Genomic DNA, 142551 nt, shown 5'->3' on the forward strand with positions numbered 1-142551 from the left:
GGGGGTAGTGGGAGTGTTGTACTATGGGGTAGTGGGTGTTTCGTACTAGGGGGTAGTGGGAGTGTTGTACTATGGGGTAGTGGGTGTTTCGTACTAGGGGGTAGTGGGAGTATTGTACTATGGGGTAATGGGAGTGTCGTACTTTGGGGTAGTGGGCGTGTCGTACTATGGGGTAGTGGGTGTGTCATACTATGGGGTAGTAGGCGTGTTGTACTAGGGGGTAGTGGGCGTGTCGTACTAGGGGGTAGTGGGCGTGTCATACTATGGGGTAGTAGGCGTGTTGTACTAGGGGGTAGTGGGCGTGTTGTACTATGGGGTAGTGGGCGTGTTGTACTAGGGGGTAGTGGGCGTGTTGTACTATGGGGTAGTGGGAGTGTTGTACTATGGGGTAGTGGGCGTGTCGTACTAGGGGGTAGTGGTTGTTTGGTACTATGGGGTAGTGGGCGTGTCGTACTAGGGGGTAGTGGGCGTGTCGTACTATGAAGTAGTGGGCGTGTCGTACTATGTGGTAGTGGGTGTGTCGTACTATGGGGTAGTGGGCGTATCGTACTAGGGCGTAGTAGGCGCGTTGTACTATGGGGTAGTGGGCGTGTTGTACTATGGGGTAGTGGGAGTGTCGTACTATGGGGTAGTGGGAGTGTTGTACTAGGGGGTAGTAGTTGTGTGGTACTATGGGGTAGTGGGCGTGTCGTACTAGGGGATAGTGGGAGTGTCGTACTATGGGGTAGTGGGCGTTTTGTACTATGGGGTAGTGGGCGTGTTGTACTAGGGGGTAGTGGGTGTGTTGTACTAGGGGATAGTGGGCGTGTCGTACTAGGGGGTAGTGGGCGTGTTGTACTATGGGGTAGTGGGCGTGTCATACTAGGGGGTAGTGGGCGTGTTGTACTAGGGGGTAGTGGGCGTGTTGTACTATGGGGTAGTAGGTGTGTTGTACTGTGGAGTAATGGGAGTGTCGTACTTTGGGGTAGTGGGCGTGTTGTACTATGGGGTAGCGGGCGTGTTGTACTAGGGTGTAGTGGGCATGTCGTACTATGGGGTAATGGGAGTGTCGTACTTTGGGGTAGTGGGCGTGTCGGACTAGGGGGTAGTGGGCGTGTTGTACTATGGGGTAGTGGGCGTGTTGTACTAGGGGGTAGTGGGCGTGTTGTACTAGGGGGTAGTAGGCGTGTTGTACTAGGGGGCAGTGGGCGTGTTGTACTATGGGGTAGCGGGCGTGTTGTACTAGGGTGTAGTGGGCGTGTCGTACTATGGGGTAATGGGAGTGTCGTACTTTGGGGTAGTGGGCGTGTCGTACTATGGGGTAGTGGGCGTATCGTACTATGGGGTAGTGGGCGTTTTGTACTATGGGGTAGTGGGCGTGTTGTACTAGGGGGTAGTGGGTGTGTTGTACTAGGGGATAGTGGAAGTGTCGTACTAGGGGGTAGTGGGCGTGTTGTACTATGGGGTAGTGGGCGTGTCGTACTAGGGGGTAGTGGGCGTGTTGTACTAGGGGGTAGTGGGCGTGTTATACTATGGGGTAGTAGGTGTGTTGTACTGTGGGGTAATGGGAGTGTCGTACTTTGGGGTAGCGGGCGTGTTGTACTAGGGTGTAGTGGGCGTGTCGTACTAGGGGGTAGTGGGCGTGTTATACTATGGGGTAGTAGGTGTGTTGTACTGTGGGGTAATGGGAGTGTCGTACTTTGGGGTAGTGGGCGTGTTGTACTATGGGGTAGCGGGCGTGTTGTACTAGGGTGTAGTGGGCGTGTCGTACTAGGGGATAGTGGAAGTGTCGTACTAGGGGGTAGTGGGCGTGTTGTACTAGGGGGTAGTGGGCGTGTTGTACTATGGGGTAGTGGGCGTGTCGTACTAGGGGGTAGTGGGCGTGTTGTACTAGGGGGTAGTGGGCGTGTTATACTATGGGGTAGTAGGTGTGTTGTACTGTGGGGTAATGGGAGTGTCGTACTTTGGGGTAGTGGGTGTGTTGTACTATGGGGTAGCGGGCGTGTTGTACTAGGGTGTAGTGGGCGTGTTGTACTAGGGGGTAGTGGGCGTGTTATACTATGGGGTAGTAGGTGTGTTGTACTGTGGGGTAATGGGAGTGTCGTACTTTGGGGTAGTGGGCGTGTTGTACTATGGGGTAGCGGGCGTGTTGTACTAGGGTGTAGTGGGCGTGTCGTACTAGGGGGTAATGGGAGTGTCGTACTTTGGGGTAGTGGGCGTGTCGGACTAGGGGGTAGTGGGCGTGTTGTACTAGGGGGTAGTGGGCGTGTTGTACTATGGGGTAGCGGGCGTGTTGTACTAGGGTGTAGTGGGCGTGTCGTACTATGGGGTAATGGGAGTGTCGTACTTTGGGGTAGTGGGCGTGTCGTACTATGGGGTAGTGGGTGTGTTGTACTATGGGGTAGTGGGAGTGTCGTACTAGGGGGTAGTGGGCGTGTCGTACTATGGGGTAGTGGGCGTGTTGTACTATGGGGTAGTGGGTGTGTTGTACTATGGGGTAGCGGGCGTGTTGTACTAGGGGGTAGTGGGCGTGTTGTACTAGGGGGTAGTGGGCGTGTTATACTATGGGGTAGTAGGTGTGTTGTACTGTGGGGTAATGGGAGTGTCGTACTTTGGGGTAGTGGGCGTGTTGTACTATGGGGTAGCGGGCGTGTTGTACTATAGGGTAGCGGGCGTGTTGTACTAGGGTGTAGTGGGCGTGTCGTACTATGGGGTAATGGGAGTGTCGTACTTTGGGGTAGTGGGCGTGTCGTACTATGGGGTAGTGGGTGTGTTGTACTATGGGGTAGTGGGAGTGTCGTACTAGGGGGTAGTGGGCGTGTCGTACTATGGGGTAGTGGGCGTGTTGTACTATGGGGTAGTGGGCGTGTTATACTATGGGGTAGTGGGTGTGTTGTACTATGGGGTAGTGGGAGTGTCGTACTATGGGGTAGTGGGCGTGTCGTACTATGGGGTAGTGGGCGTGTTGTACTATGGGGTAGTGGGCGTGTTGTACTAGGGGGCAGTGGGCGTGTTGTACTAGGGGGCAGTGGGCGTGTCGTACTATAAGGTAGTGGGCGTGTTCAGACTACTGGAGGAGACAAGAGGGAGGGGCACAGAAGGAACATCACAATGCTATGTTTATTGACCACACGAGTGTTTGGCATCTTTATTAGGGTGCAGCAGACGAGGACAATATCATTATATAGAAAACCAATGACACTATAGGGCGCAGTTCATACACTATATCAGATCATCTGTAGTCTCTCCAAGTGAAACAACCTTTAAAATCCTTATCCTGACAAGGTTCACTGTGCCTTTCCCCATGATAACACTTCCTGCTCTTACAACTTTTATCACAGGGCCAAGTGGACTTCTGAATGTTTGATGTGTGACCGACTAGCCTCTATGGAAACACTCAGCTCTAATGCTACATTGCCAGGAAGTATTGTCATGGGGAAATAAACACCTAATGGAATCGCAAATGCATCTCACAATGTCCACCAGTGATACAGGGAGAAGATCTTTACATTTTTCCTTGATCTGAAAACCCAACAAATTGATATATACATCTTATATGTAAATTAAAGAAGGAAGAAAATAGTCTCTCTGGGGCCACCTATAGGTAGCTAGTATGTAGGTCAATGTCCGACCCTTAAAAGAGGCCTTGAAACATGACTAGACCACATCAGACACCCATCCGTAGTCATGTTTCAATGCCCTTTTATAGTTGAATATTGACAATAGGTGGCTACCTATAGGTGGCGCTAGAGAGAGAGTTTTCTTCCTTCTGCAGGAGAGCTAATTTGCATACTTTTTCCCATAGAGCATCACTTCTCTCTCCTTAATGAGAACCAACACCCCCAGCTATAGACCTTCTAAAATTCTAAAAAATACATTAACTTTTTGGTGACGAACAAAAGGAAACCTGTACATAGAACAGGATATTATCAAAAATAGAAAGACTTATCCAACCAGAATCCCTGGAGAAGACAGACCAATGGCTCGGAGAAGTCGAGATTGTAAGGTTCTGGTTTACTGGTAAGAAAATGAAGGGTTAAACTTGACGGGCCGGGATCCAAAGAGGTCATTGTTTGTTGGGTTTTATAAGCATTGAGACCTTCTTCAAAGAGTAAGCTCCACCACGGAATTCAGCCCAGTAGACGCCATCTTGGTAGCGGCTTCGGTAATGACCACCACGGTACCACACCCCGTTCAGATTGGAATGGGCACACATATTATACCACCAACCACCTTTCTGGAAATGGGCACAGTTACCTTGAAGGAGATAAGTGAAAGCAGGAGTTAGAATTTACATACATGGACACATGGACCATGGTTGGTCAATGAGAGGTCTTCGTCCATTCATAAATTCATATATGGCTGGGTACTTTCATGCAGACCCTCTGTCTTCTTCTCGAACCATTTTTAGACATTCACCATGCATATTTGAGAAAAAAACCATGACTGCCATGTTCCTCACCCGCATAGGAGTCCCGATCTTTGTCCAAGGTGCTAAATTGTTTATCATTGTGCCAAGAGAGGGAGTCTCCAGCCGTACCACTGTACTGCCCTAGTCGTAACCGGTAGAAGTCGCTCTCTGGTTCCACTTTAAACTGGTCATACTCGGCACTGACTTGTCTGCCTTGCCAGTCGTCCATGAGGATAAGAAGTTTGTAGCTACCTTGTGTGGTCAACCAGTAGATGTTCTCCAGACCCAACCAATATTCGTTGTCAAAATTACCAAACCCATGCTGAGGTATTGAAGGGAATAAAAAAAAAATTAGGGTTAAAAAAGAAAAATGTGACTTCACGGAAATAAAAACAAGCAGTGGTATCACAACAATAAAAATTTTAGGCTATCAAGAATCAACGTAGACTACTTGTTTAGACTCTTTGAGACCAGATGTTACCATGTAGAGGTTCTCCTGAGGTTCTCTCTCAAGTGACATTGCTCTGGGTAATATACATTTAGGTACATCACGCTTTGTGGGACCATAGGTAAATGGGTTGTCCAAAGGAAACAACTTCTTCAAGTTTGGTTCCTTGACATGGTGCTACAGGAGAACATACTCCTGAATATAGATTCTTTGGCTACGTGAGGCTACAGACAGGAAAATGTTCCCCCAATTTGACCAACGTCAGGTATCGTACCTACATATACTAGAGGAAACACCTCTGTTCATATGAAATCCAGATGGAGTATACCCATTTCATATGGAAATGATCAACCAATACCTCTGTATACCTCTATCTGACATTGGAAGGCCCATATGGGCCTGTATACTTGTGTGGACACTCTGTCATGGCTTTGCACTATGCAGAGGACTTTAAAGAACTGTAGGTCTTGAAGAATGAAGTTGCTCTCACTTTATAGTTATGCCAAGTTTTAAAGAAGTTGGTTGATCCATCCTGTCTTCTTTGGATCACCGTCCACCCGCCTTCATTGTTCTCTTGGTCACACCAAGCCTGCATGATTTGGTTGCTGTTATGTGGTTTTAGAAGATAAATCCCACTAGACTTGTGACCTGCTAAAAAGGCTTCGTAGCAATCCGCCCATGGTCCTGTCCGAAAAGAAGACATCAAATTAATATTGAACCAGTGGGTTGGCCACCTTGACCAAAAATGATCCTCAAGTAAAACACTACAATTTGGCTATTTTTACATTATTATATTGTTTTCTTCTCACTGTCCATTCTATTTGATATGATCGTGAACATAACTGAGATACCTTGAGACTGGGAGGACTCGGTGTTGCTATCCGGGACTTTGGAGGTTGTCTTGGTTGCTTGTGTTGGGAGTATTTCCTTCCTGTCTGCTGTCACTTCTATCTGCTCCATGTGAGTGTCGCGATTTTGCTTCTTCTTCCCTTCTGAAGAGTTGCCGACAACCCCACTAGTTGGCTGTGAGTAAGATGGTGCCTGAAAAAAATAAGTCATCCGATCTTGAAAGAACATTTGTCCACCAAATGAGCAAAAGATCCATTGGTCTAGGACAAGGGTCCTCAAACTATGGCCTGTGGGCCACATGAGGCGCGCCTAGGACATTTTTCCAGCCCGCCAGCAGGGGCACACCTATAATGGAGCTCCTAGGGCTGTGATGGCCATCACCTGGATCGCTCACTAACGGGGAATCCGGTACAGGATTCTCCATTAGTGAGCAATCCTTTATTTCAGCTGTGTGTGCAAATGTGACCGCAGGATACACTAACTACACAATGTGACCTCTGCCTTGGCTCAGGCGTGATCACGTAAGTCATCAGCGCCTGCATTCTGAAGGAGGAGGACGCTCTTCATGGAACTTCGGGTAAGTATGATTGTGTGTGTATACTTTGTGTCTGTGGGGGGGGGGGGCTACTGTGGAGCATTTAATATTGTGTGTGGGAGTTACTGTGGAGCATTTAATATGGTGTGAGGAGGGGTCTACTGTGGAACATTTAATATTGTGTGGGGAGGAGGGCTACTGTGGAGCATTTAATACTGTGTGGGGAGGAGGGCTACTGTGGAGCATTTAATACTGTGTGGGGAGGGGGGCTACTGTAGAGCATTTAATACTGTGTGGGGAGGGGACTACTGTGGAACATATAATACTGTGGGGGTAGGGCTACTGTGGAACATTTAATACTGTGTAAGGAGGGGGGCTGTTGTGGAGCATTTAATACTGTGTGCGGAGGGGGCTGTTGTGGAGCATTTAATACTGTGTGGGGAGGGGGCTACTGTGGAGCATTTAATACAATGAGGAGAGGAATTTGTTCATAGTTTTTTTAAGCTATATTTTGGCTCTCCAGTGGTCTGAGGGACAGTGAACTGGCCCACTATTTGAAAAGCTTGAGGACCCCTGGTCTAGGATCTGAAATGCCAAGAGAATCCTACTACATTGAGGACCTTCAAATCTAGAGGCATAACTTGAAGCTCCTAGGCCTCAATGCAAAATCTGTAAGAGGGATCCCGAACTACCATGTATAATACTGGGGGCATAAAGTATCTTTGGGCACCCTCAGAAGGACCAAGATGTGGGTGTGACTACTACTTGTACACCATCTATAGCTATGCCCCTAAACTTACAATACTCAACATTTTGCTGCCATCTTTTTGATACCCAGCACACAAAGTAGAGGAGAGGGCTATGTTCTCGAAGGAAAATTCTCTGTACTACTGATTGCAAATGGGTGACTCTCATTCAAGTTCTGCTCGGGTACCATGAAGGAACAACTTATGAAGGCCACCTCCCTTACGCTAACGTTAAGAGTACGTTACCTGGTCAGCTTGACGTCTACCGAAGGTTTGTAGACATTGCTCTTCTAAACGTGCAATGATAAGACTCTGGTTGTTGATCAATGACGTTAGAAAGTTATACTTTTCCTGGAGATCTCGATACTTAGAAGCCAAGGTGAGGACTTCAGAGGTGGTATTGATTGCTTTATCTTCTCCCTGAAATACGTCTTTTGAGTCATTCCTTTTCTGAAGAACTTCGTGGAGGAACTGCACATGCAAGTGACTGAGACGGGATCCCATATTCCTGCTGTCTCTTCGGAGATGGTCCATCTCATTGGCTACCTCATGGTCCACATCTACCAGTCTTTTAATCTTCTCGATCTCGTGTTGTTGACGACTAAGTTCCTGTTTTAACTCTTCGACTTCACTTCTGTTGACTCCGAAAGCTTCGGGGAACTTAGCGGTGCTAACACAGACAGCTCCGGTGATTTTCTGATGTGGCACCACAAAGGTGTAGGTGCATTTACCTTGGCCTCCTCCATTATTCAGGTTAACATATTCGCTTGTTAGCTGTGGTTGGCAGAGGCTTGGCAGCAGTGTCATCCATATGACGGAGTAGAAGGCCATTGTAAGATGGTTGCAGGTCCAAACTTATATACAAGCCTCACAATATACGTCCTGGAATGAAAACCAAAATAATAGCAGTCATAATAATGTGACCATACCAGGTATCCGTAAAGAGTTACTCTTATATACTGAATTTTTAAAAACAAATTCCATGTCATTAGCTATTAAGAAAAAAATAAATAAATCCTGCAGTTCTGCCCCTGTCCACTAAGCCAAATAATGTACTACTACTTCCATTTTTCTACAGGAGATATCTTTGCAGCAGCCACCTCATTTACCGCACACTGATGATCACAGTTATCACGTACTGTATATGGAAGACACTAAGAATCCACCGATCACAATAGAGTATTTGTGGGGCATTATAAAGTGGGGGACCACTGGAGAAGAATTTGTGGATTGTGGGTGGGTGATGGTATAAGACAGCGATGGTGAACCTTTTAGAGACCGAATGCCCAAACTGCAACCCAAACCCCACTAATTTATCACAAAGTGCCAACACAGGAATTTAATGCGCGGATCCACAATTGCGGACATTTACGGACCTGCAAAACACAGTAATGTGAATGGGGCTTTATAGAGCTTTATGTTGCACTGTGACCCCCACACAGTACAATCAGCTCCACAGTGGCCTCCACATAGTACAATCAGCTCCACAGTGGCCTCCACATAGTACAATCTGCTCCACAGTGGTCCCCACACAGTATAATCTGCTGCACAGTGGCCTCCACCCAGTACAATCTGCTGCACAGTGGCCTCCACACAGTATTATCTGCTGCACAGTGGCCTCCACACAGTATAATCTACTGCACAGTGGCCTCCACACAGTATAATCTGCTGCACAGTGGCCCCCACACAGTACAATCTGCTGCACAGTGGCCTCCACACAGTATAATCTGCTGCACAGTGGCCTCCACACAGTATAATCTGCTGCACAGTGGCCTCCACACAGTATAATCTGCTGCACAGTGGCCTCCACACAGTATAATCTGCTGCACAGTGGCCTCCACACAGTACAATCTGCTGCACAGTGGTCCCCACACAGTACAATCTGCTGCACAGTGGCCTCCACCCAGTACAATCTGCTGCACAGTGGCCTCCACACAGTATTATCTGCTGCACAGTGGCCTCCACACAGTATAATCTGCTGCACAGTGGTCCCCACACAGTATAATCTGCTGCACAGTGGCCCCCACACAGTACAATCTGCTGCACAGTGGCCTCCACACAGTACAATCTGCTGCACAGTGGCCTCCACACAGTATAATCTGCTGCACAGTGGCCTCCACACAGTATAATCTGCTGCACAGTGGCCTCCACACAGTATAATCTGCTGCACAGTGGCCTCCACACAGTACAATCTGCTGCACAGTGGCCTCCACACAGTATAATCTGCTGCACAGTGGCCTCCACACAGTATAATCTGCTGCACAGTGGTCCCCACACAGTATAATCTGCTGCACTGTGGTCCCCACACAGTATAATCTGCTGCACAGTGGTCCCCACACAGTATAATCTGCTGCACAGTGGTCCCTACACAGTATAATCTGCTGCACAGTGGTCCCCACACAGTATAATCTGCTGCACAGTGGTCCCCACACAGTATAATCTGCTGCACAGTGGTCCCCACACAGTATAATCTGCTGCACAGTGGTCCCCACACAGTATAATCTGCTGCACAGTGGTCCCCACACAGTATAATCTGCTGCACAGTGGTCCCTACACAGTATAATCTGCTGCACAGTGGCCTCCACACAGTATAATCTGCTGCACAGTGGTCCCTACACAGTATAATCTGCTGCACAGTGGTCCCCACACAGTATAATCTGCTGCACAGTGGTCCTCACACAGTATAATCTGCTGCACAGTGGTCCCCACACAGTATAATCTGCTGCACAGTGGTCCCCACACAGTATAATCTGCTGCACAGTGGTCCCCACACAGTATAATCTGCTGCACAGTGGTCCCTACACAGTATAATCTGCTGCACAGTGGCCTCCACACAGTATAATCTGCTGCACAGTGGTCCCTACACAGTATAATCTGCTGCACAGTGGTCCCCACACAGTATAATCTGCTGCACAGTGGTCCCCACACAGTATAATCTGCTGCACAGTGGTCCCTACACAGTATAATCTGCTGCACAGTAGTTCCTACACAGTATAATCTGCTGCGCAGTGGTCCCCACACAGTATAATCTGCTGCACAGTGGCCTCCACACAGTATAATCTGCTGCACAGTGGCCTCCACACAGTACAATCTGCTGCACAGTGGCCTCCACACAGTATAATCTGCTGCACAGTGGCCTCCACACAGTATAATCTGCTGCACAGTGGTCCCCACACAGTATAATCTGCTGCACTGTGGTCCCCACACAGTATAATCTGCTGCACAGTGGTCCCTACACAGTATAATCTGCTGCACAGTGGTCCCTACACAGTATAATCTGCTGCACAGTGGTCCCCACACAGTATAATCTGCTGCACAGTGGTCCCCACACAGTATAATCTGCTGCACAGTGGTCCCCACACAGTATAATCTGCTGCACAGTGGTCCCTACACAGTATAATCTGCTGCACAGTGGCCTCCACACAGTATAATCTGCTGCACAGTGGTCCCTACACAGTATAATCTGCTGCACAGTTGTCCCCACACAGTATAATCTGCTGCACAGTGGTCCCCACACAGTATAATCTGCTGCACAGTGGTCCCTACACAGTATAATCTGCTGCACAGTGGCCTCCACACAGTATAATCTGCTGCACAGTGGTCCCCACACAGTATAATCTGCTGCACAGTGGTCCCTACACAGTATAATCTGTTCCACAGATGGGTGCCCAAAGAGAGGGTTCTGTGTGCCACCTCTGGCACCCGTGCCATAGGTTCGCCATCACGGATACAAGACAATGGCAAAACTGCACCGAAAGGTGTAGTTTTGATACATTTTTTGTGATTTTTCTCAAATTTTACAGGGGAAATAAATGTATTTAACACATTCCAACTGCGAATTCAAAAACGCTGCTAAAAAACCACATCAAATCTGCCATTTGTTTTTGGTCATCTGGTAAAAATGCCCGAAGTGAATTTTATTTTTCCAGGCATGCCACAAGTCTGAAAAAGTTTGGAAACTCGGCCTCATCCAATATCTGCGCAGCCCATTTCACGGATATTACATGCCGGAGAGCAGAGTTGCACAAACATGAGGCTGCCGAGCGCCTTGTACAGATGAGAGATGTAATATCCCATATAAATACAGTGACCGAGATAAACCCTTGTACACACACAGCTGCCGCTGACATCTCAAGGTGCACCCAATCAGGTCAATGATTCACTTCCCCCCTTACCCAAGGGACAAAGAGAAGAAAAAGGAAGTGAAAATATGAAAGAATTTTGCTGATGAACAGAAATCGAGCCAAAACCTCAAAGCTCAGGCCTTGGCAGATATGGCCTGTGGTTATTAATATTAGGTTGCCGTCGTAACTCAGCTTCAAGTCTGGCGAGATGTCTGCAGGAGTAACAGGACGCGCGGGTGTATGTGTGCCAGTGTGCGTGCCGGGGTGTTGGTGACTGGGGCCAGCATAGTGTCCGATTTGTAGGGTGAACCCTTTTTTGGAACCATGCTTCTATATGTTAGCTGTAGAATCGACCTACATTTTCCGAAAGTTCCCGAAACTTTTTGGCTTCATCACCCATGAGGCCCTACTATACTGTGGGGGTCTCCTCAGATCGTAGCGTATAATAAGGGGAGGTGAGTAAAAATAACAGACACTTCTATGCACCTTGCTTCACCTCCCCTGGGAATCTGCATCGTCTGTTGTGTTCATTCCGCTGAAGTTTGGCCTCTCCCTATTGGATTATTCCATCCAATATTTTACCCCCCGATCCCCACTCCTGTCGTGTCTAGCCTCCACTTCTGCCTCCGGGGTGCGGATGTTGAATAACATTGCAGCGCTCTCTAGTCTACTAGTGGCCAGAGTGAAAATTGCAGGATATAATAATTTTAAAATAAAGATAGTGACATAGAAATTAAAAAAAAAAAAAAAAAAAAAGCTATAAAAATTTGTGAAAGATTATAACCCCCGGGGGCTCCTGAAACTGAATACACCAGCTGTAGGGGGCGCTGAGGTTATAGCTGTACTAGGGTCTGCTAGGCAAACAACTGCCACCCCATGAGACCCCACTATTTCTATTATTACAGGGGGCTTATGGGCCTTCTATATGATCTATGAGGCCTGATAAAATATAACACAGAATTTAGATATGAATGAATAGCAATAATATAACCATGAAAAGCAAAAACTAGGAAATACAACTAAAATGTGTAGTATAAAAGGTTGTGTTTCCCCTTCACCTTCGGGGAAATACGAAGAAATCTGATGAAATACGAGGTGTTATATACAGTATACAGATTAAGAGGTATTATATACAGTATATAGATGGAGCCAAGACCCCCCGGATGTGGCCGGACTGTCTCCCTCCATCTTCCATCATCTGGACAAATCATTGTTTGACTTACATGTCCCGGAATAGATAACATTCATCACTCATCTCAACCTATCCTATGCGATACTGTATACTGAACTGGTGTATCTAAGCCTATCCTATGTGATACTGTATACTGAACTGGTGTATCTAAGTCTATCCTATGCGATACTGTATACTGAACTGGTGTATCTAAGCCTATCCTATGTCATACTGTCTACTGAACTGGTGTATCTAAGTCTATCCTATGTGATACTGTATACTGAATGGTGTATCTAAGCCTATCCTATGTCATACTGTCTACTGAACTGGTGTATCTAAGCCTATCCTATGTGATACTGTATACTGAGTGGTGTATCTAAGCCTATCCTATGCGATACTGTATACTGAATTGATGTATCTAAGTCTATCCTATGTGATACTGTCTACTGAACTGGTGTATCTAAGCCTATCCTATGTGATACTGTATACTGAGTGGTGTATCTAAGCCTATCCTATGCGATACTGTATACTGAACTGGTGTATCTAAGTCTATCCTATGTGATACTGTATGCTGAACTGGTGTATCTAAGCCTGTCCTATGTGATACTAAGGGCCCATTATCTGGTGCTGATTTTGATACAGACTCTGCCACAATGTTCCATCCTGTTTCTGCCTCCCATGGTTTTCAAAGGAAAAGAGATCGGAAAAAGAAGCGGATTTAACCGAGGATTCTAATTCATCCACTTGGTCCACGGCCCAAGACACCCTACTGATCACCCCCATACACCTTGGATGTCTGCCTCAAATACCTCATTTGCCACTACATGAATATAGCTTAATTTAGTCTATCTTGTGCAATACTGTGGACTGAACTGGTGCATCTAAGTTTATCTTTGTGTACTATACTGGTATATCTAAGTCTATGTGTACTGATCTGATGTATCTAAGCCTATCCTGTTTGGTACAATATATTGAACTGGTGTATCTAAATTAATCCTCCACATACTCCACAGTAACCCCACACAGTATAATATGCTCCACAGTAACCCCAAGTATAATGCTCCACAGTGGCCCTCCTCTCACAGTATAATGCTCCACAGTAACCCCACACAGTATAATATGCTCCACACGGTATAATATGCTCCACAGTAACCCCATACAGTATAATATGCTCCACAGTAACCTCACACAGTATAATATGCTCCACAGTGGCTCCACACGGTATAATATGCTCCACAGTAACCCCACACAGTATAATATGCTCCACAGTAACCCCAAGTATAATGCTCCACAGTGGCCCTCCTCTCACAGTATAATATGCTCCACAGTAACCCCATACAGTATAATATGCTCCCAGAGCCTTCAAGTATAATGCTCCACAGTGACTCTACACAGTATAATATTCTCCCCAGATCCTTCCACACAGTGTAATGAGCCACAGTTCCACACACAATGTAATATGCTCCCCAGAGTTCCCACACAGTATAACATGCTCCACAGAGCCTTGCCCAACAGTATAATGCCCCCCCAGTGGCCCACACAGGGTACTTCTTCTAGTGACTGGAAGCCTCAAGCATTAATATGCACATCAGTGTCAGTGAATACTAATGATACAGGCAGCGCTTCCTCTTTGTACCCAGGCCACACAGCACTACTCCCCCTATCATGTACAGTCGCTCACGACTACCGCCAGCACGTTCCCCTATAGATTATCAGCTCTCTCTGATCACCATACTTCGGCAGACATTTTCTTTGGCTACTTCCAGTCTTAATGAGTAGAAGTTCCTTGGATGAAGAATGACAGGAGGAAGATAAGGTGACGGGAGCCAGGCCTGAGAATCCAGGATACTGCCAGGAAGGTTTGGAGGAGGTCGCCCGTGTTTACATGACGGGGTTAAGAAACGCTGGGGTGCTATCTCCTCCTTAATGAGTGCAAATGGAGATCAAGAAGGAATAAACTTTCGTTCACCCTCAAGACATGAAATAAGATATTTTTAGAGTCGGGAAAAGGAGTGCTGAGATCCTCATACTAGTGGGTACAAGAGGGTGTCCATGCTCATTAAAGGGGATGTCCATGACTTAATAGACCCATAAATTATATAGAATAACAACTTTTTTTGTCTTTTTTTTTAATTAAAGCCTGGACGATCCCTTTAAATGGGCTTTCCGGGGCTGATGATTGATGACCTGACATTAGGATGATAAGTCATCAATGAAAGATCGACAAGGGTCCAAGCTGTTCATATGAGCACTAGCACAGCGCCGTACCTTGTATAGTGGCTGTGCTTGGTATTGCAGCTCACCATAACTCACTTGAATGGGACAGAAGTGCCATCAAGCTATGACCAATGAATGTGACATAGAGTGCTGCTGCCACTTTGGACAGCTGAATCACGGGGTGCCCGGGTGTCAGGCCCCGGCTGATCTTAAAGGATACTTTATCAATGAATAAGTCTCAGAAACCCCCTTTAATATACTGTGTACATAAAAGTATAAGTATAGTATAAGATAGAAGATAACATAGTATAAGAGTATAATATAGTATAAATAATAAGATTATATATGTAATAAACTGTAGAGAATAGAGTATAATCATAGAGTGTAGGTATATACAGTAGTGAATATAGTATACTATAATAGGTTATAGATTATATAATGCAGATCATAGTAAAATAATAGAGAATAAATTATATACGGTAGTGACTCTAGTATAATATAACATAGATAATATAGTGTAGATTATATACAGTAGAGACTAGTATAATATAACAGATAATATAGTGTAGATTATATACGGTAGTGACTCTAGTATAATATAACATAGATAATATAGTATAGATTATATACCGTAGTGACTCTAATATAATATAACATAGATAAAGTAGATGATATATTAATAGCCACAGCCTTCCCGTATATCATATCCTCAGGGCTACTGTTCGGTCTCGCTATAAGCCCCTGTCACTAGCCATAAAGCCTCTATACACATGCTAATAGTGTGTTGTAGAGTATACAGGTCCCTACACATATAGATATAGCCCTGGCTGTATCTGCTGCACTATTGAGCTGTCTTATATTTTCCGCCTGTACGGAGACTTGTATAACAGAAGATATTTTCAGCACAATGAGCCCATAGATGTGGAGCCAATAATAACAATGTCTCCTGGCAGGAGGACTGGCCATACAGAGGGTATAGGGGGCACTTACTGTTATCCGGTAGATGCTCAGCATGGACTGGGCTCGCTGTGTCCCGGCTCTGGCTCTTCCCTCTGTTTATGTAGGACTGCAGGATAAGGATAGGCAGCTCGGAGCCGGCCCTCCCCATGTGCTGGAATCTCAGCTCCTTCTGAGGGTCTGCAGCCGCTATAGGGGGTGCAGGGGTGGCCGTCACACCCGGGCCCCGCTGCCCATACACTGCAACATAACAAGGCACATGGCAGGTGAGGGGCCCTGTCACACAATGTGCATTGGGAAGCTATATAACCTGGTCCTATACATATTTCTATAATATATGACACATAATCTACAAAGTGGCCCTATAACATAAGGGTCCCATATCTACGGAGACAGGACGCGGTTAGTGGTGACAAGGTGCAACGGAAAGAAGGGCTAAAAATGGAATGTGGCCCCATCATCACACTGGGAACCTCTGCTGTGGCCCCATCATTATCCTGAATACCTCTGTTGTGGCCCCATCATCATACTGGGAACCTCCGCTGTGGCCCCATCATTATCCTGAATACCTCCGCTGTGGCCCCATCATTATTCCGGATACCTCCGCTGTGGCCCCATCATTATTCCGGATACCTCCGCTGTGGCCCCATCATTATTCCGGATACCTCCGCTGTGGCCCCATCATTATTCCGGATACCTCCGCTGTGGCCCCATCATTATCCCGGATACCTCCGCTGTGGCCCCATCATTATTCCGGATACCTCCGCTGTGGCCCCATCATTATCCCGGATACCTCCGCTGTGGCCCCATCATTATCCCGGATACCTCCGCTGTGGCCCCATCATTATCCCGGATACCTCCGCTGTGGCCCCATCATTATCCCGGATACCTCCGCTGTGGCCCCATCATTATCCCGGATACCTCCGCTGTGGCCCCATCATTATTCCGGATACCTCCGCTGTGGCCCCATCATTATCCCGGATACCTCCGCTGTGGCCCCATCATTATCCCGGATACCTCCGCTGTGGCCCCATCATTATCCCGGATACCTCCGCTGTGGCCCCATCATTATCCCGGATACCTCCGCTGTGGCCCCATCATTATCCCGGATACCTCCGCTGTGGCCCCATAATTATTCCGGATACCTCCGCTGTGGCCCCATCATTATCCCGGATACCTCCGCTGTGGCCCCATAATTATTCCGGATACCTCCGCTGTGGCCCCATCATCATCCCGGGTACCACTGCCATGGCCCCATTGTTATCGCCGGGTACCTCCGCTGGGTGCATTATCCCTGAATTACCTTCTGAATTAGGTTTGTGCTAGGATGTTAACAAAGGAGCCTGTCCACAGGATAATCTGTATCACACTAATGGCGGCACCTTGTAGGGCGGCGTTTTTTTCTTATTTGCACTGCAGCCCCATGTCCATGAATATCAGTGTTTTATTCTTTATTTTGTATTTCTTTATTAATGTTTTATTGTTATTTTAATTATATTATTACAATGTATTTATTCTATAATTTATGCAAATTAGCTGAAAAGAGCTATCGGGGCTTCACTCTCTGCTCTAGATAATTGTCCCCTATCTACAGATATAGTGTGAGGGCGGGTTTGAATGGGTTTGCAAAGTGTCCGCCCATGAGCATCCATGAGCACTTTATGGTCTCCGCGGCAAAACCGTTTTTTTTTTTTTTAACTGGACACAAAGTCGGATATGCAAGACTTTGTGTCCGGTTAAAAAAATCGGTTTCGCCGCGTAGACCACAAAACGCTCACGGGCTTCCGTCTCTTGTGACATCACTGTGTGTATTATCCCTGTACTGTGACATCACTGTGCGTATTATCTCTGTACTGTGACATCACTGTGTGTATTATCCCTGTACTGTGACATCACTGTGTATTATCCCTGTACTGTGACATCACAGTGTGTATTATCCCTGTACTGTGACATCACTGTGTGTATTATCCCTGTACTGTGACATCACTGTGTGTATTATCCCTGTACTGTGACATCACTGTGTGTATTATCCCTGTACTGTGACATCACTGTGTGTATTATCCCTGTACTGTGACATCACTGTGTGTATTATCCTGTACTGTGACATCACTGTGTGTATTATCTCTGTACTGTGACATCACTGTGTGTATTATCCTGTACTGTGACATCACTGTGTGTATTATCCCTGTACTGTGACATCACTGTGTGTATTATCCTGTACTGTGACATCACTGTGTGTATTATCCCTGTACTGTGACATCTATCTATCTATCTATCTATCTATCTATCTCCTATCTATCTATCTATCTATCTATCTATCTATCTATCTATCTATCTATCTATATAAGAAGTCTATATAGAGGATTATGCTCCTTTTGAAGACACATTTTAGTAAAAGTTGGGGAAATTTCCCGGTTCTTTTATTTGTTGCAAAAAAAAAAAAAAAATTAAATATCCTCGGGTTTCTTTTGCTCCACAGGAATTCGACATTTTCTTTCCAGAAATCTGAACTACCAGGGTTTGGCCGTACAATGGTGTGCGATGGGTAGGAGCCAAGCATTGCAACTAGCTGTATTTTTAGTAGAACTTTTTTTCTTGAATGTTCCTGTCCTTTCAGCAACAGGAGATTTCCATCAGTCCGCTGCCAAGGAGACATGTTCATGAATCAGACCAAGACGCCCTGCTCACTAGACTGTCTACTGGGCTACCTAGCCAGCTGCCTAGGGCCTCACACTTATAGGAGAACCTGAAAACAATAGCCCAGATTTGTTTGTCCCTATTTATTACCCGTCTGTTCCACCCTTGAAAATTATAACACTCGGGGATATTTATGAAAGGGACGTCCGCAAATTTCAGAAACCCTGGAGGAGGCCGGGGAAGGGAAAATAGCACACGCTGGTGCAAGTCCTCATCATATGTGACAACTGAGGCTAAGGAAAGGAGGATTATGTAGATAATCTGTTTTCCCATAGTCCAAATAGCAGCACAACGGATGGGGTATTCCTGCCCCTGCGTGCAATCAGGACAGATGGAACTTTTGCTCAATCAAAGAACCTCCCCTATAAGAGGTCACCAGACCTCCCCCTCCTCGTGTTAGTTATAAAGTAGAGATTTCCGAAACCCTTCAGAAAATTAACAAGCCAAACATACAGGGAGGGAGCCTTGTGCTGCTGTTTGGACTACATAATCCTCCATTCCCCATACGTCCAACACAGCAGCACAACAGATGGGGAGGTAGCAAGAAACCCCCCCTAGGGTGGGACTTCCTGACAAACTGATGTCAATACCGAGCGACCGAAGGCAGCCGCCTCCGTGCTAAAATCGTCCAACCTATCATGTCTCACAAAAGTTAAGTGAGAACTCCAGGTTGCTGCCGCACAAATCTGGTCCAGGGAGATGGAATATCTCTCCCCACATGTCGTGGCAACTGCACAAGTAGAATGTGCCCTTAAAACTCAGGCGGAAGTAGGCCCTGAGTACTGAATGCTTGAGAGATGGCCTCCTTGATCCATCTCGCCATTGTTGCCTTCAAGGCTCTACACCCCTTGTATTTTCCGAATAAACTTACCAGAAGGTTTTCCGGGTCGACGGGACTTTTGGAATAAATCCCGGGAGATATCTTAATTGTACCCTGTCTGGAAAGAATAGTAAATACGGCTCAGAGGCTGCTAAAGCCTGCAGTTCTCCAGTACGCTTAGCCGATGTGACGGCTAAGAGAAATTCTACTTTGCAGAAGAGGAACTTTAGTCCTACCTCTTGTAGTGGTTCAAAGGGGGGCCCACAGAGCCCCTGCAGTACCATAGCTAAATCCCATTGGGGGATTGGGACTTGGATGGTGGGTCGGAGCCACCAGCCCCTCTTAAGGATTGACTTATCAACGGATCTTGAGACAATCTTATCCCTAATATGGCTGAAAGGGCAGCTACATGCACTTTTAATGTTACCGGGGTGAGGCCTTTCTCCAGCCCGCTTTACAAAAACTCCAATACCGACTCAATAACTGGTATTGGACGTTGATTCTCCGTGCACCATTGCTGGTAAATTCTGACAATCCTCATGTAGCTTCTATTCATAGAATCTGCCCTTGAGCAGGCCAGTGTTGTCCGCATGGCCTGTGACAATCCCCCATGTCCGTATAGGGTGCGGTCAACCTCCAGGCTGTCAGGTTGAACCTCTTCAGGTCCTGGCATAGCCACTTGTTTTGGGTTACCAGGTTGTGAAGAAGTGGAAGCCTCCAGTAATTCCCTCGACCAGAACGGTACGATGACAATCACCCATACCTGGTCTTGTCTGATCTTGGCCAATTCCTTCGAAACCATGGGAAGTGGAGGGAAGATGTATGCCAGCCTGAACCTCCAAGGTATTGATAGGGCATCTACTGCCAAGGGGTTGTCCTCCTGGTAGAGGGAACAGAACCTCTCCACCTTGGTATTGTACTGGGTGGCCATCAGATCCACCTCGGGGAGACCCCACATCTGTGTCAACTGACGAAAGACCTCCTGGTTGAGGGACCACTCGCCCAACACTGCTTCTCCCCTGCTGAGCTGGTCTGCCAGCACGTTCAGATGTCCCCTTATGTGCACCGCACTGAGGTGGCTTAGATTTTCCTCCGCCCAGGAAAAAAAATCTGATCTGTTAGCTTGAGGAGGGAGGGGACCTCGTCCCTCCCTGCTTGTTCAGGTAGAGGACCACTGTGACGTTGTCCGTCCTGACTCTGACCACCTTGCCGCGTAGATCCTGGATGAAGTATAGCAGGATTCGATACACTGCGCATAACTCGCGCCAATTCGATGACTGAGCAGTCTCCAGTCAGCTCCATGTCCCTTGTGCCAGGGTCTCCCCCCGATGTGCTCCCCAGCCATGGAGGGAGGCATCCGTTGTCAACAGGGTCCAGTTGGGCTGGACCGTGGACATCCCGTCCTTCAATAGGGACCACCATTGCAGTGATCGACGGGTACTGATGGACAACTGGATAGGCTTCTTCAGCCCTGAGGGGCTGCGGCTCCAAACCTTGAGGATCTCGCTCTGTAGTGGTCGCATATGCCATAGTGCCCATGGAACTGCATCCACAGCTGCTGACATTAAACCTAGGACCTTCATTGCGGTTCTTACCCGAACCTCCCGCGTAACCGCCAGATGTTGCAACGCCCGACAAATCTTTTCTTTCCGACTGTGAGGAAGAGATCTCTCCATCCTCTGAGAGTCCACAATGAACCCAAGAACTGGATTCTGGTGGTGGGGACGACTGCTGATTTTTGACCATTGATCAGCCCGCCTAACTCTTCTAGGAAGGCAATAGTGATCCTTAGGTGGGCCGCGAGAACCTCTGTTGAGTGGGCCTTTAACAGCCAATCGTCTAGGTACGGTATGATGAATATACCTTGGAGCCGAAGAGCTGCAACGACCGGGGCCACGACCTTTGTAAAGGTGTGGGGGGCCGAGGATATTCCGAACGGAAGAGCTGTGAACTGCAGATGACACAGAGTACCGTTCAGCACAACCCCGATCCTCAAGAACCTTCTGTGTGGCAGAAATATCGGGACGTGTAAATATGCGTCCCTTAAATCTAGGGTGACAAACCTGTCTCCTTGGTGCAGAAAAGGTGTCACTGACCTGATAGTTTCCATCCGGAAACGGGTCTTGAGGACGTATTGGTTGAGAAATCTTAAATCGACCACCATTCTCCGAGTCCCGATGTTTTGGGTCCCAAAAATACTGGAGAGTATATTCCAGTCGATTGCTCTGCCAGGCACTGGCTCTAGAGCGCCTTTGTCCAGGTATCCCTGAACAGCGTTCTCCAGAAGGATCTGCTTTTGACCACATAAAACGCGGGTTTTCACAAATTTGTCGGGTGGGTGAGACGTGAGCTTTATTTTGTAGCCCGAATACATGAGCTGGAGGCCCCATGGGTCCTGAATGTGATGGCTCCATGCCGCCGAGAAGTGGGAAAGCCGACCTTCCACTGGTAAAAGCGGAGTGGATACAAGGGGAGGGGGTAGGGGGTAGTAGACGTCAGAAGGTAGTTTTCTCCTTCTCAGGCCCCAGGATGGTGCGTCAATTTATTCCTCCATAATGGTATCCAGCTCTTTCCCAAAGAGCCTGCCCGGCTCAAACGGAAGTGCGCACAAGTAGTATTTGGAAGTATTATCTGCCCTCCAGGGCTTCAGTCACAGGGGGCATCTTGCGGCCGTGGCTAATGCGATAGCCTTCGCCGCAATCTTCACTTGATATAAACCTGCTTCTGCCAAATAATCCACTGCTACGGAGGTGGAGGATAGGAACGCCAGAAGATCATCACAGGGAACGCCTGCATCGATATCTCTACGCAGAATAGATATATTACCTCGCAGGAACTGAACGACTTCTCCTGTTGAACTCCCACGGAGGCCTGCGCAGATGCCGCAGTATAAATTGGGCGCAGGGAACCCTCTGCGCGCCTGCATATCGCATCCTGGAGATTTGAGCCATCTTCTGATGGCCCTACCATGCGCCTCGATAATTTAGAGACGGCCATATCGACTCTTGGGGGAGGACCCCAATGATCAATTTTGTAGTCAAGCCGACACAGTTGGCGATAGTCAGGCAGCCCACAGGCAGATGGCACAGATGGCAGATCTAGCCTTCGGGTAGAGTACAAACAGTATAGAACTCTAGACCCGATGCACTCAACATAAAAGTCTGTTTCCCTACAGACAGCAACACGAAAAAAACTCCACTTTTTTTTTTTTTGTAAAAGGACTTGTTCACTCACAAAAGTAGTCTTGGTGCACCTTCAGCTTACCTCACCAGAGCTGTGGGAGTTGCTGGACAACTCACTGCCATCTCATAGGCTGCTGTTCACATTAGCTGCGCTTTAAGGCAGCGGGTGAAGCCCGGCCAGACAGGTGCGGTAAAGCCATAACAATCACACAGGCCATAGCAATAGACATGCACTGACTATGCACTAAGTATAAAGGGAGCAGAAGCTGACCCCCCAAATTCCATGCCTGACTGCAACCCCGACAGGCACATACTGGCCACAGCAATAGACATAAGTGCTCAGACTATGCACTAAGCATGAAGGAAAAGCTGGAAGCTCTCACAATTTCCATGCCTGTGACTGTAACACAGCCAGGCACCTACAGGCCACAGTAATAGACATAAGTGCTCACACTATGCACTAAGCATGGAGGGAAGCAAGGCTCCCAAAAAAATTTCCATGCCTGACTGTAACACAGGCCATTGCAATAGACATAACAGAGTGCCCATAGCAAAAAGTATCAGTGCTTTTAGTTTGCACTAAACACAGAGGAAAGCTGGAGAGGACTGAGCTTACCTTACTGGGCAGTGAATGAGCTGTAACACAGCTGAACCATCAGACACCATGCAGAGCAGGTAAGACAAAACCTAAATCTTTCTCTCAGGAGGAAAGAAAAGAGAAAGGGGTAGAAGAAGGGGTTAATAGACACCTCCTTCCAACCCCTACAGGAGGCCACAGGCCTCCTCACCACCTGTCCAGTCACACAGGACAGAAAAAAACACGAGGGGGGGAGGTGCTTGGGCCCTCTCATAGGGGAGGTTCTTTGATTGAGCAAAAGTTTCATCTGTCCTGATTGCACGCAGGGGCAGGAATACCCCATCTGTTGTGCTGCTGTGTTGGATGTATGGGGAAAGGAAGGTGACCTATGTAAGTGACAACACCAGCATGCCTCCTGGGACCGCTATTTCACATGCAGTGGAGACAGGTGAGTATCATTATTATTTTATTGTTTCTCCTTCCCCGGCCTCCACCAGGTTTTTCGAAATTCATAGACAACCCCTTTAAAGAGGACATTTCATGTACTCAGAGATGGGCAGTATTATGTACCACTGGAAAGCTGCCAAAACAAATGAGGTATGTGTTACTACTGCCCCCGAGCACTAGATGTTGCTGTTGTACAAGGTTCTTTGCTCCAAGATTCCACAGCCATGTGGCCACCATGTGTCAGGTCAGACTACGCAGATTTGTTTGTGACATTTTTACATAGCGGGAGATTATTACATGTTTGCCCAACTGTTCCAAATGATAAAACGCTATCCATGACCCTGTCCATCAACTAGAGAAAAATCTTAAAGTGACAGTAGCCTGGCTAGCTCAGTCGGTAGAGCATGAGACTCTTAATCTCAGGGTCGTGGGTTCGAGCCCCACGTTGGGCGACTTATCTTTTCTCATTTATTTAGACTTCAATATTCCAGGTTACAAACTCAAAATTTGCCTGAATTTTGCAAATGATGAAATTCCATCCATTACTTCGTTCTCTTCTTTGTCTGATAAGAAGTTCCTATAACAGGAATTAAAAATATTTTTCATACTCCACTTTGCCTTTTGTTGATATAGAGGCTTGTGCTCATTATTACTAGAATTCTGCAACAGATCAGCACAATGGGAAGTGGGGCTTATGAATGGTGAACTGGAAGTTATGAATTTTATATAAATTTTCTGATCTGTTAAAATTTAGGTAACGGCAGTGAAGTGAAATAATGATAAAATAAAGTAAATTCACCTTTCTTAGGCCCTCTCCTCCCAGTCCATGTTATCAGTCTTATCTCCTCACTATGCTCTGCTCAGTCGGCCTCAATGACACTGCGCTCTCCTGGTTCTCCTCTTATCTCTCAGACCGCACTTTCAGCGTATCATTTGCGGGCTCGGTTTCTTCCCCTCTTTCCCTTGCTGTTGGGGTTCCTCAGGGCTCGGTCCTCGGCCCCCTGCTCTTTTCTCTCTACACAGCCCCCATTGGACAAACCATCACCAGATTTGGCTTCCGGTACCATCTTTATGCTGATGACACCCAATTATACACATCTTCCCGTGACATCACCCCTGCACTCATACAGAACACCAGTGACTGTCTTTCTGCTGTCTCTAATATCATGTCCTCGCTCTATCTGAAACTAAATCTCTCTAAGACTGAACTACTACTGTCTCCACCATCTAATAGATCTGTCCCTGATATATCCATTGCAGTCTCAGGCCTTACTATAACTCCTAGGCAGCAGGCCCGCTGCCTCGGGGTCATATTTGATGCAGACCTTTCCTTCACCCCTCATATTGAATCACTCGCACGTTCATGTCACCTCCACCTAAAAAACATCTCCAGAATACGCCCTTTCCTTACCAGAGATACAATAAAGACACTTATTGTCTCTCTGATTCATTCTCGCCTTGACTACTGTAACTCCTTACTAATCGGTCTTCCCCTCACTAAACTCTCCCCTCTACAATCTATTCTGAATGCAGCGGCCAGGCTCGTCTATCAGGCTAGACGCTACAGCGATGCCTTCGGTCTGTGCCAGTCGCTACATTGGCTGCCTATTCATTATAGAATAAAATATAAAGTTATCCCCCTCCCCCACAAGGCTCTCCATAATGCCGCACCTCCCTACATTTCCTCCCTCGTCTCTGTCTACCGCCCAACCCGTGTTCTCCGCTCACTCAATGACCTAACATTTACATCCTCTATTATCAGAACCTCCCACGCTCGTATACAAGACTTCTCCCGAGCTGCACCACTTCTCTGGAATGCTCTACCCCGGACAATCAGATTAACTCCCAATTTCTACAGTTTCAAATGCAAACTAAAGACGCATCTTTTCAGACAAGCCTATCACAATTTCTAACGTAAACCCTTCCGTACTATAATTAGAATCCCTAATATTAACCTTCCTCTGTCCCCGCTCCCACATTTCCCCACATGATATGATGCCATCTCAGGATAACTTTATAGGTCCAAGCTCCATCCACATGTTAAAGGACACGACTGGTGATGGCTGTGTAATGACAGTAATCTCTAGTACAAAGTTGTCTGACCCCTGTATAAGCAATGACTGGTAACTACAGTGCCTACAAGTAGTATTCAACCCCCTGCAGATTTAGCAGGTTTGATAAGATGCAAATAAGTTAGAGCCTTCAAACTTCAAACAAGAGCAGGATTTATTAACAGATGCATAAATCTTACAAACTAAAAAGTTATGTTGCTCAGTTAAATTTTAATAAATTTTAAACATAAAAGTGTGGGTCAATTATTATTCAACCCCTAGGTTTAATATTTTGTGGAATAACCCTTGTTTGCAATTACAGCTAATAATCGTCTTTTATAAGACCTGATCAGGCCGCACAGGTCTCTGGAGTTATCTTGGCCCACTCCTCCATGCAGATCTTCTCCAAGTTATCTAGGTTCTTTGGGTGTCTCATGTGGACTTTAATCTTGAGCTCCTTCCACAAGTTTTCAATTGGGTTAAGGTCAGGAGACTGACTAGGCCACTGCAACACCTTGATTTTTTCCCTCTTGAACCAGGCCTTGGTTTTCTTGGCTGTGTGCTTTGGGTCGTTGTCTTGTTGGAAGATGAAATGACGACCCATCTTAAGATCCTTGATGGAGGAGTGGAGGTTCTTGGCCAAAATCTCCAGGTAGGCCGTGCTATCCATCTTCCCATGGATGCGGACCAGATGGCCAGGCCCCTTGGCTGAGAAGCAGCCCCACAGCATGATGCTGCCACCACCATGCTTGACTGTAGGGATGGTATTCTTGGGGTCATATGCAGTGCCATCCAGTCTCCAAACGTCACGTGTGTGGTTGGCACCAAAGATCTCGATCTTGGTCTCATCAGACCAGAGAACCTTGAACCAGTCTGTCTCAGAGTCCTCCAAGTGATCATGAGCAAACTGTAGACGAGCCTTGACATGACGCTTTGAAAGTAAAGGTACCTTACGGAGGCCATTGCGGTGGAGTACGTTACTTATGGTATTGACTGAAACCAATGTCCCCACTGCCATGACATCTTCCTGGAGCTCCTTCCTTGTTGTCCTTGGGTTAGCCTTGACTCTTCGGACAAGCCTTGCCTTGGCACGGGAGGAAACTTTCAAAGGCTGTCCAGGCCGTGGAAGGCTAACAGTAGTTCCATAAGCCTGCCACTTCCGGATGATGCTCCCAACAGTGGAGACAGGTAGGCCCAACTCCTTGGAAAGGGTTTTGCACCCCTTGCCAGCCTTGTGACCCTCCACGATCTTGTCTCTGATGGCCTTGGAATGCTCCTTTGTCTTTCCCATGTTGACCATGTATGAGTGCTGTTCACAAGTTTGGGGAGGGTCTTAAATAGTCAGAAAAGGCTGGAAAAAGAGATAATTAATCCAAACATGTGAAGCTCATTGTTCTTTGTGCCTGAACTACTTCTTAATACTTTAGGGGAACCAAACAGAATTCTGGTGGTTTGAGGGGTTGAATAATAAATGATTCTCTGAATAAACTTTTCACAATTTTAAAAAAAATTAAACAAAGAAATAACATTCTTTTATGCTGCAGTGCATTTCACACTTCCAGGCTGATCTACAGTCCAAATGTCACAATGCCAAGTTAATTCCGAATGTGTAAACCTGCTAAATCTGCAGGGGGTTGAATACTACTTATAGGCACTGTATGCTTTCTATATTATAGTTAGTTTAACCCTTCACTGATTTTTACAGGAGCCAAAGAAGCCCCATTAAAAATTAATGGCAGCCCGGCTAGCTCAGTCGGTAGAGCATGAGACTCTTAATCTCAGGGTCGTGGGTTCGAGCCCCACGTTGGGCGACTAAAGTTTTTTTGCCTTTATCAATCAATTTGATATAAAAGGAAACCGAAGATTTTTTTTCTTATATTTTTCATGCAGTGGTCACAACAAAGATACCATAAGCAAGGACAGGTAGGATTACTTCAAAAACTAATATACAATTCAATAGAATACTATTGCATTGTACAAGATACTGACTACTGACGTCTGCTGGCAGCATTAGGTATTGCTGGTATAGGTGATATGTTTTTTAGAATTTGCAAAACCAATAAAAATTAAATAGAGATGCCAAGACATATCAGCCATTGATTTATAGCAGGAATACCTGCAGAAACAATTCATCACACCCCCAATATACCAGATTGTACAGTACTTGGCTGAAGGCCACCTTAGTACATTATTATTTGATCCATAAGCACATTATTTTCAGAGGGGTCAGATTTTTTCCATGAAAAAGCCCATTTTCAAAAACAAAGCAGCTGCTCCAGTGGCGCAATCGGTTAGCGCGCGGTACTTATAAGACAGTAACTGGTGAGCAATGCCGAGGTTGTGAGTTCGAGCCTCACCTGGAGCACAAACCTTTTGGATGATATCAGAGGGTGCCCAAATCCTGTGTTCTCAGATATATAGATTTTTTACGTATTAATTGTTGGCAGAATTTCTAAATGCAATTTTTTTGGTCCCATGATCAGGTTAAAAATTTTTAGGTAAAAATTACTGTGATGAGGTTCATTGGCCCAAGTATTCATATACAAACCAGAGCACAGCCTATCCAAGGTTATACCTCCAAGAAATATAAACATGAACTGACAACTGGGTGTTACCAGTTGGAGGTGTGTCTGGGTACATTCTCACATAGTCCAATCGGCGTTGACATTGTTAGGGTGTGTCAAACACTGACCTCAGCAGGAGATCAATGCTGAAGTGAAACCTCTGTAGGCTGAGGCTCATCCTCAAACCGAAATGGGCACAATGGACAGGGGAGCCAATGACAGGTGAGAATACTTCATTTTATCCGTTTAACCAATTCACTACATTTTAATACATGGGAGGGCCAGGGCCGTTTTAACACATTGGTGGCCCCCTCCAAATACCCAACTTGCACAAATTATAATTCCCTGTTATTGGGCCTCCCTAGGGGTCCCGTAGAATAAAATTTTCCCATTTAGCTAGTCCCACTGTTTAATGTCCCCCTCCAGCTAGCCACACAGTTTAATTCATCTCCCATGACTGGTCCCACAGTTTAATATGCCCCTCCAAGTGCACCCACAGTATAATATCCCCCTCCAGCTATCCCCATAGTTTAATATCCCCATCCATCTGCCCTCACGGAATATTGTCCCCTTCATCTTCCTTGACAGCATGATGTCCCCCTCTAGCTGCCCCCCTGCAGTTACCCCCAGTTGAATGCTCCCTTGTGGTCTGGAGTCTTCATGCCTGCAGGTTCCAGGAAATAAAGGGGATGAATGGTGAAGCGGGGAGCAGATGGCTCCCTGTTTCATCATTGTATGCAACTCATCGGTGCCCTAAGGAAAGCCAAAAGCTGATGTTGGGACACACCGAAACAGTGGGACAGCATATGTAGGACTGTCCTGCTCTCTCAAGGGAACCCCTGCTACCATAGATCCTAGTGCATGTGTACCGTTGGCCCTATAATGGAAAGAGACAGAAAACCCCTGAAAGCCACAGTAGCCCGGCTAGCTCAGTCGGTAGAGCTTGAGACTCTTAATCTCAGGGTCGTGGGTTCGAGCCCCACATTGGGCGACTTACAATTTTTTGTCATTTGGTAGAAGTATTTGTAACACAAGCAGAGCTCATCCCAGATTACACCTACAAGAGATTTACATATGAATTGACAACTGGGCGTTACCAGTCGTGGGTGTGCCCTGGTACATTCTCACATAGTTCAATCTGCATTGACAGTGTTAGGTTGTGCAGGGACTACAGTAATGGTAACTCCCACGTGTCAATTTACTCATGAATATTCAGGTGGAAAAACAGAGGAACGGGACATATGAAAAGATGCTTCAGAATTGTTATTTCATGGGGAACACAAGTATTTATACAGAACAGACACGTCAGGAGAGGTGACAGGTCCCCTTTAAAAGAAAATCTACATAACATGGAAAACTGGAGTAGAGATACATTGTGGAAACAACTAAGTCATCCAGTCAGTCATCCATGTCTGTAGCAAGCATATGTTACCTACCCATTACTGCCCCCTTTCAGCTATGTTCACCGTTAGTAGCAAAAATTATTTCAGTCCGGGTGATGCCCGGCCCACGTTATAGATAAAACCTTCATGGTACAAGCGAGTGTCTAATCAGCATTCAGAAAATAATAAAAGGAACCGCGATGGGCCAAACCTCACCCCATTGGCACCACATAAGCCGACATTGCTCATTATTTCTAAACGGCCATAGACACAATGGATAATATTAAGCGCTCCTTAAGATGTAACTGATTGATGGGCACACAGTGGGACAGAACAGTTTTTGGAGAAAACCCAATTAACATGACAGTAGCCCGGCTAGCTCAGTCGGTAGAGCATGAGACTCTTAATCTCAGGGTCGTGGGTTCGAGCCCCACGTTGGGCGACTTACTTTTTTGTCACTTGGTACAATTTGCCCTTAGTGTCAATTCCATCCCTGAGCTTTGGTCCCTTTATCCAATGATAAATTCCTGGACATTTTGCATTGATTTATGATTTTATGGGTTTGTTAAATTTAAATCTTAAAATTTTACCTTGCATAAGCGGAAATTTTTTTTTGTCCATCCAAAAAAATAAAAACGGAAATTTTTAGTTTTGATTTTTTTTATTTTTAAGATGGATCTCTGTGTAAATGGATGGATATTAGTTTGCCCCATTTTTTGCATCTATTAAACAGATGAATGAAGTTTTAAAGGGGTTACTAGGGTAGAAATGTTTTTTTGCAGTGGATAGAATACAAGAAAGTGTGAGCTCCAGTGGCGCAATCGGTTAGCGCGCGGTACTTATATGACAGTAACTGGTGAGCAATGCCGAGGTTGTGAGTTCGAGCCTCACCTGGAGCACAGGTTTTTAGATGCTATAGATGTTATCGCTTTTGCAAAACCTTCGGGCTAAGGCCGCAAGTTGCGAAAATGCAGCATTTTTTTGTTACGGTATTTTGAGACAAAATCTGGGGTGGATTGAAAAGGAATGGGAAAAATATAAGATGCTCTTAGACGTTCCAATTTTTGTTACATCCAATCTTGACTTTGGCTAAAAAAGACAAAAAACAGCAGCAATGGCACCATTTATTATTCTGTACAATGTACTAGGAAGCTAGTAAAAAAAATCAGAATGGGGTGTTATTTTTTTTCTACGTTTTAACCTCATATATGATATATATAAATTTGTAGCGCTCCCCAGCTGCCATAGGAAAAAGACAACTCCTGCACGGTGCGATTGGGACTGACCCTAGAGAGTGTTTTGGTTTTTTTTAACCACTTCCGGACCACCCATAGAGTATATACGTCTGGGAAGTGGTTGCCTAGTTCTGACAGGACGTGCTGGTATGTCCTGTCAGAACACAGTAGCTGCACAGAGATTGTGCAGCTGCTGATACTGGGAGCCGGCTGTAACCTCCGCCGGAGCTCCCAGAGAGATGGCAGGGAAGGTTTATTCCCGTCGCTGATTTCTCAATCGCTGTGTACACAGCACTCAATGAGCGCTGTATACACAGCTATAGGTGCCACCATCATGCGGCCGCCCTCTGACCTGCCGGTCACATGATCCGCCGGGATCAGTGTCTTGCAAGAGCTGCTGGGTCCTACAGGACCTCAGATCAGCTCAGTAAGCTGTGTATACAGCGTGCAGGAGGCTGGATTCCTCCTGCAACTGAGGCTAAATGTACCAGCCCCAGTTATAGGAGTAATCAGCTTCTCCAACAAAGAAAAAAATGATCAGATGTCCCCAAAGGTCTCTTATCACCTTATAGGAACACCATCTGAAAAAAAATATATATATATATATATAAATTAATAAAAAAGTTTTTAATAAAATAAATAAAATAATTTAAAAAATAAGTAAAATAATACTCCAATAAAATGCCGTTATTAAAAGTTAGAGCCCCACCCCCGACAACACCATATAAAATAAAAATTACCATAATGGAGAGGAAAAACTATTTTCTAAAGTTTTTCAGTGACACTTTGTGTTATTAAATAAAAAAAAAAAAAAAGTGAAAACCAGACACAATTTCCTTCCTATTTTGTTTATATTTTCCCGGATATAAAAAAAAATTAAAACACATTCGAAAATAAAACCAACATAAAAATAAAGCCCTATGTGTCCCCGAAAAAAGACGCAGAAATTAGTTGAATGAGACGTATGAGAAAAATATTACAGCCCTTTAAACCGCACATACAAAATAAACCTAAAATGTGTCTGGTCCTGGACCACAAAATGGGCTGGTACTGAAGTGGTTAATAAACTTTTGGGAGCCACCATTAAGTACAGATGAGACCCAGTGGCTATGGTGGCTTCTCTGCTGCAGAAGACCGGGCAGCTTTAAAGACCCGGCATCTGCCATAATTGTAAGGCAGATATTAGGAAAGGGTTAAATGCACAGTAGCCCGGCTAGCTCAGTCGGTAGAGCATGAGACTCTTAATCTCAGGGTCGTGGGTTCGAGCCCCACGTTGGGCGACTTTTGATTTTTTTGTCATTTGGTAGAAGTATTTGTAACACAAGCAGAGCTCATCCCAGATTACACCTACAAGAGATTTACATATGAATTGACAACTGGGCGTTGCCAGTTGTGGGTGTGCCCTGGTACATTCTCACATAGTTCAATCTGCATTGACAGTGTTAGGTTGTGCAAGGACATCAGTAAAGGTAACTCCCACGTATCAATTTACTCTTGAATAGTCAGGTGGAAAAACAGAGGAACAGGATTGGGACATATGAAAAGATGCTTCAGAATTGTTATTTCATGGGGAACACAAGTATTTATACATAAGATAAGATAATCCTTTAATAGTCCCACAATGGGGAAATTTCAGTGATACAGTTACATAGATGGTACAGTAGTATATAATAAGAGAGAAACACATACAAGCTCATGGCAGATAGAGAAATCCTAGGAATCATAGCAACTAAAACGAAAGAAACACAGACACACGGCAGGATCATTTAGTTCTCTGTGCGGAGTGATTGGCCGTGGTTGGAGGACACAAGGAGGGGTCACAGCATGTAGATATAACAGGCAGAAATGTTTTTTTTGCAGAGGTGGGGGCATATGCAGCCATCACGATAACATGTGGTAGTTCTTTGGTAGGTGGTGAGATCTCCTGCTCACAGCTGATAGTTTGGTATCTTGTATCAGCACTATTGTCCATTAACCACACAAAAAAATGCCCCAAATGTCCTTCATCACAAGCCCTCCTCCACCTCCTCCTCTTCCTTTCTTCTTACCACTGTGTTCTACTGCCCAGAGAGGTCTGAAGCCATCCAGGTAGACAGGGTGCTGCTTCTTGCCAAGCTTCCTTAAACACATGGGGTAGGTGGGTGATGGTTCCCAGGTTGTAACAGAGTCCCACGTGTCCACAGTAATGGAAAGAAATACCAGTCAGCTGTAGCATCTTCACACATCAGCAATAGACACCAAAAATCATCTCCTTGAAAAGAAGAAGTCCACACTTTCATGTAGGTTTCTCCTCCATGCCGCATGCTGTCCTTAGCTCCTGGGGGGATGGTAACAGGCACATGTGCACACAGGTCTTGCGTCATTGTCCATGCTTTAACAATAGATACAAAAGGAACAAAATACTCCACAGGATCTTCCATTCGATTTATAGTTGCTAATTCATAGTGCTAGTTTGCTTAGTTACAGGATTCTTGAAGATACAGAGAAAAAGAGTGAGAAAGGAAAGATAAAGGTTGCTCCCAGCTTGGAGCTCTGTATCAGGCAGCCAGCCACTCAAGGGGGCGGCGCCTATGAGAGACATGTCAGGAGAGGTGACAGGTCCCCTTTAAAAGCAAATCTACATAACATGCAATATTGGAGTAGAGATACATTGTGGAGGCAAAGAAACAACTAAGTCACTCAGTCAGTCATACATTTCTGTAGCAAGCATATGTTACCTACCCATTACTGCCCCCTTCCAACTATGTTCAACGTTAGTAGCAAAAATTATTTCAGTCCGGGTGATGCCTGGCCTACGTTATAGATAAAACCGTCATGGTACAAGCGTGTGTCTAATCAGCATTCAGAAAATAATAAAAGGAACCGCGATGGGCCAAACCTCACCCCATTGGCACCACATAAGCCGACATTGCTCATTATTTCTAAACGGCCATAGACACAATGGATAATATTAAGCGCTCCTTAAGATGTAACTGATTGATGGGCACACAGTGGGACAGAAGAGTTTTTGGAGAAAACCCAATTATAGTGACAGTAGCCTGGCTAGCTCAGTCGGTAGAGCATGAGACTCTTAATCTCAGGGTCGTGGGTTCGAGCCCCACGTTGGGCGACTTACTTTTTGTCACTTGGTACAATTTGCCCCTAGTGCCAATTCCATCCCTGAGCTTTGGTCACTTTATCCAATGATAAATTCCTGCAAATTTTACATTGATTTAATGATCTTTTATGGGTTTGTCCGTTGCCCAGGAAGGAAGGATAGGCTACTCTAAATGTGGGTCACTAACCCCCAAATCACCACCGCAACCCTCAAAAGTTCATGCCGGCTCTGCTGTAGGAGCTGGCATTACGCCAGCCCAGATCTTTCCACGCACCCCCTATTGGTGCATGACAGGGTGTGGGCGGGCTGTGGAGCCATCGCTGCGGCACCATACGTTGCAAGGGAAATGTGGGCGGGGCGATTGACCGGGGAGACGGTAGTCAACATGGCAGCAGCACCATGTTCCGGCCACCGCTGCCATCCCAGGCCGCCTATACACTGCCGGCATGCCGGCTGGCTACACAGGACTGTTCATGCCGGCAGATGTTGCGGCCTAGACAGCATGCACAAGGTGAGTCCAGCGGGATGGGGGGTGGCTGGTGTCTGCAACGATCCCCATTAACACCAAAGGGCGCCTCAGTCACAGGTGACTGAGGCGCCATGATCTCCGCTGGCGCGTGAGCGCTGCGATGTTCCTTCTCTACTATGTTCCTTCTCCGCGCCAGCACCTGGACCAAGCTCCGGGGCCGGCGTCACATTGCTATGGCAGCCGGGAGCCTTGCGCAGGGTCCCTGGCCTGTCGGTCTTTTGCTCTTACTGCAGCCTGTGCTACGTAGCCTGCAATAGAAGCGCTGCTATTATGCAATACATAGCATAAAACCGGCACTTCTATTGCACTCTATGCTACGTAGCCTGCAATCGAAGCGCCGGTATTATGCAATGCATTACAATGCACTACCATTGCATTACTAATCACACACCCTGGGGTTTGACACCCCCAGAGTGCAATTAATGTAGAAACAAAACTTACAAAAAAAATGACCAAAAATAAAAATATCCAAAAAAACAAAAACACTTTCCCTAGAACACAGTAAAAACTTATTACATACTGTGAAACACATACATCTTGGGTAGGGACTGAGGGCGGCGCAGACGAAATCGCGGGTAATGCTAGTAATATATATAAATTTGTAGAGCTCCCAGCTGCCATAGGAACAAGACAACTCCAACACAGTGAGATTGGGACTGACCCTAGAGAGTTTGTTTTTTTTTTAACCACTTCCGGACTGCCCATAGACTATTTACATCCGGGAAGTGGTTGCCTTGTTCTGACAGGATGTGCTGGTACGTCCTGTCAGAACACAGCTATTGCGCGAGATCGTGCAGCTGCTGATACTGTGAGCCGGCTGTAACTTCAGCCGGAGCTCCAGAGAGAAGACACTGAAGATTTATTACCTCCCCTGCCTTCTCAATCACTGTGTATACTGCACTCAATGAGCGCTGTATACACGGCTATGGGCGCCGCCATCATGCGGCCGCCCTCTGACCCGGCGGTCATGTGATCCGCCGGGCTCAGTGTCTTGCAAGAGCTGCTGGGACCTATAGGACCTAGATCAGCTCTGTATACTGTGTATACAGCGTGCAGGAGGCTGTATTCCTCCTGCAACTGAGGCTAAATGTACCAGCCCCAGTTATAGGAGAAATCAGTCTCTCCAACAAAGAAAAAAGTGATCAGATGTCCCCAAAGGTCTCTCATGACTTTATAGAAACACCATCTGAAAAAAAAAATAAAAAAATAAAAAAAAAAAGTTTAAAAATAAATAAATAAAATAATTAAAAAAATAAGTAAAATAATACGCCAATAAAATGCCGTTATTAAAGGTTATAGCCCCACCCCTGACAACACCATATAAAATAAAAATTACCGTAACGGAGAGGAAAAACTATTTTCTAAAGTTTTTCAGTAGCACTTTGTGTTATTAAATAAAAAAAAAGAAGAAAAGTGAAAACCAGACACAATTTCCTTCCTACTTTGTTTATATTTTCCCAGATATAAAAAAAATTAAAACACATTCGAAAATAAAACCAACATAAAAATAAAGCCCTATGTGTCCCCGAAAAAAGACGCAGAAATTAGTTGAATGAGACGTATGAGGAAAACATTACAGCCCTCAAAACCGCACATACAAAATAAACCTAAAATGTGTCTGGTCCTGGACCACAAAATGGGCCGATACTGAAGTGGTTAATAAACTTTTGGCAGCTACCATTAAGTACAGATGAGACCCAGTGGCTATGGTGGCTTCTCTGCCGCAGAAGATCGGGCAGCTTTAAAGGGATTCTACCACTAAAACACTTTTTTTTCTAGTTACCACGTCGGAATAGCCTTTAGAAAGGCTATTCGTCCCTTACCTGTGGAAGTGCTCTCCGCCGCGCCGTTCGTTCAAAATACCGGTTTGTACCGGTATGCTATTGAGTTCTCTCGCAGCGATGGGGGCGTCCCCATCGCAGGAGCAGCGATGGGGGCGTCCCATTGCAGCTCGAAAACTCACCGCAGCGCCGCCTCTCTGGTCTTCGGTGTCCTCCCCTTGCTTCTTCAGCGTACTGTTGGACGCCTGCGCAGTACGCTCTGTTTGATGAAGATTGCCGAACGTACTGCGCATGCGCGAAATTGCGGTCCCAGCCATAGTGCGAGCACCGGACTTTCGCGCATGCGCAGTACGTTCGGCAATCTTCGCCGAACAGAGAGCATACTGCGCAGGCGTCCGACAGACGCTGAAGAGGCAAGGGGAGGACACCGAAGACCGGAGAGGCGGCGCTGCGGTGAGTTTTCGAGCTGCAATGGGGACGCCCCCATCGCTGCTCCTGCGATGGGGACGCCCCCATCGCTGCGAGAGAACTCATTAGCATACCGGTACAAACCGGTATTTTGAACGAACGGCGCGGCGGAGAGCACTTCCACAGGTAAGAGACAAATAGCCTTTTTAAAGGCTATTCCGACGTGGTAACTAGAAAAAAAAGTGTTTTAGTGGTAGAATCCCTTTAAAGACCCGGCATCTGCCATAGTTGTAAGGCAGATATTAGGAAAGGGTTAAATTCACAGTAGCCCGGCTAGCTCAGTCGGTAGAGCATGAGACTCTTAATCTCAGGGTCGTGGGTTCGAGCCCCACGTTGGGCGACTTCAATTTTTTTTGTCATTTGGTAGAAGTATTTGTAACACAAGCAGAGCTCATCCCAGATTACACCTACAAGAGATTTAAATATGAATTGACAACTGGGCGTTACCAGTTGTGGGTGTGCCCTGGTATATTCTCACATAGTTCAATCTGCATTGACAATATGTTCATCGTTAGTATCAAAATTATTTCAGTCCGGGTGATGTCTGGCCTATGTTCTAGATAAAACCGTCATGGTACAAGCGAGTGTCTAATCAGCATTCAGAAAATAATAAAAGGAACCGCGATGGGCCAAACCTCACCCCATTGTCAACACATGAGCCGACGTTGCTCATTATTTCTAAACGGCCATAGACAAAATGGTTAATATTAAGCGCTCCTTCTAGACTACAATTATGATTTCCAACCAATGGGGGGGGGGACGGACTTTCCTGCCAATTTTAGATTAATCTTTTTATATACAAAACCAGACAATGAAGATATCTGCCATGTTCTTACCAGTTTTACACCTTAAGGACACGTGCTTTCAAGGAATTTATTATAGGATATGGTGAGCAATATAACATTTCATGTATTACACAGAATTGGGCTGGGAAAAGGGACATTTTTTTTCTATAACCCAAATTTTTGCATTTGTAAAAACAAGAGGTTAAAAGAAAACATTTACCCCACAATTTGTTAAGTATTTTATCCTGTATTTAGATGTAACTAAGTTATGGGAACACAGTGGGACAGAACAGTTTTGGGAGGAAACCCAATTAAAGGTACAGTAGCCCGGCTAGCTCAGTCGGTAGAGCATGAGACTCTTAATCTCAGGGTCGTGGGTTCGAGCCCCACGTTGGGCGACTTGCTTTTTTTTTTTATCACTTGGTACAATTTGCCCTTAGTGTCGATTCCATCCCTGAGCTTTGGTCCCTTTATCCAATGATAAATTCCTGCACATTTTACATTGATTTATGATCTTTTATGGGTTTGTTAAATTTAAATCTTAAAATTTTAATTTGCACACACGTACATTTTTTTTTTGTCCATCCAAAAAAATAAAAACAGAAAATTTTGTTTTTGATTTTTTTTTTTTTTAAGATGGATCTCTGTGTAAATGGATGGATATTAGTTTGCCCCATTTTTGCATCTATTAAACACTTTCAATTTCACACTTTCAATGGGCGACTTTCAATTTTTTGTTATTTGGTAGAAGTATTGGTATACAAACACAAGCAGAGCTCATCCCAGATTACACCCACAAGAGATTTACATATGAATTGACAACTGGGCGTTGCCAGTTGTGGGTGTGCCCTGGTACATTCTCACATAGTTCAATCTGCATTGACAGTGTTAGGTTGTGCAAGGATAACAGTAAAGGTAACTCCCACGTGTCAATTTACTCATGAATATTCAGGTGGAAAAAGCAGGAACGGGACATATCAAAAGATACTTCAGAATTGTTATTTCATGGGGAATATGTTCACTGTTAGTATCAAAAAAAATTTCAGTCTGGGCGATGCCTGGCCTGCTTTATAGATAAAACCTTCATGGTACAAGCGTGTGTCTAATCAGCATTCAGAAAATAATACAAGGAACCGCGATGGGCCAAACCTCGCCCCATTGTCACCACATAAACCAACGTTGCTTAGAGAACTCTGCAGTGCTGCCTCCATCTTTCATCTACTGTGTAATCGGCCATTTTTCTTGTGGCCGTGGGCATGCGCAGTAGGCTCTGCCTGAGGCCTACAAGTTTCAAAGCCTACACCAGAAGAAGAAACAGGAAGCGGATATTCCTGAAGAAGATGGAGGCGGCACTGGAGAGTTCTCTGGCAGCATTGGGGACGCCCCTAGTGCTGTTTGAGCGCTGGGGCCCTCCCCCAGTGCTGCGAGAGAACTCATTTGCATACTGCCAAAAAATTGGTATTTCTACGGAACGGCGGCGCGGACAAGACCTCTAAGGGTAGGAGAAGAATAGCCTTTCTTAAGGCTATTCCGATGTGTTAGGGACAAAAATGTACTTCTGAATGATAGGATCCCTTTAAAGGGGCTCTATCAACAAAATCATGCTGCTAGAGCCCCACATATGCGTGCATAGCCTTTAAAAAGGCTATTTAGGCACTGTAAAAGTTAAATTAAACTACCCCCCCGTTTTAAAATAATAACTTAAAAAAGAAGAAGAAGAGGCGGGGAAGAAGAAGACGGCGCACCCTGAATGCCCGCCCAGGGTGCACGTTCCGTAAGTAGAGAAGATTCTTTTTTAAGTTATTATTTTAAAACGGGGGGGGGGGGGGGGGGGGGGTAGTTTAATTTAACTTTTACAGTGCCTGAATAGCCTTTTTAAAGGCTATGCACGCATATGTGGGGCTCTAGCAGCATGATTTTGCTGATAGAGCCCCTTTAAACATTTTTTCCTGACTACAGAAAGGTCCCATATGTAGATGTAAACTGATATAGGGGCTCATACTGGGACAGAATGGTTTTTGGAGAAAACTCACACAAGTGACAGTAGCCCGGCTAGCTCAGTCGGTAGAGCATGAGACTCTTAATCTCAGGGTCGTGGGTTCGAGCCCCACGTTGGGCGACTTAGTTTTTGTGTCACTTCCACCCCTAAGCATTGGTCACTTTACCCAGTGATAAATTTCTGGACATTTTGCATTGATTTTTGATCTTTCATGGTTTTTTAAAATTTTGATGCTTAAATCGGCACTTTTGCATAAACGTACTTTTTTTTTGTCCATCCAAATAAAATATAGAAACTGAAAATATTTTTTTAATTTTTTTTTTCTGTTTTAAAGATTGCTTGGCCCCATTTTTGCATCAGTTAAACCTATGAATTAAACTTTAAAGGGGTTACTAAGGGAGGAAAACTTTTTGCAGTAGAGAGTGAGCTCCAGTGGCGCAATCACACCCCCAATATACCAGATTGTACAGTACTTGGTTGAAGGCTACCGTAGTACATTATTAGTTGATCCATAAACACATTATTTTCAGAGGACTGGGGTCAGATTTTTCCATGAAAAAAGCCCATTTTCTTGAACAAAGCAGCTGCTCCAGTGGCGCAATCGGTTAGCGCGCGGTACTTATATGACAGTAACTGGTGAGCAATGCCGAGGTTGTGAGTTCGAGCCTCACCTGGAGCACAGATTTTTAGATACCCTATACATGTTATCTCGGACTAACAAAACCTTGGCTAAGGCTCCAAGTTGTGGAAACGCACCATTTTAAATTTTTACTAGTTGCGATTGAAAGTGGCCCTGGAGAGATTTATTTTTAATTAATTTTTTTTTTTTTTAATAATCTGTTAGGATCTCCCATTAAGTACAGATGAGACCCAGCGGCTCTAGTGGCTTCTCTGTTGCAGAGATGTTAGGAAAGAGTTAAATTCACAAAAGCCCGGCTAGCTCAGTCGGTAGAGCATGAGACTCTTAATCTCAGGGTCGTGGGTTCGAGCCCCACGTTGGGCGACTTTGCTTTTTTGGTATAACTATTGGTATACAAACAGGAGCACAGAACACCCAAGAAATGTAACAAAAATATGGAAAAAAGTTATTTAAAAAAAAAAGCCTTCGTGTTTTAGCAAATAATGATATTCCTCATAATACAAGAATTCTGTAGCATATTTGCACATGTGTGTCCTGGGGCATTCTCACGTAGTCCAATGTGTGTTAACAGTGTTAGGTTGTGCCGGGAGACACCCTACGACACACCTTTTAAAGGAGTTTTCAGACCCCCAGGTAAAAATTAGGGAAGGGCAGGAAATTAAGAGTAATAAAAAAATGTATATTCACCTGTCCTAGGTCGTCTGTTCCAGCACTCCACCATTGGCCCACATGTAGCTGTTGCAGTCAAACACTGACCTTAGTAGGAGGTCAGGTACATCCTCACTGCTGATGAAATGGAACCAATAAAGACCAAGGCTCATCATCACCAATGGACCACCCAAACCAAAGACGGGCACAACAAACAGTGGGGCCTATAAGAATGTTGTCTATTAGATTAACCCCTTCCCTGAATTTGATATTATTGGTTTGCCTGAAAACCCCTAAATGCCACAGTAGCCCGGCTAGCTCAGTCGGTAGAGCATGAGACTCTTAATCTCAGGGTCGTGGGTTCGAGCCCCACGTTGGGCGACTAAAGTTTTTGTTTTTATTTTAGCATAAGAATTTATAAAAATACTTATACAAAAATAAGCAGAGCCCATTTGAAAAATATATAGGGAAAAAAAAAAAAAAAAAAAATTTAAAAGCCTTGGTTTTAGTAAATGATAACCATTCCCTAGCATCTTTGCATTCGACGGTCCATAGCATCACCTTCACTGGCTTGCAATGATTTTTATGGGTTTGAGTTTTAAAAGATCAACTGGTCGACAACTTCTTAATATATTTTGAATAAATCAATAGTAAAGAAAGTAAATCTAAGAGACTTTAAGGCTAAGGCCCCATGGGACGTAATCACAACAATACAGCGCTGTGGAAAGAACCGTGGCGTGAACACATTGCGGTTCTTTCTGCAGTGCTTTTAAGAGAAGGTTCACAGAGTTTTCCTCTGCGGACTTTCTCTTAACATTATATCTACAGGAAAGACACCGGTGTTTCCATAGATATAATTGACATGCTGTGATTTGCAAAGCCACAAAGGCTTTGCAAATCGCAGCGTGTCCGCACTGCGTTTTTTTTTCTGCAAAGTGGGCATGGGATTCTCATGAATCCCATCCCCTTTGCTGGCATTGTAAAACGCCGCGATTTTTCCCACAGCGTCTCCGCTGCAGGCAAATCGCGGCGTTTACGTCCCACGGGGCCCCGGTCTAAAGGTTTATGTGAGAAGGAAACACGTTCTCCAGTCTGTACACAAGAGGATCAGCTTACTAACAGGTACCAGAGGACAAGACGTCTTCTATCTCAACCTGTACTGCTGACGCTCTGACTGTTGTCACATGACTGATCACCATTTTACTTCAAGTACATCCCCTTTAATATATTACTCTATATTATTATTTTAAAAAATTGCTTCTTTCTTCTAGCTCTTTTTCTCCCCTCCCTGCTAAACTAATATTTACTCTAAAATCTTAAAATGCTTTAAAGTTGTATCCAGGATCATATGGAAAAGTATAGCTTAAGCTACATTATGAACCTCTCACAAGTTCAGTACGAAACACACTATAAATTGGCTTAATACATAGTGTAGAATACTGTCAGGGCTCCTAGGAACCTATCTATAAAACATAGTGTAGAACACTGTCAGGGCTCCTAGAAACCTATCTATAAAACATAGTGTAGAATACTGTCAGTGCTCCTAGGAACCTATCTATAAAACATAGTGTAGAATACTGTCAGGACTCCTAGGAGCCTATCTATAAAATATAGTGTAGAATACTGTCAGTGCTCCTAGGAACCTATCTATAAAACATAGTGTAGAATACTGTCAGGGCTCCTAGGAACCTATCTATAAAACATAGTGTAGAACACTGTCAGGGCTCCTAGAAACCTATCTATAAAACATAGTGTAGAATACTGTCAGTGCTCCTAGGAACCTATCTATAAAACATAGTGTAGAATACTGTCAGGACTCCTAGGAACCTATCTATAAAATATAGTGTAGAATACTGTCAGTGCTCCTAGGAACCTATCTATAAAACATAGTGTAGAATACTGTCAGGACTCCTAGGAACCTATCTATAAAATATAGTGTATAGAACACTGTCAGGACTCCTAGGAACCTATCTATAAAACATAGTGTATAGAACACTGTGAGGGCTCCTAGGAACCTATCTATAAAACATAGTGTAGAATACTGTCAGGGCTCCTAGGAACCTATCTATAAAACATAGTGTAGAATGCGGTCAGGGCTCCTAGGAACCTATCTATAAAACATAGTGTAGAATGCGGTCAGGGCTCCTAGGAACCTATCTATAAAACATAGTGTAGAACACTGTCAGGACTCCTAGGAACCTATCTATAATACATAGTGTAGAATACTATTAGGAACTTATGTATGAAACAGTGTAGAAGACCATGTATCAGTTTTACTTGTCCTTGGAAAGGTGTAGGAGTAAGCAGATTCTGAGTGAGAGAGGAGAGACACAGGCATAGACAGAGGCTTCTAGAGACAACAAAGAAGTTTTTCATCTCATCCCAAGTGCTTTACTTCCATCAGTACTTTTTATATACACTGAACGGGCCACTTTATTATTAGAGATACCCGACATACTGCCACTTCCCTAAATAGATACGTGACTCAGTAGTTCATACATTGCTACCCTTTAAGAAACGCTCCAAGTGAAATGGTGTACAGAAAATCTGGGAGAAGCCCTGTAACTCCAAACCTGTGCCTTTAGTCCATGCACTAGGCCTACCACAAGGAATCAGCGCCGTAATACTCCAGAATCTGGTGCAAAAAGAGTATGCCCTGTAGTAATTTTTTTAAAAAAATGGTTTAATCCAAAGATCCTCTGTGCAGTATATTGGATAGGTATCCGCAATAATCTGTATTTTCACAGTTCCCGATGGCAACTGGTTATTATTGGGCAGATTTAAAGCATACTTACACTCTGCATAGATGAGTAGGGCAGTATATAGTACATGAGGTGTAACCCCATTCCTAAACGTAGAGTCTGCTCCGGGACATTCTCTTACTCAGCAAGATAATGGGGAACATACACTGAAAGACCACTTTACCCATCTAGTACCACACTAGGCCCCTTTTGGTCTTTAGAACCACAACAATCCTAGGGTCGTGACCTGTAGTTCAGATATAGTTTGCTGGTCGAGCATGCTCAGTTCAAGCACCAAGTGTTAGAAAGGAAAAGCAAAAGAGGATGGGAGAGTCTGTACCCAGGAATTAATATGGGAGCACAATATGAAATGCACAAAAGTGCGGAGCCAAAGGACTATAAAGGGACGAGGACAGCCTGGGACAAATGCCCACAATCCACATGGGCTGCAGCGGAAATCTGGCCATCTTGCTGTGCCATGAAGGAGCACACAGGGTGCAACAGGGTAGCAAAAAGGGCAAAAGGGTGTAATATTGACCTTGTTCTTTTACTCTGAGTAAGGAACCTGCAGTTTTTCTTTCCAAGCTTGTCTGAATGCCGGGATACCCCTTTAAGACTATACTCAGATGGCAGGTGCACATCTTCTATTCACACACGCAGTTTTGGAGCTTTTCGGTTTCGTCGCTTTATAAAATAATAGCAGGATGTGAAAGACTATGTATAAAAAAAAACAACCCAAAAAACACACCTATAAAAGTGATCCTGGCAATTTGAGCATCCACATTGGCACGCTTATCCCTTTAACGGGATATACTGACTGCACAGTACTGAACTTAACAGTGGAACGTGGAGTGACGGATCCAGCAGAGACGCTATAAAATTCATCAATGCGGTTTATTTAACAAATCGTTTGCGCTTTCCAAAAGCGAATTCCAGTAGAAAAAAAAAAAAAGGATCAGTTTGTCATGTCCCGAGCATGTGGCGACGTCTTCAAGTGTTGGGGTTTTCTTCATCAAGTCACAGAATGCAGTTTCCGGAATGCCTCTGGACGAGGGGGCCGAACGTGCCTTAGGAAATGGACGCTGACCTAGAGATGGAGTCGTGTGGCGGGCAGTGGGTAAGTCTTTGCTGTCCCAGCTCATGAAGGCACTTTGAGTTTACAGCTCCCCAGGAAGTACTGGAGGATTCGGTCCACCACCAAGGCCAAGCAGAAATCCAACAACAGGACTTTGGCAATAACTAACTTGAACTGCAAGAAATTAAAAGTGATATCAGATTCTGGCAAGGTGAAGAGACATGGCCGCGCGCCTGCGACCAGGAGGTTCCGATACAATGACGGCAGGCAGGGACCCTAAAGATTGTCAGGAATTGACACAAACCACACTGGGAAATTGTAAAACTTCATTATACAACAAGCAAGCTTCATATGCCCAAACATTAACCCCTCAACAACTGCCAGGATGCCTACAGAGTCTGTTAAAGGGGCTATTCCAGGAGAAATTAAAACGGGACGGCCAGAGGAGGGGTAAAATAAAAAAATTTTTTAAAAAAATTATATTTGACTCTCCCCCAGTTCCCTCCGGTCCACAGATTGACCCAACATGTGACTGCTGAGGACAAGGATTAGCTGCAGAGCCCTTCTTGTTCCAAGAGTCTGTGAGTCCCCCCCCCCCATTCAGTTTTTGATTGATCCCATAAAACCCGCTTAAGGCTGAGGCCCCACGTTGCCTAAAAGCTGCAGTTTGGCGACACAGCTCTTTTTGTTGCTGCGGCCCTTTACATGGGGTATTAGCCTAAAAGGTGTTCTCCAGGGAACCTTTGAATAGAGACTTCCTCCAAGGATTTTAGGTATTGATCCCAGGGGTAATTGGCTGGTTCCAAACTCAAGTCCTGTGATCAGAATCAGCGCCCAGTCTCCTGTTCGCTTCACCTCCTCACCAGTTTTCACAGGTTGTTTCCTGTATTATGGGGGATGGCAGACTATAGTAAAGACAGTGGCCATAGCATAGATAAGGCCTCATTCAGATCTGCGTTGGACTACCAAACGAATTTGCAAGCGCTGTGCAATAAAAGCACACAGATCCCCATAGACTATAATGGGGTCCGTGTGCTTGCCGCCAGATCTCTGCACAGAGCATGCGGACAAGAAAGTGGTTCACAATCTACTTTCCTCCCTGCATGACTCATGTGGAGATCTGGCAGTAAGCACACAGACCCCATTATAGTCTATGGGGATCTGTGTGCTTTCACCGCACAGCGCTTGCAAATCCCCATGCACACTCCCCAAATGGATTACCAAAAGCAGATGTGAAACAAGGGTAACTAGTGGTGAAAACAAGACATGAGGGAGGAGGCAGAACGATCAGTGGACTGGTTCAGATCACATGACCCCTTGTCAGAACCACTAGGTTCGATACATAAAAGCCCACCCGGAAGTAGTTACTCAAAGGCTTCCTAGAGATATCCTTTAAAGGGGCTCTATCATTAGCAAAAGTCATTTTTAACTAACATACTTGCATAGCCTTTAGCTATTCCACACCTACCTTTTGTATGTAAATTGCCTCAGTAGATTTTGAATAAGTCTGTTTTTATTCATATGCTAAAGTACACTGAAAGTCTCTTGGTGCACTGTCTTCTGTATATACAGCACAGTCTGCTGCTGATGCCGACTCCTCCTCCCTGCTCTCACACACAGTACACAATGGAGAGCTGTCTGACAACTAATTAGCATATGAATAAAAACGGACTTATTCAAAATCTACTGAGGCAATCTACATACAAAAGGTAGGTGTGGAATAGCCTTTCTGAAGGCTATGCAAGGATGTGCTTAGTTAAAAATGACTTTTCCCAATCATAGAGCCCCTTTAAGGAGCCTTATTCCACAGCGTGGTTTTTGTGGCAATGTGAGACACGGCTGCGCTCCCATGCTGCTCTGAAAGGAGTGCTCAGCTGTCTAGGCTCCTCCGCTCACATTTGGGATCTGCAAAATTTCGTTTAACCCTTTGACTCCTGCAGTCAAGATTTCCCAGGGGCAGAATTGCAGACTTGAAGCAATAAGTGTAAAAATGATAAATTAAACGTATTATTGCTCCGAATATACACAACATGTCATGTTACGTTGAGGTTACCTCCACTGGGATGTCCACAAGCCCAAACTGGTCATTAAACTCCGGAGAAGTACCGGAGAGGAGGCCGACGATCGCCATACCGGACAGCACAATACTCCACAGCAGCGGCTTGTTTTCTCTTAGGCTTTCCATGAAGGGGTGACCCTAAAAAGCAGCAATGACAATAGGATTACTCAGTGATTCTTGTATGCAGATCGTAGCGATTGCCGGCCTGGGTATTGCTACCTAATACACTGAGTGCACTAAATCTCATATCTATAGCGAGCGAGGGAAACAAAGTATCCACTGCTTGTTAATTAAACTGGCTGTGGCTTCTAGCTACTTCCTGTAGATGGCAGTATTTCTTCTAAAAATTGCTCTCCACTAGGGGGCAGCAGAAACTCCAGACACTGTCAAGAACAATGAAAGCAGACGGATATACACACTCACCGGCCACTTTATTAGGTACACCATGCTAGTAACGGGTTGGACCCCCTTTTGCCTTCAGAACTGCCTCAATTCTTCGTGGCATAGATTCAACAAGGTGCTGGAAGCATTCCTCAGAGATTTTGGTCCATATTGACATGATGGCATCACACAGTTGCCGCAGATTTGTCGGCTGCACATCCATGATGCGAATCTCCCGTTCCACCACATCCCAAAGATGCTCCTCTATTGGATTGAGATCTGGTGACTGTGGAGGCCATTGGAGTACAGTGAACTCATTGTCATGTTCAAGAAACCAGTCTGAGATGATTCCAGCTTTATGACATGGCATTGCATTATCCTGCTGAAAGTAGCCATCAGATGTTGGGTACATTGTGGTCATAAAGGGATGGACATGGTCAGCAACAATACTCAGGTAGGCTTTGGCGTTGCAACGATGCTCAATTGGTACCAAGGGGCCCAAAGAGTGCCAAGAAAATATTCCCCACACCATGACACCACCACCACCAGCCTGAACCGTTGATACAAGGCAGGATGGATCCATGCTTTCATGTTGTTGACGCCAAATTCTGACCCTACCATCCGAATGTCGCAGCAGAAATCGAGACTCATCAGACCAGGCAACGTTTTTCCAATCTTCAATTGTCCAATTTCGATGAGCTTGTGCAAATTGTAGCCTCAGTTTCCTGTTCTTAGTTGAAAGGAGTGGCACCCGGTGTGGTCTTCTGCTGCTGTAGCCCATCTGCCTCAAAGTTCGACGTACTGTGCGTTCAGAGATGCTCTTCTGGCTACCTTGGTTGTAACGGGTGGCTATTTGAGTCACTGTTGCCTTTCTATCAGCTCGAACCAGTCTGGCCATTCTCCTCTGACCTCTGGCATCAACAACGCATTTCCGCCCACAGAACTGCCGCTCACTGGATGTTTTTTCTTTTTCGGACCATTCTCTGTAAACCCTAGAGATGGTTGTGCGTGAAAATCCCAGTAGATCAGCAGTTTCTGAAATACTCAGACCAGCCCTTCTGGCACCAACAACCATGCCACGTTCAAAGGCACTCAAATCACCTTTCTTCCCCATACTGATGCTCGGTTTGAACTGCAGGAGATTGTCTTGACCATGTCTACATGCCTAAATGCACTGAGTTGCCGCCATGTGATTGGCTGATTAGAAATTAAGTGTTAACGAGCAGTTGGACAGGTGTACCTAATAAAATGGCCGGTGAGTGTACACCTTAGCAAACAGGGTAAAGTCATGTGATTATATCAAGACATCATATAGAGATCAAAGAATTAGGAAAAACTGTTTTTGTATTTTATTCTATAAAAACAGCACTGCGCCATGCTCATCCTTTTGGTTGTGCCAAAAGCTGCAGCTCAGCTCCAATTCACTTAAAGAGGAGATGTTACCAAGCTAAAACCCCAATGATATCCATCATCTGATCGGCGGTGTCACCCTGAGCATTTTGGTGTTTGGGTTATCCAAATCTGTTCAGCTATTCCATAGATATAAGCCCCTTAAACTGTTGATGCAGATTAGTGTATACTAGCCAAATGGGTGGTAACACTAAGACACTGCGCCCCCCAGTGTTAATGCCAATTGGCTTTTAGACCCTAATCTGCATCAACGCTAAAAGGGCTTATATCTGTGGAATGGCTGAACGGATTTGGATCAACATGCTCAGGGTGACCAAGCTGGACAAGACCGCTTTAAATTGCAATACTAGACACGTGTGGTAGGCAAGGCTACCAAGTAGCAGGTTAATATTGGCAGTCTGATTTTGCTGGTAATCTCACAATTTTACCCACTAAACCGCATGGCCACCAATAATTCCGTTAATGTAGGTGAAACAGCAAACACATGAAGTACATGACAAGTTATGTGACACCCGTACCGAATGCACGTAGGTATGTGGGAATGTACACTCAGTATACCCAAAAATCACATACCTTATAGTTAATAGCAAACGTGGCCATCTGCATCGCCATGGACATTATGTACACCGTGCTGTTCACCAGGCTGGGCTCAAACTCCTTATACAGATCTACAAACTCTTCCTTCCTGGGGGAGAGACATGACACAGTCAGGTTAGAAAATCATGGCTGCTTTTTTTCTATTCTGACACCTGTTGGATTCGGCAGTGAGAAGACTTGAGTGTGTGTCCACAAACACTTATAAGATGGACGTGCACATTGCTATACACTCCGAACACTAGGTGGCGCCACACTATATGAGTAAACGTAACAATTCTTCAATCATTCGTTTTGCATTGTCAATGCCAAACATTGTTAAAGGGGTTTTTGGGGACTTCGAAATTGATGATCTACCACCTTGAAGATTTGTGGGGGGTTTAACATCCAGGTTCCCTTTAGATTAGCTGAAATGTGCCACCTCCGCTTTACAGGCCATGTGATGTTACATTTGGTGGTCACATGGTCCAAACACAGTTCAGCCCCATGCAAGTGAATGAGCTGAGCTGTGACACCAAACACACTATTAAACAGATCTATGGCTGATCGGCTGGGGGCTCGGGTGTCTTAAAGAAAAGGTCATCAATTATGTAGCTTTAAATTTTTCATGAGCCGTACACTATAGCGAGAATACCCCTTTAAAAGGGCGTCGTCCTGGATTTGAGGTCTGCAGATTACCTGGGTTCGGTTCTTTCCAGCGCCCCTTGGTATAGATATATAAGGCTGCCGAAATGCACAAGGAACTGCAGAAGCACGGTGAGGATGGTGTACAGGTTGAAGATATTGGGCAAAGGGCGCTCCCTGGAGAGGTATTTCAGAGGCTGAAATAGGGAGGTAAAGAGTTAAACTCAAAAAACCGGATCACCGTCAGGTCATGTCTCTAACACAGGAAACGTACCTTGGAGCGGGAGATGAAGAGGAAGCAGCCGGCCAGGAGAAGCCCTTGTAAGGTAGCCTGGAAGTCGCTGAACTTTACCCCCTCCAGATACAAGACGCTCTGCCCGTAGGCCAGGATGAGAGCGTTCAGCGCCAAGATCTTAAACATCTGCAGCGTGGTGACCAGAGTACAGCGGCCCTGCTTGATAACATGGCAGACTGGAGGAAAGAAGACACAGCACACATCAGCCATATCACACTGACCATATAGTCCCATTCACTTCTATGTAATGGCTCTAGCAGTCACATGATGTACGCCAGGGGACGGTGGTGGTCAGTGAACCAATGTGGTCCACGCTGTAATACCCAACCACGCCGCTGAATGCAAATACTGGGGGTAGAGAAAACTAACTTTTTTTGGGCAATGAACTGTGACTACTAGAGATGAGCGAGTACTGTTGGGATCAGCCGATCTGAACAGCACGCTCGCATAGAAATGAATGGACGTAGCCGGCACGCGGGGGGGTTAAAGCGGCCGGCCACCATCAAAGTGGAAGTACCAGGTGCATCCATTCATTTCTATGGAGCGTGCTGTTCGGATCGGCTGATCCCAACAGTACTCGCTCATCTCTAGTGACTACCAGACACATCTGCCCGATGGCCAGGGCTGTCACTTGTCTCGTCACTCCTCTATTCCCATTTACAGATATGGTAGATTGTTAGGATATTTGGTCACTACCCCAGCAAGAAGCCTGATAAGTATATAGTGTATACACTCACTGCACTGTATGGACGACAGCTTCGAGGTGAATGGGGCAGCAATACTGGCATCTCCCAGCTTCACCACTTGCACCTGATCCTCCTCCAACTCCTTCAGGACCTGGCTGATCCTCTCCTGGAAAATGAGCAGAGCACAAACCGCAATGTGACAAAGTGGCTCCAACAAAATGGAGGTCCCAGCGTGGACCATACTACACAGGGTTGCCCCCGCTCCCGTCACTGAGCTCACCCTCTGTTGGGCATGCTGCTCCTCTCGCTGAGACATGATCCGGTTCTTGGCTGCCCTCGAGGTGGGCTTTATAGAGTTGCTTGAGAATGTAGGTCCGGAAGGTCTGCCGTCTGTCACAGCTTCCCGTGGCTTCCTCTTCTTCTCGGGCAGGCGTTCAGGAGCATTGGCGAGAAGCGCTACCCCTAAGAAGAGTCAGATAACAAGTTTTAAGACTGAAGAGATCTAAAACCTACAGATCTTACATTGCGGGCTGTGCCAACACAGCCATAAGACGTCTATTATATGGATGGTATCATAGTCCCAAATCCCATCAGGACCACGTGTCTTATGACCATGTGTCCCTATGACAATGTGAACTTGTATCCATATGGGATTTGCAGATGTAATATTGTCCCTATAATATGGATGTATTACGCTGTGTGACTCCAGCCTTAGACACAAGGACTGCACCCAATGCAGAGTCATTGCTAGATCCTCTTGGAGACATGGCCTGGTATAGAATGACTATTCGGTAACCCGTGGCTCTCTTGCTGTTGCAGTACTACAACTCCCAGCATATCTGGCTATTTGGTAGACTTGAAGTGACTGAAATCTTGTTCTCAATTCACATTGGGATACAATTTCTCCAGTGATGCCATTCTTACGCTATCGGTGCCCTTTACTTACCCACATTGGCATGCTTTAAGGCACCCACGTCATTGGTCCCATCTCCGCACATCAATGTGATGTAGCCCAGCTCTTTCAGACTCGTAATCACAAATTCCTGTTATAACAGAGGTCACATGGTCACTATAGGATAGAGTAGGTGGATGCTCATAGACATGTGGTGTATCCATTCCTGATTATTGGGGGGGGGGGGGGGGGTCTGATCTTACACTCCAAAATATAAAGAACAAAGATCCATAAAGCAAGAACATCCCTTTAAAAGGGATCAGGCACTGAACAGTCCTCCTCAATGGGGTTTGTTAGACGTTGTATATTGATGATTTTTCCATTGGACTGGTCATCAGTAGAGATGAGCGAGTACTGTTCGGATCAGCCGATAGAAATGAATGGACGTAGCCGGCACGCGGGGGGTTAAGCGGCCGGCCGGCGTCAAAGCGGAAGTACCAGGTGCATCCATTCATTTCTATGGAGCGTGCTGTTCGGATCGGCTGATCCAAACAGTACTCGCTCATCTCTAGTCATCAGTATTTTATCAGTGGGGGTCAGATACCTCCTGCTTTACAGACCAGTGACGTCACGTTGGACTGTCAAGAGGGCGGTTTGTAGCTCAGTCCCATAAAGTAAATGAGGCTGAGCTGCAACAAAAAGCGCTGCCCATACATAATGTCCATTGACGTGCTTGGTAGTCAGTGAAGAGGTTGCAGTACTCCCCCCAAACAGCAGGGGTTCAATACCCCAGGACCCTTGCTGATCTTCACCCGATATCCCATTCTAAGGATAGGTCATCGATTATTAAGCTTGGAGATCCCCTTTAACATGACGAAAAAATACACCAAAACAAAAAACACCACACTCACACTGGGTTCACACATTATATACACAACTTGTTTCCTACCTTTTGTTTGGGGGACACTCGTGCGAACACCTGAGTGTGTGGGATGAGAGCTGATAAGAGGTCCGGCCTGGTGGCCTGCAGGTAGGACAGCCCCTCCCCCGTCAGGCATAGGTAGTACTTGTCAGTGAAGGCTCGCACAGAGTCAGGGAACGCGGACAAGGATACTGTGCCGTCAATGGACTGCCACATCCAGCTGGCACCTGAGAAAGGGAAGCAAGACATTTAGGAAAATTACCTATGTTGTTAGAACTACATTGAATGGTCCTGCAATTATCACTGCTGCCAGTAGGAGGCGCTTGTGAGAAATCACGCATAGTGATATTATGTATCTACTAGGTCTAGGTCTCCTTAAGGATACAATACATGCTCTGCTGAGAGTGTTGGGGGTGAGGAGGAATATGCAAATCTTGAAAGCCAGGCATTGATCTATAGGGGTCTGCATTCCAAAAGGTGGCGCTAGAGGGCATTTTCCCCATCAAGGAAAACTTATGTGCATATTCCTTCTCCAGATTGTCCACTAGGCAGCCCACATATTTCCTGAAAACTCCATAGTTTCTATTCATTTCAATCAGATCAGAAAGACGACATTCTCATAGCGCCCCCATACACTCCACATACTAATGGAAATAGTCACTGACTTTTAGCATCGTTTGGAGGTTGTAGTATCAACGTGTCCTCCTTCACAATAAAGCTGAGCTCCTGTGCCACATGACAGGCGGTGAGAGGGTTGTCTCCAGTTATCATCACAACCTGCAATACAGAGAAGAGTCCGATGTTCAGGCACATTCACACTGCATTTTCAGTTGCCCATTGACTCCTGTGTTATAGGAACAGGCAGACAGACACCGTAAATTATATGTCTAATGCTTTAAAGGGATCCTATCATTAATATTGCATTTTTTCTGCCTAACACGTAGAAATAGCCTTAAGAAAGGCTCCTACCTTTAGATGTCTTCTCCGCACCGCTGTTCGGTAGAAATCCAGGTTTTCTTCAGTATACAAATAAGTTCTCCCGCAGCACTGGAGGCGGTCCTAAGCGCTCAAATAGCACTGGGGGCGTCCCCAATGCTGCGCGAGAACTCTCCAGCACCACCTCCATCTTCATCTGGAACGGCCTCTCTTCGCGTCTTCTTCCAGAGCTGGGTTCAAACTTCTAGGCCTCGGGCAAAGTCGACTGCGCATGCCTGCTGGCCACAACAAAATGGACGCTTACACGCTTCTTCCCAGCACTGGAAGAAAATGTGAAGCGAGGCCGTTCCAGACGAAGATGGAGGCGGCGCTGGAGAGTTCTCTCACAGCATTGGGGACGCCCCCAGTGCTGCGAGAGAACTCATTTGCATATAGATGAAAAATCGGGATTTCCACCGAACGGCGGCGCGGAGAAGAAATCTAAAGGTAGGAGACGAACAGCCCTTCTTAAAGCTATTCCAACATGTTATCGAGAAAAAATACTATTTTAATGATAGAATCCCTTTAATGCTTATAGTCGCCACTAGGAATATCGGTAAAAATCGCGCCCCCTCTAACCCTCCCACTTACATTGTGCGACGCATTCTGAATTTCTTTGATGACGGCTTTGGAGTCAGCTTTTAGGGGGCAGGATACCACAATGAAGCCTGCGAACCTCAGGTCACACTCCAGGGTCTCCCTCTTGATTTCGCGGATCTAGAAGTAGTGATGGATAAAGCAGTATTCAGACAGTGACAGACCCAGAAGACATTACAACCGCTTTGGCTTCTCCCTGGCTTGGCTCAGCTTCATTCACAGATCTCTCCTTGTAGTCTGGTCAGTGAAGCTAAAATTGGCTGGGGAAAAGAACAATTTCGGGGTTTGCTAAAGAGAGAGGACATGCTGGAGCCAGAACTGGATGGCAGACTACAGGTTATAGGGTGTGGGGGCGCCACTGAACAGACACGGAATTAATGTCCACATGTGGATTGTCACATGTTACCTGCTGATGGCTGAGGTGTCCAAGTTCTTTGTACCCCAGGGCAAGGACCCGAGCCCCTTCTCTGGAGATTTCTGTGTGCACTTGGTTATAATACTCTGGACAATGCGAGAACTGAAAGACACGTAAAAGAGTTGGATGTACAAGTCAGACAAGGACAAGCTTAAAGTTACAGAGATGGATCGTTTATAGGTCATGTGCAAAAATGAGGCAAAATAAAGCTACCCCCACCCCCTGTATGTGCCCAGCATGTGTGACAGAACATCCCCTCCATACACTGGCAGCGGACTACATAGTCCAAAGTAAGGGTGCATTCACACTACGTTTACGGCAGCTTATTCTGAACGTAAAACACGTTCAGAATCAGCGGCGTATAAAGCAGCTCCATTCATCTCTATGGGAGCCGGCATACGAGCGCTCCCCATAGAAATGAATGGGCTGCTTCTTTCACTCCGAGCAGTCCCATTGAAGTGAATGGGAAGTGCCGGCGTGTACGACTCGGCATGAGCAGAGCTTACCGTACGCGCCGGCACTTCCCATTCACTTCAATGGGACTGCTCGGAGTGAAAGAAGCAGCCCATTCATTTCTATGGGGAGCGCTCGTATGCCGGCTCCCATAGAAATGAATGGAGCTGCTTTATACGCCGCTTATTCTGAACGTGTTTTACGTTCAGAATAGGCTTCAGGAAACGTAGTGTGAATGCACCCTAAGGCTGAGCATGTATATATGGTCTGTAACACTCTGCACATCTGAAATGGGTGACCAGGTCTCCTTAAAGGGGATGAGCCACTATACTGCGGATTAAGGAGAAGTGTTACATTATTCATGGTCTGATTGCTGGGACCCTCTTTCCAGAAAGGGGATATAAATTTAACTCTTTGAATGAAAGGCCTGTGCACTTCTGGTCCCGGGAGCCCCATAGAAGAGACTGGAGCGACAGTCCCAGGAGTCAGACCTGCAGCGATCACACACCTATCTTCTGTCCACAGGAAAGGGAATGTGTCCATAATGGGACAACCCCTTTAAAAGAGACAAAGTACCCCTCCCAAACCATGTTGATGGCCTCTCACCTGGACAAATGGTTTTGCAGTGAAGAGGGGTAACGAACCCCAAAACATCAGTCACCACATAGGTCTCCCTTCCTTTTGGAGAATTCCTGGTTTGGCTATAAACACAGGACATGTCTCCAGAATTCTTGAGAAGCCTCCATGTATAGGGGGCTACCTCCCAAAAAGTTCCATGGGAAACTCCTCCTGCCTTGGCAGAAAGACCAGCAGTGGTCAGGAGTGGAGGAGGATAGGAGAGACCTTCCCAGAGATTCATGGGGGCCCTAACTGATGGACCCCACCAATCTCTAGAATAGTTGCAGTCTCTTCAGATACTTCCCACCTACATGACTGCACTCACCATCTTGTGGAGAGTCTCCGGAGCCCCTTTAACCGTGGCCACACAACACAGATCAGTGGAGCCGGGCCGCTCGTACGAGGCCAGGACTGACATCCGCTTGAGGGCGCTGGCAAAATGGAACCGCTGGTGGATTTTCAGGCCCTGGGTTTTAATGCCTCGAGGGAATACTTTCTCATCTGAAGGAAGTCATTCAGGTTAGACATGTACAATGCAAATATTTCTTAAAGGGATTGTACAGGATTAGAAAAGCATGGCTGCTTTCTTCCAGATACAGCGCCACCCCTATTCATTGGTCGTGTCTGGTATTACATCTCAGATACATTGTGCTGCAGTACCACACACAACCTGTAAACAATGGTGGCACTGTTATTAAAATAAAAAAAAAAAAAAGCAGCCATGTTTCTCTAGTCCTGTACAACCCCCTTTAACATCAGTGACATAAAGGACACTTACCTTTAGTGAGGGCCCAGTCCACAGCAGTGAGCATGGCTTTCTCTAGTGGATCTCCCACCAATGTGCCGTCATCCAGCTGCACTAGAGAGTGACACGTGGCCACTACTCGGTGAGTATCAATGGGGATATCAGATATAGGAGTGATATCCTTCCCATCTCTACAAAGAGAGGACAGAAACCTCCATGAATATCCTCATAGCCCAGGACCACTAAGTATGGCAATAGTAACACCGAGCTGACTATTTAGTCATACATTTCCAGGAAGAACAATAGAGTAGCAATGCAGAAACCTCTTTTGGCACCACACATAGGCAATGAGGTCTCTTTTTAATACCCTGTTTAGTTTCACTGACCCCAATGGGAACTTACTTGAGCCCGGCCACACCCCGCACAACAAGACTGTCGCTGGTTAACGTCCCAGTCTTGTCAAAGCAGCAGATCTCCACCTTGCCAGCGAAGGGGATACGGAAGGGCTCGGTACAGTACACGTCTGAAAGGACAAGCGGTCACGTCAATGAATGGGGCCATTGTATGTGACTATTAAGACGGTGCCCCCCCCCCCCCCGTGCCATGTACTCACAGAGTTTGGCCAGAGCGATCAGCGAGGTGTTCACTGCCAGGGAGAGCTCTATAGGAAGCTCTGGAGGTACGACTGAGGTCAGGATAAGCGTGCACTCCAAAAACAACTTGTAGCGATTCCTACTGGGATCTTTAGTACCTGAAGACGGAAAAACCACCACAGAGGTCAATGCAAAACTTCAGAATAAATGATTACAATTACTCCTTATATTTTAAAGCCATAGTAACATCTCTCAGACTCCACCCAAAACTGGTCTCTAATTTGAGCCCGAATAAGGTAAACCCTTAGCCCCTGAAAAATCCCTTTAAAAGGTCTGTCTTTAGAAAAAAAGACTTGATTTCTTCCAAAACAGCTCCCCTGCTGTCCACAGGTGGTGTCTGGTATTGCAGCCAAGCGCCATCCACAATTGTAGACTTAAATTTACACATTTATAACCTCGCATCATGCAGTAAAGACTTCTGGGAAGTTGGCATGTTGTTCAGAGTGCTTGCTATAGAGGGCAGCATAACAGAGGCACTGTCTCCCTGTTTACATCTTGGGAGACAGATTTGCATATTCGTCCCATGTTCCCTTGCAGTGGAGCAACTATGGCTGTATAAGTCTCCACACACCTGAGAAGGTGGTCTCTCCCTAAGGATAGACGTTATCCCCATAATCACATTTAAAGGGTCATTTATATAGCTTTACAGGGGTTATGCCACTGGGCTTAAAAGGGAGGTCCTTATCAGAGAGCCGAGACCACCGTATTGCTAAAAAGAGTGGGGTAGAAGTTCTCAGTTGAGCGTCTCTCTACAGAGAAGTGAGATCAGATGAAGATGGATTCATAGACTTCTGTAAGCCGCTAAAACAGAAACCCCTCTGTCCGAGGGCAGCTGAAGGGACGTCTGACACTCCATTTCAGAGCTCACTTATCCTGGGGGGCTCCGGTGTCTCCCAGTGGGTCCAGTCGCGCTGTCTCAGTGTCTTCTTCCCACGGACATCCTCGCTGTCTGTGGCCATTGAGGCCAAATTCTGGCTTAAGGAAAGGGACAGTGGATGTCACAGTGCGGCAGGGACACCAGAGCAGCTGGACCGGACTGTGCTGGGAGACATCAGACCGCCAGGGACCGTGCGAGTAGGTTTTTAGTTATATAATATATGTATTTATTTAAATAATAATAATAATATTTATATAATATTAATAAAATAGGCAGCTCTTGGCACGCACTGGGTTAATCTTTTATAGTTCACACAGTTTTCTATATTATATGAAACTATCTGTAAAAAAAAAATATATATATATATATATATATATATATATATATATATATATATTTTATTAGTATTTTTATTATTTGATTTTATTATTATCTTTATTTATTAATTATTATTATTATTATTATTAGGCAGCAAGAAGCTGAATCCATTCTCAGTTTGCGCTTGCTGTTGTATTACAGACTTGCTAGTTCAGCTACGTAACATGCCGGCGCCCATACTTGAAATGTTTTCTAAGGAAAACTGAGGTCAGCACAAAAAGCTGGACACTGGGAGGCGGGGGAGGGGTAGAGAGGAAAAACAAGAAAAACAGGATTAGCAGCCTGCAATAAAGCTCATCAGAGTGAATAAGAGGTGGCCAGATAAAAGGGGGGAAAAAGGATATATTTGTCTAACACATTGTATCTCTACATATAATAAGAAAAAGTCCATTGAAAAAAATAAATTCAAAAATATTCGCATAACTATACTGAGCAAAAACAAGTCGCCCAACGTGGGGCTCGAACCCACGACCCTGAGATTAAGAGTCTCATGCTCTACCGACTGAGCTAGCCGGGCTGCTGAAGCCAGAGCCCACAATTGCCCTATACCAAATAACCCCTACTCAAATAAACACGTGAAGGGAATGTTTTTTTGCACGTCTGGGTTCGGTCACCTTCTATCCAGACGTAAGAGGCAGCAGCAATGGCAAACACCAAGAGGAAGAGGATGAAGATGAAGGTCTCCAGATTGTTGGCGGTGACGCGTTTCACTCCGAACAGGATAGTGCGGAGGAGTTTGCCCTGTGAAGGAATAGTAAACTGCATGGTTAGAAGTGGCGTCATGGACATCGATCCTGAGGAGGGGGGGGATTTAGCAGACCAAACCCCCTGATGGAAGGAGATGCCGCTCCATACTCAGTCACTTAAAGGGATTTTCTCGTGAATACTCATACGAGATTTAGAGACAATTAAAAGAAACTTTTTAACAAATATAAATAATTAAAAATATTCAGTTTTAAAGCTTTCCCCCAACCACCTTAGTGGTGACAGCCGTTGTATTGATCGGCTGCCAATGGATACGACCATGAATGCAAGGACTTTAATCTAAATATGGTTATATGAATACCCCTTTAAATGGGAGCTGTACTTCGGCCATCTCCAGTGTCCCCATTGAAGTGACTAGGAGCAGGGGCATCTCCATCTACCAGGGATTTGGCCACTTATCTCTTTGCATTCATACTGGGGGTAAAACATCCCTTTAAGACTTCCTCATCTGTGTTCCAAAAATTGAACATGCCTTGAACAATTGAGGTCTGTCTATTTTTGGCCAGTGCCAGATTATCAGGATTATCAGGCCACTAGATGGCGGATTATTGAGGATTTTACTTTAGTCGGGGAGAGATCAGAACAACCCACCTGTGACGTATTGAATCCCGTCCTGAGGACATACGCCACGCATCCATTGTCCAGGGCTGAGGACACAAAGTACAAAAGTGAGCAACATCATACATACATTATATTTTTTTTGATCCTACTTTGTGTACATGATTACGGTGTCGGCCATCTTGACTGAACCTTCGCAGCAATTTAGTGGTATACTTTACAGCAGTCGCATGGCCATAGGCAGAAATAGACTGGAGACAACTCATGGAGGTCTATGAGTTTTGTAGACATGCTCTGTGGGGGACGTGTGATATTAATGTACGGTAAGTAGTTGTAATGATGGGTCAGTAGTGTTATCTATAGAAGTGTTATCTTCTATTGTAATACTGTACGTGATGTAAACAAAGTGACAGCTTTCCTGAGACTGGTGCTCTATAGACTTCTATGGGGCCATCAGAGTGTGCAGTCCCACGGCAGTGAATGGAGCGCCAGTCTAGAAAATGCACTCATTCACACTGAGGACGCAGGGAGGGCTTTTAGTCCATGGTGGTCTGACTGTACTCCACTATTGCACAGGCGACGTCAAGAAGAGAAGGTGCCAGCCGCCCAGAACAAGTGACTTAGGCGGGAAATTAGATTAGAAAGATCAATTACCGTATATACTCGAGTATAAGCCGACCTGAATATAAGCCGAGGCCCCTAATTTTACCACAAAAACTGGGAAAACTTATTGACTCGAGTATAAGCCGAGGGGGGGAAATGCAGCACCTACTGGAAAATTTCAAAAATTGCCATGGTCGGAGTTTTTGGGTGCAGTAGGTGCTGGGGAAGGGGAGGGGGTGTTTTGGTTGTCTGTCTGCCCCTTCCCTGAGCTTGAGGACTGGGTTTTTCCCCCCCACTTGGAATTCAGCCTGGCTGAATATAGGGTATTTGCAGTGCTCCTATTAACCCCTTCCTGACGGAACAGGAGCACTGCAGATCCCCTATATTCAGTAGACCGGGGACTGTCAGACACAGGGATACCTAATGTGTGTGTGTCACAGTCATCTTCTACTTTTGTATGTATTCTAGGGAAAGGAGGGATTTACAACTTTTATTTTAGTTTTTTTAAACTTTTTTTTGCACTATTTTATGGGAGATTCTATTCTATACATTACTATTGTGGCTGGTCATAAACCCCAACCCGCCCCCCTTAAAAAAAAAAAAATTTATATATATATATATATATATATATATATATATATATATATATATATATATATTTTTTTTTTGGCTGACTCGAGTATAAGCCGAGGGGGGGCTTTTTCAGCACAAAAGCTGTGCTGAAAAATTCGGCTTATACTCGAGTATATACGGACAACCTCTTTAATGCTAACTTCCTTTGGCGTTAAAGGGGTTGTTAAAATAAGCCTATCAGGTCCTGCTCTAGGAATCCCTGTTCGGTACATTGACCTAATGCCTTCCAGGATGGGAGCAGCTATTACCTAGGAGATCCCTGCTCTGGCTCATAATGGAACATATACATGGGGGATATCCGCATGAAAACATTCCCTGAATGCCAACATAGCTGTAAGTGTAGGGGTTAATATATCATGCTCTGCGGTTTACACATCGACCCCCAGTTCCTGCAAAGTCTCAGGAAGGTGTATGTGAGGATCAGACGCACTGAGAATAGTCCTCTCTATGACGGCTTCTCAGACGCTCTGCCCGATCACTAAGTAAGGCGAGCTGGATCTGTGCTCCTCAGCTCAGCGGAGGGTGTAGTATATAGACCTGGGCGTGTATACATCCCCAGCTCACTTTCTTGTAGGAATCCGGTACTCACGCTTGAGACCACTGGTCGCCTTTTGCGGAGGGGTGTGTTGGACAACCTTCGTGCCCCCAAATATGACGTGTAATCTGGAGTCAGCATTCACATCGAGAATATGTTTTGGGTCCAAATCTTCTATAGGCTCCTGCAAGAAAAACACAGCGCTATATTCTCTCTATGCAACACAAACACTTAGAGGTCTACTGTTGTCTTCTGTGAAGATCTTAACAATCCTATTCAGCTGTAACTTATAGAAATATCTGCTTGCAGGAAAGCTGGGTGACAATTCGGCAGCTCTCTCAGTGAGGTAGTCCATCCACAGCCTACAGGGGGAGCTCCAGGCACCTTATTATTATTTATACTAAAAGCAGCGGCCATTTATACAGTTATGGAGTCCGACCCCACTGAAGATAGTCATGGCGTTCTTACAAAAGTTTCAATGGCTTGAATGAAACGAGGGTATGCTTTCTGTCCTGAAATGGCGCCACTCTTGTTCAGGTCTGGTATTGCACGTCACACTATTAGCAATACATGTCTACTATTGCTCGTGTCTAGTATTACACGAGGCCTCCTCTTCGCTCAATGGCAAACCCCAATGGCAGACTTATCCCTGCTGAGACACCCGTATCCAACAGCTGCTCCTCTGTCTGTCCACTAGAGGGTGGCGTGATAATGAACCCAACCCACCTTCATCTGAGGCACGGACTCCCCGGTCAGCATCGCTTCGTCCACAATACATCGCCCACGCAGGAGCAGCACGTCGCAAGGAACCAAGTTCTCACTGGCCGATCTACCTGGAGCCAGAGAAGAACAAGGCTGTCTATGGAGAGTGACATAAACGTCTACCAGCAGCCACCACCGATGCACCATGGGGGCGGTCAGGCTATGGCAACCAATAAACGTAGGTGTCAACCTTACCTATGGACACAATGTCTCCCGATATGATCTCATCGCTGGAGATCGGCCTCCACTTGCGATTTCTGTAGACCTTAGAAAGAGCAGATGCGTTTGTTGAAAGTAAGCCCTATATGTATAACCTCATAGTTATGGCAGATGATGAGGGGGTGTAGGGGTGTAGAGGTGTAGGGACACACCCCGCCCCATCTGGTATAGGGTCACCGTGCGGAGGCCCTCTGCTCACCTGAATCATGTAAGGCTTGTTCCCCATCTTCCTGATCTCCGACAGGTTCCTCATCTGTTGCTGGACCAGCGAGGCCTCGAACGCCACCAACATGAAGAGGGTGAAGACGCTGTAATACCAGTACTCATCCAGACACCACAGCCCCACACAGAACACCTGCCGAAAGAAGAAGAAGAGTCACAAACCCCACCGTATCTGAGGTATCAGTCCTATAGGTGTCCAGAGACTCCCAACCAACACTGATGGCAGTAAGTAAACCTATACGCTCGGCCAAGCCGAATGCATGTTAGTGGTAGGGGGGAGGGGCGGTCTGCAGACCCCGACCTTATGCTTAAAGCCTAATCCAAAAATATATTAATGATCATAGCTGCAACAAGACCTGCGGAGAATCCACACAGCACGAGGATATGTCCATTATTGCCACTCATTACTGCATAGTCTTATTTATAGCCTGCTGTTTAGTGTACACAGCTCCTATGCAGGCCTATGTATCTCCACAGTTACAGACTACAAATAAACCCGGTGTAGCCTGATCCTGCAGACATGCGGCACTCCAATCTGTCTCCTCTTCTACTGTCTGGAAGGCCAAGTTCACATTTGCGTCGTAGTCTCCTGGACAAAGAGTCTGGCAAGGTCAACTTTTTCATCTGGCGATGACTGATAAATGAAGGGCACCCGGCGGACCAATCATAGTCAATGGGGTCCCTCCAGCACTCAAGATGTCCCAGTGCAACCAGCAAATCATATCCACAGCTTCCCATTTACCCCAGGGAGGGCAAGAGAGTGTCCTTCTGGCCTCCGAGAGACTTGTCTGTTCATATAGCTTGCTCAGTCAACCAGTAGAAAATGTGGACCGGGACCGGACCCGGGACCGGACCCGGGACCAGAGCCAGGACCAGAGCCAGGACCAGAGCCAGGACCAGAGCCAGGACCAGAGCCAGGACCAGAGCCAGGACCAGAGCCAGGACCAGAGCCAGGACCAGAGCCAGGACCAGAGCCAGGACCAGAGCCAGGACCAGAGCCAGGACCAGAGCCAGGACCAGAGCCAGGACCAGAGCCAGGACCAGAGCCAGGACCGTGTTCGTCTATGCAGTGGCTTACACTGGAGGCATACATCAGGGAACCATACACGTCTGTTGAGGACTGCACAATGTGAACACAGACGAAATGGAGAAACATCACAGCAGGATCTGACTACATACAATGGTAGTCTAACCATGGAGACAGAAAGGACTGTGCAGACGCCTCATACACAAAACGGCAGACTATTCCATTGTCCTATGGCTTCCACCTTCTTCAGGATTCGGTATTTCTCTCACTATCTGATCTATGGCTCGGATAATTTATCATCAATTTTACCTGAAAGACAAAGAAGGGGGCGATGGCTCTCTCCTTAAACAGGTGTAAGAAGTCGGGCACCACCATCTCAGCCCTGAGAAGACAAATCAGACATTCGGCTCAGTCTCTTCATATAAAGCGCTGCACCCCCCCTTCCTATCTAGGAAACACTCACTTGTTAGCGCCATACGTCTTCTCGGCAGCTTTAATGTCCGCCTCCTCCACGTAACCCTTTGCGCTCTGATAGTAGGACAGGGGTCGCTCCACAGGAAACACAACCGGGAAGAAGTCTTTTCTTTCCTCCGAGTCATAAGAATACTTGATTTTTTGGAACTCAAAGCTAAGAGTCTCCTTTCCATCTTCGCTCTGTGGGTCCGAACAGACATGTCAAGTTAAAAGGGGTTGCAAGGATTAAAAAAACAAGACAGATCCTTCCAGTAACAGTGCCACACCTGTCTGCAGGTTGTGTGTGGTATTGCAGGTCAGACCTGACACCAAGTGGCAACACTAGACACAATTGACAGGTGTAGCACTGTTTCTGGAAGAAGGCCGCCATGTTTTTATGTACCCATACAACCCTATTAACCTCTTCCCGACATGCGCCGTAATAGTACGGCGCATGTCGGGTCTGTAACTATGGCGACCGCCCGGGAGCCGCCGTAGCCACCGGGTGTCTACTGCTTTAAGCAGTAGACAAGCGGCTCTAATGCCTCCGATCGGTCCCCGGACCGATCGGAGGCATTAACCCCTCTGGCGCCGCGGTCAAAGGCAAAAGAAAAGATGCTTTTTTGCAATGCATTAGCATTGTAATGCATTGCATTAGTGATCAGACTCCCTGGGGTTCAACACCCCTAAGGGGTCTAATAAATGCAAAAAAAATAAATAAATAAATAAAAAGAATTAAAAATTCAAATCACCCCCCCTTTTCCTAGAACACATATAAAAGTAGTTAAAAACTGTGAAACACATACATGTTAGGTATCCCCGCGTCCGAAATCGCCCGCTCTACAAATCTATAAAAATATTTTTCCTGTTCGGTAAACGCCGTAGTGGGAAAAATAGTCGAAAGTGCCAAACCACCGTTTTTTCACTGTTTTGATTCTGATAAAAATTTGAATAAAAAGTGATCAAAGCAATAACATTTCCCGAAAATGGTAGAACTAAAAAGTACACCCAGCCCCGCAAAAAAAGACGCCCTATACATCCCCGTACACGCACGTATAAAAAAGTTACGGCTGTCGGAATATGGCGACTTTTAGAAAAAAAAATTTTTAACACAGTTTTGGAATTTTTTTTAGGGGTCAAAATGTAAATAAAACCATATAAATTTGGTATCCCTGGAACCGTACCGAAACACAGAATACAGGGGACATGTCATTTTGGCTGCACAGTGAACGCTGTAAAACCAAAGCCCGTAAGAAAGTCGCAGAAATGCATTTTTTCTTCAAATCCACCCCATTCTGAATTTTTTTTCTGCTTCCCAGTACATTATACAGAATAATTAATGGTGGAATCATGAAGAAAAATTTGTCCCGCAAAAATCAAGACCTCATATGGCTCTGGGAGCGGAGAAATAAAAAAGTTATGGGGTTTAGAAGGAGGGGAGTCAAAAACGAAAAACGAAAATCAAAAAATGCCATCGGCAGGAAGGGGTTAAAGGGGTACCTTTGCCAGGAATATGTTAAAGAGGTTGCCCAGTTTCTATTATTGATGGCCTATCACTAGATCCCCTCCCAGAACTCAGTTGTAACACTATAATCTGCATGATGGGAGTCGTAGTTTTGCAGCAGATGGAGACCACCCCTCAAGCAATACAGTGTCCTCCTCTGCTAGACAAGTCCTCCATCTTTTTAGCATTGCCAGGTGCCCAGGTAAACCTCAGGTGATATCCAAATACTCCAGCTCACTGCAGCGCGTTCACATGGACATCCTGGTGCATGAACAGGTTAATAGTGCCCCTCCCCATCTGTAGGACTCTGGCAGGGCTGGTTTCGGCAGATCACAGGGGAACACGCCAGATGACAACAGCAACATGTTTACCCATAAGTAAACCCACCCGCCCCCGGCTGACCAGGCACACACGGTCTCACCTTCTCTCGAATGAGCGGCACTAGCTCAGTGGATCCATTGTTTGGTGTGGGTACGACTTTAGCCAAGGTGGCCGTTTTGGGATTTGGGTCCTGTAGGGGGTAAAATGACCGTATGAGTAAAGCATGGAATATCAGATCAGTCATAAGGACACGATCCTAGGCATCACCAGCTGCAATGCACAACTGTGATCCGACCCCTGGTAGTCGTCTGACTGTGACGTTACACGGACCACACTATGTGCCAGATGGTGCAGGTCCAAGGGCTGATACTAGTCATGGCGGCCACTCACCTTTAAGAATATAGATCAGGTAGGTGATCACTATGCTACTAAAAAGCTTCCATCATCCCCATCTGCAGTGCTGTCAGATTACACGTCATTCAAGGAGCCAAAGAGTTGATTTAAAGGGATTTTCTATAACTCAATATGGGACCGGTGGCGGTGTAAGCAATGTGGCCCTTCACTGACTACCGAGAACAGTGCTCTACATAGTATAGTGGCCGTGCTTGGTATTACAGCTCACCCTCCTTTACTTGAATGGGACGGAGCTGTTGCTGTCCTATGTGATGTCATCAGCACAGGGAAGAAGTCGTAGCCTCCTCGGACAGCTGATGTGGTGTTGGATCCCCCACCAATCACATGATAGGCCATCGATATAGAAGGCCCAGAAAATCTTTTTAACCCTTTAGATTTAGGCCTTAATTTTCAAACTATTTTTGGCGTTTTTCCGTCGTCATGTACTGAGCCCTATAAGCTCATTGTTACTATGAGGACATGATTTTTTGCAGGACAAGTGGTAGAGTTTAATGGGGGAGATACACCTCATTGATTCACGGCTATTAAAGGGGTTGTCCAGGAAATACAGAAGCGGAGTGCCAGGAACAGGGGAGTATCCCCGGCCCAGAACTGTATTCCCTGGACAATCCCTTAATCCTTTGTGCAAGGGCTTATTTTTTGCGGGATGATGTGAGGTTTTCATCGATGCCATTTTTGGGATTGCTTTAGGATAAGCGTGCAGATAAAATAACATTACAGCTGTATTGCTCAGGTCAATCCCCAATTTGCGTGTTATTTATTTATTACTTTTTAGGATAGGGAAGGGAGGGCTGGGTGATTATGGCCTATATCAGAATCGTGAGTAATTGGGCATTATAACTTGATTCCAATTCATTTCTTAGGCCATACCCCTCTTAAGATAGGAGTATGTGTTGGGCGAACCTTATGAGATTGGTCTAATTAACCTTGCAAGACCAAACAGGATTATGTATATTCAGCCCTAATGGCCTTCACTGACTCACTAATGGGTTGAAGTCCTCTTTATAAACCCCTGCTACACAATTCCACGACAATTTCGGGGTTCACTGCTGGAAGGGCCACTAAATATCAGCGGCCATATCCCAGGGATGCCCCTCCTAGGTGCCCATCCCCTATGCAGCGTTAAAGGGGTTTTCTAGGTCCTATAAACTATAGGTTATCGATTGAAGTTCCATAGAGGTTCAACAACCAGGGATCAGCTGGAAGAAGCAGGAGGTCATGTTCATCGGTCACATGGTCTGATTGCAGCTCAGTCCCATTCAAGTGATTGTACTGGGCCATGATATCAAGCACAGGTGCTATATAAATGTATGGTGTTGTGCTTGTTCGGGTCCATTCACACGGAGAAAAGCGGCAATGATTCTGGCACGATAACTCGTGTAAGAATCAGCGCTGAAGAAAAGACTCCCATTGACTTCAATGGGTTCAGTTTTCTGCATGGAACTCACTGAAATCAATGGGAGTCTTTTTTTCAGCGCTGATTCTTACGCGAGTTATCGTGCCAGAATCATTGCCGCTTTTCTCCGTGTGAATGGACCCTTAAATGTCCTCGAGCACATGTGGTTTTATATACCACTATCATCAATTAAAGATAGGCAGGGGTCTGATACCCAGATCCCTGGCAGATCAGCTCATGTGAATGCTGCAGCTTCTTCACTATTTAAAGGACCTTTCGTATCCTCCTGTACATGCAGTTTTTTATATATATATATATATATATATATATATATATATATATATATATATTTTGGCACCGTTCTCTGCCCACTGTCAGAAGGGTGTTCCTGACAGTCTAGCTGAGCTGTGAGGAAACCCTTGACTATACTCGTCCATAGCTCTGTACTGAAGGGGGGGGGGGGGAGGCGTTCTTCACAGCTCAGCGTCATGGCTGGGTGATAAGGAACGTCCCCTTTGACAGCACAGAGCTATGGACAGGAGGGGCGTTCCTCATAGCTCAGCTAGATTGTTAGGATCGCCCTTCTGACAGTGGGCAGAGAACGGTGCCAAAACGAACAGCACTGATATCTCCAGCCCAGGCGCACGTAACAGGAAAGCTGACAGTGCGCTGAATTCTAGCGGTATATAAAACCGCATGTGCAGGAGGACATCAAAGGCCATCTATAAGTAGAGAAGAGGCTGCAGCATTCACATGAGCTGATCAGCCGAGGACCTGGATATCAGACCCCTGCCTATCTTTAATTGATGATTGGTGATTATACAGCAAGGAAAACCCCTTTAGGCTAAGACCCCGCACTGCAGCTTTATTTGTTGCAGATTTTGCTGCGGTTTTTTTGAGCCAAAGCCAAGAATGGCTACAAAAGGAATGGGAAATATATAGGAAGTTCTTACACATCTCCCTTCTGCTCAAAAAAATCGCAACAAAAAAGCTGCATTTCTGCAACGTGGGGCCTTAACCTTAAAGGGAAGCGGTCAGGTCACTTCTGGAGCCACAGCAGACACATTAGACTCAGGTCACCTCATTGCTCCATGCCATAGCAGTGACAGTGAGAGGAGCGCTGAGCAGCACAGGGCGGTGCATAAACAAGATGCCCTGAGAACTTTGGGGAGGCCTGACGTGCGCTTACGTTTGGGTGCGAGGAATCTTAGCAATGACACCTTGTAAGTGCAGAATAACCGCCTAGGGCCATGACTAGGAGCTCAGAGGTGACGCCCACCATGGCTACCTAATTGTATCCCCCATTACATATATCTGGAGTATCCCTTCCTTTATCTCGGTATTATGCTGTTCCTCTGTTACACCTCCTGGACATTTATAAATAAATTGACATCTAAGTATTACCCTTCCACGTGTCAGAAGGTCCCACAGGAGATGACAGCTGGTAGGAAACCTTCCATACATTACTATGGGGTAACCCTACAAGGGCGATCTAATGCCATAAGGGGTCCAATGGCCTGGAGCGACTGTCCGATTATAAACTGGCCAACCTATAGATACAAAACAAACCTGGAGAAATTAAGATCCTTCTATATACCACACTAATGATGGGGCTACAAGGTGGGGGACCCCACAAAATCTGATTTAAAGGGCATGTTCTAAAGAGAAATTGCAAGACACGAAACAGATGGTCTAAGAAAGCCTGAGGAGGAAATGCAGTCAGATCCCACACAGACATATATATTACAATACAGTGACGTCATTGTGCAGCTGGCAGATGTCAGGAGACCCCCACAGCTGTCACAGCCACAGGTGACGTCACAGGCCCCGCCCCCTCGCACACTGACCTTAGTACAGGAGAGCGCGCAGTGGGCGTGCACCGACCACAGGCCCGACAACACGGTGAGGACATGGATCAGCCCCAGCGCCGCCACACAGATGAGCCCGGCCTCCGGGTACTCGGACACCCCGTACACCGCCACCCACAAGTACAGCCAGGCCGGGTACAGCACGGAGAATGGCAGCACCGTGCCCCACAGCAGCCGGGGCCGGCGGCGGTACAGGGTGACCGAGCGGACCAGCTCGTCTTGTGCCGGTACACCGCTGACACCAGCCGCCGCCGCCGCCATTCCCTTTTTTCCCCTGACACTTCCGCCTGCGTCAGCGCTGGCCCTGGCAACACCGACTTCCGTTTCCGCCGGCAATCAACTTCCAGTTTCGGGCGTGACGTCACTGCGCAGCGAGCGCCAATGATATGGTGTTACCTGGTCCGCCACGTGACTGTGGGGGCGCTGCTGTGGTCGCTACGAGGCCCAGCAGGTGTGTGTGGACTGATGTGTAGGACTACAAATCCCAGCTGTGCTATAGCACTACAAGCCCTGGTGTATGGAGACAGTGTGCCCTGTAGTACTACAAGTCCCAGCACATGTGAATAGACTGCTCAGTACCATTTGGAGTGTACATATAGATTGCCCTGTAGTACTACAAGTCCCAGCATGCACATTACAGTGCAGACTGTGATAGAGGACTCGGTGCGGTATATACTCATCTATTGCCTTTTTTGTCTCAGCAGTGTAATGGTTAACAGACAGAGCGCTCCAACCAATCATCTGCCTCTCTGCTGCGGCTCAGCCAATCACAGGCCGCACCTCCCCCAACCAGGAAGTGGAGTAAGACCATGTGCACACTTCAAGGGTGACTTGGTGTCAGACTGAACATGTAAGTGGAGCCTTGTCCTGTGATCACTGGTTTCCTGCAGATGTCCCGTATAGACGGACTCTATACTGTATAGACAGTCCGCCTCGTACAGATGTCCCCTATAGACGGACTCTATACTGTATAGACAGTCCGCCTCGTACAGATGTCCCCTATAGACGGACTCTATACTGTATAGACAGTCCTCCTCGTACAGATGTCCCCTATAGACGGACTCTATACTGTATAGACAGTCCGCCTCGTACAGATGTCCCCTATAGACGGACTCTATACTGTATAGACAGTCCGTCTCGTACAGATGTCCCCTATAGACGGACTCTATACTGTATAGACAGTCCGCCTCGTACAGATGTCCCCTATAGACGGAGACTCTATACTGTATAGACAGTCCGCCTCGTACAGATGTCCCCTATAGACGGACTCTATACTGTATAGACAGTCCATCTCGTACAGATGTCCCCTATAGACGGACTCTATACTGTATAGACAGTCCGCCTCGTACAGATGTCCCCTATAGACGGACTATATACTGTATAGACAGTCCGCCTCGTACAGATGTCCCCTATAGACGGACTCTATACTGTATAGACAGTCCGCCTCGTACAGATGTCCCCTATAGACGGAGACTCTATACTGTATAGACAGTCCGCCTCGTACAGATTTCCCCCTATAGACGGACTCTATACTGTATAGACAGTCCGCCTCGTACAGATGTCCCCTATAGACGGACTCTATACTGTATAGACAGTCCTCCTCGTACAGATGTCCCCTATAGACGGACTCTATACTGTATAGACAGTCCGCCTCGTACAGATGTCCCCTATAGACGGACTCTATACTGTATAGACAGTCCGTCTCGTACAGATGTCCCCTATAGACGGACTCTATACTGTATAGACAGTCCGCCTCGTACAGATGTCCCCTATAGACGGAGACTCTATACTGTATAGACAGTCCGCCTCGTACAGATTTCCCCCTATAGACGGACTCTATACTGTATAGACAGTCCGCCTCGTACAGATGTCCCCTATTGACGGACTTCATACTGTATAGACAGTCCGCCTCGTACAGATGTCCCCTATAGACGGAGACTCTATACTGTATAGACAGTCCTCCTCGTACAGATGTCCCCTATAGATGGACTCTATACTGTATAGACAGTCCGCCTCGTACAGATGTCCCTATAGACGGACTCTATACTGTATAGACAGTCCACCTCGTACAGATGTCCCCTATAGACGGACTATATACTGTATAGACAGTCCGCCTCGTACAGATGTCCCCTATAGACGGACTCTATACTGTATAGACAGTCCGCCTCGTACAGATGTCCCCTATAGACGGAGACTCTATACTGTATAGACAGTCCGCCTCGTACAGATTTCCCCCTATAGACGGACTCTATACTGTATAGACAGTCCGCCTCGTACAGATGTCCCCTATTGACGGACTTCATACTGTATAGACAGTCCGCCTCGTACAGATGTCCCCTATAGACGGAGACTCTATACTGTATAGACAGTCCTCCTCGTACAGATGTCCCCTATAGATGGACTCTATACTGTATAGACAGTCCGCCTCGTACAGATGTCCCTATAGACGGACTCTATACTGTATAGACAGTCCACCTCGTACAGATGTCCCCTATAGACGGACTATATACTGTATAGACAGTCCGCCTCGTACAGATGTCCCCTATAGACGGACTATATACTGTATAGACAGTCCGCCTCGTACAGATGTCCCCTATAGACGGACTCTATACTGTATAGACAGTCCATCTCGTACAGATGTCCCCTATAGACGGACTCTGTACTGTATAGACAGTCCGCCTCGTACAGATGTCTTCTATAGACGGAGACTCTATACTGTATAGACAGTCCTCCTCGTACAGATGTCCCCTATAGACGGACTCTATACTGTATAGACAGTCCACCTCGTACAGATGTCCCCTATAGACGGACTCTGTACTGTATAGACAGTCCGCCTCGTACAGATGTCCCCTATAGACGGACTCTATACTGTTTAGACAGTCCGTCTCGTACAGATGTCCCCTATAGACGGACTCTATACTGTATAGACAGTCCGCCTCGTACAGATGTCCTCCTATAGATGGACTCTATACTCTATAGACAGTCCGTCTCGTACAGATGTCCCCTATAGACGGACTCTATACTGTATAGACAGTCCGCCTCGTACAGATGTCCCCTATAGACTGACTCTATACTGTATAGACAGTCCGTCTCGTACAGATGTCCCCTATAGATGGACTCTATACTGTATAGACAGTCCTCCTCGTACAGATGTCCCCTATAGACGGACTCTATACTGTATAGACAGTCCGCCTCGTACAGATGTCCCCTATAGACGGAGACTCTATACTGTATAGACAGTCCGCCTCGTACAGATTTCCCCCTATAGACGGACTCTATACTGTATAGACAGTCCGCCTCGTACAGATGTCCCCTATTGACGGACTTCATACTGTATAGACAGTCCGCCTCGTACAGATGTCCCCTATAGACGGAGACTCTATACTGTATAGACAGTCCTCCTCGTACAGATGTCCCCTATAGATGGACTCTATACTGTATAGACAGTCCGCCTCGTACAGATGTCCCTATAGACGGACTCTATACTGTATAGACAGTCCACCTCGTACAGATGTCCCCTATAGACGGACTATATACTGTATAGACAGTCCGCCTCGTACAGATGTCCCCTATAGACGGACTATATACTGTATAGACAGTCCGCCTCGTACAGATGTCCCCTATAGACGGACTCTATACTGTATAGACAGTCCATCTCGTACAGATGTCCCCTATAGACGGACTCTGTACTGTATAGACAGTCCGCCTCGTACAGATGTCTTCTATAGACGGAGACTCTATACTGTATAGACAGTCCTCCTCGTACAGATGTCCCCTATAGACGGACTCTATACTGTATAGACAGTCCACCTCGTACAGATGTCCCCTATAGACGGACTCTGTACTGTATAGACAGTCCGCCTCGTACAGATGTCCCCTATAGACGGACTCTATACTGTTTAGACAGTCCGTCTCGTACAGATGTCCCCTATAGACGGACTCTATACTGTATAGACAGTCCGCCTCGTACAGATGTCCTCCTATAGATGGACTCTATACTCTATAGACAGTCCGTCTCGTACAGATGTCCCCTATAGACGGACTCTATACTGTATAGACAGTCCGCCTCGTACAGATGTCCCCTATAGACTGACTCTATACTGTATAGACAGTCCGTCTCGTACAGATGTCCCCTATAGATGGACTCTATACTGTATAGACAGTCCTCCTCGTACAGATGTCCCCTATAGACGGACTCTATACTGTATAGACAGTCCGCCTCGTACAGATGTCCCCTATAGACGGACTTCATACTGTATAGACAGTCCTCCTCGTACAGATGTCCCCTATAGACTGACTCTATACTGTATAGACAGTCCGTCTCGTACAGATGTCCCCTATAGATGGACTCTATACTCAGTCCGTCTCGTACAGATGTCCCCTATAGACGGACTCTATACTGTATAGACAGTCCGCCTCGTACAGATTTCCTCCTATAGACGGACTCTATACTGTATAGACAGTCCGCCTCGTACAGATGTCCCCTATAGACGGACTTTATACTGTATAGACAGTCCGCCTCGTACAGATGTCCCCTATAGACGGACTCTATACTGTATAGACAGTCCGCCTCGTACAGATGTCCCCTAAAGACTGACTCTATACTGTATAGACAGTCCGCCTCGTACAGATGTCCCCTATAGATGGACTCTATACTATATAGACAGTCCTCCTCGTACAGATGTCCCCTATAGACGGACTCTATACTGTATAGACAGTCCGCCTCGTACAGATGTCCCCTATAGACGGACTCTGTACTGTATAGACAGTCCTCCTCGTACAGATGTCCCCTATAGACGGACTCTATACTGTATAGACAGTCCGTCTCGTACAGATGTCCCCTATAGACGGACTCTATACTGTATAGACAGTCCGTCTCGTACAGATGTCCCCTATAGACGGACTCTATACTGTATAGACAGTCCGTCTCGTACAGATGTCCCCTATAGACGGACTCTGTACTGTATAGACAGGCCACCTCGTACAGATGTCCCCTATAGACAGACTCTATACTGTATAGACAGGCCGTCTCGTACAGATGTCCCCTATAGACTGACTCTATACTGTATAGACAGTCCGTCTCGTACAGATGTCCCCTATAGACTGACTCTATACTGTATAGACAGTCCGTCTCGTACAGATGTCCCCTATAGACGGACTCTATACTGTATAGACAGTCCGTCTCGTACAGATGTCCCCTATAGACGGACTCTATACTGTATAGACAGTCCGTCTCGTACAGATGTCCCCTATAGACGGACTCTATACTGTATAGACAGTCCGTCTCGTACAGATGTCCCCTATAGACGGACTCTGTACTGTATAGACAGTCGGCCTCGTACAGATGTCCCCTATAGACGGACTCTGTACTGTATAGACAGTCGGCCTCGTACAGCTGTCCCCCTATGGCTCCCACACATCTGTGGCTGTCACACTATTATCCGAGTAGCTGTCGCTCTCACACAGGGGACATTTGTGGCTGCTGTACTGGTATAGAGGTCCTCTGTGTCCCGCACGCTGACATGGGGGGATATCTGTAGCTCCCACACATGTAGACGTTTCTATGTTTGTATGTTGTCCATGCTTACAATAGACCGCTCACTGGCTGTAGTGGTGACATTTGCAGCATTCACTATTTAAGTCCACATTTTGGAGGACATGGAGACCATTGAAGATAATCGTCTCCGAGTCCATCTCCTCTGCAGACATACAGACTGCACACGTTTGTTGCAAATGTCCATGTGATTTACACTGTTATGGGGCCATTTCTTTTGGAAGATCTGTGACTGACAACACTTGTGGCAGGCCTGCTGTTAGGGTATGTTCACACAGAGGTCATTTTCCTAGCTGAAAAATTTTGCTTCAGGAATTTGAAGCTGAATTTTTCTGCTTGACCAAATTCCGTGGCTGAATTTACAAATTCCGTGCCAATCATACATAAATTTTCTGCCTCCAGTTCACTTCAGTTGTTGAAGACTGGTTTCGGTGCAATTTAAAGCTGAATCCAATGCAGAATCCCCCTCAAATTCAGCTCAAAACGCACCCTTAGGCTAAGGCCCCACAGGCCGGACCTGCCGCGCTAAAGCACTGTGGGAACAACATTGGCGTGAACGCATTGCGGTTCTTCCCGCAGTGCATTGAACAGAAAGTTCACAGAGTTACCTTAACGGTTTTGGAAATCGCAGCGTGTCCGTGCTGCGTTTTTTTTCTGCAAAGTGGGCATAGGGTTCACATGAATCCCATCCATTTGCAAGTACTGTACAACGCGTGGGGACCCGGCCTTAGACTAAGTTTACACGGCGGAAAATGAAGAGAAATTTGTCTTCATTTTCCACCACCATATTCGGCTGCGGGATTGCCATAGCGTTAGCTGTTTAGGCCCGGATGAATGGGCCTAATTGGCATGGAATCCAAAGCCGCGGAATCCACAAGAACAAGCAGGACGCTGATTTTTTTCCGCGTCCTCCTGCAATCTTTGCCTCCCATTGAAAAAATTTAAACGGAACCTTCTTACAAATCCATGGCAAATGTGAACATACTCTTACGCTGGGTACACACCAGCGCCCGGACTCCGTTTTCAGGTTTTTGCAGAAGACGGAAACCTGTCATGCCGAGTCCGAACGCCGGTGAGCGTATTATGCTCTTAGTTTTTTAAACTGGACACAGAGAACTGCATGTCCGACTCTGTGTCCGGTTTAATAAAAACGGTTTTGCCGCGGAGAGCATAAAACGCTCACCGGCGCTCACGGCCGGAGACTTTTCAAGCCCATTCAAATGAATGGGATTGAAACAACAACAGGTTTCCGTCTTCTGCCCCTATTTTGTGCAGGAAACGGAAACCTGCAAAACGGAGACCGGGCGCAGATGTGAACGAGCCCTTACTGGGTTTAGACCACCAGAACTTGGACCATTTACTCAGAACTATGGGTAGCTGATATTTGTAGCTAGGCCCCTACTTCTAAAGGGCCAATAAGGGAGTGACCGTTCTGCTTGTCTTGATGGGGGACCTTGACCAGGTATCATCTTCCATTGTCTATTTCTCCTTTACAGGCAGGCCGCCCTGGAAGTCACAGCCAAATACTGCCGCAATGAGCTGGAAGAGTACGGGACGTGCGTGAGCAGCAAACCGGGAACCTGGCAACAAGACTGCCATGAGCTGAAAGTGAAGGTGGCTCAGTGCACGTCATCCCAGTGAGTGTCACCACACCGGCCTTATGGTTGGCTTAGTAAATTGAGCCAGATTTATTTCAGATGTCGTCACTGGCGTCCATGCATGCTTAGAGATTTGCGACAATTACATTATACCACGTGCACCATTTTAATTTGTTTGGCGCACAACTCCATCTTGTTTTCAGTACGTAACATGGCCACTGATTTGTTGTATTTTCCCCCTCCGTTAGCCCCATAATACGGAAGATTCGTACACAGTGCGCTGAACCCTTTTCAGCTTTCGAACAATGTCTAAAACAGAACCAGACCACGGTGGAAAACTGTTCCAAACACGTAACCGAATTTCTTCAGTGTGCCGAGAGCGTCAAAATGTCTGACCAGGTAATATACCGCCATGTCGTATGACCGTTCCTGAATGTCGCTGGGAAGGTGCTAACTATCCCAACCCCACGCTTCTTTCTTCACAGACCCAGAACTGACCAAGGACTCTGACCGCTGCGACGATTGGTCGCGTGACGTGAAAATTTTACCTCACGAAATTCCCGTTGTGTCATAGCCACCCCATAAATGTACAGAAAATTCGGAAATTGAATATATTTAGGCGTTTGTTTTCTAACTTTCTGGTATTTATAAACTATAACTTGAATTTTACCGTGAATTGCGCCTAAACGTGTCATTCCTGTGTATATTACTCCATGTTCACTTTATTGGGCAAACCTCGTGACGCTTTAAGGATTTATCTGACCTTAGAGATTTGGGGCTTACCGCAGGAGTTTAGGGGTATGTTTTCTACCTAAAAAACTAATCTTCAGGAACTTTCTTTCTGCTTCACCAAATTCCGCAGCAGAATTTGCAAATTCCGCATCGACCGGACCGAAATTTTCTCCTTCCCATTCACTTCAATGAAAAATTCAGCTACAGGAAAAAAAAATTGCGTTTGTCTCCTTTTGAAAGGTATGGAGTCTCGTTTCAGGTGGAATTTGGGGCAGAATCCGCCTCAAACTGAGGTGTCAAATCGAGGCCTGTTCTACTTTGCGACATTTTGGGTACATAAGGCTGAGTTCAGACGGGGTTTTTGGTCAGGATTTTGAGGCGGAATCCGCCTCAAAATCCTGACCAAAAAAACGGTTCCCATTGAAATCAGTGGGAGGCGGCCAGTTCGGTTTGTTCCGGCTCCCGGAAACAAGAAGCGACATGCTCATTCTTCAGGCCGATGCCTTGGACGTCTGACTAGGCCCATTCATTTGGGCCTAATCCGAAGCGGAGTGGACGGCACCGGCATCCAGTCGCGGCTACCATTTTTTTGGTCCGGAATCTGAGGCGTCCTCTGCCTCAAATTCTGGATCAAAAAACTCCGTCTGAGCTCAGCCTAAGGCTTCCATGTTGCCTCAGGAATTTTACCTCCATTGATGTGATTCTGGGGTACACGTTGATTTTCGTCAGATCTGTGAGGACCACCCCAAAGATGTAGGACCCCATTTGACTATTTTATCCTCTATTTCTGATGTTCTGTAATACCTCACCAATATCTTCTGGACACTGCGGCAGTAGTATCCTTGTGGTGTATCTGGCGGTGATGTCTGTCGCGTATCTCCATTACCTACTTATTATGAAACTAGCTATTAATAAATTATTTTTCAATCATGGAACCAGTTGTGTCGCCCCCTTCAGGAAAAAGAACTCCCATATACTTGTGACCTGTTTATCCCCTGTGTTTATGTGGTTAAGTGTACGTTCTGCATACGTGTACATATATGCACTCACTATGTGCATGCGCACATATGGACATGTACTACACACATATAGATGCGCAGTATCCCAGGTGCATATACACACTCACTACAGATCTACACATTTGTCTACTTACTACATGCATGCGCACACATACTTGCGCGGCAAGCACACGGAGCCCATTATAGTCTATGGGCTCCATGTGCTTTGCAAGCACATCGCTTGCAATTGCGATTGCATTCCGTCCAGGGGGGTCTCCATGCGGACTCCTTGCGATTGGAATATAAGCACTAGTGTGAACCAACCCATAGTCTATGGAGATGTGTTGGGATTGTGTATCCCCTATTTTTGGGGACCCATCTAATTACCTCTCATTCTCTCTCATGGCTTCATTCCAGGTTTTGTTAGTAGGATAGAGTAGCGACCTACCTCTCCAATGATATCACAGCAGTAGCCGTATCTTACCATCTTACAGGTATGACTGTGCATCTTGCGGCCCCTTCTTGGCCATATTTTATAATATATTGTTCAGTACAAAGGGAAATCTCATTTGACGCCTACTGCTGAGGAGCAACTGAGCACATTTGAAGTGAAAATCCAGTTCCCTGTCGTCCGTACCAGCGGCACAATGTGGGGTATTCCTGCCCCTGTGTGCTGGTAGGACAGGCGGATTTTTAATTAGCCAATCAAAAAGCGTGGCTGGCCCTATAAGAGGGCACAAGAACCTCCCCTCTGCGTGTTTTTTTCTGTCCTGTGTGGTCAAGGACAGGTGGGGAGGACTTGTGTCCTCTTATTTTGGGCTCTATGGGTTACTTACCTTTGGAGCATAATTCTTCTTTCTTTCAGTTTCTGACCTTCTTGATTGAAGGTTCCCTTCCCCTGTCTGGGGAAAAAAGTTTGTTAGCCTGCGTGGCTCCTTTCCTTCCCTCCTACCTCCCTCCCTCCTCCCTCCCCTCCTCTTTCTCCCTCAGACTCACCTGTCAGCACGTCGCAGACCGAGCTGGTGAGTTTGCCCGGCACTCTGCTTATCGCGGGGCTCCGCTCGCTGTGCGCTCACGGCCGTGCTCTGCCGGAACTAAGTTCCCGGCGGAGAGTCGCAGCGTCCGCATTTGCCGGGCGCACACTTCCGGTTGTGTCCGGAAGTATAGCGGCGCCATTGAAAGTCCTGGCGCCGGCGGGATGTGTTTACTCCGGCATTCTGCTTATTGCAGAATCTATGCAGCACGCAGGTTCGGGCCAGGAATTGAAGGGGTAGGCGCCCCTGCTGGGGCTGTTTGGAGGGGGGGGGGGGTAACCTTTTTTCTTTCCTGGAGGGTGCATGTGATTATGGCCCCTCCCATTTCCGGCCGGCCGGTTTAAAGGTCAGGCCGGCCGGTTATTAGTTACCTTCTCCTTTTCTAAGGCGGAAGGCTGTGCATCAGAGGTTGTTGCCTAGCTTCAAGTCTCCTTTTGCCTCCAAACCAAACCTTCAGTTTCTTGTCACCTTGCTGTCCGGTCTAGGACACGGTAAGATCTACCCCTTCTTTTGATACTTGGTAGGATATGTTGGTGACAATTTTGCATGGTCTATGGTCTCTCTGTAGGATATGTCTTCCTCTACTACCCCCCCTGGGGATTATAGGAGGAAATCTACTGCCAAAAGGAAGCACCTTTCCTGTTTTGACTGTGACACTCCACTCCCTGATGGTAGGTAGCGGCTTAAAGAGTTATCCCCTCCGGGGTACTACCGGTCCTATAACCCGCCTATTATTTTTAGGCTATGAATGGGCCCGTTGTCGCGGTTGCAGAGGCCCCCCACCTGAGGAGCCTTCTCCTAGAGATATGATGGCCTGGGTCAAGGAGATGGTGAGTTGGGCATCGCTTGGGTAAAGATAATTCCCTTGCTTGTACTCTCTCTTTATTTTGCAGGATGATTCCCTTAAAGGCATACAGTCTACCTTGTCTCAGCTCGCCAAGAGACCATGCACAGAGCATCGTTCCTCGTCCCTCCCTCCCCTGGAACATCTACGGGTGGCAGAGGATGTTTCCTCCGAGGACGACTCTGTAGTTTCCAGCAGACCTGTGTTCCACTATGAACAAACAGGCAGGCTGCTGAAGTCCATCCGGTCTACAGTGGGCCGAGATGTTGACGGGGAAGCCTCCACGTCTGCCTCTGGGGGACATATTGCCTTCCATGCGGACGCCACGCTGACCGACCTCATGGTGCAGCAGTGGAAGCAGCCAGAGAAAGGACATTCATTATCCAGGATCTTTAAGCACCTGTTCCCTATGGATTCGGCTCAGTGGGATTCCTGGGGGCCTCCCCCGAAGGTGGATCTAGCCGTGGCGAAGTTGTCTCGTAGAACCCTGGTGCCCCTTGAAGATGGATCAAATCTTCAGGATCCTTTGGATCGCAGGGCTGACGCCACTTTAAAGAAGGTTTATTCTGCTTCCTCTGCCCAAGCTTCAGTAGCCATAGCCTCTACCACTGTGGGCGATTTTCTTCGTAACCGCCTAGCCACCTTGGAGCGGGATATTGATTCCGGTGTGGACAGGGATGACATCTTGGCTTCCATGAAGAATATTCATAGGGCTGCAGATTTTTTGGCAGAGTCTTCTCGCCATCAGTTGAGAATTTCAGCCAAGTCGATGGCGTTGTCCACTGCGGCCCGCAGACCCCTGTGGCTAAAGCCTTGGCGTGCAGACTTTGCATCCAAGGCTGCTCTTTGCGCGCTCCCTTTTGAGCCAGGAAGAGTATTTGGGCAAGGCTTGGATACTATCATAGAGGGATTAGCTGAAGGTAAGGGGAAGTCCTTACCTCAAGCTGCCAGGGGCAGACGTGCCCCCTCTAGAGGCAGAGGTTCTGCCTCTAATTATAGATGCCCAGCCCAGCAAAGGCGTCCCAGATATCGTCCTAGAGGATCCGGACGAGGTGCTTCAAGGGAGGACACCAAGAGGAAGCCGGAATTTTGACGCGGGGCAGCTCCCTGTGGCCCCCCTTCCTGTGGGAGGACGTCTTTCGGTTTTCTTCAGAACTTGGGTCACCCATATTCAAGATCCATGGGTGTTAAGAATTATACAGCACGGTTATCTTATCAAATTCCACCTTCCACCTCCAGATCGGTTTGTTGTCACCAGAACCCTTCCACCTTCTCAACAGGCCAGTCTAGAGGCCTTTGTCGCCGAGTATGTTATCAAAGGCGCCCTGGAGAAGGTCCCAGCCTCAGATCTCGGTCTGGGAGTTTACTCCCCCGTCTTTCTGGTCCCCAAAGTCACCGGGGGCTGGAGAATGATAATAGACCTGAGGTACCTCAATCGCTTTATCAGGAAGAGGTCATTCCGTATGGAAACCGTGGATTCCGTGTCTGCTTTTCTCCAGCCAGGAGACGTGATGGTTACCCTCGACCTGAAGGACGCCTACCTTCATGTCCCTATTGCTCACTCCCACAGGAAATTCCTCAGGATCGCCGTTTCTATGGCCGGCCACAGGGAGCACTTTCAATTTACAGCTCTGCCGTTTGGCATCACATCCGCCCCCCTGGTATTTACCAAGGTGATCGCTCCGGTCGCTGCGGCCCTCAGACTGCAGGGCCTCTTCATCGTTCCTTACCTAGACGACTGGCTTCTGAAAGCTCAGTCTCCTGCTGCTCTCCTCCAGCAGCTCAACCTTGCCATCAGTTTCCTACAAGAGTTAGGATGGATCATCAACTGGGAGAAGTCCGAAATCGTTCCTTCCACACGGAGGAAGTTCCTCGGGTTCATAGTGGATTCAGAAACGATGCAGATCTTCCTCTCCAGCCCAAGGAAGGAAAGGATCCAGGCCGGTGCACGGTTTCTATTACACACCCGGCGGGTAACTATCCGCACCGCCATGAGGGTCCTCGGCCTAATGTCATCCTCGGCCAGAGCAGTCCCTTGGGCTTTATGGCATTTGCGTCCCCTGCAGATGGAAGTGTTGACAACCTGGAACAGGTCTCCACGGGGACTGCACAAGAAGATCTGCCTTTCTCCCGCTACCCGTCTTTCCCTCAGATGGTGGATACACCTGAAAGACGGAAGGTCCACGGTCCCGACATTGTGGACCCTGTTGACAACAGATGCATCCCAGTGGGGATGGGGAGCCCATTGCCAGGACAGGACTGTACAAGGACGATGGAGACGTCCGGAGCTGGGATCTTCCAATCTCAAGGAACTCAGAGCTGTGTACTTGGCCCTAGTGCACTTTGCCCCGGAGTTGAAAGGCAAGTCTGTCAAGATCAGATCAGACAACATGACGGTGGTAGTCTACATAAACAAACAAGGGGGCACCAGGTCACCAACCTTACTGAGAGAGACGAATCTTATATTCGCCTGGGCAGAGAAGAACCTAGCCCAGTTATCCGCTGTTCACATAAAGGGCTCCCTGAACATAGTAGCGGATCATCTGAGTCGGGGTATTACCGTATCAGGAGAATGGTCTCTCAATCCAGACGTATTTCAACAGATCGTCCAGAGATGGGGTCTCCCGGAGGTCGATCTAATGGCTACCCGACTCAATGCCAAGGTAGGGACCTTCTGCTCCCTATACCAGGAGGACAATCCCTTGGCAGTGGATGCCCTGTCCATCCCATGGAGGTTCAGGCTGTTTTACATATTCCCTCCAATTCCAATCATACCGAAGGTATTGATCAAAATAAGACAGGACCAAGCCTCGGGAATAGCCATAATCCCGTTCTGGCCAAAAAGGGCTTGGTTTGCTCAGCTCATACAAATGAGTCAGGGCATATATTGGAGGCTTCCCCCTCTCCCAGATCTGGTAACCCAAGGAGAGCTGAGATGCCAGGATCTGAGGAGACTCAACCTGACAGCCTGGAGGTTGACCAGTCCCTATTGAGGAATAGAGGACTGTCACAAGCCGTCTTGAAGACCCTACCCAGCGCCAGAGCGGATTCGACTAACAGGAATTACCGTCGAATTAGTAACATCTTTAATGCCTGGTGTCTGCAGCATCAAGTGGACTCCACTGGTCCCCCGACTGAGGCGATCCTGGACTTCCTTCAAGACGGACTAGACAGAGGTCTTGCTGCGGCCACACTCAAAGTACACGTAGCGGCCCTGTCCGCCTATCTGGGGAGGCGTTTGTCTCAGGATCCTTTAGTGAGCACCTTTATTAAAGGAGCAACTAGGCTGAGACCGGTGGTGAACACCCCTGTCCACCAATGGGACCTTATTCCGGTCCTGAACACTCTTTGTGACCAACCATTCGAACCCCTGGAAGAAGTCTCACTTAAGTTACTGACTGGCAAAATGGCACTGCTATTGGCAGTTACAACTGCCAAAAGAGTTAGTGAGCTACAAGCCTTATCTGCCGAGGAGCCATATACTATATTTTTTTCGGACCATGTGCAGCTTAGGTTCCTCCCAGGATTTCGTCCCAAGATTCCATCCGCTGCAAATAGGAACCAAACTATTTCTCTTCCAGCATTTTTTCCCTTCCCCTCTTCACCTGAAGAGGAAAGATGGCACAGGCTGGATGTAGGCAGATGTCTGCAAATTTATCTGCAGCGCACTCGCCCTTTTAGGCAGGCCGAAAACCTGTTAATCAGTTATACGGGGAAGAATAAGGGCGCCAAGGCCGCCAAGGCCACGATATCCCGCTGGGTCTCCGAAACCATAAAGGTCGCCTACACCGCCCAAGGGCGTCCGGTCCCATCTTTTCTTCATGCCCACTCGACCAGGGCAGTGTCCACCTCTCGGGCTGAGAGGAGTGCGTTGTCCTTGGATCAGATTTGTGCAGCTGCCTCCTGGGCATCTGAGTCCACGTTCATTCGGCATTACCGCCTGAGGGACCGGGTGACCGATTCCTCCGCCTTTGCCCAAACCATTTTGAGCTCTGTCATGGAATAATCCCGCCCATCTTTGGGCCTACTTGCTATATCCCCACATTGTGCCGCTGGTACGGACGACAGGGAACAAGTGATTATGAAGATAATCTTGTTTCCCTTAGTCCTAACAGCGGCACAAGATTTCCCACCCTGGGAATCATATCTTATGTATAAAACTGTGTATAAATATGGAGGTACTTTTGTATTAACACGCAGAGGGGAGGTTCTTGTGCCCTCTTATAGGGCCAGCCACGCTTTTTGATTGGCTAATTAAAAATCCGCCTGTCCTACCAGCACACAGGGGCAGAAATACCCCACATTGTGCCGCTGTTAGGACTAAGGGAAACAAGATTATCTTCATAATCACTTGTTAGTGTGATCTGTGCTGTATACTTTATTCCTTTATTTTTTTTTTTTATTTATATATCACGGAAGCCTCTATGGATGATGTTCGCCATGATGTGGTATGCAGATGCTCTGTGTTTGGTTCATTTAGCTGCCACATTCGACAAATGTAGCCCTGAGACATGAACAGAGCCCAATAGTGTTAGGGAGCCTTCACACGGAGTAAACGCGCGTGTATTTTTGCAAAATACACGTGTAAAAATAAGACTCCCATTGACTTCAATGACATTTTACAGGCGTATTTTTACACGTGTAAAAAATATCATTCAAGTCAATGGGAGTCTAATTTTTACAAGTGTATTTTGCAAAAATACACGAGCGTAGGGTTGAGCGATCGTATTCGGAAAAGATCGAATTCCGATCGGCAAATTTCGCGATCGGAATTCCGAACAAGATCTTTTTAGGTGGGATTGAGATCGGTAGTATTTCCCACAATGCTTTCCTTAGCCTTCACACTGAGTATATAGTGTATATTCAGTGTGAAGGCTCCGCTGCAGATCCATAGGAATGAATGGAAGCAGCCGACAGCCTTAACCCCCTGCGCGCCAGCTGCCTCCATTCATTCTAATGGGAGACTAAAGTAACATGTCTAGTAGCTACTTACCTCCAGAGATGGCTGCTCCGGTCCCGCTGCCGCTCCATGCTGCTCTTCTCGCCTCGCTGCCCCACCTCCCAGGTTAGTGTTTAAAGAGCTAGGAAGGCGGGGCTTGTGGCTTAGGAGAGTGTGGGCGGGTACAGGGTGGGGAGACGTGACGTCTCCCCTCCCAGTACCCGCCCACACTCTCCTAACCCGCCCACACTCTCCTAACCTGGGAGGCGGGGGCAGCAAGGCAAGAAGAGCAGCGTGGAGCGGCAGCGAGTCGGAGAAGAACACCGGAGCAGCCATCTCTGGAGGTAAGTGGACACCAGGGGGGACTAAGTAGCCAGAGGATTAAAAAAAAATCCTTTGGCTACTTAGTGATTCACTACACAGCGTGGATTCTAACAATTAAAGCGTTCAATTGTTAGATTCCATGCTGTATAGACAATAGGATTGCTTTTAAAATCCGATCTCCGATTAATAAAAAAATCCCATTGACTTGCATTGGGATGGAGATCGGGTTCGAATGAAAAATGATTGGAAATCGGATTTTAAAATCGATCCTGAAAAGTCAAGATCGGCTCAACCCTACACGCGCGTTTACTCCGTGTGAAGGCTCCCTTATACAAGTTCCTTCTGAGGGACGCAGCTGTTTTTGTCACTCTCAAGCTTGAAACAAGATAACAGTCAAGTGGTGGAAAGAAAAGATAACGTTGTTTCTGCCCGGTTTCGAACCGGGGACCTTTCGCGTGTTAGGCGAACGTGATAACCACTACACTACAGAAACTTTGCTGATGTGCATTTCTGGCCGACACTGGTGTAAGTATAATGTGACCTATATTAACTTTAGCTTGGGGACGGGCCATCTTCCTGCACCCCCCACCAACCAGCTGATTAAAGGGGCCCACTCTGTCCAATGTGCAGTGGATTGTGATAGTATTGCAGCTTTCCTGCATTGATTTTAGCCCTTACCACATAATAGCTGAGCCCTCTCCATACACAGTAAGTGTCAGCCGTATTATACCTCAGGCATCCTCCGCTAGCAACCGCAAGTGTTTTTTGAACCAATTATTCTTGGTCAATAGCAACCGAGACAAACAGTGGCGTTAGGTGGGTGCTGCCATTGTATACTTTATTTCCACCCAGCAGAATATCATTGACGGCCGAAAAACTGTGAACTTTTATCACATATTTTGATAGGCGCTGTGTAATAGCCAGTACCAATGCCTATTGTATGGGCCATCACACCCTCTAGGGCAGGGGTCTCAAACTCAACTCAGCATGTGGGCCGCAGAGCAAGATCCCAGCCAGTCGGCGGGCCACACCGCGGCAAATTTAGCTCCACCCACTTTTATGTTGACTCCGCCCATTCATTTTTCATGTGCCCCCACACTGTATAATCCTCCTACAGTCACCCGTAAACTATATGTCCCCCCTCCATCTTTCCCCCAGTTACATATACACCCTTCATCTGCCCCCAGATTCATGTCCCCCCATCTCTGCCCCAGATTCATGTCCCCCCATCTCTGCCCCCAGATTCATGTCCCCCCATCTCTGCCCCAGATTCATGTCCCCCCATCTCTGCCCCCAGATACATGTCCCCCCATCTCTGCCCCCAGATTCATGGCCCTCCATTTCTGCCCCCAATTTCATGTCCCCCCCATCTCTGCCCCCAGATTCATGGCCCTCCATTTCTGCCCCAGTGTCATGCCATTCTCCCTCCTCCCTTCGTCTGCCCCCAGTGTCATGAGCCCCTTCATTCCACCTCAATGTTTAAAGAGGACCTTCCACCATTTTGCCCACAGGCAGTTCTATATACTGCCGGAAAGCTGACAGTGCGCTGAGTTCAGCACACTGTCGGCTTTCCCGATCTGGGCCCAGTGTGAAGAGCTTACGGTCCCGGTACCGTAGTGCTCTATGGTCAGAAGGGCGTTTCTGACACTCAGTCAGAGACGTCCTTCACAGCACAGCCAATCGCTCTGTGCTGTGAGAGCCGGGAGGAACGCCCCCTCCCTCCCTGATAATGCTCGTCTATGGACCAGCACTGTGAGCGGAGGGAGGGGGCGTTCCTCCCGGCTCTCACAGTACAGCGCGATTGGCTGTTCTGTGAAGAAGGACGTCTCTGACTGAGTGTCAGAAACTCCCTTCTGACCATAGAAGAGCTACGGTACCAGTGTGCTGAACTCAGCGCACTGTCAGCTTTCCGGCAGTATATAGAACTGCCTGTGGGCAAAATGGTGAAATGTCCGGATTCAACTTGGATCCGGCGTCCCTAGGCTTATGCGGGCCGCACAAAATTGTTCGGGGGGCCGCATGCGGCCCGTGGGCCGCGAGTTTGAGACCCCTGCTCTAGGGGGTCTACAAGAAAAAAAGGGAAAAAAAAAACAACCTTACAATATTACAAAAATTTAAAAGATCTATTCCATCCAATGAATACTGTAGTGGAAACATATTTTTATGGCTTCCCCTGCCTCCAAAAAATTTAATAAAAAGAGATCAAAATTTTCTACAGTCCCAAAATGGTATCAATAAAAACTACAACTTGTCCTGCAAAAAATGAGCCCTTACACAGCAATATAATATAATATACGTAGAACAATATTATGGGTGTTATGCTATGTATTTTTTTTTTAAGTTTAAATTTTTTAAAGGTGTTAAAACATAAAAACCTGTATAAATGTGATATAACAGAGATCCTACTGACCTGCAAGAGATTATACCACAAAATGAATGTCATAAACATAAAACCTACAAAAAAAAAACTGCATCTCTTTTCCAGTTCCACCCCATTCTGATTTTTTTTCCAGCTTTCCAGTACATTACACAGAATAATAAATGGTGCCATTATGATGTACAATTTATCCTGCAAAAAATAAGCTCTAACGTGAGTCTGTGAATGGAAAAAAATTAAAAAGGTTTCTGTAAGGCAGGGAGAGAAAAACAAAAATGCAAAATTCCCAATGCTGTTCAATGAATATCCTGCAAGTGTGCCGGCAGAGGAAGCTGTCAGTTAGGGATTAGCACCTCCCACTGGACTCTTAAGCCCAGAGGTTTAAATGAAAAAAATATAAGCATCACTGGATCTTTTCCTGCAGAACTATCGGGGGGAGGGTTTTATTAACACTGGCTATGTTTCTGAGGAGAGTGGAGGGGTGCACAGCGTCAAACCCCTTCAATATATAGCCACGCCCTCTTTTGGGGCTCCCTGGAGTGTCTCCTGTCACCCACAGTGTTCCCTATCCCGCTAATATAAATTATAGCTCCATATATTATAGTATTAATGGCCTAATAATAGTACATCTGCGTGAGCCTGACCGTCAGGAACCGTACAGATCAGCTGTTCTGAGACAGCTTGGCTACTGGTAATGTTAACATCTTGGACGTCACGTTGTTCACCCGCCAAACGATGTGCACTTCTGCAGTACCTAAACCCACCACAACACAGCGAGTGAGCAGTGCGGCTCCCGGAATGTTAACATTATTGGTTGCTGCGTTGTCCCAGAACAGCTGATCCACAGGGGTTCTGGCTGTCGGACCCCCACAGGTATAATCTTGTTGGCCTATTCAAAGGAATCTGCAAGATTAAGCAAGACACTTATTTTTTCAGCATAGTGCTTCAATTTCTGCCTCCCATTGAAAACAATGGGAAACAGTTCTGCCTCAAAATCAGCGTTAGATCCCTTCATTTGAATATACTCTTATATTCACTTTTATATTCCACAGCGTTTGATGGCCCCCATCCAGTATAATGACCCCATCACTGCCCCAAAAAATATAATTGCCCCATACAATACAATGTCCTCCATATACAGTGGTCCCTTGACTTTCGCGGGGGATACGTTCCAAGGCCGCCCGCGAAAGTCAAATTTCCGCAAAGTGGAGATGCGGTGTTTAATCTCATGTTAGGGGATGTCCTGCAATACTGTTCATATACAAAATAGTCTACATACAGTACAGTACAGTATATGAAATGATATGGGTACTCACCATTGAAGAAGATAGACAAAACTTTTCTGATGATATTGCTGAGCAGCCGCGGGAAAACCCGTTATGTTCAAAAAAACAATGGAGTATTCTTCCATTAATATTAAAACCTGTGGTATAGCCCTTCCACGAAGGTCGGAACCGCGAACGTCAAGGGATCACTGTAGAGGCCCCCATACAGTATAATGGCCCCATTATGATATAATGTCCTCAATATAGAGGCCCCATACCATATAGTGTCCCCATACAGTATCATGGCCTCATCACTCCCCTACCCACCAATATAATGGCCCCCATACAATGTAATGTTCTCCATATAAAGGCCCCCATCCAGTCTAATGGCCCTTTCACTTTACCCTCCAATATAATGGCCCTCATACAATATAATATACTCCATATAGAGGCCCCTATCCAGTATAATGGCCCCATCTCTGCCCCATCTAATATAATGGCCCACATACAATATAATATCCTCCATACCTTGCCTCCATACAGTATAATGCACCCATATAGTGCCCCTCCTACAGTGTTCACACTCACACACGGTGTTTAATTACAATATTTACCCGTTGCATTCCTCCCTTACTCTAGGGGCACTGCTGTGCACCCAGAAGAGGAGTGGCCGGGAGCAGAGAGGTAAGTACTGTACCAATAGCTCTCATTTCCTGCAGTTCTGCTGACAGTACACTATAATATTATTTCTGCAGAGATTCCTTATGACTATTTGCTCACGTAAAGAACCAACGTGTGACCTAAGACAAATGTCTCTGCACGATCGAGTGTCTATGACGTTACCTGTATGTGCTTTTCCAACTTAGCCCCTAAAAGGTGTAAATATAAGAAATTTGATACACGGAGATCAAATGTTTTGTACTTGTGAAGAACTTTTGGTTACGTCGTAAATATAAAGAAGTTTTTGCATCATATTTATAAAAATGAGTTTCTGCCCGGTTTCGAACCGGGGACCTTTCGCGTGTGAGGCGAACGTGATAACCACTACACTACAGAAACCGCCTGTTTGAGTTTAGTGACACAAATGGTCAGGTTGGATGGACAACAGTGAAAAGAGCTTGTGTAACGCCTCTCTCTTCCGTCCTATTTCACATCAAGTATGGTGTGACACTGTTACACGCTAAGCAATATAGTTGCCCAACCATTGACAAGTTTCTTGCATTTTGCTGGGTGTCAGATGGCTGCCCTTGGAATTCACTCTTCTTTTTGATCTCATATTATGTATAAGAAACTGTGTAATAGATCTTATCAGAGGAAGACTCTTCTATCTCCACTTATCTGCCCTCTTCTGCCTGCTAACCTGCTTTATTCACTGCTCGGTCCCGTCTTCCGTGCAGCGCCTCCAGGTGATCAGCCCAGTCTAGTTTATTATTGAGGATCACGCCCAGATTAGAGATGAGCGAGTACTGTTCGGATCAGCCGATCCGAACAGCACGCTCACATAGAAATGAATGGATGCACCTGGTACTTCCGCTTTGACGGCGGCCGGTCGCTTAACCCCCCGCGTGCCGACTACGTCCATTCATTTCTATGTGAGCGTGCTGTTTGATCGGCTGATCCGAACAGTACTCGCTCATCTCTAGCCCAGATACTTATAGGTCCTGACTATCTCAATGCATGTCTCCAAATAACCCCAAAAAGCAAAACTACTTAAACTGTTTGATGCCATATTCCTAGAGTGCAGGATCTGATAAATCCCCTCAATTATTTCTGTGTGATTTTACAATGAGTTTTTGTTTTTTTGTAGGTAGGACATTGGATTCAGTAGCAGATGCTTCTGTCACTCATGGTGTTGATAAGAAAGGTTAGAGGGTAAAAAAAAAGTCATCCATGTTTCTGCCCGGTTTCGAACCGGGGACCTTTCGCGTGTTAGGCGAACGTGATAACCACTACACTACAGAAACTTTGCTATGTTTGTTTTTGTCCTTATGTGTGACAGTAGGTTACATGGTATATGTCACTTTTGTACTTATGTCACTTACTTATTGTACATTACCACATAATTTTTGCAGACGTCTCTTATGATCATTCATCCAAATGATTTAATGCCACAAGTAACTAAGTTGTGTCTGAAGGTTTCCAATTTAGCCCCTAAAAGGTGTAAATATAAGAAGACTGGTAAATAGAGATCACATGTTTTCTAGTATTAAAAAAATTATAGTTACAATTTATCTGAAATGAGAATTTGCAACTTATTTATATGTGTAAAAAAAAAAATTTGTTTCTGCCCGGTTTCAAACCGGGGACCTTTCGCATGTGAGGCGAACGTGATAACCACTACACTACAGAAACTGCCTGCTTGGTTTTGTTGACACAAAATGTTGGAGTTGGAAGGGAAACAGTTAAAAGGGGTTGTATGATGTCTTCCCTCCTATATCAGGTATGGTGAGATACTGTGTAGTATAGTACAGCTTTTTTCCTTCTGCTATTCTTAAGGAGTTACCGTCTTCCTAAATGAATAGATGAGGTGAGTATAAGAAACTTTGTAACATATCTTATCAGAGGAAGATTCTTCTCTTATCAGCCCTCTCCTGCCTGCTAACCTGGTCAGTTCACTGCTCAGACATATCAGTATCAGGTTACATAGAATTCTATGGAGAGGGGAGGTGGAGCCTCTACGGTTAGTCTCTGTATAAGTATTGAGGTCTGTTATGGAAGGTTTTTAGCAGTTTTAAAGCTATGGTGAAATTGCTGTGTTACTGTATCCACAGCAGGACATCGGTGTCTCTGCTTCTAACTGACTTGGCTGCTCTCCCTCCCCTCTCCTAAGATGGGTCTAAGCCAGCGATTCCCAACCAGTGGGGAAATAGCTGTATGTCCCCTTTAAAATATATTGGAACCTTAGGATGAATAGTATTGTGGAGTAGGAAGACTTTAGCTTCCTGCTCTATCGCTTGGGCATCAGCTAGTAATGTCTGCTGAACACCTGCTGCATCAATCTGCAGAGAAGAAGTGAGTGATCTTCAGGAGCCAAGGATGGGTAAGTTGTGGGGGGTTTTTTTGTTTGTTTTTTTTTTAATATAGCAACTACAGTGTGAGGCCACTGGGAGACATTATTACTAGAGATGAGCGAGTACTGTTCGGATCAGCCGATCAGAACAGCACGCTGGCATAGAAATGAATGGACATAGCCGGCACGCGGGGGGTTAAGCGCACCAGCTACGTCCAAGCGGAAGTACCAGGTGCATCTATTCATTTCTATGGAGCGTGCTGTTCAGATCGGCTGATCCCAACAGTACTCGCTCATCTCTAATTATTACTTGCCTGGGGGGCCACTGAAGGATATTATTGCTTGCCTTTGGGCAACTGGAGAACATAGTTACTTCTGGGCCAGTGGGGGGCATTATTGCTTGCCTGGGGGCTTCTGGGAGACATTATTACTTGTTTGAGGGTCACAGGGGACATTGCTATTAGCCTGGGAGCAGTAGTAGGGAAAATGATTATGTGTCTGATGACCACTAAGGAGCATGTACTACGCGTTGGGCCACTGGTGAGCATTATAAGGGCCCCTTCACAGGGCGTAAGCGCGCTGCTCATTTAGACACGTATACACGTGTCCGGGCTCGGCGCTTCAAAACAGAGCCCATTGATTTCAATGGGCAGCGCGCCTATAGCGGCATATAGCCGCGCTACCCATTGAAATCAATGGGCTCTGTTTTGAAGCGCCGCGCTCGGACACATGTATACATGTCTAAATTAGCGTCGCGCTTACGCCGTGTGAAGGGGCCCTTATGTGTCTGGGGAGCATTACAAAATGCATATAGTTTGATGTGGTTTTTGGGGAGGGTTTTCTAAATTTACTAGGAAAAACTAGTTGTAATTTCAAAATTTGTTCTAACAAAATTCTGGTGTCATCAGTTCTTACCGTACTCAGATTCACACTCACTTTTAAAAAGTGGAGTGAGTGGTTTAACAATGAAATCTTCACAAAATCTTCATATAAATAACCTATAACTTAATAAATTACACTTTGCAAGTCTGATGTGAATGGTCCATATAAAGGGTTAATTTTGGTTGTAACTAGGACATTGGAGTTAGTGGCAGCTGCTTCTGTCACTCATGCATTTTGAAAAGAATAAAAAAGCAATATGTGTTTCTGCCCGGTTTCGAACCGGGGACCTTTCGCGTGTTAGGCGAACGTGATAACCACTACACTACAGAAACTCCTGTGTATTTGTCTTCCATCTTATGACCTGGGGCAGTGGTCTAAGTCATCTGTGCTGCTCTATTCACTGTACATTCTAATATCATTTCTGACGAAATTCTTTATAGTTATCAATCAAAACGATGTGGTCTCCTAAATAACCGACATGTTATCTAAGACAAGTCTCTGTCCTATCTCAGCGTGCTCTGATGGTTCCCCTTTATATACTGTTCCAATGTAAGATGGAAATATAAGAAAAGTAGTAAGTAGAGATGATGGTTTCTACTATTGAAGAACTTTTGGTTACATTTTATACAACTAACTTTTTTATACTAAAAAATTACATTTTGCAACACAATTATCCAAATGTGTTTCTGCCCGGTTTCGAACCCGGGACCTTTTGCGTGTGAGGCGAACGTGATAACCACTACACTACAGAAACTTCCTGCTTGTTACCCTTGACATAAATGTTCGAGTTGGATGGGCAACAGTTAAAAGGAGACTGAAGTAAAAATCCAGAATCTAAAAAATCTATTGTAGGTATATGGTAAGTGTAACCGGCTAATAAAAAAATGTTGTAAAACACACTAGAACTCACTCATGGTACAAAATCCATCAACCACAATGGATGTGGTACATATAACTGGCTAAAAATATTTAAAACACACCCGAACTCACCTTTAGTGGAAAATCCATTGGGTCTGTGTACAATCTCCGAACGCAAGGTAAGTATATGATAAATATAACCAACTAATAGATGGAGTTATAAAACAAACCCTTAGTACAAAAATACATCAGGTTAGCTCATATATTCCATACCGAAGGACCCACAACAAAGATGGCCACCGCAGGATCCAATCATATATCCCATACCGAAGGACCCACAACAAAGATGGCCACCGCAGGATCCAATATGCATGCGCACATGAATGTGCGGAATCTACGAGAATATCCTAATATGTATAAATGTCTCGGGAGACTGTTAAAAACAACACACATGTAGTGTCACAATATTAACTTCTATTAGGCAAATAAAGAAAAATAATTATTATTGGACTACCAAAGATTAAATACACCAAAAATACCTATTAATATTATAAAGGGTTTGTGTGTTTGGATGTTTGTTCCTCAATCACGGAAAAACCGCTCCACCGATTTGACTCAAATTTTCCACAAACATAGTTAGGTGTAATCAGATTTTATTGAAATTTTACAATAAGGAATGAAACAAGTACACAGAATAGCAGAACCAAAGGGAAGAGGGGAACAAGACTTATATGCAAGTAATGTGACTGCGCAGGGCCAAGGCAGGCAAAGGAAAACATGGGGGAAACCCCAACATAATGGGCATGAACCAAAATAGAATGTCAATACCAAGAAAGAAAAGGGGAGGGGGGGGGAGAACAAGAACACAAGGGGAAAACAGGACGGGCAAAGTGTGCAGCAAAACAGAGTTAAAGGAGGGAGGACTCAGAAAGGGGGCAAGGCCCGGAGCAACAGATCGCACAGAAAGCTAGGAGATCATGCGAAAAGGGCAGTAAAGTCCGACGACTCCTGGAACACCACCCACGGCTGCCAGAGGGTGAGAAATTTGGAGGAATCAAGCATGTCCTCCGCCACCAAGAACTCCATTCTGCGGATGAGGAGAAACTCCTGCAGCCACTCAAGGAGAGAAGGAGAAGTAGTGTGACGCCAATGGCAGGGGATGACCGTCCTGGCAGCCGCGAGGAAGTGACGCAGAAGGTCGCCCTTAACCTTAGAGATCTTGCCAGGGACCAGGGAGAGGAGGGCTAGTTGCGGAGAGGGAGTAAGAGAGCGGCCAGTAACCTTTCCATACAGTGAGAACACAGCCGACCAAAATGGCTTAATCTCCTCACACTCCCACCATATATGCAGGAGAGAACCCTCCGCGGAACCACAGCGCCAACACCGATCAGAGATCGAAGGGTAAATCCTGTGGAGAAGGGTAGGGCAGCGATACCAACGGGACAGCAATTTAAAGTTCCTTTCCTGGGCACTACAAGGTAAAGGCAGCTTATATGAAAGGAGAAAACAACGATCCCAATCAGCAGCAGAGAGACTGAACCCCAAATCAGATTCTCACAAAAGAAGGGGGGGGACCCGGGGTAGCGGCTTTCAGTAATATATCGTATAGAAGAGAGAGGGCGAGTGGGGGGAACCGGTTCTGCCCAACAGGGCCTCTAACTCCGTAAGGGGAGAGGAAAGGAAGGACTGTACAGAATATTTGCGCCAGAAGGCAAATAACTGGTGATATTCCAGCCAGGAGAGCGCAACGTCCGGATGGGTAGATTGGAAGTGGGAAAAGGAGGGTAGAGAGGCAGAAGATTCGGGGATAGCGCCAAGCCTAACATCCCCAAGCGCATGCCAAACCAAGAAGCGATGAGCGGAGACACCTTCCACAAACATAGTTAATACACCCGATTGCACAATAGGCTACTTTTCGTCACAATAGCGCACATACGTTTTTCCCAGGACCCACCCAAAAAGCCAACTCACATCACCATCTCTGCAATCTCACACACTTTGGACCATAGCACGCCCTAAATCTTCACATTCCCCTCTACAGCCTCGCCCCTAACCCCACACAATCACATTCACATATACTTCAGCACTTTCACACTAACCGTAAAGATACTGCAGGAGCCGACCTGTTTCACTCTCCGGCCCGGCCATCTTTATTGACCCCCACCACTAGGAGGATCCGCGGCACCGCCCACCAGACTACTCCACTGTCCTCACAGGAGCATGCGCATCTTACACACATAGACAACGTGTTGCCAGCACGCCACCATTTTGCGCCTACAGCTTACACAGCAACACCCGACCCACTGGCTCCAGGCCGCAACACTCCCTGACGCCACTCTCACCTCCCTGCTGTTTGCTGTTGATGATCTATCCACCGGCCCGACACTGGTAAGTGGCCATACCATTCTTGCATTGCCAGGACCTCTGGCCTGTATACTACGCTGTACCGACACCTTACGCTCCATAATAATCTTCCCCATCTCCCTCCGTAGCCTGTCTATCTACTTAGCCTCCTCCAAACACCTCTCACTAACTTGCACCGCACTTCACCCCGTTAGTATGGCCCATGCCGCTGATGTTCCTGTGCCCACCATAGCCGCCACTTATTGCCATAACACCACTGACTTTATTTCTACTGGCTGGGCTCCGTTGCCGGCACATGCCGTTCCATTACGGCGCATGCCGGCGCTTTCGCTGTAGCAGGTGCCTGGGAGCCGCACAACCCACATGGCCTGCTTAACCCCCGTGATGTCCCCCATTTCTGCCCACATTTCCTACTCCGCCGCCTTTTACAATAACTATTAACAAATCACAAGGACAAACGCTCAAAGTAGCAGGAATACATTTGGCCACACCAGGCTTCTCACATGTGGTTTGCTCAACAGTATCCTGTGCCCAAAACTTACATGTACTGGCGGAAAATAACAAATCATACAATGTCGTATATCGGAGTATATTCACTTGTAATACCTCTGTCCCAAACACAATATGTACACTTTCCACCACCGACGTATACCAGGTGAAATAAAAAATATTTTACATGCAAAAAGTCTCACGTATTCTCTAACTTACTACAAAAACAACATATCAACTTACATTTCATATCCCAGACCTTTTACACACTACTAAAACCTTGCCCGCGATTGCATTTACATACTTCTACAATCACCGCAGACGAAGTCGCAGGTACCAGATAGTGTATATATATATATATATATATATATCTATATCGAGCCCAGATAATCACATAACAAGGATGACCACAATAAAAGCAGGTATGAAATATCCATATGTCCATCCGTACACGTAATGAAGAGAAGTTATTATCAAAAATAAATATGTAAATATCTCAAGAACCACCGAAAACCCAAATATCAACGAGGTCCACGAGGACACACACTGGACACCTATAAGTGGGTAAATGTCTAACTAATAAATAGTAGATGTAAGACACGTCATGCCTTTTATTAAACCCTTTTGGGAATCTAGTGTCCAGTTTTAAAATCCATTCCACTTCTTTGATTTTTAATTCATGTCCCGTGGTCCCCTCCCCTAACTGGTTTGGGAATGTAATCAATTGCATTGCATATATCCCCATTATGTGTGTGAACCAAATGCTGTGACGCCCCCGTTGACTTCGTAGAATTTCTATTATTTATACCATACAAATGTTCAGCGATTCTGACCTATTTAATAAGGCAAATACCCTTTGACCTTGTCACAGTTTTGTTGAATTTCATTCCTTGGGCTCCACTCGTCACTTTTTTTATACAATGGGTGCAGTGAGTAGATTTTTGATCAGACACACGTACACATGGGCTAGAATTACTAAGAAGCCGAAACCTCTTGGTAATTCTGGCGAGTCGTGAGCTTGTCAGGGAATCACTTAAGACTGGTGTAAGAATCGCCAGTCTTAATAAGTTCCCCAGCTGTATTTTCTGCTTACGTGTGCTTTTACATGGTGTTTAGTTTAAAGGGTTAATTTTGGTTGTAACTAGGACATTGGAGTTAGTGGCAGCAGCTTCTGTCACTCATGCATCTTAAAAAGAAAAAAATGCATATGTGTTTCTGCCCGGTTTCGAACCGGGGACCTTTCGCGTGTTAGGCGAACGTGATAACCACTACACTACAGAAACTCCTATATGTTTGTCTTCCGTCTCATGACCTGGGGCAGTGGTCTAAGTCATCTGTGATGTTCTAGTCACTGTACATTCTAATATCATTTCTGACTAAATTCTTTATAGTTATCAATCAAAACGATGTGGTCTCCTAAATATCCAACATGTTATCTAAGACAAGTCTCTGTCCTATCTCAGTGTGTTCTGATGGTTCCCTTTTATATACTGCTCCAATTTAAGATGGAAATATAAGAAAAGTAGTAAGTAGAGATGATGTTTTCTACTATTGAAGAACTTTTGGTTACATTTCATGCAAAAAGTTACATTTTGCAACATAATTCTCAAAATGTGTTTCTGCCCGGTTTCGAACCGGGGACCTTTCGCGTGTGAGGCGAACGTGATAACCACTACACTACAGAAACTTCCTGCTTATTTCTCGTGTCATAAATGTTCGAGTTGGATGGTCAACAGTTAAAAGGTGTTTTGTAATGGCTTCCATCCCATCTGACATCAGGTATGGTGGTGCTGCTTGCTAGGTACTAAAGGTGCCATGTCAACCATTGGGCAACCGTCAGCTCTCATGCATGTTTCCTGTTAGGGCACGTCCACAAAAGTTTCTGGGTGTCAGGTGACTGTCCCAGCTGATTGAGGTCATAGTTACTATCCCTTTAATGAATAACTGTTTTTTTTTTATCATTGTATCAAGAATTCTTGTCCTACTTGTGGTTTTGTCAATGTGGAGACTGATCTTGTCCCAGGCCGTACAGTAAAGCTGGGTTCACACGGGGTTTTTTTGGCCGGATTTTGATCTGCATCAGAATCCAGCTCCAAAAAAACGCCTCTCATTGACTTCATTGAGAGCCCTTCACTTCTTTTTTCCACCAGCGGTTTTGTGCCACTCGTGGAAAAAAGAAGCGACCTGCCCTTTCTTGCTGCAGAATCCGCTGCAGCGTCTGCGGCGTGAACACTTCCTCCTGATTAGGCCCATTCATTTAGGCCTAATCCGGAGCGGAGTGTCGCAACTGGATGTCAGTCTACTGCACCAACATCCAGCCGTTCTTTGGACCGGATTCTAAGGCAGTCTCCGCGTTAAAATCCAGTCCAAAAATCCCCGTATGAACCCTGCTTAAAGGGGTTGTCCTATCACAAGGATCCTATCTATACTGCTTGTTAATGTGGATGTAAGACTTTTCCTAAATACACTTCTTTAGCAAAACTGCTTTGTTTGTGCACTATATCACTTTATTCAATTGTTGTTCACACATCCCTTGGTCAAAAGTCCAGTGACGTACCTGCCTGCTGTGAGGGGGGAGGGCTGAGGGGCTAAGTTCTTGGGAGCGTGCCTGTGTCTCTCTATTTTATTAGCCCCCCCAGCCGCAATACTAATATAGCCGTGACAGGCGTGGAAGCCTTCAGTAGGCTCCCGGCTGTCACCAGAACAGGTCGGCTCCTGCGATATCGCTGCGCAGGAGCCGGCCTGCAATTGTACAGGTATGGGGTCGGTGGGGACTGGCCCTGGGCAGGGGGTATTATACACCTTGGGGGGAAGGGGCCGCCAATACAGACTCGGCATCCGCTTTAATAAAAAGGCAGATGCTGGGGAGGGTTAGACGCCGCCACATCGCCACGCTCCTGCCCTGCATGAAGCCAGCAGCGGCAGGAGTGATGCTGCTACTAGTAGAACCGACTGCGCATGCCGGCTGGTGGCCATAGTTCCAAGGCCGCAATTGCGAGCATGCGCAGTCGGCTCTACTAGTGTCTCACTGGCAGAGTCAACTGCGCAGGCGTCGGAGGTGACGCCGAAGAAAGATGATGAAAGAAGAGGAGGATCCAGCCGAAGATAGAGGCGGCGCAGGATCCTGTTCTCGAGCAGCAGTGGGGACGCCCCCATTGCATTTCCAGTGCTGGGGCCCGCCCCCATCGCTGCCAGAGAACTAATTTGCATACTGGTAAAAAACGGTATTTCTAAGGAACTGCGTGGCGGAGATCACATCTAAAGGTAAGAGACAAATAGACTTTCTAAAGGCTATTCCATCGTCTTATCCACAAAAAAAGGGTTTTAATGGTAGAATCCCTTTAAACCGGCAGAGGATATATTCCTCCAAGCAGGACTTTTTCCTTCACCAATTTCAGGCGGGCGTTGCCTGTCTACGGAAACATTCCAGTGAAGATGTGAACAATCACTTTACTGTAGGTTATGAGCTAATCAATGATTCCGGTCTGTTATCAATTTTCCAATAATGTTGGGTTCAGAAAGTAAAGCTGTATAAGGCTGTGGCCCCACATTGCGGAAACGCAGCCTTTTTTTGTTGCAGATTTTCCTGCGGTTTTTGAGCCAAAGACAAGAATGTCTGCAAATGGAATTGGAAAACTATAGGTAGATCTTATATTTCTATTTTCTATATTTCTATATTTCCTGACCAAAAATCTCCATGTGAACGCAGCCTAAGGGCCCCTTCACACGGAGTATACGCTGGTTGATTCTGAACGTGTAAACGTTCCGAATCAGCGGCGTTTAAAACAGATCCCATTGCTTTCTATGGGAGTCGGCATACATGCGCTCCCCATAGAAATGAATGGGCTGCTTTTTTCCATTCATTCCTATGGGGAGCGCACATATCCCGGCTCCCATAGAAAGCAATGGGATCTGTTTAAAACGCCGCTGATTCGGAACGTTTACACGTTCCGACTCAGCCAGCGTATACTCCGTGTGAAGAGGCCCTAAGGGTAACAATGAGGAATTTGACACCGATTCTGTTTGCCATTGTTTTCAATTGGAAGCTGAGATCGCAACAGGATGCTTAAAAAATAAATGTGTAGGATTTGATAGCCAAGCATGTATTTGTATGGAGAAGGGAGGGTAGTGAGGAGATGCAGCTGCATATGAGCTGTGGCCTTACCAGCCCTCACCAGAGTGCAGACTTGAAAAATACTGTTATTTTTCCCCACAAGGCTATATTTAATGTTTTCCTAGTTTGGCCACCAGGGGGAGCACATGCCATAATTGATTTACTGCTGCTCTAGTAGTGATCACACTGAACCCCCTCCCATTTCCTGGCTATGTATAAGGGGAGGATGTCTACTAATTCCCTCCCACTGTGCAGCACCATTTGTAAGTTACTGCAACATACCTGCGCCAAGCTGATGAGATGCAAATACATCAAAACAGCTGTTGTTGGCTGAGACTGTATTAGGTAAAATCCCAACATCATTGCAAACAAAGGCCTCTGAGAAGGTTGGCATGATGTTAAAGGGAGCGCCCTCTATTGGATGCCTTGACTGAGACTCTGTCTTCCTAATTACATCATGGAAGATAGACTTGCACATTCTCAGTCAGCGCCCTCTATTGGTGTGCACACTTGAGGCACTGGCTTCCTAATTACATCATGGAAGTCAGATTTGCATATCCTTCCCATGCAACATACCTGTTAGTGATAATATTATTTACTGATTTCTTTTACTTGTAGCACCAACATATTCCATTGCACATTGACCCTGATTTACTATTGTGGCATTGACAAGACACCGGCATAAACATGGCCCATCTAGGTTGGAATAGAATTTTTGTGACCTGCTCGATATGTAGGTATGGAATCTCATGAAAAGGGGGCGTGGCTTAAAGGCATCAAAATAGTGTAAAAAAATTTCTGGCACAAAGTAAGTCTTTGGAGTGTGGGCGGAAATCTTGGGATTATAGATGATAGGATAGGAAGTAGAGTTACATGTCCCCCCCCCCCCACCTGTCAACTAAAATATAATCCACAAGAGGGAAAATGTTTCTGCTTGTGAGCAGGTGCCATATGAAAAGCACCACCATAGTGCACAGACTTCAACAAAATGGCTTTGGCATTTCCTATAGGCACGAGAGGTGCTGTCATCGAGCATGCTCTGTTCGAAGCCACATGGGCACCAGTATAGGAGATAGGCACGGATGCCAACAGACAGTGGCAGCTGCTTCTAGCAATCCTGCATCTTGAAAAAAAAAAAAAAGTACATGTTTCTGCCCGGTCTCGAACCGGGGACCTTTCGCGTGTTAGGCGAACGTGATAACCACTACACTACAGAAACTCCCATGTAGCAGCTTGAATGTGCACATGAGTTGGGATGTTCTATGTACAGTATAAAATCAGTGGAAACCCTGTGGACCCCATTATATTCTATGGGGTCCGGTGTGTAACCGCTTTTTTAATGGATAGAGTTTCCACCTTCATTGTCCCAAACTGAATCTGAAGGATGGAAATCGGAACATGAGTGTGATCCTAATGTTAGCTCCTAAAAGGCATTAATAAAAAAAAAAAGGTAAGTGGATATCATGTTCTCTACTACTGAAGAATATTTGGTTATATTGTATACGGAAGGAGCTTTTGCGGCATATTTATAAAAAAATGTTTCTGCCCGGTTTCGATCTTAAACAGCGCCAGGTCACCGCTGAGGCCTGCTATTGGGCCTCAGCATTCACATGAGGGTCACTCACCTACATCGTGATGAGGGGGGTGCTCGGGAATTAAGACTGGATTACACAGCAGAGCCCAGGTAAGGTGAGTACAATGTGTTTTATATTATCTTCACTTTATCTAGACTTCCACTTGTTTTACTCGGGAGTCTTCATGCCCTGGATATAATACTAGCAGTTTTGCATTGGGTTAAACAGGTTCAGTCCAAAACTTGTGGGTGAACCTTTGCAACACGAATAGTGAGGTTCTCCCATAACTAGTTGTAAATGTTTCCTTCTTGCCCACCAGATGTCAGCAATATTTCATAATTGATATTTCAATGGATAAACATGATCAAAAAAGTAAAAAAAAATTGTGTGAACGTTTTATATCTAGAGATGAGCGAACAGTAAAATGTTTGAGGTTCGATATTCGTTTCGAGTAGCCCTCAATATTTGACTACTCGAATCGAATATCGAACCCTATTATAGTCTATGGGGGGGAAATGCTCGTTTCAGGGGTAGGCAACGTTCGAGTGAGGGTCGGGCTGGATCCTCCGTGCAGTCTTCTCCGTGCAGCTTTCCCGCGGCGTCTTCCAGCTCTGAATTCACTCTGCCAGGCATCGGGCCTGGGCAGAGCCGACTGCGCATGTCTGCACTACAAGCACTACAAGCGGACATGCGCAGTCGGCTCTGCCCAGGCCCGATGCTTGGCCGAGTGAATTCAGAGCCGGAAGATGCCGCAGGGAAGCTGCACGGAGAAGACTTCTAAAGGTAGGAGAAGAACCAGCGTTGATTGGCCGACTGTATAGCATTCAGCCAATCAATGCTGGTTCTGCATCAAACTTTTCCATTCGAATAGCGAGTGGTACTCGATCGAGTACGAGTATTTCGAATACCGTAATATTCGACTGAATACCTACTCGATCGAATACTGCTCGCTCATCTCTATTTACAGTATATCCCTTGTGGTTGGGCCATGTTAAATAAAACATGAATTACACACATATATATGTTCCGACCTGCCATACTCATTTATTTTCGAAAAATTGACACCTGCCATGTTGCTATAATACAATCAGTACATCATGCACAAGGCACATTCAAGCGTTTTGAGTAAAAATATAATGTTTTGGGAAAATTGCCCCAAAAATTCACAAATCTGTCCCAAGCACAAAATTACATACAAACCTAAAAATAAAAATTCTGGATATGTGGAGCTCATACATGCCACTTATGCCTACATTTGTTTAACCACTTCAGTACCGGGCCAATTTGTGGTCCAGGACCAGACACATTTTAGGTTTATTTTGTATGTGCGTTTTTGAGGTCTATAAAATTTTTCTCGTATGTCTTAGTCAACTAATTTTTGCGTCTTTTTTCGGGGACACATAGGGCTTTATTTTTATGTTATTTTTATTTTCAAATGTGTTTTAATTTTTTTTATATCTGGGAAAATATAAACAAAATAGGAGGGAAATTGTGTCTGGTTTTCAATTTATAATTTTTTTTTTTATTTAATAACACAAAGTGTCACTGAAAAACTTTACAATATAGTTTTTCCTCTCCGTTACGGTGATTTTTATTTTGTATGGTGTCGTCGGGGGTGGGGCTATAACCTTTAATAACGGCGTTTTATTAGCGTATTATTTATTTATTTATGATTATTAGTTTATTTACATTTTTTTTTTAACTTTTTTATTATATTTTTATTTATTTTTTTTTCCCAGATTGTGTCCCCATAAGGTGATAAGAGACCTTTGGGGACATCTGATCACTTTTTTTTTTGTACTTGAGGCTGATTTCTCCTATAACTGGGGTTGGTACATTTAACCTCAGTTACAGGAGACATACAGACTCCTGCACACTGTATACACAGTATACAGAGCTGATCTGAGTCCTGTAGGACCCAGCAGCTCTGGCAGGACACTGCTCCCAGCGGATCACGTGTCTGCCGGGTCAGAGGGCAGCTGATTTATGGCTGCGTCCATAGCCGTGTATACAGCGCTCATTGAGCGCTGTATACACAGCAATCGAGATAGCAGAGCAGGTAATAAATCTGCCCTGCTATCTCTCTGGGAGCTCCGGCTGAAGTTACAGCTGGCTCCTAGTGAAAGCAGCTGCACGATCTCCGTGCAGCTGCTGTGTTCTGACTTGGACGTACAGGTACGTCCTGTCAGAACTAGACAACCACTATCCGGACGTTTATAGTCTATGGGCGGTCCGGAAGTGGTTAACTTTATATCATCAACAAACTAAAGAGACCAAAAATCAACCAAAAAATCCAAAACACATGTGGTTATTATGTAAAAACTCATGCGGTTTAGAGCAAAAACTCATTGTGTAAACCCGGCCTAAAAGCAGAGTAGGAGGTCTTTGGAGGTCATGCCAACACATACTTACACCTTGTGCATATCTATATGTACACATATGAAATCTTCTTATAGTAATATTTTATACATACCGTACATACATACACACACAATCTTTTCCAGGGAATGTCAGGAACAAGCGTGAGAGGCCAAGAGCTTCACATGCTTATATGTCCCTCTGGGTTCAGTCTACTCATTGTCCTAGATTTTAGAGTCTTCCAGAGTTCAGGACTGTGGCAGGCGGTGATATAGTTGCTCATGTTTACTATAGTCACGTCACTTCTTGACTGGCATAGATTTGCGATTGGACGCAAACACATGTGCTAGACTTCTAATTCTTGCGAGTCATGCAGCTGTTGGGGAACCAAGACTGGGATAAGAGTCGCCACTGTCAGATCTGAGGTCATGAATCAATATTTTTATACTTTTATATTATACATGTTGTGTGTTATAAATACAAATTTTTCCTTGCTACTAAAGAAATCAGCTTTGGAACAAAGAGTGTATCTGGATGTGAGATTGAACATGAGTTTTAGGTGCCAATATGTGTTTTAGCGTATTTTAAAAAAAAATTATTTGTGTTGGTTGCAAAGTTGCATGAAGGTGGATGTGGCTATTGATGCCCGATTAAGACATTTGTAATCTTCAGGTTGTCTACTTTCAAAATATATATAGGGTTTAGGGGTTCACTTACTTTTCACGGTGTGTAATCCCTACATTTTATAGGATGATACTTTTTTAACATTTCCAGCTTCAAAGCAGATTTTTGTTCCTTCCCGTTCTGGTGATTTTCTGAAGACACGTGCATGCGGGTTCAGGCCATAGTGATAGGAATGAACTCTGCACATGTTGAACTCTTATTTTTATGAGGTTTGGTGCATTTAATTTTTTGTTTGGTTTCCGCTTTTAGCAACTAATATACATTTATTTGCATTTTTTCATAAAACATACACTTTAAATCAAAATTGCACGAAGGTGCCTGTTCATATACAGTACCAAGTGGCATTCTGACAATGCTGCAGGTGTCTACTTTAAGAAAATATATAGGTATGGGGGGGTTGGATGATTTTTTTTAATGTTACAATTTAGGTTTGATTTGTCCATCTCAAAACTGTGAAAATTGCTCTGGCTACTGGAGGTGCAAAATGTCCAGAGACTCTTGGCAGTGAAAGGGTTAAGGATAGGCCATCACTCCTAGAAACCGGATAATGTTAAAAAAAAAAAAATAATAATAATAATAATACTGAAACATAATCTGTGTTATCTACTCCTGGTGTTGATTGGCTTCAGCTTTCACGTGACCACTGAGGCCAATCAGCGAAGGGCCTGAATGTCACTACCTGTGACATCACGTGTTTCTTCCTGAGGCCTGCTGAGATCACTGATTGGCTTCAGTGGTCATGTGACTGATGAGGCCAATCAGCGGCTTTAGCACAACTCCGGAAGAGCAAACAAACGGAGAGGCATCGGAGGACATCAGAGCAACTGGGACAGGTGAGAATTCATTTATTTGTTTATATTTTTCACTTGCCCCAGAGTATTTATACTTTAAAAAGTTACCCTTTAAGGATAATTTTCAGATAGATTCTTACAAAGTGTGAACATCCCTTTAGGTCTGTTCTGGTTTTAGTTTGTGTTAGTTGTGGCTCATTCTGTGGTGTTGGCTATGACTGACTCAATAGCAAAGCAAAAGAAAAAACATGTTTCTGCCCGGGGACCTTTCGCGTGTTAGGCGAACGTGATAACCACTGCACTACAGAAACTCCCATTTGTGAAACATTGGAGACTCCCACTGATCTGGAAATTTTTTCCCTTATCCTATGATTTAGTGGCTTCTTAGTTGAGATGGGACTACCCCTTTAATATAGAGAGCACATGTCAATGGGTATGTTTTAAGATTACACTAATTTCTGAAAAATATTTAATGTTATTTTATGATGGATCCGCATTCTGAGAATATTATAGGCCCTGCAGGGGGCATCACCAGCATATTGAGAGTCAGACATGACATAAAGGTAAATCTCCATGGGTGGTCACCACCAGGGGCAGAGGTCATTCAGCTAAGGTGTAGGTGGATGAATGATCCCCCCCCCCATTGTGTACAGATTCTACTGTGGCAGATTATACATAAAATAATGTGCAACACCACAGACTTATTATTATTGTTTATTTATATAGCACCATTAACTCCATGGTGCTTTACATTTGGGGGTTACATACAATACACAGAATATACAGGTAGATATAATACTAACAGTGACCGACTAGCACAGCGGGGTAGAGAGCCCTGCCCGCGAGGGTTTACAATCTATGGAACTTCACATGAAATCTGATCACATCAGTTCAACAGTAATAGTATATGTGTCAGTATAATATATATATATAACTAGCTGGTACCCACGACTTCGTCTGCGGGTTGGCGGTGGGACTGAACCGCTTATATTTCTTGTCCCCTTATCTGTGGCCATAGTCTAGTTCATCTGGCCCCAGTATCTTGTCCCCCCATCTCTGCCCCCAGCTTCATGTCCCCTCTTCTCTGCCCCAGTCCACTTCATCTGCCCCCAGTTTCTTGTCACCCCATCTCTGCCCCCAGTTTCTTCCCCCCCATCTCTGCCCCCAGTCTCATGTCCCCCCATCTGTGCCCCCAGTTTCTCCCCCCATCTCTGCCCCCCAGTCTCATGTCCCCCCCATCTCTGCCCCCAGTTTCTCCCCCCATCTCTGCCCCCAGTTTCTCCCCCCAATCTCTGCCCCCAGTGTCTTCCCCCCATCTCTGCCCCCCAGTCTCATGTCCCCCCATCTCTGCCCCAGTTTCTCCCCCCAATCTCTGCCCCCAGTGTCTTCCCCCCATCTCTGCCCCCCAGTCTCATGTCCCCCCATCTCTGCCCCAGTTTCTCCCCCCATCTCTGCCCCCAGTGTCTTCCCCCCATCTCTGCCCCCCAGTCTCATGTCCCCCCATCTCTGCCCCCCAGTCTCATGTCCCCCCATCTCTGCCCCCAGCTTCATAGCCCCTCCCCTCCCCCGGTATAGTAGCACTCACCTTTGCCTATGTCCTCCACTGCTCTCGCTGCTGGCCGAGTGCAGACAGTTCTGTGTCGTTTATGTAGCAGAGCAGGCCTGGCGTCATAGCAATCAGCAGGCCAGAGCTTGCTGTGCTTCATATAGGACACAGGCAGCGGCTGTATGCAGCGAGGAGACACAGGAGAGGAGGAGATAGGCCGAGGTGAGAGCTACTACACGGGGGCCGATGTAGGGGGGAACTGAAGCTGGGGACACCCCCTAAGCCCGGGACACCCCCTCCCCCCGCTGCACTCACCTGTATGTGTGGAGTGTCGGGTGCAGCAGCCTTTTCCTCCGCGATGTGTGTAGGCAGCCTGGCATAGCTGCAGCTGCGGGACCCTGTGGGCGGCCGCCATCTTCCTCACTGTGTCCCTGGTGAATTGGCACGCCCACATTCAGCCCCCAACCTATGGTGCCGCAGCCCTGGCTCCATAGCCCGCCCACAGCCTGCCCTGCACCAATAGGAGGAGCGTGGACAGAGCAGCGCTGGCAGCTTCTATAGCCTAGGCGGAGGGGTCTTTGGAGGGTGACGGTGGCGATTTGGGGTGAGTGACCCACATTTAAAGTAGCCTATTCACCTTTCGTGGGAAATATGTGTGTGTGTATGAAATTTCACCAAAATCCATTCAGCCGTTTGGCTGTGATTGAGGAACAAACATCCAAACACACAAACTCACAAACATTCACCTTTATAATATTAATAGGGTGTAACATCACACTCGGTAATGGAGCTATGAATTTCATGGGGAAAATGGTGATCCATTCAGGTGATCTATCTGTGTTGCTGGTTTAATATACTGTATAATTCATGCTCTGGAGCTGCTTTCCTCCATTGCACTCCATGACATCATTGGACTCAATGTGAGCTAAGCCCCGCCCCTCTCCAGCTTCCTGTGATGTCATGCTAGGACTTTTAGGCCTTATTCACATGAGGCAAGGATGTGGATTTTAACAGCGGATTCCACCTCAAAATCCGCCTCCATACAATGATGGTCTATGGAGACCACAAGCGTTCTTTTTTCTGCTAGCGGCATGTTGCTGCTAGTGGAAAAAAGTAGTGAGCTGCCCTTTCTTCAGGCGGATTCCACGGCTCGCTGACGGCAGTAACTTCCGGAGTCAGACCATTCATTTGAGCCAACTCTGGAGGCGGAAGCCGTGACCACGATGGTCGTGGCAGGCGGGTTTTGACCCGGATCCCCGCGTTACTCTCGGTACCAAAATCCGCCCCATCTGTGAATGAGCCCCTAGTCAGCTAGTACTGGTACTGTACCGAGGCAGAAAGCAATGTTTACAAGATTTCTCCCAAACTGCTGAGAGCTGCGGACATAGCTAGAGATGGACTATATCATGCAGATTTTTGTTTCCATTTTTGGATTTACGATAAAAACAGATTGGCCCGTACGGGGATCGAACCCGCGACCTTGGCGTTATTAGCACCACGCTCTAACCAACTGAGCTAACCGGCCACATGTCACTAGCTTTTTCTTATGTGACTCAGAATTAAAGGGATACTTCAAGAGTTAAGTTTTTTATGGCCAATCTGTACAATAGACCAAAATCACCTGAGCTGCAGCGCTGGTGCCCAGACACTATACAGAGGACAGAAGCTGATCGTTCTGGGGGCTGGCTGTTTGCCCCTCATTGATCAGGTATTTAGGGCTTATCCTGAGGAAAGGTCATAAAAAAAACCTAAACTGGACAATTCCTTTATGTTATATTGATAAGTGTGTGTTCTCTTCCTGCAGTTATAACATATTTGGCTGATGTTTCATTTGTTAGAGGAATATTCTCTATACTCTGTCCTCTTCTTCTATTATTTTGTGTCATTTTTGTAACCTATAAAAAAATTAAACCTCCCCGTCGGGGAATCGAACCCCGGCCTCCCGCGTGACAGGCGGGGATACTCACCACTATACTAACGAGGAATTGCTATGCTGTTTTCCTTTAAGGGAAGCATCGGATTTTTCACCAAGATGCGGTCTACATTGGATCCCTCCTTGGTTATTTCAACCCAGGATAATTTTATTGAATGAATGAATGAATGATGATAATAATAACACACATACACATATAATATTATATCACATGCACAGATACACATGAGGTCTTAATGTTTGCAGGAAAAATTGTTCTTCATATTAGTACCATTTATTATTTCTTCCTGAGGTCGCTGATTGGCTTCAGTGGTCATGTGACTGATGAGGCCAATCAGCGGCTTCAGCAAACAAACCGAGAGGCTCGGCAGGACACCAACTGGGACAGGTGAGAATTTTTTTTTTTTTTTTTTATATTTTTCACTGCCCCAAAGTATTTATACTTTAAAAAATTTAGCCTTTAAGGATCTTATAATGTCCATTGTTAACATTTTCAGATAGATTCTTACAATGGTAGTGTGAACAGCCCCCTAGGTCTGCTCTGGTTATAGTTTGTGTTAGTTGTGGCTCATTCTGTGGTGTGTTATATCATAGTCCTGGATCTAGCGGCTCAGCTGTCACAACACTGGGATCTCTTACAGTGTAAATTCCAAGGAGTCTGCTAAGACAATGCTCAGTAACTCACAGCCAGACAGGTTTGGTAGCATAGTGGGTCCACTACTTAGGGAATAGGGGCAGAGGTGCGTCTTTATGGTTACAAATCCATGACCTAATGAAAAGATAGACACTTTTATAGATATGTAAATTATATAACAAGTGCATCAGGGGTGCGCCAGATTTGGGAGATTTGCTTATAGACAGCTGTAACACGCACAGAAAATCAAAGGTTGTCCTAAAGTTTTGTTCCGCTTTAATATGTATGGAGAGATTTAGTGTATATAAAGTTTCCCTGTCTGAGCTATATATGATGTAGTTTAAGCTCATATACTGTAGCGCCTAAAGGATCTTATATTATAGGTTTGGAAAATTGAAAACAATTCTGGGCTATGACTGACTAAATAGCAAAACAAAAGAAAAAAAAAACATGTTTCTGCCCGGTTTCGAACCGGGGACCTTTCGCGTGTTAGGCGAACGTGATAACCACTACACTACAGAAACTCCCATGTGTGAAAGATTGGAGACTCCCACTGATCTGGAAATTTTTTCCCTTCTTCTATGACTTAGTGGCTTATTAGTTTAGATGGGACTACCCCTTTAATATAGAGAACACGTGTCAATTTAAAGGAGTATATTTTAAGATGACACTAATTTCTGAAAAATATTTCATGTTATTTTTATTCTGAGAATGTTGTAGGCCCTGTAGGGGGCATCACCAGCATATTGAGAGTCAGACATGACACAAAGGTAACTCTCCATGGGTGGTCACCACCAGGGGCAGAGGTCATTCAGCTAAGGCAGGGGTAGGGAACCTTCGGCTCTCCAGCTGCTATGAAACTACAACTCCCAGCATGCTCCATTCACTTCCATGGGAGTTCCAGGAATAGCAGAGCAAGTATCAGGCTGGGAGTTGTAGTTTCGCAACAGCTGGAGAGTTGAAGGTTCTCTACTAGAGATGAGCGAGTACTTTTCGAAATAGCACGCTTCTATAGCAATGACTGGATGCGGCTGAACTGCAAGGGGTTAAGTGGCCGGATGCTGGCTGCGTCCATTCATTGCTATGGGAGCGAGGTATTTGAAATGGCAGTTTCGAAAATTACCCGCTCATCTCTATTCCCTACCCCTGAGCTAAGGTGTAGGTGAGATCAGATCTGGATGAATGATCCCCCCCCTATTGTGTACAGTTCTTGCTGTGGCAGACAATACATAGGATAATACACAACACCACGGACTTCACATGAAATCTGATCATGTTATCAATACAACATTAATAGGCCATGTGTCAGTATAGAAACATATGAGAAAATGAACACAGCCCTAGTGAACGTGCTTGTATAATATGCGATACTTTGAAAATACTCTCCTTGGGTGCTCAAGACTTCATACCTCCCGGTCCAGGCAATACATACAGGAAAACAAAAATTGGAAGTCGGCACTCCAAATGGTATCCAAAATTAAAACATTTCTTTAATGTCCATGATTAAAATATATTGACAAAAACAGAAGACCAGTGCAAAAAACTTGAAAAATATGAAAACAACACTTACAGCATGATGAAAAAATAGACGTGCTCAAGGCATAGATGAACAAGCGTTAGTTGCCTACGCGTTTCGGGGCATTGGCCCCTTACTCATGGCAGATTTTTCTCCATAGCACTCCATTCCATCATTGGACTCAATGTGAGCTAAGCCCCGCCCCTCTCCAGCTTCCTGTGATGTCAAGCTAGGACTTGTAGTCAGCTAGTACTGGTACTGTACAGAGGTAGGAAGCAATGGCTACAAGATTTCTCCTACACTGCTGAGAGCTGCGGACATAGCTAGAGATGGACTATATCATGCAGATTATTGTTTCCATTTTTGGATTTTAGGGTTTACGATAAAAACAGATTGGCCCGTACGGGGATCGAACCCGCGACCTTGGCGTTATTAGCACCACGCTCTAACCAACTGAGCTAACCGGCCACATGTTATAAATTTTTTCTTATGTGACTCAGAATTAAAGGGATACTTTAGGATTTAAGCTTTTTATGGCCGATCTGTACAATAGACCAAAATCACCTGAGCTGCAGCGCTGGTGCCCGGACACTATACAGAGGACAGAAGCTGATCGTTCTGGGGGCTGGCTGTTTGCTCCTCATTGATCAGGTATTTAGGGCTTATCCTGAGGAAAGGTCATAAAAAACTTAAACCTGGACAACCCCTTTAAGTTATACTGATAAGTGTGTGGTCTCTTCCTGCAGGTATAACATGTTTTGCTGATGTTTCATTTGTTAGAGGAATATTTTCTATACTCTGTACTCTTCTTCTATTATTTGGTGGGATACTCACCACTATACTAACGAGGATTTGCTATAGTGTTTGTCTTTAAGGGGAGCATCAGATTTTTCACCAAGATCCAATCTCTGTTTCATCCTTCCTTGCTTATTGTAACCCAGGATAGTTTTATTGAATGAATGAATGAATGATAATAATAACACACATATACATATAATATTATATTACATGCACAGATACATATGAGGCCTTAATGTTTGCGGGAAAAATTGTTCTTCATATTAGTACCATTTATTATTTCTTCCTGAGGCCTGCTGAGGTCGCTGATTGGCTTCAGTGGTCATGTGACTTCTTGCCAGCAGGAAAGTCACTTTAAATGACAGGTACTTCCAATCCACTTCAGATAAGGGTTCGAAGGGGGGCGCACATAGCCCTTGTAGAACCGCGGCCAGGTCCCACCTTGGGACAGGGGGCCGTACCTGGGGGCGGAGCCTGACAGCCCCCCTAAGGAACTGTTTGACAAGAGGATCTTGTGATAACCGTGTCTCAAGGAGAGCAGATAGAGCTGACACTTGAACCTTGAGGGTGGCAGGTGCTAGTCCTCTCTCCAGGCCATTCTGTAAGAATTCTAGGACTGCATCTCTGTCTGGATCGCGGTGGCTGCCTGTACACCAATCTCGGAATATCCGGGCGATCCTTTGGTAGCTCTGATTGGTTGCCTCTGCTCTTGAATGGGCTAAGGTACTTAGCACTCCCTGGGACAATCCTCTGTCTGCGCGTATGGCGCGGTTAACCTCCAGGGAGTGAGGTTGAATTTGTCTAGGCCCAGGCAAGGCTGACTGTTCAGTGACACCAGGTTCCTGACTGGTGGAAGCCTCCAGTAGTTCCCCCGACTCATAAGGATAAGGTCGGTGAACCATGCCCTTTTTGACCAGAACGGCATGATCACTATAGCTGAAATCTGGTCCTGCCTGAGTTTCGCCAATAACTTTGGGATCATCGGGATGGGAGGGAACACGTATGCCAGTTGGAACCTCCACGGTATTGACAGGGCATCCACAGCCAAAGGGTTGTATCCCGGTACAGGGAGCAAAACCTTTCTACTTTGGCATTGTGTTGGGTGGCCATCAGATCCACCTCGGGGAGACCCCACCTCCTGGTCAGGTAGTGGAAGATGTCCTGATGTAAAGACCATTCGCCTGCGGTCGGGCGGCCTCTGCTGAATTTATCCACTAGGATGTTCAGGCGGCCCTGGATGTGTACCGCGGCCAGCTGGGAGAGGTTCCGTTCTGCCCAAGAGAAGATCCGGTAGGTGACTTGCAGGAGCGAGGGGGACCTGGTTCCTCCCTGCTTGTTGATATAATGGACTGCGGTCAGATTGTCCAGCCTTACCTTGACCGCTTTCTCCTGCAGAACCGATGCAAATGACAGAAGGGCTCGATGAACTGTGGTAAGCTCGCGCCAGTTGGATGAGCGCGTCCTCTCCCGCTGATTCCACGTACCTTGTACCGGGGTCTCCCCCAGATGAGCTCCCCAGCCTGTGAGGGAGGCATCTGTAGTCAACAGGGTCCAGGCGGGCTGGACCGAGGACTTCCCATCGCGCAGATGGGTCCACCAGGGCAGTGTTTGCCGGGTGCTGATGGTTAACTGGATAGGCTTCTGTAATCCTGTAGGACTGTGGTTCTAGACTCTCAAGATCTCGTTTTGTAGTGGGCGCATGTGCCATAATGCCCAAGGAACTGCTTCTATGGTGGCGGACTTCAATCCTAGGACCTTCATGGCTGTCCTGATGGTAACCCTCCGTGTAGTAGATAGGTGATGCATCGTCCGAGCAATCTTCCTTTTGCGAGAGGAGGGTAGAGAGATCGTCATGTTGAGAGAGTCTAGAATAAGTCCCAGGAACTGAACTTGAGTTGATGGCACCACCACTGACTTCTGCCAGTTTACCAGCCACCCCAACTTGTTTAGTAGAGCTACAACGGTCTGCACCTGCGTGGTAAGAACCTCCTTTGACTGAGCCTTGAGAAGCCAGTCGTCCAGCTACGGGACTATAAATATGCCTTGAAGGCGCAGGGCGGCAGCGACCGGAGCTATGACCTTTGTGAAGGTGTGGGAGGCGGAGGATATGCCGAATGGGAGGGCTGCGAACTGAAAGTGCACCTCTTTCCCTGCTATGTATACGGCAATCTTTAGGAACTTTCGGTGTGCTGGAAAGATGGGTACGTGGAGGTAGGCGTCCTTCAGGTCCAGAGTGACGAGGTGATCTCCAGGCTGTAGAAATGGCAGCACTGACCTGATGGTTTCCATACGGAAGCGCACTTTGCAGATGAAGTGATTCAGGTATCTGAGATCGATGATCATGCGCCACTCGCCTGATGACTTGGGGACCAAGAAGACTGGAGAATAGACGCCTGTGCCTTGATCTGCGCGGGGTACCACCTCCAGCGCGGCCTTGTCCACGTACTCTTGAATCAATTTCTCCAGATGAAGTTGCTTGGAGCCCTGAAGAGGGCGGGTTCTTACCATCTTCTCTGGCGGCTGGGAAATAAAATTGATTTTATAACCCTCCTGGATCGTCTGCATGACCCAGGGGTCCCGAACACTCTGGCGCCAGGCATCCACATAGTGGGAAAGACGACCGCCCACCACAGGGGGGGAGAGAGGTGGGGAAATTAGAAGGAGGTTCTCTTACGCCCACAAGAGGAACCCCGACCTCTTCCTCTGGCGGACCGCCGCTGGCCTCTGGTTCCTCTTCTAGAGGCTCCCCGACCCCGAAAGGAGGAGCTCTGTCCTTCTAAGGGCTGAGGCAGATTCTTGCCCTTGGAGTCGGCCAATCCCTCCATAATGCGGTCGAGCTCCTTCCCGAACAGCCAGCCGGGTTCAAAGGGGAGGCTACACAGGCTGTTCTTGGAGGTGAGGTCAGCCCTTCGGGGCTTCAGCCACAGGGGCCGGCGAGCAGCGGTAGCTAACGCCATAGATCTGGCGGCCAGACGGGTCTGGAAGTGGGTGGCCTCCGTCAGATGGTCTACCAGCAAGGTGATGTCCGACATCACCGCTAGGAGGTCGTCCCGATCCACTCCGGAGTCAATGTCTTTGGCCAGAGACGAGAGCTCTGCCCGCAGGCCAGTGGCTACTTCATTGGCGACAATGCCAAGAGAGGCCTGGGCAGAGGAGGCTGAATACACTCGCCTCAGGAATTCTTCTACCGTCGATCCATAGGATCTCTCAGACCTGACCCATCTTCAGTCGGGAGGACCATGCGTCTTGATAGTTTGGCCACAGCCACACCTACTTTAGGCGGAGGGCCCCACGCTTTTAGCTGGCTTTCAGAGATAGGGAATAGGGTTTTAAAACGCCTGGATGGGGCAAAGGGTTTCTTTGGACGCCTCCATTCCCCTTCCATCAGGTGGAGCATCTCTGAAGAAGGCTTGAAGGTACGGGACCTGCGGCTTGAGCCTTCTCCACCCTCCCGGTCTCTGATCCTGAGTGCTCTGAACAATTTTGACATCTTCTCCATAGGGAAGATCTCCTTCTCCTCCTCAGAATCCGACGACGACTCCACATCTCTGAGGAGCAGGTTCTCCAAGGGCAGAAGGGATAATTCACACTCCAGGCGCGGTCTCTTAGCCAGGTGGGAGACGGAGGTTTCCATTCTCTTCATGGAATCCTGGACAAATCCCTTCACCCAGGATACCATCTCACGCATGGGGGTTGCCTCAGAGGAGGGAGCTCTACATCCCTGACAAAACCGGTACTGGGAATCGTCCGGAAGAGGGATCCTGCAGGTGGGACACGCAAGGTGCTTTCTTTTCTAAACTGCTTTCCTCCGTGGAGGAATGGCGGAGGAGGAAGAAGAAGATGTTCTGAAGGAGAAGAAAGAAACAACAATACTAACAAACTTGCCCCCATGGTGGGGATACTCCCCTCCCCCGGCCACCTCCACCAAACCTCACTCGGCGTAGAAAGTTAGCTTTCCACAGGACACGAATAACTGCCAGGAGCTTCTTCGTGCTGCTTGTAACTGGAGCGACAAGCACTGAATGGTGGGTAGGAGGAGATTTTATAGGCCAGGGGGGCGGGGACTTCTGGAGGGAAACGCCCCCCTCCTTTCCTCAGGGGCAAAGTTTGGATAGAGGCTAATGGGGGGGGGGGGGGGGGCGCCTCAAGACTTCCAGGCTGCAGGACCCTCAAGAAAGGGGAGGGGACCCCCCTGACCTCCCTCCGGCAAAAACGCTCGTTTCTAGGGGTTTCTTCGGGCCGCGGCGCGACTCACGCTACTGCGCGGCGGACACCCCAGCCAGCAGACCCGGGAACCTAAAGAATGGTTCCTAGGTCCGGAGGTTCCCCCCCGCACGGGGAAGCCCTGAAGCCAGCAGAGGAGACGCGGCCAAGCGCGCACGCCGGTGAGCTCCCCCGGCGGGGGGAGACGAAGTAGCTCCAGGAGAACAAAAAGAGGAGCAAAGAACAGAAAAAATAAAGTCTTCAGCTGTCAGGTAAGAGGGGGGAGAGAAGCAGACCCCTATGAGAGGTCAGAACCCCTGCTCCCCCCCGACCACCTGTCCTGTCCCACAGGACAGAAAAAAACACAATGGAGGAGCAGGTCTTCCGGCCTCTTATAGGGGTCAAAGCTGTTAGGTAATTAAAAATTCCACCTGTCCTAACAGCTCATTAGGGGCAGGAATACCCCAGTTGTGCTGCTGTTGGGCGTAGGGGGAAAGGATCTTATATCACAGGTTTTGAAAATTGAAAACAATTCTGGGCTATGACTGACTAAATAGCAAAGCAAAAGTAAAAAACCTGTTTCTGCCCGGTTTCGAACCGGGGACCTTTCGCGTGTTAGGCGAACGTGATAACCACTACACTACACAAACTGCCATGTGTGAAAGATTGGAGACTCCCACTGATCTGGAAATTTTTTCCCTTCTCCTATGACTTAGTGCCTAACTAGTTTAGATGGGACTACCCCTTTAATATAGAGAGCGCATGTCAATTTAAAGGAGTATATTTTAAGATGACACTAATTTCTGAAAAATATTTCATGTTATTTTATGATGGATCCGCATTCTGAGAATGTTGTAGGCCCTGCAGGGGGCATCACCAGCATATTGAGAGTCAGACATAACACAAAGGTAACTCTCCATGGGTGGTCACCACCAGGGGCAGAGGTCATTCAGCTAAGGTGTAGGTGACAAACAAATCTGGATGAATGATCCCTCTCCCCCCCCCCCCCCCATTGTATACAGTTCTTGCTGTGGCAGACAATACATAGGATAATACACAACACCACAGACTTCACATGAAATCTGATCATGTTATCAGTACAACATTAATAGTATATGTGTCAGTATAATATATATATATATATATATATATATATATATATATATATATATATATAATATATATATATATATATATAATATAACATCACACTCGGTAATGGAGCTATGGATTTCATGGGGAAAATGGTGATACATTCAGGTGACCCATCTGTGTTACTGGTTTAATATACTGTATAATTCATGCTCTGGAGCTGCTTTCCTCCATAGCACTCCATGACATCATTGGACTCAATGTGAGCTAAGCCCCGCCCCTCTTCAACTTCCTGTGATGTCATGCTAGGACTTGTAGTCAGCTAGTACTGGTACTGTACAGAGGCAGGAAGCAATGGCTACAAGATGTCTCCTACACTGCTGAGAGCTGCGGACATAGCTAGAGATGGACTATATCATGCAGATTATTGTTTTAGGGTTTACGATAAAAACAGATTGGCCCGTACGGGGATCGAACCCACGACCTTGGCGTTATTAGCACCACGCTCTAACCAACTGAGCTAACCAGCCACATATTACAAGACTTTTCTTATGTGACTCAGAATTACACACTCCAGGATTTAAGCTTTTTATGGCCTATCTGTACAATAGACCAAAAACACCTGAGCTGCAGCGCTGGTGCCCAGACACTATACAGAGGACAGAAGCTGATCGTTCTGGGGGCTGGCTGTTTGCCCCTCATTGATCAGGTATTTAGGGCTTATCCTGAGGAAAGGTCATAAATAAACTTAAACCTGGACAACTCCTTTAAGTTGTATTGATAAGTGTGTGTTCTCTTCCTGCAGTTATTACATGTTTTGTAGATGTTTCATTTGTTAGAGGAATATTTTCTATATTCTGTTCTCTTCCACTATTATTTTGTGTCATTTTTGACAAAAAAGTAAGCCTCCCCGTTGAGGAATCGAACCTCGTGTGACAGGTGGGGATACTCACCACTATACTAACGAGGAATTGCTCTGTGGTTGTCCTTTGAGGGAAGCATCAGATTTTTCACTAGCCTCTGTCCGCCACTTCGTCTGCGGGTTGTCGGCGTAAATGATCCGCCTATATTTAGCAAATTGCTGCCGTCGATGGTTCGACTGCTCCGGTATTTTGGCTGCTCGCAAGCTGTCCTGCTGCTGAACTTGTTCCTCACACCGTACCTGTGATTGTTCCAGCATCTCAGTAGTTCGCTGGGACACCATATAATGAGCGTGTTGTTGGTGTTGATGATCCGCCTGCTATATGTATATACTAGCTGTACCCCCATCCTTGCGCGAACCATGTGAAGCGCGGCCTGTTGGCCCCCAAGCCCCCTTTTTTTTTTTTTTTTTTTTTTTTAATACAAATTTTTATTGAGACATTTTTTATAAGGGTAACAAACAAATGCGGTATACAGAATAGAAAGAAATTTCGCAGTGAGTCCAAAAATTTCTTGCAAAGGTAATAGTGTTAACAGCGTCAATACATGGAAGGTCTGAGTCAATAGACAATATCAATTAGATGTTAAGGTAAAAGTCTCTTTGAATAGTCCATGTAGAAGGTAAAGAAGAATCAAATATGCAAGCTTAAGACCATCTCGAGCTAAGTATGCGTTCTTATTGCTTCGAGGAGTACTGCGATTATAACCCATTAAACAATCAACATTTAACATTAAACAAACAAAAGGAAAAGACGAGGGGATGGGGTGGGAAGAAGAAGAAAAGTCAGAAGATAGCAAAGCAGTTAAGTCCAGGTAGAGAAAGAGGTCAATCGTCCGAATTTTACTGCTAGTCCCGCGGCAAGGCAATCCAGGGGGCCCATATTTTCAAAAAGCGCGAGTGTGTCCTATAGGACCAACTCAGCAATTCTTCAAAGTGTAGGATTTGTCGTACTTTATTTTCCCATTCTTTGTTCGATGGAGGGGTGGTTTGAAGCCAATATTTGGGAATCAACAGTTTCGCTGAGGCTATTAGATGATTTATGAGAATATCTTTTTGAGTCCTATATTGGGGGGTATTCAGTGCTAAAAATATGATCTCTGGAGAGAGTGTAAAGTCCTGTGTCGCTACTTGTTTAATCCGCTGTTCAACATGTGACCAGAATGGTGACAGCACTGGACATGTCCACCATATGTGGCTCAAGGTGCCTGCTTCCTGCTTACATCTCCAGCAGAGGTTGTTGGTGGCTAGATTTCTATTAAACAGCCATTCAGGCGTATGATACCATCTCGAAACTAACTTGTAATGGTTTTCTTGTATCTTGATGCACGTTGAAGTGCCGTGTGAGTATCGAAGTATATGTGATACTTCAGTATCTGACAATGAAACCTGTAATTCAGATTCCCAGTCTATTAATGCTTTCGTTTTTTCAACCTCTGCATACGGAAGGAATTTCTTTAAGATTGTAGAGGTTCTACACATCTTTTTGGTCGAGGGCAAAGTGCAATGCTTTTCAAATTCTGTCATATTGTGACGAACTATTGTAGCTTTCCAGAATTTCTTTAGACAAAAATCTATATGATTCGAGTGAAGGAAGTTAAGATTCAGAGTAGGAACAATTTTAAATATGTCAGCCAGGGGCATAGGGGAGCTTACTAGGGAAATATTCTTCAGTTTAATATCATCAAGCGATTCCCAGATATATCTGGGTGGGGGCCGTTTGAAATCCAATAGGTATGGAATTAAACTTACTGGCAATAATGGGGAGGGGAAGGGAGCTAATTCTTCCGCCAGTTCTCTCCATGTCTCACTACAGCCTTTCAAAATCGGGTCTTGTAATAATTTCCGAAATTGTTGTAGGTGGGGTAACCACAATGCGAATCTAGTAATTGGGGGGATTAATCTGCTGGGGGGAGCAAATGTGACCGCTAGCTTGATCCACCACGCTAATTGTATAGCTTTATAATATTTTTTAATGTCTGGAAGTCCAATGCCACCAAAATGCTTATGTTTAGTCAATTGTGACCAAGCAATGCGTGGTCTTCCATTTCTCCAAACGAACCGTAAGAATAGGGATCTAATGCTCGTGAAGAATGATGATGGTAGCTGTATCGGAAGCATGGTCATCTTGTATAATATTTTGGGCAAAACGTATGTCGAAATCAGGTTTTTTCTCCCAAACCAAGAGATTGGTAAATTGGAATATGATGCTAACAGGGACTTTATGTCTTTAAGTAGAGGAGGGAAATTGAGACTATATACTTTCGAGATGTCATTGGGTAAGAATATACCTAGGTATTTAACATAAGAGTCAGCCCATGCAAACGGTGTGGTCTTTTTTAGTTGGGTTATATCCTTAGCAGGTAGGTTAATTGGTAGGATTTCGGATTTGTCGCAATTTACTTTGTAATTTGATAGTATACTATATTTTTCTATTAGGGACAACAACGCTGGTAGGCTTTCTTTTGGGGAGGTTAAGGTAAAGAGGATATCGTCAGCGAAAGCTGTGGCATAGGTGGTAGAGTCATTTATAGAAATCCCTTTTATTAGCGGGTCAAGTCTCACTGCTTGCAAGAAGGGTTCTAAAGCCAAGACAAATAATGCTGGCGATAATGGGCATCCCTGACAGGTTCCATTTCGTATCTCAAAAGAGGGTGAGAATGTACCATTTACTTTAATGGAAGCATGAGGAGAGGTATATAGTGTGAATATTGCTGTTACAAAGGATTTAGGGAAATTAAATTTAAACAGCGTCTCTTGTAGAAAATTCCAACTAAGGCGATCAAACGCTTTTTCAGCGTCGATTCCTAGGAATATCATCTTTTGTTTCGTGCGTTTCACGTGAGATAAAATCGGGAGCAATCTAGCAGTATTGTCCCTTCCTTCACGTTCTGGGACAAATCCTGCTTGTTCAGTATTTAATAAAGAGGGAAGAAGAGTGCCCAACCGTTTAGCTAGGATTTTGGCCCAGATCTTGATGTCTACATTCAATAGTGATATTGGGCGATAACTGGAGCAGAGTGACGGATTTTTTCCCTCCTTAGGTATAATAGAGATGTGTGCTTCTTGCGCTTGTCTGGGAAGTTGAGCGCCTCGTAAAAGGGCATTACAAGTCTCCATCAAGCGTGGTGCTAGGGTATCAATAAATTTCTTATAATAGATGAGGGAGAGACCGTCAGGCCCTGGACTTTTGCCCGGAGGAAAACTATGGATTATGTCCTTCACCTCAGACAAAGAGATTGGGGCAATCAGTGAATTTGCCGCGTTTGGCTTTAACGAAGGAAGATTTAGGTTTTCTAAGAATTGTTGAATTGCTTCATTGGAGGCATTGGAATCTTGTGGTAAATTATAAAGTTTTTTGTAAAATTCTACAAAAGCATCCGCTATATCCTTTGTTTCTGTCAGTGTGTGACCCTCAGCAGAAGATATTTTAGCTATATAGGATTTTGCTTTAGCTTTCTTAATCATGTTGGTCATGAGTCTACTCCCCTTATCTCCATGCGTATATAGTAGATGTTGGTATCTAGTGTACTTTTTTGCCGCTTTCGTGTCTAGTAGAGTCAGAAGAGATTCTCTTAAAGCCAAAAGTTCATTTTGTACTCTAATAGCCAGTGAGCGTTTATGTTGTCTTTCCAGAATAGATATTCTGTGAAGAATATCATCTAATTGCTTTTGTCTCTCTTTTTTCATCTTAGTTCCTAGTGCAACAAGGTGTCCTCTGATGAAGCATTTGTGTGCTTCCCAGACAATTGTGGGGCACACATCTGGTGTAGCATTGAAATCAAAGTATTCTGTAAGGTGTTTTTGTAATAGCTCCTTGTTTGCGTCTGAGTCTAGTAGAGACTCGTTTAGTCTCCAGTTCCATGCTTTGGGGGGGACTTGTGTTAACGCAAAAGTAGACTTTATTGGGGCATGGTCTGATATTGTAATAGCATCTATTTTGGAAGCAAGTAAATTGTCTAGTAATGAGGTGGAGCATAGGACATAATCTATTCTGTGAAAAGAATTACCAGTTGTGGAGAAGAACGAATAATCCTTCACATTGGGGTGGAGAGTTCTCCATGAATCTAATAGTGCCAGTTCTCTTAGTTCTAAATTGAGTTTGTTCAGTGCCCTCTGGGAGTGAGGGGTTTTAGCTGAGGTAGAGTCTAATAAGGGGTTGAGAGCTAAATTGAGGTCTCCCCCAACAATAATGTGACCAGTTGCAAAGGACCTAAGTAGCTGTAAGATTTCAATGAGCCAGGCAATCTGTCCCTTGTTTGGGGCATAGATGCATGCCAAAGTATATTTTGTAGTTGCAATAGTCCCTTTTACAAAGAGAGCACGTCCTCCTGGGTCTCTGTAATCTCCTAAAAACTCAAAAGGAATCGACTTATGTATTGCGATGGACACACCGCAGGATGCGGAGGAGGGGCCAGTCGAGTGGTACCACTGGTCAAATTGTCTGGTTGGTAATTTTGGGATTTTTGAGGATTTAAAATGAGTTTCTTGAAGGAATGCTATACCTGTTTTGATTTTTTGGAGCAAGTGTAGCATATGGTGACGCTTGTTGGGCGAGTTTAACCCTTTAATGTTAAGGGATGTACAATTCAATTCGGACATGGTAAGAAGAGGTGAAAAAGGAAGTTAAGAGAAGACAATAGAATGAATCAAAGACTGGGGACGACTGGACAAGCGGGTAGAACAAAATTCAGGAAAGCCACAACAAAAGGGGAGGGATTATGCACAAGGACGGACAGACACAAAAACAGTTCAAAAAATAAACAATAACTCGTAATATCAAATCGAGTGTTTGACAGTAAATAGGGCTCAGGTAGTTGACCCACGATATCAACAAGAGCCTTTCAACACGAGTAACGGGGTAACGGAGGAGGTCCCGATCAGAAAAAGACACAGGTAAATACCTCTATTAACAGAGAACTTAAATTAATTTAAGCAAGTAAGTAGCTTATAATATGGAACCCATGCTCAATATGGCTAGTGACAAGAGTGATCTTACATAGGCAGGATGGTCAATAAAGAAGATGAAATACAATCCACATTCTCATAGTGTTTTGTTATCACGGGGAGGGGGGGAAGGGTGTGGCAACGGGGGGGGGGGATGAGTGGGTGGGGGGCCGATTTAAGGGTCGAGGGGGGAGGGGGAGGGGAGAGGGGAGGGAGGAGATCAACTGTGTCTCCCTGACATAATGTCTAAGGTAATATAGTCTAGTTTTAGATAGGCACAAGAACTCTCAGAGAGAGTAGTAGAGCAGCAAATAATATGCAAACGAGATAATAAGATTACCTACTAGGTTATGGTAAATAGTATGCTTACCGGCCAGCGAAAATGGGGAAGAATAGGGGGAGGGGGGGGATGGGTAGGAAGGGGATGGGGAAGTTAAGGATGAAAATTTTGGGAAGAGGGAGAGAGTAGCAAAAAAAAAAAGGGGTATTTCAACAGGGGTATCTCCCTTTAGTGCACACCGGGTTTCGTACCACCCTACTCTACGAGGGCGATGTGTATCATATGTGTCATATGTGTGGCAATTGAACCCTAAGGTATAGAAACTCGAATTACCCAGCTGTGAGGACAACAAACTGCTTACACAAATGAAATATTTCAGGGTATAGCTATAAGAGCAGTTAAAGAGAACAATGAGAAAGTGTGTTCAAGTATCAGGGCACCAAATATTTATAACAGGAACTAGAAAACCTGAAAAGTATATGTAGAGTCAGTAGTCTCGGCGAGCTTTCGGGGAGTACTCCAACTGCCTCATCGGACGTCTGTTATGCGGAGACCTATAGCGGTTAAGACGTCTTGGCGATGGGAATCGTGCAGACGGAGAGTTCGGAAGAGATTCAGCGGTTACTGGTAGCCACGATGGAACATGTACTGGGGGGATATCCAATAGGGGCCACGCCGCTTCCAGATCTGGAAGCGGCGTGTGGATCTGTATTCTTCTTCCATTCTTTTGTACGGCTATACTAAAGGGAAACATCCAGGCGTATGGTAAGTGATGAGCTCTTAGTGAATCCAGTAAAGGTCGCAGGAGTCTGCGCTTTTGCAAAGTTGAAGGCGCAAGATCTTGAAAAAGTTGTATTTCTACACCGTCATAGTTCAAACCAATTTTTTCCCTTGCTGCTTTTAAAATTCTGGTGGTATCAATAGAGGAGAGGAGGCCACAAATGACATCCCTTGGGGGGTCGTTTTCAGGCGGCTTCGGTCCCAGTGCTCTGTGTACCCTCTCCATAGGGACATCATTGCCATCACTATCACCCAGCAAAGTTTTAAAGATAGAGTTAACTGTTTGCCGCAGGGTGTCTTGTCCGCAAGACTCCGGGAGTCCTTTTATGCGTATGTTGCGCCTGCGGTTTCTGTTTTCTAAGTCCTCAATCATTAAGTATGTGCGGTTAATATGTTCAGTATGAGACGCTAGGTCTCTTGAGAAGCCATCTTGCCTCACCTTCTGTTCTTTATGCGAGTCCTCCAAAGCCTCCACTCTCGCTCCAATTTTAGCCATTCCGGCTTTCAGTTCGGCAAATTCCATCATTACCGGGGCAAGTGCATCCGAAAGAGCTTTTTTGAAAAAGTCCTTGGAGACCTCTGAGAGCTGCTCTATCTTAGAGTTCTCTGGCTCCGGAGCACGGGCTCCCTCTCCCTCCGACGGCGCCATCTTAGATTGTACAGGTTGCAGGTCCGGCTTGTTTCTGTGCGCTGGTTTTTTGGAGATATCTCCGGAGGAATCAACTGTGGAGCGGTCGGAGTGATCACTACCGTTTCCCCTACCTATTTTGACCATCTCTGGCTAAAGAGGGTCCGTGGGTGAGGTATATTACCCGGTCACTGAGAGGGAGTTGTGGGTCTAGGCTTCCATCTCGGTCTGCGGTCAGGCTCCGCCCCCCCATGCCCCTTTTCTTGTGGCCGCCGCTGGTCCCTCCCACACCCTTGTGTGGCGGGACCCCACAGCCCCGCTGCTGTGGCCCCGGCTCCCCCCCCTAGCAGCCACCCACTATCCCAGCTCTCCCCTTACCTCCCACCTGCGCCCTCCCTCCTTTAGAGCCTACAGTGACCTTCCACATCTCCCCCCTGCCCCCACCACCACCCACCCGTGACCCCAGTCACCCTCCCACCTCCCCTTTAACCTGTGCAATCGGCCTCCCTCCCACTCACCCTCGGCCCTCTGGTCCCAAACAACCCCCCCAGACCCTCTCCCTAACCACCAGCACCTCCACCAAACCACCAACCCCACCCCCCCTCTGCCCCCTACCCACCATGTCTCCCCCCCCCCTAGCCCCCACTAAGGAATCTGGAGATCATGGAACCTCCCCCCAGCACTAACCTTGTATATGCTGGGGATGTCTGTGTGTAGTGACCGCGACATGAGACGGCATGAGTGCTGTCTGTTCCCGGCCGCACAGTACGCTGGTGGCTTGAGGCCTGGTCGTGCTGCTGTATGTTATACCGGTAGGAAGCAATATGTGGCCGGCATGTCAGCAGTGTTGGTAACAGTAGGTACAGACGGCTGTGCGGTTGCGGCCTACTTGCGCTGCTGCATGTAATGCCACCATTAGGCGATTTGTAAGCGGCCGGCATGTAAGCAGCGTTGGGAACATGCAGGCAGCCGCCATGTTAGGGCAAGTGTCCTCGCGCACTGGCCATGCCCACATTTCGGCGGTAACCTATGGGTCCGCTGTGCTGTCTCCCTATCCCGCCCCCATACCGCCATGAACCAATCGGAGCTGCATGTTACTACCTGCGCTGACGTCATGGCAGGACCGACATTGGAGCAGGAGCCAACTTTTAAGGGTCGCGGTGGCGATTTGGGGTGAGTGAGGCACTGTCAAAGTATCTTATGTATCCTTACTGGCCAATATGTAGGTGTGTGTGAAATTTCAAAGCAATCCATTCAGCCGTTTGGGTGTGATTGAGGAACAAACATCCAAACACACAAACTTTCATTTATAATATTAAAGAGGACCTTTCACCATTTTGCCCACAGGCAGTTCTATATACTGCCGGAAAGCTGACAGTGCGCTGAGTTCAGCACACTGTCGGCTTTCCCGATCTGGGCCCGGTGTGAAGAGCTTACGGTCCGGTACCGTAGCTCTTCTATGGTCAGGAGGGCGTTTCTGACACTCAGTCAGAGACGTCCTTCTTCACAGCACAGCCAATCGCTCCCCCTCCATCTGCTCGCAGTACTCGTCCATAGACGAGCATTATCAGGGAGGGAGGGTGGCGTTCCTCCCGTCTCTCACAGCACAGCGCGATTGGCTGTGCTGTGAAGAAGGACGTCTCTGAGTGAGTGTCAGAAACTCCCTCCTGACCATAGAAGAGCTACGGTACCGGACCGTAAGCTCTTCACACCGGGCCCAGATCGGGAAAGCCGACAGTGCGCTGAACTCAGCGCACTGTCAGCTTTCCGGCAGTATATAGAACTGCCTATGGGCAAAATGGTGAAAGGTCCTCTTTAATAGGGTCTATGTATATATTTATATTACAAAACCCAAAAATTAAATCAGGATCTTTCACTTCAATGGTCTTTATATTAACCCCTTCCTGCTGGTGGAATTTTACTATTTTCATTTTTGACTCCCCGTCTACCATACCCAATAACTTTTTTATATTTACACAGATACATAAGAGGACTTAATGTTTGCGGGAAAAATTGTTCTTCATAATAATACCATTCTGTACAATGTACTGGGAAGACAGAAAAAATTCAGAATATGGTGGAATGGGGTGCAAGTATGAACATCCCCCTCAGTATAACACTCTCAGGGCTCCTAACACTGTCAGGGATCCTAGGAACCTATCTATAAAACATAGTATATAGAATACTGTCAGGGCTCCTAGGAACCTATCTATAATACATAGTGTATGACACTGTCAGGGCTCCTAGGAACCTATCTATAAAACATAGTGTATAACACTGTCAGGGCTCCTAGGAACCTATCTATAATACATAGTGTATGACACTGTCAGGGCTCCTAGGAACCTATCTATAAAACATAGTATATAGAACACTGTCAGGGCTCCTAGGAACCTATCTATAAAACATAGTATATAGAATACTGTCAGGGCTCCTAGGAACCTATCTATAAAACATAGTGTAGAACACTGTCAGGACTCCTAGGAACCTCTCTATAAAACATGGTGTAGAACACTGTCAGGGCTCCTAGGAACCTATCTATAATACATAGTGTATGACACTGTCAGGGCTCCTAGGAACCTATCTATAAAACATAGTATATAGAACACTGTCAGGGCTCCTAGGAACCTATCTATAAAACATAGTATATAGAATACTGTCAGGGCTCCTAGGAACCTATCTATAAAACATAGTGTAGAACACTGTCAGGACTCCTAGGAACCTCTCTATAAAACATGGTGTAGAACACTGTCAGGGCTCCTAGGAACCTATCTATAATACATAGTGTATGACACTGTCAGGGCTGCTAGGAACCTATCTATAAAACATAGTGTAGAGCACTGTCAGGGCTCCTAGGAACCTATCTATAAAACATAGTGTAGAGCACTGTCAGGGCTCCTAGGAACCTATCTATAAAACATAGTGTAGAACACTGTCAGGGCTCCTAGGAACCTCTCTATAAAACATAGTGTAGAACACTGTCAGGGCTCCTAGGAACCTATCTATAAAACATAGTGTAGAACACTGTCAGGGCTCCTAGGAACCTATCTATAAAACATAGTGTAGAACACTGTCAGGGCTCCTAGGTACCTATCTATAAAACATAGTGTATAGAATACTGTCAGGGCTCCTAGGAACCTATCTATAAAACACAGTGTATAACACTGTCAGGACTCCTAGGAACCTATCTATAAAACATAGTGTAGAATACTGTCAGGGCTCCTAGGAACCTATCTATAAAACATAGTGTAGAATACTGTCAGGGCTCCTAGGAACCTATCTATAAAACATAGTGTAGAACACTGTCAGGGCTCCTAGGAACCCATCTATAAAACATAGTGTAGAACACTGTCAGGGCTCCTAGGAACCGATCTATAAAACATAGTGTAGAACACTGTCAGGGCTCCTAGGAACCGATCTATAAAACATAGTGTAGAACACTGTCAGGGCTCCTAGGAACCCATCTATAAAACATAGTGTAGAACACTGTCAGGGCTCCTAGGAACCTATCTATAAAACATAGTGTAGAACACTGTCAGGGTTCCTAGGAACCTATCTATAAAACATAGTGTAGAACACTGTCAGGGCTCCTAGGAACCTCTCTATAAAACATAGTATAGAACACTGTCAGGACTCCTAGGAACCTATCTATAAAACATGGTGTAGAACACTGTCAGGGCTCCTAGAAACCTCTCTATAAAACATAGTGTAGAACACTGTCAGGGCTCCTAGGAACCTATCTATAAAACATAGTGTAGAACACTGTCAGGACTCCTAGGAACCTCTCTATAAAACATAGTGTAGAACACTGTCAGGGCTCCTAGGAACCTATCTATAAAACATAGTGTAGAACACTGTCAGGACTCCTAGGAACCTCTCTATAAAACATAGTATAGAACACTGTCAGGACTCCTAGGAACCTGTCTATAAAACATGGTGTAGAACACTGTCAGGGCTCCTAGGAACCTATCTATAAAACATAGTGTAGAACACTGTCAGGGCTCCTAGGAACCTATCTATAAAACATAGTGTAGAACACTGTCAGGGCTCCTAGTAACCTATCTATAAAACATAGTGTAGAACACTGTCAGGACTCCTAGAAACCTCTCTATAAAACATAGTGTAGAACACTGTCAGGGCTCCTAGGAACCTCTCTATAAAACATAGTGTAGAACACTGTCAGGGCTCCTAGGAACCTATCTATAAAACATAGTGTATGACACTGTCAGGACTCCTAGGAACCTCTCTATAAAACATAGTGTAGAACACTGTCAGGGCTCCTAGGAACCTATCTATAAAACATAGTGTAGAATACTGTCAGGGCTCCTAGGAACCTATCTATAAAACATAGTGTATAACACTGTCAGGTCTCCTAGGAACCTATCTATAACACATAGTGTAGAACACTGTCAGGGCTCCTAGGAACCTATCTATAAAACATAGTGTAGAATACTGTCAGGGCTCCTAGGAACCTATCTATAAAACATAGTGTAGAACACTGTCAGGACTCCTAGGAACCTCTCTATAAAACATGGTGTAGAACACTGTCAGGGCTCCTAGGAACCTATCTATAATACATAGTGTATGACACTGTCAGGGCTCCTAGGAACCTATCTATAAAACATAGTATATAGAACACTGTCAGGGCTCCTAGGAACCTATCTATAAAACATAGTATATATAATACTGTCAGGGCTCCTAGGAACCTATCTATAAAACATGGTGTAGAACACTGTCAGGACTCCTAGGAACCTCTCTATAAAACATGGTGTAGAACACTGTCAGGGCTCCTAGGAACCTATCTATAATACATAGTGTATGGCACTGTCAGGGCTGCTAGGAACCTATCTATAAAACATAGTGTAGAGCACTGTCAGGGCTCCTAGGAACCTATCTATAAAACATAGTGTAGAGCACTGTCAAGGCTCCTAGGAACCTATCTATAAAACATAGTGTAGAACACTGTCAGGGCTCCTAGGAACCTCTCTATAAAACATAGTGTAGAACACTGTCAGGGCTCCTAGGAACCTATCTATAAAACATAGTGTAGAACACTGTCAGGGCTCCTAGGAACCTATCTATAAAACATAGTGTAGAACACTGTCAGGGCTCCTAGGTACCTATCTATAAAACATAGTGTATAGAATACTGTCAGGGCTCCTAGGAACCTATCTATAAAACACAGTGTATAACACTGTCAGGACTCCTAGGAACCTATCTATAAAACATAGTGTAGAATACTGTCAGGGCTCCTAGGAACCTATCTATAAAACATAGTGTAGAATACTGTCAGGGCTCCTAGGAACCTATCTATAAAACATAGTGTAGAACACTGTCAGGGCTCCTAGGAACCCATCTATAAAACATAGTGTAGAACACTGTCAGGGCTCCTAGGAACCGATCTATAAAACATAGTGTAGAACACTGTCAGGGCTCCTAGGAACCGATCTATAAAACATAGTGTAGAATACTGTCAGGGCTCCTAGGAACCTATCTATAAAACATAGTGTAGAATACTGTCAGGGCTCCTAGGAACCTATCTATAAAACATAGTGTAGAATACTGTCAGGGCTCCTAGGAACCTATCTATAAAACATAGTGTAGAACACTGTCAGGGCTCCTAGGAACCCATCTATAAAACATAGTGTAGAACACTGTCAGGGCTCCTAGGAACCTCTCTATAAAACATAGTATAGAACACTGTCAGGACTCCTAGGAACCTATCTATAAAACATGGTGTAGAACACTGTCAGGGCTCCTAGAAATCTCTCTATAAAACATAGTGTAGAACACTGTCAGGGCTCCTAGGAACCTATCTATAAAACATAGTGTAGAACACTGTCAGGACTCCTAGGAACCTCTCTATAAAACATAGTGTAGAACACTGTCAGGGCTCCTAGGAACCTCTCTATAAAACATAGTATAGAACACTGTCAGGACTCCTAGGAACCTATCTATAAAACATGGTGTAGAACACTGTCAGGGCTCCTAGGAACCTTTCTATAAAACATAGTGTAGAACACTGTCAGGGCTCCTAGGAACCTCTCTATAAAACATAGTGTAGAACACTGTCAGGGCTCCTAGGAACCTATCTATAAAACATAGTGTATGACACTGTCAAGACTCCTAGGAACCTCTCTATAAAACATAGTGTAGAACACTGTCAGGGCTCCTAGGAACCTATCTATAAAACATAGTGTAGAATACTGTCAGGGCTCCTAGGAACCTATCTATAAAACATAGTGTATAACACTGTCAGGTCTCCTAGGAACCTATCTATAACACATAGTGTAGAACACTGTCAGGGCTCCTAGGAACCTATCTATAAAACATAGTGTAGAACACTGTCAGGGCTCCTAGGAACCTATCTATAAAACATAGTGTAGAATACTGTCAGCTTCTAGGAACCTATCTATAAAACATAGTGTAGAACACTGTCAGGACTCCTAGGAACCTCTCTATAAAACATAGTGTAGAACACTGTCAGGGCTCCTAGGATCCTATCTATAAAACATAGTGTAGAACACTGTCAGGACTCCTAGGAACCTCTCTATAAAACATAGTGTAGAACACTGTCAGGGCTCCTAGGATCCTATCTATAAAACATAGTGTAGAACACTGTCAGGACTCCTAGGAACCTATCTATAAAACAGTGTAGAATACTGTCAGCTTCTAGGAACCTATCTATAAAACATAGTGTAGAACACTGTCAGGACTCCTAGGAACCTCTCTATAAAACGTAGCGTAGAACACTGTCAGGGCTCCTAGGAACCTATCTATAAAACACAGTGTAGAATACTGTCAGCTTCTAGGAACCTATCTATAAAACATAGTGTAGAACACTGTCAGGACTCCTAGGAACCTCTCTATAAAACATAGTGTAGAATACTGTCAGGGCTCCTAGGATCCTATCTATAAAACATAGTGTAGAACACTGTCAGGGCTCCTAGGGACCTATCTATAAAGCACTTTCATACACTATGGGTCTATCTTAATACATCCCTGGTATAGAAGATAGACCAATGTCCCCATTAATATGAGTCAACAATCATACACATGGAACTTTCTGTTTTTAGTCTTCACTAAATTCGCTTAACATATGAAGGGTCCGTGATGAGGAAAAGGCTCTTCATTGATGGACTGTCCAAACCGAAGATGGGCATAATGGACAGTGGGGACTATGATAAATAAGAATGATATTGGTTTAACTCCTTCCTTGAATTTTATTTTATTGGGATGCCTGAAAACCCCCTAAGAAGCACAGTGATGATCCACCTCTAATGTCACATTTTTTATTAATTAGTTTATTTAGAGAGTAGGAGGGGGAGGGTGTTTAGATTAGTGCAGGGATTTCCAGTTATCCTGGACAACCCCTTTAAGCTAACTGAAGTGTTTTACTAGAGCCCTAATAGTGCCCCCTACAGGTAAACGCTCCCCCAGCACTAATAGGGCTGTATTAGAGTAATAGCGCCCCCCAAAGGGAATAGTCTCCTCTACACACACAGGTAAGGTTATTAACAGGGGGCACTATTACTATAATAGTGCCCTAGTAGGGTCCCCATAGCTAATGTTACCTGAGGGAGGTCTACTACATATGAGGTGCACTACTAGGGCTCTTATACAGTAATAGCCCCCCCCCCAGTTAATAACATTACCTGTGTGTGTGTGTGTGTGGGGGGGAAACTATTACCTGTGGGGAGCACTATTATTGTAACTGTGCACCCTAACTGATGGCCCCCCCTTGCCCTACTTATACTTTATTAAGGGTGCTCTCTCCATATCACCCCTAATTGAATGAGGCCCCCCTCCCTCTACTTTGATTAAGGAAGTCGTCCATACCACCAATAAGTTATGCATGATATGGAGAGATCTCCCTTAATAAAGTATAAGGAAATGTATAAATGTGTATTAAATATGCACTTTATTGTATTCTCTTATAATCCATATAGATTACTGTTCTGGGCTACGACTGTTTAAATATCAAAACAATAGAAAAAAAAATTAAGTTTCTGCCCGGTTTCGAACCGGGGACCTTTCGCGTGTTAGGCAAACGTGATAACCTCTACACTACAGAAACTCCGATATGTTTGGCTTCTGGCTCATATGGGACAGAGCCACATATGTGGCAGGACACAATATCCTGCTATGAGCTTTGTCTCCCAAATCTGTATGTTGGAGAGACTGGTCAGAAGCTCAGAATGAGAATGAACACACATCGCCATGCAATTAGAGAACGAAGAATGGACCTTCCCGTGTCAAAACATTTCTGCAACGAAGATCATAATATCACCAATGACATGAAAATTTGATTTTAAGATTGAATTTTAAATCCAAGAAGAACAGACGGATTTATGAGTACAAGTGCATGACCCTATTTAACACTCTGGAGAATGGAATAAACCTTTCACATGGGTTCATGGCATCCTACAGAAATCACTGACCTGAGACAGCCATATAGACACTCTGAACTGATAAGAAACTGGGAACTGTGGATTTGTTTACTTGTAAGCCTCTTACACTTCCCCCTCCCTCCTAAAATTCTATCCCTATGTGTCCTGTTGTACATAATATGCATCCTTCTTAAATTGTTTTTAGTTATATCTGAAGAAGAAGCCGAGAGCTTCGAAACATTATAATCTGTCATCATTATTAGTTAGCCATTAAAAAAGGTATCATCTACTGAAGACGTCCAAGTTCAGTGTCTCTCCCAGTGTAACATGGATCGGATTATTGAAGTTGTTGATGACTTTAAGGGGTTTTCCGGGCAAAAAATATTAATAACTTCTGCTATAAAAAAAAGTCACCATTATCAGATTAGTGGGGCTACAACACCAAGCACTGCCATTGATCAGCTGATCTCAGCAGCTAATACATAGAGAATGGATCAGGAAGCAGATAGCGCCATTCTCTGCATAGTGGCTATATCGGGTACTGCAGATTAGTTCTCATTCATTTGTATGGAAGCTAAGTTGCAGTGACTCAGTTCAGTCACTACACAGAGAGCAGAGCTGCCTTCTTCCTGATCCATTCTCTGTCATGAGCTTCTGAAATCAGCTATTTAAATTGGATGTTGGGTGTCAGACCCCCACCAATTTGATATTAGTGACCTATCTCCATATTTTTAACCGGGAAAATCCATTTAAAGCAAATATAAGTGTCAGAAAATCTTTCATAAATGATCTAGGCTTGATAATAAAGCTTTGAAGATCTATCCATATTTTTATTATATTCCTGTGTTATAAAAGTGATGGAAGGGCTTAATAAGTATAACAATCAGCGTAAGGTTAGGTCACATGGCGACTTTGGCCAAGATTCCCGAATCAGCGGCGTTAAAACAGATCCCATTGCTTTCTATGGGAGCCGGTATACGCGCGTATCACATTGAAAGCAATAGGGAAAAAAAGCAGCCCATTCATTTCTATGGGGAGCGCACGTATGCAGATCTGTTTTAACGCTGCTGATTCGGAACGTGTTACACGTTCAGAATCAGTGAGCATATACTCCATGTGAAGTTACCCTAAAGATCATCTTGTCACCCTGTGACTCCATCACCCATGTTAGTGAATGGCGTCACATTACGGCCCCAAGGTCATCACGACCGAGACTTCTAGTTGCAAAAAAATCAACCATTGATCACAATGAGACTCCATTCACTAACATAAGTGAAGGAGTCGCACAAAGACACGACGATCTATGGTTGTCGATGACAAAGTTGTTGTTCGACCCTAGTCCATATGTTGTCTATTGCATTGTATTTGCTGCAGACAATGAAATACTTTGCTAAATCTGCCCCATTTGTGTTTTATTTATGTGTCCTAGTTGTCTTGTTGAACTTCACCATTTTGTTTTCTTATTTTATAAAGACATTCTTTGTATGCAGCACTATTGTTTTACTCATGTATTTTAAAAGGAAAATGGAGACTTGTTTCTGCCCGGGGACCTTTCGCGTGTGAGGCGAACGTGATAACCACTACACTACAGAAACTGCCTTGTCTATGAATGGTGGATTTGCAAGCTGCGATGATGACCCAACGCTGACTGTCTGTCACCAGGGTGGAGCATATTACACCAGTAACTCAGATAGGTCACCTGAATTTATTGTCCTTTTTCCCAGGAAAATGTATAGCTCCATTACTCAGTGTGATCCTACTAATATTATAAATGTGAAAGTTTGTGGGTTTGGATGTTTGTGGGTTTGTTACTCGATCACGCAAAAACAGCTGAATGGATTTGGACACATAGATAGTTTGTAACCTGGATTAACACATAGGCTACTTTTTATCCTGGTGAATGACATGGCTTCACGACTATTATGAATTTATGTTCACATACTATATTACACTGCTCTTGCTGCCAGGACTATCAGTTAATTGCACTTTGCTGATAAAGCCAGGTCTGTTATCTCTCTATGTAAACACCCACACAACACTGAGTCTGTCCAAGCATCTGCATATTATCTGATCTGCTCAAGGCAGCTTGCTGAGACACTGAGATGGGAAAACCCCTTTAATCCAAATTGTCAGTTTGCCCATTTTAAACATGTCGGGAAAAAGAAAATATATTTTGTCGCAAAATTCAAAAAAACGAGAGCTTTGAAGGAAGCCAAAAGTCATGGGGCTCTCTTTAAGTGGAGCTGAGGAGGATTGAGCATGCTAGGCATCAAGTGGCTGTTAGAGCAGCCAGATCATCGACACCAACAACACACTCAATATATGGCGTCCCAGTGAGATGCCAGAACAATTACGGTCATGGGCGGAAGGAACGAGTTCAGCGGCAGGTCAGCTTGAGAGCTGCTGGAGCAGGCGGATCATCAACATCAACAACACACTCATTATATGGCGTCCCAGCGAGCTGCTGAGATGCCGGAACAATCACAGGCATGGCGTAAAGAACAAGTTCAGCAGCAGGGCAGCTTGAGAGCTGGTGAAATGCCAGAGCTGGCATGTGATCGACGGCAGCAATTTGCTGAATATAGGCAGATCATGCCAACAGATATATATATATATACTAGCTGGTACCCGCGACTTCGTCTGCGGTGATTGTAGAAGTGGGTATATACAGGCGGGAGTAAGGTTTTCGTACTGAGTATGAGGTATGGGATATGAAATGTAAGTTTGTATCTTGTTTTTGCAGTAATTCAGAGAATACGTGAGACTTTTGTGTTGAAGTTACTTTGTATTTGAGCTGCTATATATACGGTGTTGTGAGAAACTTTACATAGTGACTTTGGGACAGAAGTATTTGAAGTTAAACCTTTGCCGCCGATGGCATGTTTTGATTTTCGTTTTTCGTTTTTGACTCCCCTCCTTCTAAACCCCATAACTTTTTTATTTCTCCGCTCCCAGAGCCATATGAGGTCTTAATTTTTCTTGGGACAAATTTTTCTTCATGACGCCACCATTATTTATTCTATATAATGTACTGGGAAGCAGGGAAAAAATTCAGAATGGGGTGGATTTGAAGAAAAAATGCATTTCTGCGACTTTCTTACGGGCTTTGGTTTTACGGCGTTCACTGTGCAGCCAAAATGACATGTCCCCTGTATTCTTTGTTTCGTTACGATTCTGGGGATACCAAATTTATATGGTTTTATTTACATTTTGACCCCTTAAAAAAAGGCAAAACTGTGTTAAATTTTTTTTTTTTTTAAAAGTCGCCATATTCCGACAGCCGTAACTTTTTTATACGTCCGTGTACAGGGATGCATAGGGCGTCTTTTTTTGCAGGACCGGGTGTACTTTGTAGTTCTTCCATTTTCGGGAAATGTTATTGCTTTGATCATTTTTTATTCAAATTTTTATCAGAATCAAAACTGTGAAAAAATGGCGGTTTGGCACTTTTGACCCTTTTTCCCGCTACGGCGTTTACCGAACAGGAAAAATATTTGTATAGCTTTGTAGAGTGGGCGATTTCGGACGCGGGGATACCTAACATGTATGTGTTTCACAGTTTTTAACTACTTTTATATGTGTTCTAGGGAAAGGGGGGTGATTTGAAATTTTAATCCTTTTTATTTGTTTTTATATTTTTTTTCCTTTTTTTTTAAACTTTTTTTTTTGCATTTATTAGACCGCCTAGGGGTAATGACATGGGTGGGTGGTGTCGCGGATTGTCAGAGCGGTGGGGGTCGGCAAACATGGCTGCTCCGGAGCGTTAAAGAGAACCTCCTGGAGTATCGGTAAGGTGAGGGGCAAAGTGGTAAAGTATATGTATCTGTGATTGTGTGGGGTTAGGGGCGAGGCTGAAGAGGGCAATATGAATTTTGGGGCTTGCTATAGTCCAAAGTGTGTGAGATTGCAGAGATGGTGGTGTGAGTTTGGGTTTTGTGGGGGTCCTGGCACAAACGTATGTGCGCTATTGTGACGAAAAGTAGCCTATTGCGCAATCGGGTGTATTAACTATGTTTGTGGAAACTTTCAGCCAAATCGGTGGAGCGGGTTTTGCGTGATTGAGGAACAAACATCCAAACTCACAAACTTTCACATTTATAATATATATATATATATATATATATATATATATATATATATATATATATATATATATATATACCTCCCAACTTTTGAAGAACCGAAAGAGGGACAAAATGTGCGGCGCACAGCGGCAAATTTAGCCCCGCCCACTTTTGTATTAACTCCGCCCACTCGTTAATTTTTCATGTGCCCGCACACAGTATAATCCTCCTACATTCACCCGTAAATTATATGTCCCCCCTCTATCTCTCCCCCAGTTTCTTATACACCCTTCATCTGCCCCCAGTTTCATGTCCCCCTTCCATCTCTACCCCCAGATTCATGTCCCCACATCTCTGCCCCAGTTTCATGTCCCCGCCATCTCTGCCCCCAGATTCATGTCCCACATCTCTGCCCCCAGATTCATGTCCCCGCCATCTCTGCCCCCAGATTCATGTCCCCGCCATCTCTGCCCCCAGATTCATGTCCCCTCCATCTCTGCCCCCAGATTCATGTCCCTCCTCCATCTCTGCCCCCAGATTCATGTCCCTCCTCCATCTCTACCCTCAGATTCATGTCCTCTCCATCTCTGCCCCCAGTTTCATGTCCCTCCATCTCTGTCCCCAGTTTCATGTCCCTCCATCTCTGCCCCCACTGTCATGCCGTCCTCTCCTTCATCTGCCCCCAGTTTCACGTTCCACCTCCACATTACACTTACCTTCTCCTCCGCTCCCTCGCTGCTCTCTGCGCGCCTCTCTCGCTGACACATATGCGGCTGAAGTGAGGAGCTTCATATATATATATATATATATTTTATACTGAAATATATCCTATTAATGTTGAACTGATAACGTGATCAGATTTCATGTGAAGTCTGTGGTGTTGTGTATTATCCTATGTATTGTCTGCCACAGCAAGAACTGTACACAGTGGGGGGGGGGGGGGGGGGGGGAGGAATCATTCATCTAGCCTTGTTTGTCACCTACACCTTAGCTGAATGACCTCTGCCCCTGGTGGTGACCACCCATGGAGAGTTACCTTTGTGTCATGTCTGACTCTCAATATGCTGATGATGCCCCCTGCAGGGCCTACAGCATTGCATACAAATCAAATCAAATCAAATCAAAAATGCTTTATTGGCACGTCCGAATAGGTATTTGGCATTGCCAAAGCTAGTAAAGTGGGTGGGTGGGGGGGGAGTTGGGTTGGGTGGGTGGTAGGTATGGGGGGGGGGGGGGTTCGGTTATAACAGTCCATGGAGTCTCATCTTCCTCTTCGTTGGTGACAGCTGGACACGTATTGGGCAGCGATCTCCACAGTGGCCTCTTCTTCTCCCAGTAGGATGTAGAGTTTCCTCTTCTCGTCTGCAGATATGAAGTCTGGGATGTGGGCAGAGAGTCTTTGGTAGTAGACGGCCCTCACAGCTGAGTATTTGGTGCAGTGTAGCAGGAAGTGGGTCTCGTCTTCTAGGACCCCCTGGTCACAGTGCTGGCACAGTCTCTTCTCCCGTGGCTTGTACGTCTGTCTGTATCGCCCCGTCTCTATCTCTAGGTTGTGGGCGCTCAGTCTGTATCGGCTCAGGGTCTGTCTGTGCTTGGGGTGGCGTATTCTCTCCAGGTAGGTGGCCATGGTGTAGTCCCTTTGTAGGGATTGGTACACGGTGAGTTTCTTGGAGTTATTTATTTCGTTTCTCCATTCTTCAATGTACCGCTCTCTGTTTGCCTCTGTGGTCGCCTTTATTTCGGCCTTGGTTATCATCTGTTGGAGTTTTTGGTTTGGTGGTTGGCTGCTGTTTGGTTGTTGAATGTCTGGCTTGCTCAGGTGGCTTAGCCATGCTTGGTGGTGGTAGGAGTCAGGCTTGCTCCCCTGGATGTGTGCCTGGAAAGCTAGCGCCCTCTTCTGTATGGTGAGCCATAGGGGGAGTCTGCCTAGCTCTGCCCTGCAGGCTATGTTGGTGGTGTTGCGATGGACATGTAGCAGGTATTTGCAGAACTCCAGGTGGAAGTTCTCTGTTGGGCTGGAATCCCACCTTGACTGGTCTGGGTAGGTGGCTGGGCCCCAAACCTCACTGCCATAGAGAAGGATCGGGGAGATGACAGCGTCAAATATCTTCATCCAGACCCTCACCGGTGGTTTGAGGTGGTACAGTTGTCTTCTGATGGCGTAGAAGGTTCTGCAGGCTTTTGCTTTCAGGGTTTCTATTGCTGCTTTGAAGCTTCCTGATTGGCTGAGCTCCAGCCCCAGGTAGGTGTAGCTGTTGGTTTTCTCCAGTGTGGAGCCGTTCAGTGTGAATTGTGGGGTGGTGGAGGCTTTATTGTGGCCCTTCTTCTGGAATACCATGACTTTGGTCTTCTTCTGGTTGATGGGTAGGGCCCATGTGGTGCTGAATTTTTCCAGCACTGACAGGCTTTCTTGGAGATCTTTCTCGGTGGGGGCAAGGAGTAGGAGGTCATCGGCGTATAGCAGGAACTTCACCTCTCGATTGTTCAGGGTGAGGCCTGGGGTTGGTGAGGCCTCCAGGGCTGTAGCCAGTTCATTGATATAGATGTTGAAGAGCGTTGGGCTCAGGCTACAGCCTTGTCTGACCCCTCGGGCCTGTTGGAAGTATGCGGTCCTTTTCCCATTCACCTTCACACTGCACTGGTTTACGGTGTAGGAGCTCTTGATGACGTCGTACGTTCTTCCTCCTATTCCACTCTCTAGGAGTTTTAGAAGTAGGCCTGGGTGCCATACTGAATCAAACGCCTTCTTAAAGTCCACGAAGCAGGCGAATATCTTGCCTCTTCTGGTGTTGTGGACGTGCGTCTTGATGAGGCTGTGCAGGGTGTAGATATGGTCTGTGGTGCGGTGGTTTGGCATGAACCCTGCTTGGCTCTTGCTGAGGACCCCGTGTTGTGTGAGGAAGGTGAGGATTCTGTTATTGATGATGCTGTTGAACAGTTTCCCTAGCGTGCTGCTGACGCAGATCCCTCTGTAGTTGTTGGGGTCATATTGGTCCCCATTCTTGTAGATGGGGGTTATGAGCCCTTTGTTCCAGTCTTCGGGGAAGTGTCCAGCATTGAGCACGAGGGTGAATAGCTTTGCCAGTGCCGCGTGTATTGCTGGAGAGCTGTATTTGATCATCTCTGGTAGGATGCCGTCAGGGCCACTGGCCTTTTTGCCTTTCAGCAGGGCAATTCTTTCCTGTAAATCTTTTATGGTGATTGGTGAGTCCAGAGGGTTCTGGAAGTCTTTGATGACTTTCTCCATGTCCCTCAGTTTGGTGATTATCTGTTGCTGTTCTGGAGTTAGTTCTTCTTCTGGGATGTTTTTGTAGAGACCTCTGAAGTAGTTGAGCCAGATATTGCCATTTTGGATGTGGAGAGAGTTTTTCTTGGGCTTTGTGCCCACCCATATAAAGAGGGGACCTGCTGGGGAGAAGTCTATATTTACTTTTTTCCTTTAAGACAACTTAAGTGCTGTGGTCAGCATTGAATGGGTTAAACAGCAAGTAATCTTCTGACTGTTTTTTTTTTTGTGTGTTCTACAAGTGACTCCTGAATTCTTACAGGCCTTCACTATGTGGTAAAATGACGTTACCTCTATTCTGTGGGTCCGTACAATCACGACAATCTCAAATTTCCATAGTCATTTTAATGTTTAGATACCTTTTAAAAAATGTAAAACTTTGCAAAATAGAAAAATTTCTGTGTGTCGCCATATTGTGACAGCTGTAACTTTTTCCTATTAATGTGTAAGGAGCCGGGTAAGGCGTCGGCATATGCGGGATAAGATTTCTTTTTTAATGATACCGTTTTGGGGAAGGTCTGATGGTCAGCTAGTGATGGTACTGTACAGAGACAGGAAGCAATGGCTGTAAGATTTCTCCTAAACTGGATAGATTACATCATACAGATTTTTTGGATTTTAGCGTTTAGTGTCCCTTTACGATAAAAACAAATTGGCCCGTACGGGGATCGAACCCGCGACCTTGGCGTTATTAGCACCACGCTCTAACCAACTGAGCTAACCGGCCACATGGCAATAGATTTTTCTTATGTGACTCTGAATTAAAGGAATTATCCAGGCGTTGTTTTTTATGGCCTATCTGTACAATAGACCAAAATCACCTGAGCTGCAGCGCTGGTGCCCAGACACTATACAGAGGACAGAAGCTGATCGTTCTGGGGGCTGGCTGTTTGCTCCTCATTGATCAGGTATTTAGGGCTTATCCTGAGGAAAGGTCATAAAAAAAAAACTTAAACCTGGACAACTCCTTTATGTTATTTTGATAAGTGTGTGTTCTCTTCCTGCAGTTATTACATGTTTTGCTGATGTTTCATTTGTTGAATATTCTCTATACTCTGTCCTCTTCTTCTATTATTTTGTGTCATCTTTGTAACCTAGGAAAAGGTTAAGCCTCCCCGTCGGGGAATCGAACCCCGGTCTCCCGCGTGACAGGCGGGGATACTCTCCACTATACTAACGAGGAATTGCTATGGTGTTTTTCTATAAGAGAATCATCGGATTTTTCACCAAGAGCTAATCTACATTGGATCCCTCCTTGGTTATTGTAACCCAGGATAGTTTTATTGTTCAAACGTGAATGAATGAATGAATAATAACAACACATATATATATTTATATAACCACCACCCCCCCCCCAAAAAAAAAATAAAAAAAATAAAAAAAAAATTATCAGGCCCTTTCACTTCAATGCTCTTTATACTAACCCCTTCCTGCTGGTCTTATTTTACAGTTTTCATTTTTGACTCCCCACCTACTATACGCCATCAATTTTTTATATTTACATTCACAGATCCATATGAGGCCTTAATGTTTGCAGGAAAAAATTGTTCTTCATAATAATACCATTCTGTACAATGTACTGGGAAGACAGAAAAAAATCAGAATATGGTGGAATGGGGTGCAAGTGTGAACATCCCCTCAGTAGAACACTGTCAGGGCTCCTAGGAACCTATCTATAAAACATAGTGTAGAACACTGTCAGGGCTCCTAGGGAACTAGCTATAACACATAGTGTAGATC

The 142551-nt window shown here is 45.8% G+C and overlaps 3 protein-coding genes and 30 non-coding genes across 33 annotated transcripts; 15 read left to right on the top strand and 18 right to left on the bottom strand.

The window, feature by feature from the left end:
* Positions 1-3951: 3951 nt before the first annotated feature.
* ANGPTL6 (angiopoietin like 6) lies at positions 3952-7799 on the bottom strand. The gene is made up of 5 exons (XM_075276082.1): positions 7215-7799; positions 5690-5879; positions 5329-5522; positions 4442-4712; positions 3952-4236 (listed from the first exon to the last, which is right to left on the bottom strand). The coding sequence occupies exons 1-5, from the start codon at positions 7797-7799 to the stop codon at positions 4046-4048; spliced, it is 1431 nt and encodes a 476-aa protein (XP_075132183.1). The 3' UTR covers positions 3952-4045.
* A 15740-nt stretch (positions 7800-23539) lies between these two features.
* On the top strand, positions 23540-23612 carry TRNAK-CUU (transfer RNA lysine (anticodon CUU)). The gene has a single exon. It is a non-coding gene; the product is annotated as a tRNA-Lys (tRNA).
* A 3337-nt stretch (positions 23613-26949) lies between these two features.
* TRNAK-CUU (transfer RNA lysine (anticodon CUU)) lies at positions 26950-27022 on the top strand. The gene has a single exon. It is a non-coding gene; the product is annotated as a tRNA-Lys (tRNA).
* Positions 27023-27483: 461 nt separating this feature from the next.
* Positions 27484-27576, top strand: TRNAI-UAU (transfer RNA isoleucine (anticodon UAU)). Its single transcript is given in 2 exon segments — positions 27484-27521; positions 27541-27576. It is a non-coding gene; the product is annotated as a tRNA-Ile (tRNA).
* A 1117-nt stretch (positions 27577-28693) lies between these two features.
* TRNAK-CUU (transfer RNA lysine (anticodon CUU)) lies at positions 28694-28766 on the top strand. The gene has a single exon. It is a non-coding gene; the product is annotated as a tRNA-Lys (tRNA).
* Positions 28767-29526: 760 nt separating this feature from the next.
* Positions 29527-29599, top strand: TRNAK-CUU (transfer RNA lysine (anticodon CUU)). The gene has a single exon. It is a non-coding gene; the product is annotated as a tRNA-Lys (tRNA).
* A 364-nt stretch (positions 29600-29963) lies between these two features.
* Positions 29964-30056, top strand: TRNAI-UAU (transfer RNA isoleucine (anticodon UAU)). Its single transcript is given in 2 exon segments — positions 29964-30001; positions 30021-30056. It is a non-coding gene; the product is annotated as a tRNA-Ile (tRNA).
* Positions 30057-31599: 1543 nt separating this feature from the next.
* TRNAK-CUU (transfer RNA lysine (anticodon CUU)) lies at positions 31600-31672 on the top strand. Its single transcript has one exon. It is a non-coding gene; the product is annotated as a tRNA-Lys (tRNA).
* Positions 31673-33428: 1756 nt separating this feature from the next.
* On the top strand, positions 33429-33501 carry TRNAK-CUU (transfer RNA lysine (anticodon CUU)). Its single transcript has one exon. It is a non-coding gene; the product is annotated as a tRNA-Lys (tRNA).
* A 3033-nt stretch (positions 33502-36534) lies between these two features.
* TRNAK-CUU (transfer RNA lysine (anticodon CUU)) lies at positions 36535-36607 on the top strand. The gene has a single exon. It is a non-coding gene; the product is annotated as a tRNA-Lys (tRNA).
* A 770-nt stretch (positions 36608-37377) lies between these two features.
* On the top strand, positions 37378-37450 carry TRNAK-CUU (transfer RNA lysine (anticodon CUU)). Its single transcript has one exon. It is a non-coding gene; the product is annotated as a tRNA-Lys (tRNA).
* Positions 37451-39098: 1648 nt separating this feature from the next.
* TRNAK-CUU (transfer RNA lysine (anticodon CUU)) lies at positions 39099-39171 on the top strand. The gene has a single exon. It is a non-coding gene; the product is annotated as a tRNA-Lys (tRNA).
* A 466-nt stretch (positions 39172-39637) lies between these two features.
* Positions 39638-39730, top strand: TRNAI-UAU (transfer RNA isoleucine (anticodon UAU)). Its single transcript is given in 2 exon segments — positions 39638-39675; positions 39695-39730. It is a non-coding gene; the product is annotated as a tRNA-Ile (tRNA).
* A 251-nt stretch (positions 39731-39981) lies between these two features.
* On the top strand, positions 39982-40054 carry TRNAK-CUU (transfer RNA lysine (anticodon CUU)). Its single transcript has one exon. It is a non-coding gene; the product is annotated as a tRNA-Lys (tRNA).
* A 593-nt stretch (positions 40055-40647) lies between these two features.
* On the top strand, positions 40648-40720 carry TRNAK-CUU (transfer RNA lysine (anticodon CUU)). The gene has a single exon. It is a non-coding gene; the product is annotated as a tRNA-Lys (tRNA).
* A 3222-nt stretch (positions 40721-43942) lies between these two features.
* On the bottom strand, positions 43943-69321 carry ATP13A1 (ATPase 13A1). The gene is made up of 26 exons (XM_075272626.1): positions 68989-69321; positions 65432-65521; positions 63517-63707; positions 63363-63435; positions 62004-62159; positions 61781-61850; positions 61550-61656; positions 60878-61007; positions 59086-59141; positions 58344-58470; positions 56435-56572; positions 56224-56344; positions 55855-56012; positions 55402-55577; positions 53997-54107; positions 53585-53710; positions 52684-52795; positions 52046-52245; positions 51151-51247; positions 50485-50666; positions 50256-50370; positions 49498-49694; positions 49278-49420; positions 48579-48690; positions 46209-46352; positions 43943-44329 (listed from the first exon to the last, which is right to left on the bottom strand). Exons 1-26 carry the CDS (start codon positions 69268-69270, stop codon positions 44219-44221), a joined length of 3525 nt encoding a protein of 1174 aa, XP_075128727.1. The 5' UTR covers positions 69271-69321; the 3' UTR covers positions 43943-44218.
* TRNAK-CUU (transfer RNA lysine (anticodon CUU)) lies at positions 58174-58246 on the bottom strand. Its single transcript has one exon. It is a non-coding gene; the product is annotated as a tRNA-Lys (tRNA).
* A 392-nt stretch (positions 69322-69713) lies between the features above and the next one.
* On the top strand, positions 69714-77244 carry CHCHD5 (coiled-coil-helix-coiled-coil-helix domain containing 5). The gene is given in 5 exon segments (XM_075276083.1): positions 69714-69756; positions 69759-69859; positions 76060-76200; positions 76410-76560; positions 76647-77244. Coding segments are annotated over 5 exon segments (444 nt in total). The 5' UTR covers positions 69714-69717; the 3' UTR covers positions 76659-77244.
* Positions 77245-85452: 8208 nt separating this feature from the next.
* Positions 85453-85525, bottom strand: TRNAV-AAC (transfer RNA valine (anticodon AAC)). The gene has a single exon. It is a non-coding gene; the product is annotated as a tRNA-Val (tRNA).
* A 4135-nt stretch (positions 85526-89660) lies between these two features.
* TRNAV-CAC (transfer RNA valine (anticodon CAC)) lies at positions 89661-89733 on the bottom strand. Its single transcript has one exon. It is a non-coding gene; the product is annotated as a tRNA-Val (tRNA).
* An 832-nt stretch (positions 89734-90565) lies between these two features.
* TRNAV-AAC (transfer RNA valine (anticodon AAC)) lies at positions 90566-90638 on the bottom strand. The gene has a single exon. It is a non-coding gene; the product is annotated as a tRNA-Val (tRNA).
* A 315-nt stretch (positions 90639-90953) lies between these two features.
* On the bottom strand, positions 90954-91026 carry TRNAV-CAC (transfer RNA valine (anticodon CAC)). Its single transcript has one exon. It is a non-coding gene; the product is annotated as a tRNA-Val (tRNA).
* A 1799-nt stretch (positions 91027-92825) lies between these two features.
* Positions 92826-92898, bottom strand: TRNAV-AAC (transfer RNA valine (anticodon AAC)). Its single transcript has one exon. It is a non-coding gene; the product is annotated as a tRNA-Val (tRNA).
* Positions 92899-97487: 4589 nt separating this feature from the next.
* Positions 97488-97560, bottom strand: TRNAV-AAC (transfer RNA valine (anticodon AAC)). Its single transcript has one exon. It is a non-coding gene; the product is annotated as a tRNA-Val (tRNA).
* A 331-nt stretch (positions 97561-97891) lies between these two features.
* On the bottom strand, positions 97892-97964 carry TRNAV-CAC (transfer RNA valine (anticodon CAC)). The gene has a single exon. It is a non-coding gene; the product is annotated as a tRNA-Val (tRNA).
* Positions 97965-101537: 3573 nt separating this feature from the next.
* On the bottom strand, positions 101538-101610 carry TRNAV-AAC (transfer RNA valine (anticodon AAC)). The gene has a single exon. It is a non-coding gene; the product is annotated as a tRNA-Val (tRNA).
* A 7185-nt stretch (positions 101611-108795) lies between these two features.
* TRNAI-AAU (transfer RNA isoleucine (anticodon AAU)) lies at positions 108796-108869 on the bottom strand. The gene has a single exon. It is a non-coding gene; the product is annotated as a tRNA-Ile (tRNA).
* A 387-nt stretch (positions 108870-109256) lies between these two features.
* TRNAD-GUC (transfer RNA aspartic acid (anticodon GUC)) lies at positions 109257-109328 on the bottom strand. Its single transcript has one exon. It is a non-coding gene; the product is annotated as a tRNA-Asp (tRNA).
* Positions 109329-110362: 1034 nt separating this feature from the next.
* Positions 110363-110435, bottom strand: TRNAV-AAC (transfer RNA valine (anticodon AAC)). The gene has a single exon. It is a non-coding gene; the product is annotated as a tRNA-Val (tRNA).
* A 1386-nt stretch (positions 110436-111821) lies between these two features.
* TRNAI-AAU (transfer RNA isoleucine (anticodon AAU)) lies at positions 111822-111895 on the bottom strand. Its single transcript has one exon. It is a non-coding gene; the product is annotated as a tRNA-Ile (tRNA).
* Positions 111896-117005: 5110 nt separating this feature from the next.
* On the bottom strand, positions 117006-117078 carry TRNAV-AAC (transfer RNA valine (anticodon AAC)). The gene has a single exon. It is a non-coding gene; the product is annotated as a tRNA-Val (tRNA).
* An 898-nt stretch (positions 117079-117976) lies between these two features.
* TRNAI-AAU (transfer RNA isoleucine (anticodon AAU)) lies at positions 117977-118050 on the bottom strand. The gene has a single exon. It is a non-coding gene; the product is annotated as a tRNA-Ile (tRNA).
* Positions 118051-141464: 23414 nt separating this feature from the next.
* On the bottom strand, positions 141465-141538 carry TRNAI-AAU (transfer RNA isoleucine (anticodon AAU)). Its single transcript has one exon. It is a non-coding gene; the product is annotated as a tRNA-Ile (tRNA).
* Between the last annotated feature and the right edge of the window lie 1013 nt (positions 141539-142551).

This window comes from Leptodactylus fuscus, chromosome 5 (genome assembly GCF_031893055.1).
Source record: "Leptodactylus fuscus isolate aLepFus1 chromosome 5, aLepFus1.hap2, whole genome shotgun sequence".
Taxonomy (NCBI): domain Eukaryota; kingdom Metazoa; phylum Chordata; class Amphibia; order Anura; family Leptodactylidae; genus Leptodactylus; species Leptodactylus fuscus.

Excerpts from the sequence above, each read along its gene's own strand:
- ATP13A1 (XM_075272626.1), bottom strand. The coding sequence starts at position 69,270 with ATGGCGGCGGCGGCGGCTGGTGTCAGCGGTGTACCGGCACAAGACGAG. Across the intron at positions 61,851-62,003 it reads ACAAGCCTTACATGATTCAG|GTCTACAGAAATCGCAAGTG; the intron begins GTGAGCAGAGGG and ends GCTCTTTCTAAG. Across the intron at positions 48,691-49,277 it reads CTGGAAAGAACCGAACCCAG|GAAGGAAGAGTTTGTAGATC; the intron begins GTAATCTGCAGA and ends TCTCTCCCCCAG.
- ANGPTL6 (XM_075276082.1), bottom strand. The coding sequence starts at position 7,799 with ATGGCCTTCTACTCCGTCATATGGATGACACTGCTGCCAAGCCTCTGC. Across the intron at positions 4,713-5,328 it reads AAACTTGGCATAACTATAAA|CATGGGTTTGGTAATTTTGA; the intron begins GTGAGAGCAACT and ends TCAATACCTCAG. Across the intron at positions 4,237-4,441 it reads AGATCGGGACTCCTATGCGG|GTAACTGTGCCCATTTCCAG; the intron begins GTGAGGAACATG and ends ATCTCCTTCAAG.